General features: G+C 45.1%; 1 protein-coding gene across 3 annotated transcripts; it reads left to right on the top strand.

Moving 5' to 3' along the window:
• The first annotated feature begins 29,616 nt into the window (after positions 1-29,616).
• MARCO (macrophage receptor with collagenous structure) lies at positions 29,617-97,547 on the top strand. Of its 3 annotated transcripts, none has more exons than XM_030210610.1 (13): positions 29,617-29,792; positions 35,729-35,842; positions 51,930-52,232; positions 62,317-62,388; positions 66,644-66,742; positions 72,046-72,081; positions 76,979-77,077; positions 79,626-79,679; positions 81,947-81,991; positions 82,386-82,484; positions 85,064-85,108; positions 89,901-90,083; positions 96,693-97,547. In XM_030210610.1, exons 1-13 carry the CDS (start codon positions 29,669-29,671, stop codon positions 96,824-96,826), a joined length of 1,407 nt encoding a protein of 468 aa, XP_030066470.1. In that variant the 5' UTR covers positions 29,617-29,668; the 3' UTR covers positions 96,827-97,547. The 3 variants fall into 3 exon arrangements, with proteins under 3 accessions (XP_030066470.1, XP_030066471.1, XP_030066469.1); XM_030210609.1 differs by having other exon boundaries at positions 29,619-29,792; positions 82,377-82,484; positions 96,693-97,545; XM_030210611.1 differs by lacking the exon at positions 35,729-35,842 and having other exon boundaries at positions 29,618-29,792; positions 82,377-82,484; positions 96,693-97,546.
• Positions 97,548-144,179: the final 46,632 nt, after the last annotated feature.

The following is a 144,179-nucleotide window of genomic DNA, read 5'->3' on the forward strand; positions in this document are numbered from 1 at the left end:
AAGAGGTCGCAGCAGCGTCAGCATAGGCGGTCGGTGGCCCAACTGTTTGGGGAGGCTAAAGGGGGCGGGGTTATGGGTGGTACCAGGGGGCGGGGCTTACATCCATAATTGTCCGACAACACACAGGAAAAATAAATAAAAGTAAAATAGTCACAATTAATACCTTTAACAATTCAACATCAGATCCTCCAAAATATTATAAAACTATGTCTGATGTTATGACAAACTAAAATGAATTTAAAGTGTTGATGTCACCTTAGTACGGCCAACACACAATCTTTCCACTGCAAAACACTATACACAAACTTGTGCAAAAACACACTCAGAAACTTACCAAATCATAACAGCACTAATTCCAAGGACAGGACGAGCTACAGTCTTATGCGTGGAAAAGCAGCACTGTAATTACACCAGGCTCTAAAACACCAATACACTACCTAGTTGAAAAACCAAAACCAAAAGGGCTGCAAATAGTACACGCTAGCAGAATACTGCACCTTGATCACACATGAAAAACACATGACAACAGATATGACAAAAGGAACTAGAAATCAAAAGATATGAAGGCAAAATTATGAATTGGAAAATTACCTCAAGAAGTCAGACTTGGCATGCAGCAATACTAGAGAAATTGAAACTTACGTGCAAAATATCACAGATGCACATTTCCAAAAGCTGACATATTCCAATTAATACATTCTGAATAAAATACTTTTTTCTACCTTTGTTTTCTGAGCATTTAGTTTTTCTATTCGCTTTGGTCCCAGTGTCGTCTGTTTTATGGTGTCTTCTTTCCATTTGATATTCTTTCACTCACCATGTCCACCATCCTACTGTGTCCTTATGCGTTCTGTCTACCATCTGTGGCACCCTGTCCCTATCCTTCCTCCAGTTGCAGCATCTGCCCTCAAAGCGTTTCAATCCAGTCCATAAATTCAGCAGTTTCCCCTCCATCCATATTCAGCATTTCTCCTCACTCCCCTTCCCTCCATTCATCCATCCATCCGTGTCCAGCAACTCTCCTCCCTCCCCTGTCCTCCATCCATATCTAGCAAATCTCCTTTCTCCCCGGTTCTTCCATCCATCCATCTAGCAAATCTCCTCTCTCCCCTGACCCCTCCATCCTTCCATATCTAGCAATTCTCCTCTCTCCCCTGCCCTCCCCTACATGTCCCGTCTATCCCCCCTCTCCTCATCCTTCCATCCGTTTTCCCTCTTTATCTCCCCATCCTTCTGTCTTCCTCTTCCCTCTTTCTCTCCATGTCCTTCCATTCGTCTACCCCCTCTCCCGATCCTGCCATCCAACATCTACCCCCCTCTCTCCCAATCCTTCCATCCAGTGTCTCTCTCTCTCTCTCTATCCCCTTTTCCATCCAGTGTCTCTCTCTCTACCCTTTTCCATTCATCATGCCCCCCTCTCTCTCCACATCCTTCAATGTTTCTCCTCATGTTAGTTTCTCTCTCCCTTCCAGTGTCTTCCCTCTTTCACCCCCCCCCCTCCCATTTTCTCCTCATTTTAAGCAGCTTCTCCCTTTCTGCAGGACTCCAGCCCTTCTCCATGTCCCCTCCTTCTCTCCCCATCTTCCCACTCTCTCCATTATACCTGCCTAGTGCCTCTCGCTCCCCCTTCCACCCGGTATTAATTTGTTGGCCACTGCTGCTGCTTCTCCTCTTCAGCAGCAGCAGCGCCCCGAGTCCAGACAAAAGAAAAAAAGGTAGCACGCGTTACACGCACCCAAAGTGCAGGAATCAGCTGGGAGGACCGACACCACACACAGCTTCAACCGCTTTGGAGCCCCCAGGAGCAACAGTTGGCTGCTGGAACAAGCGCGGGGCTGTACCGTAGCAGCTTTCAGCATGGGCTATCGGCACTGCAGCCGCTCCTCTCTGTCCCCGGAGCAGAGCAGGAAGTCAATGTCAACTTCCTTCCTGCTCCTCCAGGGGCAGAGAGAGGAGCGGCTGCAGCGCAGACAGCCCATGCTTGAAGGCTGCCACGGCCCCGCTCTTGCTTCTTTTTTTTGTTTTATCGCGCGACTCGCGCTGAAGAGGAGACTTTCTTCCCACTTTGCCGGCCCAGACTCGGGAGTGCGGGAGACTCCGGACTTGGCAGGTCTGGATGAGCGGGCCTCGGGCCTGGAGGGAAAGTGGCTACGTTTGGGGGGGGGGGAGGCAATGCAGCATGGGCGGGAAAGGTCACAGCTGGGCTGGGGAGGCTTAGCCTCCCCAAGCCTCTTATATGGGGCGCCTATGCAGCATCAGTGAAAGCGGAGCGCTGCCGACGTTTACCTTCCCTTCGCGCTCTTGGTTCCCTCAGTGTCCGCCTTCTTCTGATGTCAGAAGAAGGCGGGACACTGAGAGAACCAATGAGTGCAAGGGAAGGGAGACGTCGGCAGCGCTTTCACTGACGCTGCTGCGACCAGGTAAAAAGATTTAAAGGCCTCGCGGGGCGAGAGTAAGCACCGCGGCGGTGCCCTCCAGAGGTGGGCGCCCCCCTGCGGCGCTTACCCCGCTTACCGCATCGGCACGGCCCTGCATTGTGCTGCTTAATGCTTATTAGTCGTCCAACCCCCCCAAACCCACTGTACCCACATGTAGGTGCCCCCCTTCACCCCTTAGGGCTATAGTAATGGTGTAGACTTGTGGGCAGTGGGTTTTGAGGGGGATTTGGGGGGCTCAACACACAAGGGAAGGGTGCTATGCACCTGGGAGCTCTTTTACCTTTTTTTTTTGTTTTTGTAAAAGTGCCCCCTAGGGTGCCCGGTTGGTGTCCTGGCATGTGAGGGGGACCAGTGCACTACGACTCCTGGCCCCTCCCACGAACAAATGCCTTGGATTTATTCGTTTTTGAGCTGGGCGCTTTCATTTTCCATTATCGCTGAAAAACAAAAACGCCCAGCTCACACATTGTTGAATAAAACATGGGCGTCTATTTTTTCCCAAAATACGGTTCGGTCCACCCCTTCACGGACCCGTTCTCGGAGATAAACGCCCATGGAGATAGACGTTTTCGTTCAATTATGCCCCTCTTTGACATGTATAGTAAGCCTTATTGTACTTTAGAACACTGACACCTATGGATGTATAAATTATTATTATTTAGGATTTATTTACCGCCTTTTTGAAGGAATTCACTCAAGGTGGTATTCAACAAGAAAAAGTCAAACTATAAGCAATAGATAATTACAGCAGTAAAAATATTCAAACAATGTAGCGTGGAGGGGCATAATCGAAAGGGGCGCCCAAGTTTGCCTGAGGACGTCCTCGCAGGACGTCCTGGTGAAGGGGCAGGGAAACCCGTATTATTGAAACAAGATGGGGATCCATCTTTCGTTTCGATAATACGGTCGTGGACGCCCAAATCTTGACATTTAGGTCGTCCCTAGAGATGGTCATCCTTAGACTTGGTCGTTTCTGATTTTCGGCGATAATGGAAACTGAGGACGCCCATCTCAGAAACAACCAAATGCAAGCCCTTTGGTCATGGGAGGAGCTAGCATTCGTAGTGCACTGATCCCCCTGACATGCCAGGACACCAACCAGGCACCCTAGGGGGCACTGTAGTGGACTTCAGAAATTGCTCCCAGGTACATAGCTCCCTTACCTTGTGTGCTGAGCCCCCCAAAACCCACTACCCACCACTGTACACCACTACCATAGCCCTTATGGGTGAAGGGGGGCACCTACATGTGGGTACAGTGGGTTTCTGGTGGGTTTTGAAGGGCTCACATTTACCACCACAAGTGTAACAGGTAGGGGGGGATGGGCCTGGGTCCGCCTGACTGAAGTGCACTATACCCACTAAAACTGCTCCAGGGACCTGCATACTGCTGTCAAGGAGCTGGGTATGATATTTGAAGCTGGCATAGAGGCTGGCAAAAGTATTAAAAAAAATTTTTTTTTTTGAGGGTGGGCGGGAGTTGGTGACCACTGGAGGAGTAAGGGGAGGTCATCCCCGATTCCCTCCAGTGGTCACCTTTTTGTGGCTTGGTCATAAGAAAAAAAAACCAGGTAAAGTCATCTAAATGTTCATCAGGGATGCCCTTTTTTGTCCAATATGGGTCAAGGACGCCCATGTGTGAAGCACGCCCAAGTCCCGCCTTCGCTATGCCTCCAACATGCCCCCGGGAACTTGGGTCGTCCCCGTGATGGAAAGCGGTTGGGGACGCCCAAAATCGGCTTTCCATTATACCGATTTGGGCGACCCTGTGAGAAGGACGCCCATCTTGCGATTTGTGTCAAAAGATGGGCGTTCTTCTCTTTCGAAAATAAGCCTGATAGTATGCTGCATTACAATGTTAACACAATACATAATAAAACATTCTAATAGACAACATAGAGTGTAAACAAAGGTGGAACATAGAGATAAATAAGACAGAGTAACAGGAGTACGAAAATACGGTACTAATTTGAAGAAAGTTGCAAATGAGGTCAGAATGGTGCTTGAATATTTTCTTAACTAGGGTAGGAGTAGATATTTATTTTATTTATTTATTTTATTGCATTTGTACCCCACATTTTCCCACCTATTTGCAGGCTCAATGTGGCTTACATAGTACCGTCAAGGGCGTTTGCCCAGTCGGTTGATAACAGATACAAGGTTGTATAGGGATCGTATGAGTTATAAGTGGAGAGTCGCAAGGGTTGAAGATTGCTTGTTGTCCAGTACGATTATAGTCAAGCAGTGTTGCTGGGTGAAGAGGTTTACGTGGGGTCATTGGGGTAGGCCATTTTGAAGAGGTTGGTTTTTAGTGATTTCCTGATTTTCGGCGTTAATGGAAACTAAGGACGCCCATCTCAGAAACGACCAAATGCAAGCCCTTTGGTCATGGGAGGAGCCAGCATTCATAGTGCCATGTCCCGCTATAGAATGCGCTTGCCGGTGTGCCAAACTTTCACCTATAGTTTATAGTTGATTTCGATTTGCTAGACCACTGTAGCTGCTAAAGCAATACAGGGCAGTGTACAGGCTGAAAAACTGAGGGCCCCTTTTACTATGCCGCGTAGGCGCCTACGCATGCCCAAGGCGCACCAAAATGAACTTACCGCCCGATTACCGCATGACTCTTGCGGTAATTTCATTTTTGGTGCGCATCCGCTATGCGCGCCTGAAAAAATATTTTCAGACGCACCTAGCGGGCGGGCGCCAAGTGGAATCTGACACACGTAGGTCCTTACCGCCCAAATTCTTTACCGCTAGGTCTATGGCTGGCGGAAAGGTCAGAGACCCAAAATGGAGGTGCGGCAATTTTGATTTTGCCGCATGTCCATTTTCAGGTAAAAAAAAATAAAAGAGGCCTTTTTTTACAGGCACACTGAAAAATGATTCTGCGCGCGCCCAAAACCTGCGCCTAAACTACCGCTAGCCACTTTTCAGTGCACCTTTGTAAAAGGACCCCTGAAACAGGAAAGGAGTGGAGGAGTGGCCTAGTAGTTAGGGTGGTCGACTTTGGTCCTGGGGAACTGAGGAACTGAGTTTGATTCCCACTTCAGGCACAGGCAGCTCCTTGTGACTCTGGGCAAGTCCCTTAACCCTCCATTGCCCCATGTAAGCTGCATTGAGTCTGCCATGAGTGGGAAAGCGCGGGGTACAAATGTAACAAAAAAAAAACAACTTCAATTCAAAATAGGAAAGGTCAACTTTCACACCATACAGTACAGTTCAGACAGACAAGCAAAGAGAACAGAAAAGGAAGGTCTCAACCTGGTAAAGGCTCATACCATCTAATCAGTCTGATCCTCCAAAAGCTCGTCTAACGAGCCAGGCCTTCAGGTTGGCCTTGAAAGTTTTAAAGGAAGATTCACTACAAAGGGAAAGCAGGAGATCAGACAATTGTAACTCCAGGGATATTTTTATGTCACCAACAGGAGCCATCTTTAAAGCCCCCTTTTCATTGCCTCTCTTTGTTTCTTTCATCCTCTTAAGTCATGTTTGATCAGTAATATCCTTTATATAAAGATCAGCCTCTCACCACAAGAGACCTTCCTCTAATGTCAAACCTTGTTAAGGTAATTAGTTTTGAATACCACCAGAATTTCCAGCATGCTAAATGTTAAACTCATTTAGTCTAATCACTAAAGATGTGCTAATCTCCAAGAACATACAGAGAGCTATGACTGAGTACAGACCAGTGCAAAGGAGGGCCTGTAATCCCAAACATATTTAGGGGCATTCGTTGCTAATACCACCCAGCCTTAACTGTATCAATATTCTCCAGTTGCTAACTGGTATGATTACACCAGAGTTACACTTTAATAAGTTAAATTGGGGCTTGACCCAGTGCCTGTAGAGAGGCGTTCAGGACCAGGGAAGGGCAGGATTTACAGTTTAATTAAATTTAACTGGAGAGCAAAGCAGTGTGGTGTACAAATCAATTAAAAACATATAAAATTAGAAAAAGAAAAAGTGTATAAAATAAAGAGTGGAGTGCAACGGGTAGATGTGAATCATTTGTTTACTCTTTCCAAAAATACTAGGACTAGGGGGCATGTGATGAAACTACAAAGTAGTACATTTAAAATGAATCAGAGAAAATTAAACTCTGGAATTTGTTGCCAGATAACGTGGTAAAGGCAGTTAGCTTAGCGGGGTTTAAAAAAGGGTTTGGATGGCTTCCTAAAGGAAAAGTCCTTAGACCATTATTAAAATGACTTGGGGAATATCCACTGCTTATTTCTGGGATAAGCAGCATAAAATGTATTGAACCTTTTGGGGATCTTGCCAGGTATTTGTGTCCTGGATTGGCCACTGTTGGAAGCAGGATGCTAGGCTTGATTGACCTTCGGTCTGTCCCAGTGTGGCAATACTTATGTACTTAGGAACTACAATTTTGATAGGATAGTCAAATCAATCAGACAGCAACAAACAATAGACTAAAGGGCAGGGAGACATCAACAAAACATAAAAAGAGAGTCTAACTGTCACTGAGAACCCTAATCTAAGACCCTCGCCGAAGGTATCAGAAAACAACTAGGTTTTTAATTCATCTTTGAAGTTTTCAAAGGAGAGAATGCTATGAAGAGACAGAGGTAGCCCATTCCAGATAAAAGGAGCCAGAAAAAAGAAGGTAGAGTGTCTCGATTCAAGTTGAGCAGATTTAGGACCAGGAAGAACTAGGCGATGAGCTTTGAGTGAACAGAAAAGTCTGACAGGAGACTACAGGATTGTGAGACGGGATAGATAATCAGGAGTGCTTAAATGGAAAACCTTAAAAGTAAGCGTAGCCACTTTAAGAATGATACATTGTTTCACTGGTAACCAATGGTGAGCTTTTAAGATGTGTGATATGATCATTTCGACGGGTATGACAAAGATGATGAACAGCACTGTTTTGGAGAGTATGAAGTTTTTTTTTATTGTTGATTGCGGAAGACCAGCATATACGATATTACAATAATCGAGACATGTCGTGAACAGAGAAAGGATCAAAGCATGAAAATAATTGTGATTAAAATAATGTTGAATGGCCTGAAGTGGAGGAGTGACCTAGTGGTTAGGGTGGTGGACTTTGGTCCTGGGGAACTGAGTTCGATTCCTGGCACAGGCAGCTCCTTGTGACTCTGGGCAAGTCACTTAACCCTCCATTGCCCCATATAAGCCGCATTGAGCCTGCCATGAGTGGGAAAGCGCAGGGTACAAATGTAACAAAAATAAAATAGATACTATTGGAGATTCTACATGGAATGTTGCTACTAGTGGAGATTCTACATGGAATGTTGCTATTCCACTAGCAACATTCCATGTAGAAGGCTGCGCAGGCTTCTGTTTCTGTGAGTCTGACGTCCTGCACGTACGTGCAGGACGTCAGACTCACAGAAGCAGAAGCCTGCGCGGCCACATTGGTGATCTGCAAGGGCCGACTTCTAGTGGAATAGCAACATTCCATGTAGAATCTCAAATAGTAGCAACAGTGGAGGAGTGGCCTAGTGGTTAGGGTGGTGGACTTTGGTCCTGGGGAACTGAGGAGCTGAGTTTGATTCCCACTTCAGGCACAGGCAGCTCCTTGTGACTCTGGGCAAGTCACTTAACCCTCCATTGCCCCATGTAAGCCGCATTGAGCCTGCCATGAGTGGGAAAGCACAGGGTACAAATGTAACAAAAAAATAAATAAAAAAACAACAACAAAAAAAAACTAGTCAGATGTGAAATCTGAGGTAAAAATGTGAGTGCAGGTATTTTAAAGTAGAATCATTGCAAACCACAGTCCATGGATGGGAGACTGAAAAGTGATGCCTATATAAGAGACATGAACAGGTTCCACTAAGTGGATGGGGACTGGACACCTTGGCATAAAGAAATGTGCAGCTAAAGCAGAAAGACTGCAGAGCTGGCAGTTTGACGTTTTAAAATCATTCGCATAGGAATGAAACCCATCAAAATTTATGATGAGCAGTTGTATGAATTTGCAAATGTTGCAGAACAGTCATGACACTGTTGCTGAGATACAGATTTTTACTTCACATTGACCCATATTTTAGGGGGCGGAGATTAAATACTTATGTGAAAAACTTCAGCACTCATTAACGGGAGAGCTTCAGGAGCATAAGGCTCAATCGCCTTTTATTGTGAAATGTCTCTTATCTCATCCCAAAAAAATCATAGCAGGAACAACACAGGTTGCTGTTCAGGAAAAAAAAACAAAACAATCCTTGAGCCAAGGCACTGATATTAGGTTATCTGTAATGGCAAATGTTTTCCACACCACAATTTCCTTCCTAATACATCACAAGACAAGACCCGAGGGGAGTCTGTGGAACTTTCACTTCTCTTTCCATAAAACAGAAGTAAACAACAGCTACAAAAGAGAACTTGAGTTCATTGGAATTAGGGAAATGATTTGATCAGCAAGTAACGTTAATTGCTGGATTTTCATAAAGAATACTGCCTCTTCTGAGCATTTTTTCAGCATGACTTAAACACCATCTTTACTTACCAGCACATGGAAAATACATGTCGTTGGAAGAGAGACCATTTTAGATGGGCAGATGGTTTAATTTACACAGTTTAGATTAAAAAAAAATAAATAATTCATTAAACAGAGTGAAAATATATCTGAAGTGGCTTCTTAAAGAGGGAGGGTCTGATTTTAGTCAGTGTGGACACAAACAGTCTGATTGGGCCATTGGCAGGGCAGGAGGATTCTTGATTGGCTACCGGAGGCTGGGAGCCACCCAAGGCTGCAGCTGATCAGCCTGACCCCCACTGTGCTCCTCAATAAGAAGCCCAGAGGCAGAGCAGGTACAAAATCAGATCTTGCCTGCCACCTGCATCACCTTTACAGCACTGCAAGCCATAGGCACTCAGAGCATGCACAATCTAGCTCGTCTCCTGTGCTCTCTACGCCCTTCTCTCTCTTACAGGCACATCTCCTCTTTCAGAGCTTAAACCTTGTGATAGAAGAAGGGGCTGTGGGAATGGGCAGCAGTGTGCAAGCTTTGAGTCCCTGAAGACCTGCAGATAGGCAGCAGGAGTGGTCTGCTTCATTATGGATGATTAACCCCATTTCAGAAGGGGAATAAATGTATATATTCAAAAAAGGTGGACAACAGACCTGCTTACCTGGATTTCTAGGTGTCAGAAAAGTACTTCTCTGGAGAGATTAGGGGAGGTCACCTCCTTAATCCTTCAGTGGTTAATGTCCCTCCAAAGGTGAAACTAGCACAGGATACCAGGCTGTGTGACAGCTTCTGGAAACAAGACATTTATGCCATTCCATAACATAAATGTTCACATGCTGCCTTCCACAGAGGTACTCATGTTCCTGTTTTGCCCTGTTGATAATTTACACGTTCATGTTTCTAAAATGGATGTTTTTTTTTCTAGTGAAAAAAGGTGCCAGTACTCAAATACCAGGCCATCCTTCGGGCCTGGATAAGCAGAATAAAATGTATTGTATTGTTTTGGGATCTTGCCAAGTACTTGCGACCTGGATTGACCACTGTTGGAAACAGGATGCTGGGCTTGATGGATCTTTGGTCTGTCCCAGTATGGCAACACTTATGTACTTATTTAAGGCAATGAGAAAAATGATGGATTTTACTATTAGGCGCCCGATATAAGAGGCTTGGAGAGGCTAAGCCTCCCCCCTGCTGCAGCAGAATGGATCAGCTGTGGAGTCCAGCTGCTCTGAGGGGATTAAATTGTTGATTTACCTCCATCCTCACAGCAGGAGCTGCAGTGAAAGCCCTCTAGCAGTTGTAGAAATTGGTTTATGGTTTGTTTACCTTACTGCTGGGAAAGCAGGGGGGGGGGGGGGGGTTGGCTGGAGGTGTCCTGGGTTGCCAGGGAGATATTTAAGGGGGATGACTTCCTGACCTGCACTGAGGACAGATAGCAGCAGAACGGATACTGGGCCAGCATGATCAGAAAAAGTCACCAGACAACAAAGGTAGAAAAGATCATTTTATTTTCATTATAGTGTTTGGAATATGTCCACTTTGAGAATCAGGTGCTCAACATTAAAAGTTTATATTTATTTACTTATTTATGGCATTTTATCCCACATTAAACATGAATTAGGGTGTTTTGTGGCTCTACATGAGAATTGTGATGATATGATCCCTTGTTTCATATTGTTGACGGTCTGCATTTTCCGTATGGGTGGTGTATTGGTATATTAGGTCTGCCCAGTGTAATATTTATGGTACAGTAAGGTTCTGAGTGTGTTTTTGGACAAAGTTGTGCATAGTGTTTTGCAGTTGAGCGATTGTGGTTAGTATATGCTTTGAGCAGCCACTTTATTCTTTGACATATGATACATAGCTAATATCTAAATTTAATAAAAGGTATTAATTGTGACTTTTATTTTTATTTATTTATTTTTTCTGCATGTTATCAGACAATTATGGATTTAAGCTCCACCCCTGCCCCACCCCTAACCCCGCCCCCTTTAGCCTCCCCAAACAGTCGGGCCACCGACCGCTTATGATCTTACTTAAGTGTCTGTTACTCCTACAAGGTTGAATCAAATATTTGAGTGGAATGCATTTTTTGAAAATGTTTAAAATTATATTGCCATATATACATGTGCCTCTGTTCATCCTTTTGCCAGATCTTCTCCTCTAGCTGTGTTCTGCATTACAGGGGTCCCTACAAGCAAGTCTTTTCTTTCAACAACACGTCAGTTATTAGGGTGATATGTGCCCCCTTTTGGGAAATTTTATAATCCAGTCAATCACTAAGGAGTTCCTCATGAAGTTTCCGATTAAAGTATAGTCATAGGTGACAATGCATAAGGCAATGTTACCTAGGGAGAAGGGAGGTCTGGGAGTGTTAGACCTGCGCCTACTATCGCTGGCTGGTGGGGTTCGACATCTCTCTGACTGGTTCCGAAACACGGAATATTTTTCTCTTACATTATCTGAGACACACTGGTTTCGGGAACAACACTTTGCAAGTTGGTTACAGGCTCCTGGGGGACAGGCACGAAAACTAGGGCCAGTGACCCCGATATTTCAACCTCTGAGATGTGCTTGGAGATGGCTCTGTAAATTTTTAAGACTTAGCAAAGTAAGCTCCCCGATGCTGCCCATCAGGGGGAATCCCCAATTTCCCGCGGGTAGCACTTCACGGGCCTTTCAGACGTGGGCAACAAGGGGAGTGCGGTATGTGTATCATGTGGTGAATGAGCAAGGAATAATGAAGCCATTTGCGGAACTTTGTAGAGAGTTTGGAATACCTGAGTCAGACTTGTTTGCATACTTACAGTTAAAACACTATGTGCGATCTTTGCCTAAAGAAACATTAACAATAGAAACTTGGGGGAAATATAATGAACTGTTGGGTCTGGACGCACAAGCTAGAGTCCCAATGAAATATTTTCATACGCACCTGAGAGACAATACCAAAGCAACAAATTATTCTAAGGTGTTACAGCAGTGGAAATCAGAGCTTGGAATACAACTTACACAGGAACAACTGGAAGTGTGCATTAAACGACTACATAAATTAACTGAGAATGTGAGCTGGCGGGAAACTCAGTATAAATTTATTTTTCGATTGTACATATCACCGCACAGGGCGTTCAGAGCTAAGTTGAGAGACAATGATTCCTGCCCGAAATGTGCTCGTACAAACGCGCATTTGGGCCATATGTTCTGGTCCTGCCCAAGGATACAGAGATTTTGGAAAAACTTAGCGGAACATGTATCGGGCATGTGGAGACTTCAATGGCAGTGTTCTCCCAGACAGTTGTTTCATGTTTTTACAGTGCAGGGACAAATGCCGGCAGGCATGAGGACATTTCTTCAGAGAGCAATCCTGATGGGAAAGAAAACAATACTACAGGTGTGGTTGACAGATGAACAGCCCACAATCAGTTGTTGGAGGTCGATGATGATACAAATGTGCGCTTTGGAAAGACAAAGTATCAAGGATTTGGCATCAGAAGCAGGGGACCGGTTTTGTAGAACTTGGTCCCCCTACTGGGACACACTAACTTCAGTTGCTAAAAGCAAGATCTTGAATGCTTGAGCTAAGATGGGGGGAGGTGGGGGAGGGGTGGGAGGGAGAAAACAAAACTCAGGGAAGTTGAATGTGATGAACTAGTATACATGGTTGTAACATGAGACGTTGCTTGTTAACAATGTGTTCTGATAATAATAAAAAAATGATTAAAAAAAAAAAGTATAGTCATAGGGTCAAATAAGTGGTAATCACAGCTTGGTCACAGGGAGGTTTATTCCCCCTGCAGTACTCTCCTTAAAGTTTTTACATTCAGCCCAGACAGCTCGGCACCGGAAGTCATGTCACTCCACCCATCCTGCCCTTCAAAGCCCTGGGTAGGTCAGGGCCCCTCCCCTCTAAGAGGCGTTCAGTCTCAGCTCCTTCTCTCTCTTTAAATGAAAGCTCTGGTTAACTGGTCCTTCTTAACAAAGTATGTCTATAGTTCACTTCACTTGCAAAAATAATATCACAGCAAAAAGGAAACTACAGCCCTGGCTTTAGTCTTCGTGGAGGGCCATTTTCGAACGGGGATGCCCATCTCTGAGGATGTCCCCGTGAAGGGGCGGGGCATCCCGAATTATCAAAACAAGATGGGCGTCCATCTTTCGTTTTGATAATAGGGTCCATCTTTCGTTTCGAGAATACGGTCGGAGACCTTAGAGATGTACGACTTCGGTTTTCGCCGATAATTGAAACCAAGGACGCCCATCTCAAAAACGACCAAATGCAAGCCCTTTGGTTGTGGGAGGAGCCAGCATTTCTAGTGCACTAGTCCCCCTCACATGGCAGGACACCAACTGGGCACCCTAGGGGGCACTGCAGTGGACTTCACAAATTGCCCCCAGGTGCATAGCTCCCTTACCTTGTGTGCTGAGCCCCCCAAAACCCACTGCCCACCACTGTACACCACTACATAGCCCTTTTGGGTGAAGGGGGGCACCTAGATGTGGGTACAGTGGGTTTTGGGTGGGTTTTGGAGGGCTCACATTTACCACCATAAGTGAAACAGGTAGGGGGGATGGGCCTGGGTCCACCTGCCTGAAGTGCACTGCACCCACTAAAAACTGCTCCAGGGACCTGCATACTGCTGTGATGGAGCTGGGTATGACATTTGAAGCTGGCATAGAGGCTGGAAAAAATGTTTTTTAATTTTTTTTTAGGGTGGGAGGGGGTTGGTGACCACTGGGGGAATAAGGGGACATCATCCCCGATTCCCTCCGGTGGTCATCTGGTCAGTTTGGGCACCTTTTCGAGGCTTGGTTGTGAAAAAAATTGGACCAAGTAAAGTTGGCCAAATGCTCGTCAGGGACGCCCTTCTTTTTTCCATTATTGGCCGAGGACGCCCATCTCTTAACCACGCCCCCATCCCGCCTTCGGTACACTGCCGACACGCTCCCATGAACTTTGGTCGTCCCCGCGATGGAAAGCAATTGAGGACGCCCAAAATCGGCTTTCCATTATGCCAATTTGGGCGACCCTGAGAGAAGGACGCCCGTCTCTCGGTTTGTGTCGGAAGATGGGCGTCCTTCTCTTTCGATCATGCCGCTGATAGCCACCTCCCTTGCAGTGTTTCACTTTCTCACATTAGCCTGTCCACTTCTGCCACAAACAAAACTCAAAAAGGGTTCCTCTAAATCTTCAGCACAAAGCAAAGAAAGGGAAATGTTCAAAAACTTAACTCCATATCTTCTTCTGCTGTGTTGGCACCAACTCCTTCGAGACCGCCCAGTCTGGCTCCTTCCACATCCAGTTCTGCTGGCCCCTCCTCAGCCTGAAGGTTTGTCAGCTCCAAGTCCATGGTCTCTTCCTCCACCCAACGTTTACCCTGTCCCTCTTCTTCCTCTTCCTTAGTCAACTGGAATCTCAGTCTTGGCTCTAAGGGCCCTTCCTTCCTGTGACTGATAGCTCTATGCCCAGAGAAGCAGGATCCCTCCCCCTTGGGGCTTATTCTTGGTCTGACAGGGGTCCTATCTAGGGCCTCCTTACAATATATAATATTTTTTTCTTTGTCAGTATATGAAAGTAAAGCAAGAGGGCTGCCACTTATGGCCTCAACTTACAGACTCACAGATGATACTTCTGTAGATTGATCTCCAAGTGTTGTCCTCAGTTTTTGAACTTGTTTGCAGGACTGGCACAGATGGGGAGGAATGGCGAGGGCAGCAGCATGGTCCCCCACTGCTCCTCCTCCTCCCGCGGGAGGTGGTGGAAATGAAAACGGTAACGGAATTCAAACATGCGTGGGATAAGCATAAAGGAATCCTGTGCCGAAGGAATGGATCCTCAGGAGCTTAGTCAAGATCGGGAGGCGGGGCTGGTGGTTGGGAGGCAGGGATAGTGCTGGACAGACTTGTACGGTCTGTGCCAGAGCCGGTGGTGGGCAGCGGGACTGGTGGTTGGGAGGCGGGGATAGTGCTGTGCAGACTTATACGGTCTGTGCCAGAGCCGGTGGTTGGGAGGAGGGGCAGGTGGTTGGGAGGCGGGGATAGTGCTGTGCAGACTTATACGGTCTGTGCCAGAGCCGGTGGTTGGGAGGAGGGGCAGGTGGTTGGGAGGCGGGGATAGTGCTGGGCAGACTTATACGGTTTGTGCCCTGAAGAGCATAGGTACAAATCAAAGTAGGGTATACACAAAAAGCAGCAAATATGAGTTATCTTGTTGGGCAGACTGGATGGACCGTGCAGGTCTTTTTCTGCCGTCATCTACTACTATGTTACTATGATTATGTGTGTTCATGTGCATGACTGCTGGAGAAACTCTGCAAATCAGCACCTTGGAGGGAACATTGGTGGAGGTAGATAGGAGAGTAGGGATTTGGCAGATGGGTTGAATTAGTAGGTAGGTAGGAAGCTACATCAAACATACAAACGGCGAGTGACCGTACTCACTCGCAAATGCGCAGTAGAGACTTCCCTCTCTGTCCCGCCCCCATCATCACGTATTGAAGCGGGGGCGGGACAGAGTCTCTACTGGCATGCTGCAGACGTCGGAACCGCTCCCCCTCCCCCGGAGTCGCCGCCACCCCTCCATCTGGTCCGAGCACTGTGAACTTACATCATCACGCAGCAGCAGGCACATCAGCAAAGCTGCCATCAGGCTTCCTTCTCTGCCTTTGTCCCGCCCTTGCCGACGTTACGTCACACGAGGGCGGGACACAGGCAGAGAAGGAAGCCCGCCCCGACGGCAGCTTTGCTGATGTGCCTGCTGCTGCGTGCTGATGTAAGTTTACAGTGCTGCTCGGGCCGGGTGGAGGGGCGGCGGCAGCGACTCCGGGGGGGGGGGCTCGGAAACCCCCCCCCATTCCAAAAGTAGCCCGTTTTCACGGGCTCAACGGCTAGTACATACATAAGTGGGAGAATGGAGGGTTAGTGAATGGATGGCTGAGAAGGTAGATAGATAAGCTGGGGAGTGATGGGATTAAGGAATGGGGGGAGGGGTATAAGGAGAGATCATGGGTCTGTAGTTTCAGGGCAGAGTTGCTCTGGCTTGGCAGTCACAGGCAAGAGAGCCTCCACTGAAGCTAAAAACAGCAATATAATTAGGTGTTCTACCATTTTTAATGCACCTTTCAGATGTAAAAAAATAGGTGCTAGGCATACATTATGTTTTTACTGCTATCTTAGTGCATCTTTCATTTTATATCCTGATTCTAGTGTGTTTTCCTACTGTTTACTGCATCAGGAGTTAACTTCTGTAATGCTAAATTTAGTGTATATGCTGTAATACTGCATTATTACATGGCAGTTTTCAAAGACCATTTATCCAGCTAATTAGGCTGTCTGAGCATTACCCACCCTTTGCCTGGATAAAAGTATGCGCAGGGATCATCATAAAGATCAAGTAGACTTTTTACCTGTGTGAAAAGTAGGTGGATCCAGAGGCAGAAATAGTTCAAGGGAGGAAACCACATGAAGTACCATAAAGCCCTGCAAAAAGAAATACACTCCTACTATACCATAACAGCCCTACCTCCCAGAACTCAAACTGTAAGGACCTTTTCTAGAAGGAGGCAGCTGTGCAAATATTATGGGCTCTAGGACACCAATACAGAACTAAACAGGCTGCTACAGGTTTCTAGAGCGAACCCACACACCAGATCCTCTGACTTGAATTCTGAATAAGGGAACACGTACTAGGAACAGAAATATGCAAACCAAAGCTGAAACAGAAAATTCAGTAAGCCAGAATCTGAGTAGTGCATTACTGGAAAATGAGAAATAGAAATGCTTTTCTTTCTGTTCTTTGGCAAATACAAAAATAGGATGCAAATTTCCCAAATCTGACACATTGTGATCCCTAAAAATATATTTGTTTTCTTTTCTACCGTTGTCCCCGAATTCTATAAAAGTTGCTAAAAGCTACACACGCAAATTTGGGCGTGCACCCAATTTGCACGTGGAATTTAATTGAAAAACAAGTCAATTAACACTGACAATTGTACATAAGCACTGCCACGCTGGGAAAAGACCAAAGGTCCATCAAGCCCAGCACTCTGTCTCTGACAGTGGCCAATCCAGGCCCGAAGAACCTGGCAAAACCCCAAATTTAATATTGATCAATGGACTTTTCCTTCAGGAATCTGTCCAGACCCCCTTTAAACTTAGCAAGGCCAGCTGCCGTCACTACCTTCTCCGGCAATGAGTTCCAGAGTCTAACTACGCGCTGAGTAAACCTACCACATTCTAATTTCATCTTGTGTCCCCTGGTTCTATTATTGTTAGAAAGTGTAAACAACCGCTTCACATCTGTCCGCTCTGCCCCACTCATTATCTTGTAAACCTCTATCATATCACCCCTCAGCCGCCTTTTCTCCAGGCTAAAGAGTCCCAGCCGTCTTAACCTCTCCTCATAGGGTAGTCGTCCCATCCCTTTTATCATTTTTGTCGCCCTTCTCTGCACCTTCTCCAATTCCTTTGAGATCTTAACAAGTAATTATTAGTGCTAATTGGATTTAATTAAAATTTAGCAGCATAAATTTACAAGTGGGTCCAGAACAGGCAGTGGCATACCAAGGGGGTGGGGGGGTGGGGGCGGTCCGCCCCGGGTGCACGCCGCGGGGGGGTGCCGCACACCGGTCAGCTTCGTTTGTTTCCATGCTCCCTCTGCCCCGGAACAGGAAGTAACCTTTTCCGGGGCAGAGGGAGCATGGAAACGAACGAAGCTGACCAGCGTGTGGGACCCCTCAGCGGCGTGCACCCGGGGGTTGTTCTTTCGCCAGGGTGGGGGGTGTCCTTTCGCTGGGGGGGGGGGGTCGTGCTGCACCGGGGGGGGTCGCTGCACCCGGGGGGCGGGGCGCATTGGCCATCCGCCCCGGGTGTCAGCCCCCCTAGGAACGCCACTGAGAACAGGGGTGCAGCCATGGGAAGGTCATGGGTGGATCAGGGGTGTTCATTTAAGTTACCCACATTGTTATAGAATAAAGGGGATCCATGCCTATTTTAACTGTGGGGATCTACAGCAAGGTTTCGTTGGTATAGATGGTCATGATTCCCAGTGCTAGGAACTATTCCATAAACAAGACCTAACGTTAAGTGCTATTTTTTTCAATGCCTATTTTTTAGGTGTTATTTATAGAATTTAGTCCTTAGTGTCTGGGTGTTTTATTTTTCCAAGTGGGTTGGTTCTAGTCTCTCTTTTCCCCTTTCCTTTTGCCAGTTTTCACCCTAAGTTCTTTTCTAGGATCTTTCCCTTTCATTTTTTTTCTCCATTTCTCTTTTCTCTCCACTGGTATCTAGATTTTACCCCTTATTCTTCCCTTCTCTCACCTTCAGTCCTCAGTCTCTATCTTTCTATTTGTCTTCTAACCAGTGGCGTACCAAGGGGGGGGGGGCGGTGGGGGCGGTCCACCCCGGGTGCACGCTGCTGGGGCGGTGCCGCGCGCCTGTTGGCTCTGCGTTTTCATGCTCCCTTTGCCCCGGAACAGGTTACTTCCTGTTCCGGGGCAGAGGGAGCATGAAAACAAAGAGCCGGCAGGCGCGCGGCACCCCCCCCCCCCTCCAGCGGCGTGCACCAGGGGGGGTTCTTCCGCCGGGGGATCGGGGGTTCTTTCGCCGGGGAGGGCATCGCGCTGTTCCGGGGGGGGGGGGGCGCTGCACCCCAGGGGGCGGGGCGCATCAGCGATCCGCCCCGGGTGTCAGCCCCCCTAGGAACGCCACTGTTTCTAACTACTAACTTCCCATCTCCCACTCACACCTCTTCCCAAATCAGTACCTGTGTCTTTTCTCAGCTTCCTAATCCTCTTCTCTATTTCAGCTATTCCCTAGTCTCTTATTTCCACCCTCTGGACCCATCCCCTACTTCTCTCATCTCTCTTTCTTTGACTCTCATTCTTTCCACAGTCCCAGTTCTTTCCTGTCATGCAACCATTCCTGATACCAAGTCCTTTCCTTTTTTTTTCTTTTATCCCCACCCACCTTACAATTTCCCCCTCTTTCTTCTACTCCCCAGTCCCATCTCCAAACTCTCTCAAACCCTGCAAAGACCTGACCCTTTCATCTATCTTCCACCCCTTCCACAGTCACTTGTCTCTTTACATTGCTTCTCAGCCCTTTCCTACCACCTCTAGATCCTTTACACCAGCCCTTCACCCCTCCTTTAAGGCACTCTTTCCCATTTTAGCCACTCCCTTCTCAGTCTCCCTTGAGTGGAAGAGAAGCCTAATGGTTAGTGTAGTGGCCTGAGAACCAGGGGAACCAGGTTCCATTTCCATTGCAGCTCCTTACAACCATGGGAGTCAACTTTGCAAAATTATTGGGGGTTCTAAGCCCAATGGAAATAACACCTCCCTGGACATATACAAGGAATTTTCTCAACAATAGGGGTGCTCAAGCACCCAGAGCCAGCTCCTATGCATACAATTCTGGGCAATTCACTAAACCCTCCATTGCCCCAGGTACGAAATTAGTACCTGTATATAATATGTAAACTGCTTTGATTATAATGGCAGAAAGGCTCAAGATGCTGTTTTCTCCTTTTGAGCCCCTCTGTCTCTCTAGAGCAGGAGTTCTCAACCCAGTCCTCGGGACATACCCAGCCAGTCTGGTTTTCAAGATATCCACAATCAATATGCATATTTGCATGCACTGCCTCCCTTGCATGCAAATCGATGTCATTCATATGCATTGTGGGTATCCTGAAAACCTGACTGTCTGCATGTAAGGATGTTGCAGGTAGGTTAGCAGAGAGCTAAAACTGAATTTAGCTTGGCATGTGAGACAACCTCACCTCTTAACTTCCATGACGTTACTGAAGAAGAACCGGGGAGTAGATAATATACAACCTTATGGATGAAGAAATGGAATTTAGAATAACAGTCTTAGAGTCTTTAACTTGTCAGGAGCTGTTATGAGTCCTCAGGGTATATCTTCTGAATTACTGGACCATGTCTGCTGAATTGCTGAGTGTGAGACAAAGTTTCCTGAAGACTCTGGAAGGACAGGTGGGACTGAATGTATTTCCGTCAAAATCCTGATTCCCAAAATGAATCTGCTTCACGTGATTCCCTTAACCCTTTGTCCCAATGAAAGCAAACAAGAATATAAGAATAGCCATAATGGGTCAGACCGATAGTCCATCTAGTCCAGTGTCTTGTTTCCAACGGTGGCCAATCCAAGTCACAAGTCATGGCAGAATCCCAAAAAAACAATTTCTACTGCCCCCTGAGCCTGTTTATTCTATTTGAATTGAGCCGGTGAGTCGGCCGTAATTATTGCGACATTCTACAGTCCCCGGCAGTGGCGTAGGAAGGGGGGCGGTGGGGCGGTCCGCCCCGGGTGCACGCCGCTGGAGGGTGTTGGCGCCTCACTGGTTCCTTGCTCTCTCTGCCGAGAACAGGGAACCAGCGAGGCGCCGACACCCCCCAGCGGTGTGCACTCGGCGGATTGGCTCTCCCACCCGCCCCTCACCGCCTTCCAGGTATGTTCGGGGGGGTTGCGCTCCGGAGGGGAGAGGGTGCGCCACGCTGCACCCGGGGGGGGTGCGCAGCGGCAACCCGCCCTGGGTGTCAGCTGCCTTCGCGACGCCCCTGGTCCCCGGAAGCAGGTCTTTTGACCGAAACGCTGTCTTCAATAGAGATACCAGCATTGGGCAGTAGAAATTGTTTTTGTTCAGCGCTGAAGCTGCAAGTGCAGATAAGTAGTCGCCATTTATTTGTTTCGTTTTGGTTTCTTAGCGCAAGGGCTTCATACTATTTTATACCTAGTAAAGGTTACACTCGTTTTTCATTTCTTTAGTGTTTAGTACAAAAATCATTTAAAATATCTAAGATTTAAATAAATGATATTTGCATGTGTCTAGAGGTTTTGGTTTAGCAAATGATTGATGGTCGTTCAGGAGGCTCAAGGGGTTGAAATAGTTGAGTGCTATAGGAGACCTCATAGCCTGGCCACTGCTTAATAACTGATGCCACCGATTCCTTTTCTCCTCTTTTCTTTTTCTTTTCGATTTTCTTCACATCACAGTTTCTTTTGTTCCTATTTTTTGACACCATCAGGCTTATTTTCGAAAAGAGCAGGGCACCCATCTTTCGACACAAATCGGGAGATGGGCGTCCTTCTCCCAGGGTCGCCCAAATCGGCATAATCGGGAGTAAGGGGAGGTCATCCCCGATTCCCTCCGGTGGTCATCTGGTCAGTTTGGGCACCTTTTCAAGGCTTGGTTGTGAACAAAAAGGGACCAAGTAAAGTCGGCCAAATGCTCATCAGGGTCGCCCTTCTTTTTTCCATTATCGGCCGAGGACGGCCATCTCTTAACCACACCCCCATCCCACCTTGTATTATTGAGTGGAAAACAAAAATGAGGAGTTAAAATGCCTTTGTATCGGTCCATGGTGCAACTGCACCTTCAAATATTGTGTTCAGTTCTGGTCACTGCATCTCAAAAAAGATATAGTGGAATTAGAAAAGGTACAGAGAAAGACAACGGAAATGATAAAGGGGATGGGATGACTTCCCTATGAGGAAAGGCTGAAGCGGCTAGGGCTCTTCAGCTTGAAGAAAAGACAGCTGAGGGGAGATATGATAGAGGTCTATAAAATAATGAGTGGAGTGGAACGGGTAAACGTGAATCGTTTGTTTACTCTTTCCCAAAATACTAGGAGTAGGGGACATGCAATGAAGCTACAAAGTAGTAAATTAAAAAAGAATCAGAGAAAATGTTTCTTCACTCAACGTATAATTAAACTCTGGAATTCGTTGCCAAAGAATGTGGTAAAGGCAGTTAGCTTAGCGGGGTTTTAAAAAGGTTTGGATAGCTTCCTAAAGGAAAGTACATAGACCATTATTAAAATGACTTGGGGAAAATCCACTGCTTATTTCTGGGATAAACAGCATAAAATGTATTGAACTTTTTTGGGATCTTGCCAGGTATTTGTGTCCTGGATTGGCCACTGTTTGAAACAGGATGCTGGGCTTGATGGACCTTTGGTCTGTCCCAGTATGGCAATACGTATGTACTTATGATATTATTTATGACTATGGTTACTATGTAATCATTGTGAGCCACTTAGATTTACTTAGAAATGTGTACAAAACATGTTTTAAATAATTACACATGAGATCCTGTGGCTGCCTCTGAACAGTCACAGAATATCTTCTGAATGGCTCTATTAGTTAGAGTTGTTTATTATTTATTTATTTATTTATTTATTGCATTTGTACCCCACATTTTCCCACCTATTTGCAGGCTCAATGTGGCTTACAGAGTGTTGTTATGACAAAGTCATGACAGGATAATGGATACAATCGATGGTAAGCTGAAGATGGATGAGGAATTGGAGAATATGGTGTTAGATAGGATAGTTTGGGAGGTGAATTCGTGTCTTTAAGGGTTCTTTTTGTAGGCTCTATTGAACAGATGTGTTTTCAGAGATTTGCGAAAGTTACTTAGATTATCCATGGTTTTTAGGGCTGGGGGTAACCCATTCCATATCTGTGTACTTCTGTAGGAGAAGGTAGAGGCGTATGCCTGCTTATATTTAAGTCCTTTACAACTGGGGAAATTCAGGTTGAAGAATTTGCGGGCTGATCTCTGGGCGGTAGGTCCACAAGGTTAAACATGTACAGTGGGGCATCTGCGTGGATGATCTTGTGTACGATCGTGTAAATCTTGAATTCAATACGTTCCTTGAGTGGAAGCCAGTGAAGTTTCTCTCTTAAGGGTTTTGAACTTTCGTATTTGGTCTTTCCAAATATGAGTCTGGCTGCGGTATTTTGGGCTGTTTGGAGTTTCTTAATAGTTTGTTCTTTGCAGCCAGCGTACAGAGTATTACAGTAGTCCAGGTGACTAATTAAGTAGTAGTAGTAGTAATTACCATAGATTGTACCAAGGTTTCTCGGGAAGAAAGGCTTAACTCTTTTGAGTTTCCACATCGAGTAGAACATCTTTTTTGTCATGTTCTTCACGTGGGTATCGAGAGTGAGGTTTTGGTCGAAGGTAACTCCAAGAATCTTCAGGTTTTCTGATATAGGGAGGGTGCAGTATGGTGTAGTTATAGTAGAGTAATTGTATGTGTTGTATTGTGAAGTGAGTACTAGGCATTGAGTTTTTTCTGCATTGAGTTTTAGCTGGAATGAATCTGCCCAGCTATGCATGGTTCTGAAGCTTTGGTTGATCTCGTTGGTGATTTCGTTTAGATTGTGTTTGAACGGGATGTAAATCGTGACATCGTCTGCATATATGTAAGGGTTAAGGTTTTGATCGGCTAATAGTTTGGCTAGAGGTGTCATCATTAGGTTGAAGATGGTTGGTGCGAGGGGGGATCCTTGAGGAACTCCGCATTCTGATGTCCAAGGAGGTGATCTTTCGGCGTCTGTTATTACTTGGTAGGATCTGGTGGTGAGGAATCCCTCGAACCATTTGAGGACTGGGCCTCCGACTCCGAAGTATTCTAGTATATGAAGTAGTATTCCATGATCCACCATGTCGAAGGCACTTGACATGTCAAATTGTAGTACGAGTATGTTCTTTCCAGTTGCAATTGTTTTTTTTAATGAGTTCATTGCCGCTACTAGTAAAGTTTTGGTGCTGTGATTTGATCGAAATCCTGATTGTGACTCATGTAGAATTGAGTGTTTAGTTAGATAATCAGTGAATTGTTTTGTAACTATGCCCTCCATTATTTTGGTTATGAGCGGAATAGATGCAACTGGTCGATAATTCGTTAGGTCCATTGTGCTTTTCTTAACGTCTTTTGGCAGAGGAGTGAGTAGGATGTTTCCTTTATTCGAGGGGAATAAACCGTTTTGGAGTCTGTGGTTTACTTGGTCCGTAAGGTCTTTCTTGAATTGTTTGGGGGCGGCTTTTATTAGGCTATCAGGGCAAATGTCTAGTTTGCATTGAGACTTGCCATATTTTTTAAGCCATTGTGAGAGTTCATCTACTGAGATTATGTCGAAGTTGGTCCATGAACGATCTGCTGGGTATTCCCCCAGTTTTGGATCTAGGCATTCAAGGATGCTTGTATAGTCGGTAGTATTGGAAGGTATCATGCGCCTGAGTTTTATAATTTTTTCGTTAAAATAGTTCGCTAAGCTGGTTGCGGATGGGGTGTCTGTGTTGTTAGAGGACCCAGGCACATAATCCACTCTAACTGTTACACTTGTGGTGGAAAGTGTAATCCTTCCAAAACCAACCAAAAACCTACTGTGCCCATATATAGGTGATACCTGCAGCCATAAGGGCTATTGTAGTGGTTTACAGTTGGGTACAGTATATTTTTGGTGGGTTTTGAATGGCTCACTATACAATATAAGGGAGCAATGGTGAGATGTGTACCTGGGAGCTTTTATGTGAAGTCCACTGTAGTGCCCTCTAGGGTGCTCCACTGCTCTGCTGGGATGTCTGTGTGGCCAGTCTACTAAGAATGCGGACTCCTCCTATATCCCAATTGTCTCAGGTCTAGATGGTGAGACCTTAGACAGCTGCCAGGCTCCCAATCAGGATGTCAGATGGCAGAAGAGTCACTCCTTGACAAGAGGAGCCCAGCGCATGGCTTTGAAAAGAGCCCTGGGGCACAGACCCGGCAGAACCTGGACCTGGAGAGACTTTGAAAAGAGCCCTTGGGAGCAGGACCAGGAGAACTGGGACCTGGGGTGGCTCTGACAAGAGCCTTTGAGGGCAGGCCTGACAGAACCTGGACCTGAGGCAACTCTGGAGCCTAGGTCCCCAAGGCTGGGTAGGAGACTGGAAGGCTAGGCAGGAGAGGAGAACACTGAGGCTGAACTGGAACACTGGGGTAGGCTGGAGACAGAAGCACTGGGGTAGGCTGGAGACAGGAACACAGGTAGGTTGGAGACAGGAACGATGTGGTAGGCTAGATACAGGAGCATAGTGAAAGGCTGGTGACAGAAATACAGATAGGTTGGAGACAGGAATGCTGGCCGACAAGCAAGCAGTTGTAAAGGCAGTGAAAGCAGGGCCCCATCACCCTTTAATAGGTCGGGTTGACCTGACGTCAGTGGGGAGCATCCAGCCCGCCTCCCAGAGTGAAACTTCAAAGGCACCACTGGCGCATGTGTGCATGCCTACAGCCACCAGCAGGAGGAACTGTTGCTCTAGAGTGCTGGAGGCTGCAGCAGCGGTGCCCCCCCCCCCCCCCCCCCAGCTGGGCCTTTGACCCATCCCCGCTTTCCTACCTGGCCTGATTTATTTATTTATTTTCTGCATTTATATCCCACATTTTCCCACCTCTTTGCAGGCTCAATGTGGCTTACAAATACCGTAGTGGCAATCGCCATTTCTGGAATAAGAAATACAGAAGAATGTTCCAATCAGAGTATATAGAGTACATGGAGGGGCATAATTGAATGAAAACGTCTATCTCCATGGGCGTTTATCTCCGAGAACGGGTCCGTGAAGGGGTGGACCGAACCGTATTTTCGAAAAAAATAGACGTCCATGTTTTATTCAACAATTTGTGAGCTGGGCGTTTTTGTTTTTCAGCGATAATGGAAAATGAAAGCACCCAGCTCAAAAATGAATAAATCCAAGGCTTTTGGTCGTGGGAGGGGCCAGGAGTCGTAGTGCACTGGTCCCCCTCACATGCCAGGACACCAACCGGGCACCCTAGGGGGCACTGTTACAAAAAAAAAAAAGGTAAAAGAGCTCCCAGGTGCATAGCACCCTTCCCTTGTGTGTTGAGCCCCCCAAATCCCCCTCAAAACCCACTGCCCACAAGTCTACACCATTACTATAGCCCTAAGGGGTGAAGGTGGGTACAGTGGGTTTGGGGGGCGGTGTGGAGGGCTCCCATTTACCAGCACAAGTGTAACAGGTGGGGGGATGGGCCTGGGTCTACCTGCCTGACGTCCACTGCACCCCCTAATAACTGCTCCAGTGATCTGCATACTGCTGCCAGGGAGGTGGTTATGACATTTGAGGGTGAACATAAAAAGTTGTGAAACGGCATATTTTTGTGGTGGGAGGGGATTTGTGACCACTGGGGGAGTCAGGGGAGGTCATCCCCAACTCCCTCCAGTGGTCATCTGGTCGTTTAGGGCACTTTTTGGGGTCCAGGAAAAGTGCCCTAAATTCTCGCTAAAAACGCATATTTTTTTCCATTATCGGCGAAAGGCGCCTATCTCTGATCGGCCGATAACCACGCCCCAGTTCCGCCTTCACCACGCCTTTGACACGCCCCCATCAACTTTGTCCGCATCCGCGACGGAGTGCAGTTGAAAACGTCCAAATTCGGCTTTCGATTATACCGCTTTATTCGTTTTTGTGAGATAAATGTCTATCTCCCGATTTAGGTCGCAATATAGGCGTTTTTCTTTTTCAATTATAAGCTGGATAGTAAATTAGAATAAAATCCCTTGCCTATAGAGGTATGTCAGTTCTTTTGATATACAATTTCCATGTATTGTCTAGACTTCACAATGAATGCCTTTGCTTTTAGTCAGATGTGTATTTAATATGTACGATTGTGCACTGGCAGTGAATATCAATCTTTCTGTATAGTTTTTTAATTAGTCTTTTATGTTTAGTTTTACATGTTTTGTTTTGTATTTCATTTAGTATGTATATTTTTTGTTATTAGAGTTTAATTGTGACCCCTGAGGCAGGTGGTTGCCCCACCAAAACACAGACCATGTCAGGCCCCTCCACTGGTAACTGGCACTGCGAATAAAGTGCGACCAAGCCGCATCTCCCGTGGTGGACCGTCTCCCCGGCCAGCCTCCACCCTCTCCTATCTGTGCTGCCTCCTCTTTTTTCCGTCTAGAATGTATGGAACGTTATAAAGCAATTCTTACTTCAAGAAGAAGCCTCTGACACAAATACTCCGGCTCTAAAAAGGCCATTGCTTCCCCAGCTTGCACATCTAACTTTTAGAAGGAATATAAAGACCACTAGGTATCAACTCTACAAATCTCTTCCAGGGAGACTGAGCAAGACTTAGAACAAGATGTTGCCATCCCTCTGATTGAATGAACCCTGAGACCTTCGAACGTCTCTGCTTTTGAGGATACAAGCTGGAGCAATTGATTCCTTCAGACAATAAGCAATAGCAGCTTTGGAGGCCTGCCTCTCCTTTCTTGGATCCAGCAAACAAGACAAATGATCAGATTTATGCAATTTATTAGTTGCTTCCAGATAACGTAATAAAATTCTACAAACACCTAAATATCTGAGAACTCTGAATGATCCCTCCAAATGTTCCCAACGAAAGGAGAGTAATGTGACCTCCGTATTCATACAGAAAACTGGCACCACTTCATGAAGAAAAGAAAAACAGTGTGAACTGAAACTCCTGCTTCTGTAGCGTCACTAGTCCCCCTCCCCCCCCCCCAAAAAAAGGGTATTTCCAAAAGATGTAACTTCCCAGAACAGCGATGTTTGTAGTCGCAGCAGCTATTCAGGAGTGCACCTATTTGAAACAGGGGAAACGTTCAGAAATACTAACCTCGTCTTCTGCTCTCCAAGAGCAGAAGAGGAATTTAAACTAAAATTCAGGATTTTACTGTTTTAAGGAGAACAAACTCAGTTTTCTATTTTTTTTTAACCATTTTAATAGTTTAGTATAAGCATTTAAAATAAATATAAACTCAGCTCACTCTCATAGATAATCAAACTTTGGTTAAAAACACTTGGTACCTGATGGTAAGTCAGGTTGTGGATGCAGGGCTCAGTGCCAATGGCTTGATTTTGGGCATTTTTCACTGAAGACTTTTTTTTTTTTTTTTCAAAAATGGACCAAAAAGATAAACGCATAGAGCACAAAGCATCTAGCAAGTGGCCATATTTAAAAAAAAAAAAAAAAATATATATATATATACATTTTGCAGTTTTGAAAATTGCTATATTCGCTGTTCAGATTCCAGGTGTTTTGAGCAATATGTTCAAAGTCGGACTTACTAGAACACTGTGATCGTGGAGTGGAGTTACAGAAACGTCAACCAAATACTCAAAAATCCACTTGTTCACAAATGACTTAGTTTGAAGGAAAAAGGCCTCAAAGAGCTCCAATCCCAGATGTGATCTTATGGAGCTTAAACAGACCTATAAGGTCTTCTCTTCATCATAGGCGAAAAAAACCTTCTAATGCCACAGATACAAACTTCTTACAGTATCTGTGGTCAAAAAATATACGAAGCGACTTGCATACTCTGTAACACTAAGTATATGTCTATTTCCTAATGTCTTCCATTTTTCAAGATGTATTGTAAGCCACATTGAGCCTGCAAAAAGGTGGGAAAATGTGGGATACAAATGCAATAAAATAAATAAATACTTTCATTTTTAACATGCAGGTGTAGATCACTTCTATGCGATATCCACTATACACTATTGCACTTATCTTTTTAGAAGTGGTGTATAATGGAAGTTGCTCGCTCTGGTGTTGTGCTATGTAGCCCTTCACTTCCCGCTCCGAGCCGACGATGGCCAGCGTTTCGCTGCTTCTTCAGGGTCTCGGGCCGAAAATGGGACACTCGCACAGCTCTCCAGGGCAACTTTTTTCCCTTAGACATCGTATCGAAAATGCCCCTCCACAGGTGCTAGCTCAGAGCAGCGCTATGTAGGAAAACTAGTGAAAATCAAGATCACAGCTTCCTAGAGTAGTGAGGTTACAGTGGGCAGGAGGAATATACTGATGGGGGAGGGGTCTATAACTTCCAGGATGAACTGGGTGTGTAAAATGAAGGCCACTGTGATGCTCTCTAGATTCTTAAAACACATTCATAGCTGCCTCTGCTATATCTTTTCCCTGGATAGACGGACTGCACTTTTTATCGGAAGAAGGGGGTTCTGTGCTACTTATCAATCTGGCACTTTTCAGTAGGAAAAAAAGTTTCACTGGTTCATGCTGAAATGTGCCTCCAAAAAAGGTTTGCTTTTACCATCTTCCAGAATTTGAGGTTATTATTATTTATTGCATTTGTATCCCACATTATCCCACCTCTTTGCAGGCTCAATGTGGCTTACAATTCGTCGTGGATATTGGAAATAGAAGAGAATATACATTTGGTTTATGGAGGGTTAGGGTTACATGGTGGTGAAGTACATGGTTGTATTACAGCAAAAGACGTTACAAGACATTCCTATATATATTAAAGATTGTACAGTTACATGTGTTGATCTTTGTGATAAATCTTGTCGAAGAGATACGTTTTCAGTAGTTTGCGGAAATTGGCCCGTTCATGGACCGTTTTCAAGTTGCATGGTAGTGCGTTCCATAGCTGTGCGCTCATATAGGAAAAGGTAGATGCATGCAACCATTTGTATTTCAGACCTTTACAATTGGGAGGATGAAGATTGAGGAAAGTGCGAGAAGATTTTATTGCGTTCCTGGGTGGTAGTTCTATTAGGTCTGACATGTAGGCTGGGGCGTCTCCATGGATGATCTTGTGGACTAGGGTACAAAGTTTGACCGTGATGCGTTCTTTAAGTGGGAGCCAATGTAGTTTTTCTCGTAGGGGGGGGGGGGGGTCGCGCATTTGGAATGAAATCTCTGGGTTAGGCTTTTTCTTGTTTCCAAATGCAGCAGTAGAATCCAATTTTGTTTATAAAGATTTACACCCCCACCCCCACCCCCAAAAAAGGCTACAATACATTCTGAAGAATTATAATGAAGTCAATCTCCTGCTTGCTTCATGTGCTGAAGTCACTCGCTGAGGGCACATCCTGAACGTTTGAGCAACTGAAAGTGCTTACAAGTTGGGAAATGCATTAGAGGCAGAATAAAACAGCAGGTCCAGAAACTGGGAACTTACTGCTCTTCCTTTTCTCTGAATGAACAAGCGCTCTGGGGAGAATCTGAATTTCAAGTTCACTATGGAAGCTGTGGACAGCAAGTCGGAAGAGGCTATATTCAGTAACTTTCCTCTGATGCAGATGTCTATGTTTGACATCAGTGGTAATGTATATTCTTTTCATTCTGGTGAAGTGGGAATGCTAATTAAGCAGGGACAACTTAGGCTATCAGATACAATCTTTTTTATTCTTAGGATTTATTTACTGCCCTTTTGAAAGGAATTCACTCGAGGCGATGTACAGTAAGAATAGATCTATCATGAGCAATAGGCAAGTACAGCAGTAAAAATATTCAAATAACAATACAAAGTATGGCATAGTATACTATTTACTACTCTATTTTTCCTTATATTAGGGCCCCTTGGTTTTGTATCATCTATTATCTGTCTACTCCAAGGAAACTCTGAGTGTGATTTCCCCAGGAGTGTATTTGTTTTTGATTTTTATATAAAGTTATTAACCAGACCTCAATGCTTCCACTCCTGGTTTGTCACCCTCACAGGTGCATGACAACCTTCTTGTTCAAAAGTCTTATCATCGGTCCTATGTTTTCTAATTTTAGCACCAGTGTAAATAGCAATGTAAAAAAAACTCCTAATGAGAAAACCCATTCTTGTTTCACTGTTGGCTTATTTTAAACACTCTAATACAAAAAAGGACCTGCTGCTGCTGTTAGCAGGAAAAAAGGCCTCAAAGAGCTTCCAGGTCATCAATAGATCTACCTAAGCTACACCAGGTCTCAAGACCCTACTTTCATCCTTGGCCAAAACCCTGCTTTAAATTGTTAAATTAACACAATTTAATCGTGGATACAATGTATATATATATGTGTCTTCCACCTTCATAGACAGTTCAATCGGTTATATGGCTTAACACATAGATAATAGAAAGAAGAGAGGGAAACAGTACAACACGCGGATTTGAGAGTTCTCACTATAAAGATAAGTGGGTTATTAAGTAACATATAACCGATTGAACTGTCTATGAAGGTGGAAGACACATATATATATGTCTGAGTTGATAGACCTGCCACCCAGAAACGCTAGAAGATCATCCCGAACATACCTCAACCTCCACTTCCCTACTTGCAAGGGCTTGAAATACAAGACTCTACACGCGTCAACCTTTTCCTACATGAGCACGCAGCTTTGGAATACACTGCCGCACAACCTAAGAACAATTCACGAACAAGCTTCCTTCCGCAAATTATTGAAGACCCATCTTTTTGAAAAAATGTACGGAAAGAGCCAAAACACATAGAGTCCACACTCACTAATCTTCAATGCGCCATATATCTACTTCTGATCTCTCATCCCCTGTAATCTCACATCACTCATACATTTACTCACAGAAAGATGTACACCATATGTCTTTGTGTCTTAATTCTGCCCTTTAAGCTTCCCATTGTCTCCTTCCAATGTTTCAATGTCTATGTCCCATTGTTACATTCTTAACGATACTTCGATCGTCTCGCATAACTCTGCACAATGTAATCCATAACCAAGTTGTAACATATTGTATTTCCATTATTCATATCATATTGTAAGCCACACTGAGCCCGCAAAAAGGTGGGAAAATGTGGGATACAAATGCAATAAATAAATAAATAAACATATACATTGTATCCACGATTAAATTGTGTTAATTTAACAATTTAAAGCAGGTTTTTGGCCAAGGATGAAAGTAGGGTCTTGAGACCCGGTGTAGCTTCCGTAGATCTATTGATGACCTGGAAGCTCTTTGAGGCCTTTTTCCCTGCTAACACGAAGATAACCTCCGCAGGAGGTAATTTCTGTCATTTACCAGCAGCAGATCCTTTTTTTGTATTAGAGTGTTGATTGCCTGGTCTGCATTCGAATTGTAATTTTGTATTTATTTTAAACATATACACCCTGTGGAAACACATTACTTCAACTATCAGAAACCTTCATTTTAACTATATTCTAATTTATTTCTCCATGCTCCCCCCCCCCCTCCCCACGCACTTTATATGTCTTCTGTCACGGCACTGTTACTGTCCTATCTCAAACCCGCACTTATCTTATGTTTTATGTTCTCCAGCCGGCTGGTGCTGTTGAGACTCCTCGCTCTGATTTTCTCTGTTATAACTTTCTTCCTCTGTTATAGGTGTAAACTGCTGCTGCTTTCTCCAGCAGTCTTTCCGTGCCTTAAATGGTTTCGACCATTTTTAGGTGTGGATATGAGGAGCTATTCTTCATCCTATTATTCCTCGACAAGAACGTCTTGTTTCGCGAATAATTTCGCTGCTTCAGGAAAATTTACATCCTTCTTTAGAATCTTTCTTTTCAGTTTTTTTTTAAGTTTTCTAACATCCGGTTACTATTTGCAATGTCAACACAATACGCAATAGAACATTATAATTGATAGGGAAGGGTAAAGCAAAGATGGAACATATAGATAAGTAAGAGAGTAAGAAGAATTAGAAAGTAAGGTGACTGATTTAAAGAAAGTTGCATATAAGGAATTGTGGGGGGTCTTTTACAAAGCGGCAGTAAGCCCAATGTGGGCTTACCGCTTGCTAAAATGGAAGTACTGCCGGGCAGCCCAGGAGTATTTCCCACCCCCAGCACACACCAATTTTATTTTTGTAGCGTACTCGGCAGTAATCGGGCAACGGTTACGGCTGGGTTAGTGTGGGAGCCCTTACTGCCACTTCAATGGGTGGCAGTAACTGCCAGTGGCGTACCAAGGAGGGGGGCAGTGTGAGCGGTCTGCCCCGGGTCCATGCCGCTGGGGGGTGCTGCGGCGTGTGCCTGCTCCTCTGAGTTTGTTAAACTTCGTTTGTTCGCTGCAGCTCCCTGTTCCAGGGCAGAGGGAGCTGCAGCGAATGAAAGAAGTTTAGCGAACTCGGAGGAGCAGGCGCGCGCCGTGGCACCCCCCCCCCCCAAGCGGTGTGCACCCGGGGGGGTCATTTAGCCGGAGGGGGGAGGTGTCATCTAGCAGGGGGGGGCGCTGCACCCGGGGGGGGGCGCATTGGCGCTCCGCCCTGGGTGCCATCCAGGCCAGGAACGCCACTGGTAACTGCTCTCCCCCCCCCCCCCCCCCCCCGAAATAGGCACATGGCAAGTGCTTCGCTTGCCACATGGCCATTCCTTTAAAAAAGAAAGATTTGCCTTTTACCTACTGCGGTAAAAGGGGACCTCAACATGTGTCAAAAACGTGTGCCCCCCCCCTTTTGCCGCAGCTTCGTAACCTTGTGGTTGTTGTGCCAGTCTACTTGAGTACATAGAAATAAAGGTCAATGTTCAAGCTGTAGGTGAGACCTTTTTAGTAGACTAATTTAGTACTTTGGTGACTAGTACTAAAGTTACCACTGCTGCTCCTTGTGATCTTGGGCAAATCACTTAACCCTCCATTGCCTCAGGTACAAACTTAGATTGTGAGCCCTCCTGGGACAGAGAAATATCCAGAGTACCAGAATGTAACTCACCTTGAGCTACATTGGAATAGCAACGCAGCCGCGCAGGCTTCTGTTTCTGTGAGTCTGACGTCCTGCACATACGTGCAGGACGTCAGACTCACAGAAACACAAGCCTGCGTGGCTGATCTGCAAGGGCAGGTTTCTACATGGAATGTTGCTAGTGGAGGAGTAGCCTAGTGGTTAGTGCAGTGGAACATTGAACGTTGCTACTATTTGAGATTCTACATGGAATCTTGCTATTATTGGTGATTCTACATGGAATTTTGCTAGTGGAGGAGTGGCCTAGTGGTTAGAGCACCAGTCTTGCAATCCAGAGGTGGATGGTTCAAATCCCACTGCTGCTCCTTGTGATCTTGGGGAAGTCACTTAACCCTCCATTGCCTCAGGTACAAACTTAGATTGTGAGCCCTCCTGGAACTGAGACAATATCCAGTGTACCTGAATGTAACTCACCTTGAGCTACTACTGAAAAAGGTGTGAGCAAAATCTAAATAAATAGTACTGGCCAGTTAAGCTCCCTTCATCAGGTCACTGCAATGGAAGTTATACATTACTGTTGCAGAATGTTCAAATATGAACACAAACCAAAAGGCATAGCTATCAGATAAAGAATAGTTAGGTTTTTCAGGCACTGAGAAAAGACATCTATGAATTATAAGGTCAGAATTTATTCAGGTGTTTCCACCAAGACCCAAAGGAAGAGGAGGCAATTTTTGTTATTGAGCCCTGCGGTTCAACAAATGGGAGCATGTTTGATAAAATATAGATCTTGGAAATATGTTTTTTTTTTTTAGTCTTTACAATTGTCTGCCTTTCCTTCTACTGGGGAGGCTATGGAGGGAGACGATAGGGCTTCCTCTCCTATAACAGCAGCGATGTAATCCCAATGAAGTGTTAGTTGCTTTTTTCCTTTTTATTTTAGTTTATACTTATTTCCTATGATCTCATTAGTATGGGCTTTAGTCGTTTGGGTATTTTTGTTTGTTTGTTTTTACTTTACTGTACATGTGTGATACTTGGTTGGAGTGGAGGAGTGGCCTAGTGGTTAGGGTGGTTAGGGTGGTGGACTTTGGTCCTGGGGAACTGAGGAGCTGAGTTCGATTCCCGGCACAGGCAGCTCCTTGTGACTCTGGGCAAGTCACTTAACCCTCCATTGCCTGCCATGAGTGGGAAAAAGTGCGGGGTACAAATGTAACAAAAAATAAAATAAAAATATAGATAAAATTAAAAAAAAATGTAAACCAACATTGATGTTCTATTTTTAACATCAAACATTTTTAAAGACAAATTATGATTGGAATATCACACATAAAGGCTATCAATAGAAATCAAACAAAATAAAACATGGAAAAGAAAATAAGATGATACCTTTTTTATTGGACATAACTTAATGCATTTCTTGATTAGCTTTCGAAGGTTGCCCTTCTTCGTCAGATCAGGTTCTACATGGAACGTTGCTACTCTTTGAGATTCTGCTGTGGAATCTTGTCACTCTTTAGCATTCCGGAATCTTGCTATTCTTTGGGGTTCTACATGTAGAGAGGTGTGGTAGCCGTGTTAGTCCACTCTTAAGGTTATCAATAGAAATCAAACAAAATAAAACATGGAAAAGAAAATAAGATGATACCTTTTTTATTGGACATAACTTAATACATTTCTTGATTAGCTTTCGAAGGTTGCCCTTCTTCCTCAGATCGGAAATAAGCAATCTGAGGAAGAAGGGCAACCTTCGAAAGCTAATCAAGAAATGTATTATGTCCAATAAAAAAGGTATCATTTTATTTTCTTTTCCATGTTTTATTTTGTTTGATTTCTATTGATAACCTTTAAGAGTGGACTAACACGGCTACCACACCTCTCTACACATAAAGGGGAAATCATTTAAATGCTCTGTATGTGGAGTTACAGTACTTTTGAAACAGGATCTTTTTCTTAGTGCCTTTCAAAAGCAGTTATAAATTGTATTTGTTTCTTAGTTCATTGTGTTCAATTTGCAACAATGCATTTTTCAGTTTATTACAGTGTCTTTGGGAATATTCTTCTTTAAATATCCCAAGGTATTGTTTTTCTCCTTCAAACCATTCATTAGTTCAAAGAGTTCTTAGCAAGCTGAGATACCTTTTTTTTTACATTTTTACCCCACACTTTTTCCCACTCATGGCAGGCTCAATGTGGCAGGCAATGGAGGGTTAAGTGACTTGCCCAGAGTCACAAGGAGCTGCCTGTGCTGGGAATTGAACTCAGTTCCTCAGGACCAAAGTCCACCACCCTAACCACTAGGCCACTCCTCCACACCCTGCTACAGCAGGAAAATTAGTCAAAATGACATAATATCCAGGAGTTTTGTACATCAAACTGGTCAGGTTCTCAGATCCTAAGAAAACTGTAAACAGCAACAAGGAGATTTGGGGCTAAGTTTTAAGGGTGAGCCGGTAAAGGGACATGCAAAGAATCTCATATTTTCCTGGATCAATACTGTTAACAATGCTGTTACTAGCACTCTACACTAGAATAATCAATGAAGTGTATGGGGATAAACAAACCATCATGCTAAGCAAGGCTTTGTCATTTCCATTCTGATTTTTTTTACATTGTAGGGCCAAATAAAAAAAGAAAATCACCAAGCCAAAATACTGTGGTTGCCATCCTAGCCTGCCTAATCCTTCTCACTCTAGTAACTCTGCTGTTAGCTGTGATTTTAGCTTATAGAGGTAAGTATTATCCTCAGCATACAGAAACATGCAACCAGAAATCATTTCAGCTGTGTTTCATGTGTTTATTCAGTTAGGGGTCCTTTTACCAAGCTGCAGGGGCCGTTTTTCCCACATGCCAGGGCCCTTTTTACCGCAGTAGGTAAAAAGCCCCCAGACACACATGGAGGGGCATAATCAAACACGAACGCCCATCTCCATGGGCCTCTATGTCCAAGAACGGGTACGTGAAGGGGCGGGACAGACCATATTTTCGAAAAAAATGGCCACCCATCTTTTTTTTCAATAATACGGTTTGTGCCCGGCAAATGCATCGGATTTGTGCAGATTTGAGCTGGGTGGTTTCGATTTTCAGCGATAATGGACACCGAAGGCGCCCAGCTCAAAAATGAACAAATCCAAGGCATTGGGTCATGGGAGGGGCCAGGATTCGTAGTGCACTGGTCCCACTCACATGCTTTTGCGAGATGGGCGCCTATCTCCCGATTTGGGTCGAAATCTGGGTGCCCATCACTTTCGAAAATAAGGCTGATGGCCATGCGGTAATAGAACTCTTACCGCATGGCCATGGGGCGGGGAGCCCTTACCACCATCCATCGAGGTGGCGATAAGGGCTCCCGCACTCATTATGGTAACTGGGCAGCGCGCAGCAATGCCCGATTACTGCCAGGTTATTGCTGTGCAATCGATTTCCTGGAGTTTTCTTTTTCCCCCGGAAATAGTGCACGCTCAGGGCGGGACTATCGCTGCCGGCCACGTTGGGCCAGCGGTAATCCCGGACGAGCAAGCTGTGAGCCCGCGTTAGACATACCGACTCTCTGTAAAAGGGTCCCTTAGTTAGTTTGGAGACCTTTCACTAAGCTGAGGTAAGCACTAATGCGTGCTTACAGCAGCAAAAAAAATGCACTACCGTGAGATGCACTATCATTGAGCACATGGGCACTGCCATGAACTAACCCATTAGCACATAGCTAACGTGTGAGCCCTTACAGCTACAAAATAGGTGGCAATAAGGGCTCACACACTAATGGCCATGTGCTAATAGGAAAATTAACGTGTGGCCACTAAGACAAAATAGAAAAAGCTGCCACTTTACCTATGCAGTAAGAATGACCTGCGCAAGGGAAAGGGGACTTGATATACCGTCTTTCTGAGGTTTTTGCAACTACATTCAAAGCAGTTTACATATATTCAGGTACTTATTTTGTACCAGGGGCAATGGAGGGTTAAGTGACTTGCCCAGAGTCACAAGGAGCTGCAGTGGGAATTGAACTCAGTTCCCCAGGATCAAAGTCCACTGCACTAACCACTAGACTACTCCTCCACTAGCAACATTCCATGTAGAATCTTCAAATAGTAGCAACATTCCAGAATCTCAAATAGTAGCAACAGCAACATTCCATGTAGAATCTCATATAGGGAAAGGGAAATGGGATTTGATATATCACCTTTCTGAGGTTTTTGCAACTACGTTCAAAGCGGTTTACATATATTCAGGTACTTATTTTGTACCAGGGGCAATGGAGGGTTAAGTGACTTGCCCAGAGTCACAAGGAGCTGCAGTGGGAGTCGAACTCAGTTCCCCAGGATCAAAGTCCACTGCACTGTAAGCACACGCTAAGGCCACTTTTCACTGCATTTTGGTAAAAGGGCCCCTTAGTTAATTAGATTTATAATCCATCTGTGCATAAGTCCCAGGATGGGTCCCAAAAACATACATGATACCAGTAAATACAAAATAACACAATAAAAAAAGCATAAAACAATATTACACAATAAATAACAGAGAAATAACACAGAAAAAAAATCTCAACATAGAAGTAAAACATAAAAATAATCATTCCCAAAAAAAGAGCATAGTCAGAAATACAGGGGGCAAGTAATAGGTTCCTACAGTATTGAACATTTCAGAAAACAGACCATTAAAACCAGGAAATATCTACGGGGCAATTCTATACATTGGCGCTTCAGTTTAGGCAACCCAATGCTGTGCACTCAGCATCGATCCTATAACAGCATCTTGGCACCAAGAGTCCGTTATAGAATACTAGTGTTAAATCGGCATTGGTGTGCCCATGTGCAGCTGTGCCCTCTTATGCCATATCAATGGCAGGGTTGGCATGCCTAGATACACCAAGTGCTGTGCGGTTTATAATATTCTATAAACTATGAGCTTAACTGGGAGACATGCCCATGGTCTGCCTATACTCCATTCATATGTATGCCCCCCCCCCTTACGATTAGGTGCTGGGACCCTTAGGTGCCCTTCTACTATTGTGTGGTAGCGTCCGGCAAGACAGCACCACCATGGGGTGCACTGAGGTGTCCTGCGGTATTTCTGTGATCAGCGAGCACCAATCCCTGTGCTAGAAAATAGAAATTATTTTCTAGCATGGAGGGTGGGAAGTAGGCGTGCCCTGCAGTGATCGGGCAGTGCACGGCCATTGTCGCGTGCTGCCTGATTACCGCAGGATTTGCGCGTGAGTCATTACTACCAACTAAATAGATGGCGGTAAGGGCTCAGGCAGGAATGCTTGTGCACCAATTGTGAAATTAGCACATGGCCATTACTGACACAAATTCCAATTTGAAAAACCGCTTGAAGAAAACAGGAGACTACCTTGACACAGCGTATTGCGAAACATGGATCTATGTCGGTGAATCCGGGTCTGCATTATGCAAGCTGAAGCTTAAAAGCTTAAAGCTAAGTACTAAAATCAAATAGATACTAAGCTTAATGAATAGTTATGAAAAAAAGAGAAAAAAATCTTGAAAAATATAAGCAAATAATAAGGATCGATGAGGATTACGATAACACCTCTGAATCGTGCTTAGCTCACTTAAGCCATTACTGAGGTAGTTACGCGGGTCTGATGATCCTATTAAAAAAATTGAAGTAGACCATGCTATTCTGAATATGACAATATTAAGGTGATACTGAAGCTGAGTATAATGAGATAATTGACAAATTACAATTCCGGCATTTTCCCACCACACTAGAAAGTGGCCAAAGCATGCACCCAACCCACACGCTAAATGCAGCACCAGCCACTTTCTAGCATGGCTTGATAAAAGGACCCCCCCCCCCCCCTTAGGTGCATGTCAATTTAGAAACATAGAAATATGACCCATCCAGTCTGCCCATCCTCTGTAACCCCTAATTCTTCCTGTTCCTAAGCGATCCCACATGCTTATCCCATGCATTTTTAAATTCTGGAACAGTCCTAGACTCCACCACCTCCACCGGGAGGCCATTCCACGCCTCCACCACCCTTTCTGTGAAACAATACTTCCTTAGGTTACTCCTAAGCCTATTCCCTCTTAACTTTGCCATATGCCCCCTCATTCCAGAGCTCTCCTTCATTTGAAAAAGGCTCTCTTCCTGTACATAAATGCCCTTGAGATATTTAAACGTTTCTATCATGTCTCCTCTCTCCCTCCTCTCTTCCAGCTTATACATGTTGAGGTTCATAAGCCTGTCCCTATAATTTTTCCATTCAAGACCGCTTAATAATTTCGTAGCCGCCCTCTGGACCAACTCCACCCTGTTTATATATCTTTCCGTAGGTGCAGTCTCCAGAGCTGCACGCAGTACTCCAAATGAGGCCGAAATTTGATGGCATCTTTGATGCCCATTACTTTAGGCACCCCTTTAAAGAATTACCTCCTTTGTGTCTTATTTATCTAGTCAGCATCATCAGGTCTACAATGGCTCTGATGTTTCTGACTGTATGGCTTCTCATTATCAGTCACTTCATTTAATGTTTATATGTTACCTTTATCACATAAGGTTCAGCAACAGGGAACTGAATTTAGGCGGTATACTGCCAATATCTTATTTGTTTGTTTACTTCATGAGGATTTAGCTTCAACAAAAATTTTACAATATTTTCATCAGCTTAAATCATAGTTTACTGAAAATGGTTTTATAATCTTTAAGAAGAGAAGCCATGATTTCTCACACTGATTCTCTGTATTCTTCCCCACTTCACATGTATTGACGCAATATCAGCTGCCTATGAAATCAGAAATTTCTCATTTGGTGTTGCAATTGGATTCTAAACTATCATCCCGTCCATGTATTGGGAAGTTGATTAGTAGGGGTTCTGCATTCATTTGAAATGACAGGAAAAAAACCCCATAATTTGTGTGTGTGTGTGGGGGGGGGGGGGGGGGGGGCGGGTTATGTCATGAATAGTGCACACCCTTCTAAAAGAATGCACACTTCTCACAAAGAGTCCACAGTACTACTACTACTACTTATCACTTCTATTGCGCTACAAGGCATAAGCAGCACTGTACACAATACATGAAAAGACAGTCCCTGCTCAAAGAGCTCACAATCTAAATATGGAATGTTGCTAGTGGAATAGCAACATTCCATGTAGAATCTCAAATAGTAGCAACAGAATCTCCAATAATAGCAACATTCCATGTAGAATCTCAAGTAATAGCAACATTCCAGAATCTCAAATAGTAACAACATCCCATGTTCCACTGCACTAACCACTAGGCTACTCCTCCACTAGCAACATTCCATCTAGAAGCCTGCCCTTGCAGATCAGCAACGCGGCCGCGCAGGCTTCTGTTTCTGTGAGTCTGACGTCCTGCACATATGTGCAGGATGTCAGACTCACAGAAACAGAAGCCTGCGCGGCCGCGTTGCTGATCTGCAAGGGCAGGCTTCTACATTACTACTACTACTACTTATCACTTCTATGGCGCTAGAAGGCATACGCAGCGCTGTACACCATACATGAAAAGACAGTCCCTGCTCAAAGAGCTCACAATCTACATAGGACAGACAAACAGACAGAACAACTAAGAGGTAAGGGAATTAAGGACGTGGGGATAAAAATGTACAGGGCAAGTGAGTAGTGGTTAGGAGTCAAAAGCAGCGTTAAAGGGGTGGGCTTCTAGCCTGGATTTGAAAATGGCCAAAGACGGAGCTAGACGTACACTATTTGCAATATTTGTAATATCATTAACAACTAGTGAAGTTTAATAAGCTAGGGGCTAGTATGATCAGTCCTAGCCAGACTTCCAAGTACACATGCAGCAGAGTTTTGAGCTACATGTAAAGACCGTAATGAAAGTCTTTCCCATGTACTTAGGCCTGTTTTACCACAGTAGTAAAAAATCATTTTTTTTCTATTATTTTCATTCATGGCCATGCAGTAATGTTTAAAAAAAAGGAACAGGAAAAAAAACCCTATGGACCAGTGGCGTAGCCACAGGTGGGCCTGGGCGGGCCAGGGCCCACCTACTTTGGACTCAGGCCCACCCAAAATTGTGACACTCTTGTTCTAGCTGGTGGGGATTTTCTCTCCTTGGACAACCAGCGCTCTTCCAAATGTCAGCCAGCAGTACTTGCCTTGAGCTGATGCCGAGACTGCCCCTTCTGCACATGCTCAGTTTTTGTACATGCAAAAGCAATGAGCATGCACAGCCTGCTGGCAACAGCATCATTGCTGGCTGCTGTTTGGAAGAATGCTGGCTGCTGGATGAGAAGGAGGAAATCTTCAGCTGGCAGGGTTTGAGGATCCCCGCCAGCTAAAGAATTTAATATTTGGGGTTTGTGGTCAGGGAGGGGTGGAGAGAGGAGCAAACTGGAGGGGGCCCGGGGGAGGAACAAATTCCATGCCCGCCCACCTTGGGCTCAGGCCCACCCAAAATTGGCCATCTGGCTACGCCCCTGCTATGGACATTAAGACAAAGTAGAATAGTTGGACCAAAACAACCTCCAGTAGCCAATGAAGGGTGTAAACTTCTTTATTGACAAAGTACCTCACATGAAATAGACCTGACCACAGAACTGTGTATCGGTGGGACAAACCACCTGCCTCAGGGGTCACATGCACTGTGAAACTGCAAAGTGTTGTATAAAATCAAGATGGTAGGATCTCAATTGAGAGGATTTTTGAAAATTTATTTATTCGTTACATTAGTGTCCCACATTTTCCCACCTATTTGTAGGCTCAATGTGGCTTACATAGTACCGGAGAGGCGTTTGCAGACTCCGGTGCAGGGATTAGGCATCTACGTACGTTGGATCGGTGGGGTATGCCTTTTTGAAAAGGTTGATTTTTTCACCTCTCGGGGAAGTTTCACTGTTTGATATTGGATTTCAGTTACTTCTGCATCTCGGTTTTATAAAATACTAGTAAAAAAGACCCGTTTCTGACACAAATGAAACGGGCGCTAGCAAGGTTTTCCTCGGCTCCCCTGCAGCCACCCATGTCCAGCGACCCTCCTCTCTCCCCTGCCCCCTCTCCAGCCACCCATGTCTAGCGACCCTCCTCTCCCCCTGCGCCCACTGCAGCCACCCATGTCCAGCGACCCTCCTCTGGACATGGATCAGCTGTGAGGCATGTTCCCTCCCCCACCTTGTTCTGAAGTTAACATCATACAGTGGTGGAAATAAGTATTTGATCCCTTGCTGATTTTGTAAGTTTGCCCACTGACAAAGACATGAGCAGCCCATAATTGAAGGGTAGGTTATTGGTAACAGTGAGAGATAGCACATCACAAATTAAATCCAGAAAATCACATTGTGGAAAGTATATGAATTTATTTGCATTCTGCAGAGGGAAATAAGTATTTGATCCCCCACCAACCAGTAAGAGATCTGGCCCCTACAGACCAGGTAGATGCTCCAAATCAACTCGTTACCTGCATGACAGACAGCTGTCGGCAATGGTCACCTGTATGAAAGACACCTGTCCACAGACTCAGTGAATCAGTCAGACTCTAACCTCTACAAAATGGCCAAGAGCAAGGAGCTGTCTAAGGATGTCAGGGACAAGATCATACACCTGCACAAGGCTGGAATGGGCTACAAAACCATCAGTAAGACGCTGGGCGAGAAGGAGACAACTGTTGGTGCCATAGTAAGAAAATGGAAGAAGTACAAAATGACTGTCAATCGACAAAGATCTGGGGCTCCACGCAAAATCTCACCTCGTGGGGTATCCTTGATCATGAGGAAGGTTAGAAATCAGCCTACAACTACAAGGGGGGAACTTGTCAATGATCTCAAGGCAGCTGGGACCACTGTCACCACGAAAACCATTGGTAACACATTACGACATAACGGATTGCAATCCTGCAGTGCCCGCAAGGTCCCCCTGCTCCGGAAGGCACATGTGACGGCCCGTCTGAAGTTTGCCAGTGAACACCTGGATGATGCCGAGAGTGATTGGGAGAAGGTGCTGTGGTCAGATGAGACAAAAATTGAGCTCTTTGGCATGAACTCAACTCGCCGTGTTTGGAGGAAGAGAAATGCTGCCTATGACCCAAAGAACACCGTCCCCACTGTCAAGCATGGAGGTGGAAATGTTATGTTTTGGGGGTGTTTCTCTGCTAAGGGCACAGGACTACTTCACCGCATCAATGGGAGAATGGATGGGGCCATGTACCGTACAATTCTGAGTGACAACCTCCTTCCCTCCGCCAGGGCCTTAAAAATGGGTCGTGGCTGGGTCTTCCAGCACGACAATGACCCAAAACATACAGCCAAGGCAACAAAGGAGTGGCTCAGGAAGAAGCACATTAGGGTCATGGAGTGGCCTAGCCAGTCACCAGACCTTAATCCCATTGAAAACTTATGGAGGGAGCTGAAGATGCGAGTTGCCAAGCGACAGCCCAGAACTCTTAATGATTTAGAGATGATCTGCAAAGAGGAGTGGACCAAAATTCCTCCTGACATGTGTGCAAACCTCATCATCAACTACAGAAGACGTCTGACCGCTGTGCTTGCCAACAAGGGTTTTGCCACCAAGTATTAGGTCTTGTTTGCCAGAGGGATTAAATACTATTTCCCTCTGCAGAATGCAAATAAATTCATATACTTTCCACAATGTGATTTTCCGGATTTAATTTGTGATGTGCTATCTCTCACTGTTACCAATAACCTACCCTTCAATTATGGGCTGCTCATGTCTTTGTCAGTGGGCAAACTTACAAAATCAGCAAGGGATCAAATACTTATTTCCACCACTGTAATGGCTACGGTGATGTCAGCCTGATCTACGGAGCCTAGCAGACCAACTTGGAATGAGCCACGGCCCCAGGCAAGTCAGAACGTTGGCGGTGAGAATTATTATATAGGATTTGCTGTTTCACAGTGTATGTGACCCCTGAGGTAGGCAGTTTGTCCCACCCAAAACACTGCTCTGTGTTGGTGTTTTGTCAATAAACAAATTTACACCTTTCATTGGCTGCTGCTGGTCTTTTTGGTCCACTCTATTTTGTTTTTTGCCAAGCAGTAATGTTGGCATTAGCATGCAGCCATTTTGAAAAATTAGCAGGTGAGCAGTTAAGGACCCTTTTACTAAGCCGTGTAGGCGCCTACGCACGCTCAATGTGCACCAGAATGGACTTACCACCCAGTCACTGCGTGGCCCTTGCGTTAATTTCAATTTTGGCGCACGTCCGCTAAGCGCATCTGAAAAATATTTTTTTATTTTCTGGCACGCAGCAGCTGCACACGTCAAGTGGCATTTGATGCGCGTAGGTCATTTCCACCCAGTTACTGCGTGAGACCTTACCGCTAGGTCAATGGCTTGCAGTAAGGTCTCAGACCCAAAATGGACATGTGGCAGTTTTCATTTTGCCACACGTTCGTTTTCGGCAAAAAAAAAGGCATTTTTTGCAGGTGCGCTAAAAAATAATTCTGCATGTGTCCAAAACACGCGTCTACACTACCGCAGGCCATTTTTCAGTGCACCTTAGTTAAAGGACCCCTTAGTGCCATCTATTTTGTAAGCAGTATGGGCTCAGGTAGTAACCGTCTGCTAACCAGTTAGCGCATGGTAATATAGACACAGTATCTGGTTAGCGCAGGCGCGCCCACTCTCCACTCCTGACATACCACTCAAAAAATATGAAAAACTCTTTAGCACAGAGTTAGCACACATATATGGCAAAACTAATGCAGAATTCTTTAGCGCATCCCAAGTTAGGCCAGTTTTGCTGCATTAGGTACATATATAGCCTAACATAGCTATTCAAAAAGGCATACCCCACCAACCCAACATAGATACCTACACTCGGCAACACAGCAAAGCCAAAGCTCATAATGGACACTATCCAGCTTATTTTCGAAAGAGATCGCCGGCCATCTTCCGACACAAATTGGGAGATGGCCGGCGATCTCCTGAATCCGGCCAACTCAGTATAATCGAAAGCCGATTTTGGCCGGCTTCAACTGCGTTCCGTTGCGGGGCCAGCTAAAGTTCAAGGGGGCATGTCGGCACGGTAGCAAAAGCAGGACGGGGGCGGGATGGGGGCGGGACAGGGGCGTGCATTGAGATGGCCAGCTTTGCCCGATAATGGAAAAAAGAAAGCCGGCCTTGACAAGAATTTGGTCCACTTTATTTGGTCCCTTTTTTTCAGGTCCAAGTTCCAAAAACGTGCCCGAACTGGCCAGATGACCACCGGAGGGAACCAGGGATCACCTCCCCTGACTCCCCCAGTGGTCACTAACCCCCTCCCACCCTCAAAAAAACAACTTTAGAAAACTTTTTTTGCCAGATTCAGATGTCATACTCAGGTCCATCGCAGCAGTATACAGGTCCCTGGAGCAGTTTTAGTGGGTGCAGTGGACTTCAGGCAGGCGGACCCAGGCCCACCCCCCCACCTGTTACACTTGTGGTGGAAAATGGGAGCCCTTCAAAATCCACCCGAAACCCACTGTACCCACATGTAGGTGCCCCCCATCACCCCTTAGGGCTATGGTAGTGGTGTATAGTTGTGGGGAGTGGGGTTTGGGGGGCTCAGCACCCAAGGTAAGGGAAATATGCACCTGGGAGCTATTTTAATTTTTTTTTTTTACTTTTTAGAAGTGCCCCCTAGGGTGCCCAGTTGGTGTCCTGGCATGTGAGGGGGACCAGTGCACTACGAATCCTGGCCCCTCCCACGACCAAATGCCTTGGATTTGGCCGGGTTTGAGATCGCCAGCTTCGGTTTCCATTATGGGCAAAAACCGATGCCGGCCATCTCAAACCCGGCCATCTCTGACATTTGGCCGGCCCCAACCGTATTATCGAAAAAAAGATGGCCGGCCATCTTTTTCAAAAATACGGTTGGCTCCGCCCACTTTCTGAGCCAGCCCCGGAGATGGCCAGCGCCGTTCGATTATGCCCCTCTGTGTAAGCCACATTGAGCCTGCAAATAGGTGAGAAAATGTGGGATACAAATGCAACAAATAAAAAATAAAAGGTTCCCTAAGTAATCAAATAAAAAATCGAAATTCAAGTCTTGCCCCTATTATTCCAAGGACACAACAGTTTTTTCCAGGCCCTTTAAATCCTCTCTGCCATAGCTTTAAACCGGAGTGTTACTTGTACTCTTTGCAAGAACTATTTCTGGAGATACCAGTGCTTGCAGAAAGGAGCTTGAGGAGGATGAGGGACACAGCTTTCTCTGTAATACCACCACAACTGTAGAGTTCACATCTTTGAGACGTCCACCAGGGTGACGTCAATCTGGGCTTTTAGAAGGGCTGATAAGATCTGGCTCTTTCAGGGGTCCTTTTACTAAGGTGAACTGAAAAATGGCCTGCGGTAGTGTAGGCGCGTGTTTTGAGAGTGTGTAGATCCATTTTTTTCAGCACGCCTGCAAAAAAAAAAATGCCATTTTAAAATGTTTGCCTAAAATGGACGTGCGGCAAAATCAAACTTGGCGCGTGTCCATTTTGGGTCTGAGACCTTACCGCCAGCCATTGACCTGGCGGTAAAGACTCACGCAGTAACCAGGCGGTAATGACCTACGCCCGTCAAATGCCACTTGGCGTGCATCAAATACGCACATCCGAAAATAAAAGTTATTTTTCAGATGCGCATATCAGACATGCGCCAAAATTGAAATTACCACAAGAGCCACGCGGTAGCCAGGGGTGGTAACTCCATTTTGGCACACATTGGGCGCGCATAGATGCTTACGCGGCTTAGTAAAAGGGCCCCTCAATGTGCTTTTGGAGGGATCTGAACGCTAAAAACAATGATATAATTGATCAGGTATTAGGTTCCTCAGAAATTATGCTAAGACCTGGGGATTTATTGTATGGTACTGTTAAGCTACCATAATTTTATAATAATTTTTTAATATATATATTTCTTTCCCTTCATGCCATTACCCAAAATCAATCCTTAACATGATTATTTAATGCCATGTTGTACATCTCCCAAAGCTGGAAGAGCAATTAATAAACGAAAAAGACATCCTATATAATAAAACGCACCTCCAACATTCTGAAGCTTACTGCATGGCTGAGGCATTTCTGCTCTCTGTATCCATCTCCTGAATTGACATCACGTACTTCCGGGTTCGTCACAAGCAGAAGTGACCAACCACACAAAGTTTCTCGGCCTCAGAATGTTGGAGGTGCATTCTATTAAATAGGATTGATCAGTTCCTTGAAGCACAGCCAGAGCTCAGAGTCCTGCACAGTAACGCTCAGACACCAGAGAGAGGGGGGGGGGGGGCTGACACCAGAGAGAGGGAAGGGGGAGGTATCTCTGTCACACACACACTCTCTCTCACACACACACTCTCTCTCATACTCTCTCTCTCTCTCTCTCTCTCTCTCTCTCTCACAGTCAATGTCTTTCTCTCACTCTCACACACTGTCTCTCACACACTCTATGTCTCACACTGTATCACATTCACTCTCTATGTGTCACACAGTCACTCACACACTCTCTTGGTCTCATACACTCAGTCTCACAGAGAGTCTGTGTCTCACACACACAGGGCCGTGCCTAGGGTCTCTGGCGCCCCCCTGCAGACTATCAGTTGGCGCCCCCCCCCCCCCCCCCCCCCCCGGTGAAAATGATCGCTCACCACTTGCAACACTGACAGGAATTGTTAGCAGTATTCTTAGAAACAAATTGCTATACATTGCAAAATAAGATAGCAGATGTAAATTCTCAAAGTAGACATATTCCAAACGCTAAAATGAAAATAAAATGATTTTTTTCTACCTTTGTTGTCTGGTGACTTTCTTTTTCCGATCATGCTGGCCAGTATCTGAGTCTGCTGCTATCTGTCCTCTTAACTCCATTTCCAGGGCTTCCTTTCCATTTATTTCTTTACTTTTCTCCTTTCTTCTTCATTTCTTGCTCTATATCCATTTCTCCTCTCTCCCTGGGTCCTGCCCTCCCATCCATGTCCATTCTTGTCCCTCTCTGCCCTTCCCTCCTCCATCCATAGCCAGCAATCCTCCTCTCTCCCCTCCCCTCCATTTCCAGCAAATTGTCCTCTCCCTGGGCCCCCATGTCCATCCTTGTCCCTCTCTGCCCTTCCCTCCTCCATCCATAGTCAGCAATCCTCCTCTCTCTCCCCTCCCCTCCATTTCCAGCAAATTGTCTTCTCCCTTCACGCGATTCGCGAACCGCTTAGCACTGCTTAAAAAAAAAAAATTACACGTCAACAGGAACAGGCTGCTTCAGCCAATCCCAGGGGCCTTCCTTCAGCGTGTTCCGCCCCCGAGGGCTGAAGGAAGGCTCCTGGGATTGGCTGAAGCAGCCTGTTCCTGCTGACGTGTAAATTTTTTTTTAAGCAGTGCTAAGCGGCAGCGCGGTTCGCAAATCGCGTGAAGTGGGGGGTGGGACGACGCGACGGCAACGAAGAGGTCGCAGCAGCGTCAGCATAGGCGGTCGGTGGCCCAACTGTTTGGGGAGGCTAAAGGGGGCGGGGTTATGGGTGGTACCAGGGGGCGGGGCTTACATCCATAATTGTCCGACAACACACAGGAAAAATAAATAAAAGTAAAATAATCACAATTAATACCTTTAACAATTCAACATCAGATCCTCCAAAATATTATAAAACTATGTCTGATGTTATGACAAACTAAAATGAATTTAAAGTGTTGATGTCACCTTAGTACGGCCAACACACAATCTTTCCACTGCAAAACACTATACACAAACTTGTGCAAAAACACACTCAGAAACTTACCAAATCATAACAGCACTAATTCCAAGGACAGGACGAGCTACAATCTTATGCGTGGAAAAGCAGCACTGTAATTACACCAGGCTCTAAAACACCAATACACTACCTAGTGAAAAAACCAAAACCAAAAGGGCTGCAAATAGTACACGCTAGCAGAATACTGCACCTTGATCACACATGAAAAACACATGACAACAGATATGACAAAAGGAACTAGAAATCAAAAGATATGAAGGCAAAATTATGAATTGGAAAATTACCTCAAGAAGTCAGACTTGGCATGCAGCAATACTAGAGAAATTGAAACTTACGTGCAAAATATCACAGATGCACATTTCCAAAAGCTGACATATTCCAATTAATACATTCTGAATAAAATACTTTTTTCTACCTTTGTTTTATGGTGTCTTCTTTCCATTTGATATTCTTTCACTCACCATGTCCACCATCCTCCTGTGTCCTTATGCGTTCTGTCTACCATCTGTGGCACCCTGTCCCTATCCTTCCTCCAGTTGCATCTGCCCTCAAAGCGTTTCAATCCAGTCCTTAAATTCAGCAGTTTCCCCTCCATCCATATTCAGCATTTCTCCTCACTCCCCTCCCCTCCATTCATCCATCCATCCATCCGTGTCCAGCAACTCTCCTCCCTCCCCTGTCCTCCATCCATATCTAGCAAATCTCCTCTCTCCCCTGACCCCTCCATCCTTCCATATCTAGCAATTCTCTCTCCCCTGCATGTCCAGTCCAGTGATTTCTCTTCTCTCCCGTCCCATCTATCCCCCCTCTCCTCATCCTTCCATCCGTTTTCCCTCTTTATCTCCCCATCCTTCTGTCTTCCTCTTCCCTCTTTCTCTCCATGTCCTTCCATTCGTCTACCCCCTCTCCCGATCCTGCCATCCAACATCTACCCCCCTCTCTCCCAATCCTTCCATCCAGTGTCTCTCTCTCCCTCTATCCCCTTTTCCATCCAGTGTCTCTCTCTCTACCCTTTTCCATTCATCATGCCCCCCTCTCTCTCCCCATCCTTCAATGTTTCTCCTCCTGTTAGTTTCTCTCTCCCTTCCAGTGTCTTCCCTCTTTCACCCCCCCCCTCCCATTTTCTCCTCATTTTAAGCAGCTTCTCCCTTTCTGCAGGACTCCAGCCCTTCTCCATGTCCCCTCCTTCTCTCCCCATCTTCCCACTCTCTCCATTATACCTGCCTAGTGCCTCTCGCTCCCCCTTCCACCCGGTATTAATTTGTTGGCCACTGCTGCTGCTTCTCCTCTTCAGCAGCAGCAGCGCCCCGAGTCCAGACAAAAAAAAAAAAAAGTAGCACGCGTTACACGCACCCAAAGTGCAGGAATCAGCTGGGAGGACCGACACCACACGCAGCTTCAACCGCTTTGGAGCCCCCAGGAGCAACAGTTGGCTGCTGGAACAAGCGCGGGGCTGTACCGTAGCAGCTTTCAGCATGGGCTATCGGCACTGCAGCCGCTCCTCTCTGTCCCCGGAGCAGAGCAGGAAGCAGGGTTGCCAGGTAGAAATTTTTTTTCCAGCCCAATCCGGGCCAGAAACCAGCCCAAAACCCGCCCAAACACAAACCCCGCCCCTGACACCCCCACCCCCGCGTCACCGGCCCCGCCCCCGCCGTCACCGGCCCCGCCTCCCACGTCATCGGGCCCGCCTCCCCGTCATCAGCCCCGCCTCCCACGTCATCGGGCCCGCCTCCCTGTCATCAGCCCCGCCTCCCCGTCATCGGCCCCGCCTCCCAGTCATTGGCCCCGCCCAAAACATCACTAACCCCGCCCAAAAACGTCACTAACCCCGCCCCCCGCGGCCGAAAAAAATCAAAAAGCCGCCCAAAAAGCCGCCCGGAAGCCTAAAAAACCGCCCAAAAAACCGCAACCCGCCGCGGGCAAAAATTTCCCGCGGCGGGGCGCGGAAAACCGCCCAATTGGGCGGTAAAACCGCCCACCTGGCAACACTGGCAGGAAGTCGATGTCAACTTCCTTCCTGCTCCTCCAGGGGCAGAGAGAGAGAGGAGCGGCTGCAGCGCAGACAGCCCATGCTTGACGGCTGCCACGGCCCCGCTCTTGCTTCTTTTTTTTGTTTTATCGCGCGACTCGCGCTGAAGAGGAGACTTTCTTCCCACTTTGCCGGCCCAGACTCGTGAGTGCGGGAGACTCCGGACTTGGCAGGTCTGGATGAGCGGGCCTCGGGCCTGGAGGGAAAGTGGCTACGTTTGGGGGGGGGGGAGGCAATGCAGCATGGGCGGGAAAGGTCACAGCTGGGCTGGGGAGGCTTAGCCTCCCCAAGCCTCTTATACGGGGCGCCTATGCAGCATCAGTGAAAGCGGAGCGCTGCCGACGTTTACCTTCCCTTCGCGCTCTTGGTTCCCTCAGTGTCCGCCTTCTTCTGACGTCAGAAGAAGGCGGGACACTGAGAGAACCAATGAGTGCAAGGGAAGGGAGACGTCGGCAGCGCTTTCACTGACGTTGCTGCGACCAGGTAAAAAGATTTAAAGGCCTCGCGGGGCGAGAGTAAGCACCGCGGCGGCGCCCTCCAGAGGTGGGCGCCCCCCTGCGGCGCTTACCCCGCTTACCGCATCGGCACGGCCCTGCACACACACACTCTCTCTTGCACACACTGTATCTGTGTGAAACACACTCTCTCTCTCACACTGTGTCTCACATACGCACTTGCACACACTCTCATTCTCACACACACACTCTCTCTCTCACAGACACACTCGCACACAGACTCACTCTCTCTCTCTCACACACACACACACACTCGCATATTCATTCTCTCTCTCACACACAGTCACTCTCACATACACTCTCTCAAACATACATACTCCGAGGAAAACCTTGCTAGCGCCTGTTTCATTTGTGTCAGAAATGGGCCTTTTTTACTAGTAAATAAATAAAAATGGCAAATTGTTATGACAGATCTCACAAACTTGTTTCGCAGAGGCCATTAGCCTGGAGATTATTGTGCTGTTCTTGAGTGCTTCCCAGAATCCGCTGAGCATTTTAATGATTGAGAAATTGAAATTATTTGCTATTATTAAATTATTAGGCAATCTGAGGGTTCAATTGTGTAATGTATATTTCTGATTCATTCACAACACTGCCTTCTTTATAGTGCATCACTTGCAGACTGAAGTCAAAAATATTCAACAAATGCTACAAATTTCCTGTGCCGGGTCTTTCTCCAATGAAACAGAAGATAAGTTGGTCAATGCAGCTTTTGTAAGTGCAAATTCTTCAGGATCCGACACTCCTCTTGACAAGCAGCCTAACCTTTGCCAGAAGGTGATCAGTACAGAGGCCTGCAATGGACCTGAACATGCCAAAAAGTGGGATGACTTAGAAAAGGAAATCCAGAGGATACGAATTGATAACCAGGATTTGTCCATGAGGCTTGACAATATCACACTTATTCCAGGTATTTACTTCCTTTAATGTTTGTGTTCACTGAAAACTGTGGCCATTGAGATCTACATAATCCAAATTGGAATTATTGAAAAGAAAGTGGGTTTAAAAAAAAAAACAGTATTTTAGACTGAACATGTCCAGAATTATCCCAAAGATGCATCACAAAAAGATGCTTTGCACAGAAAACAGCTTCAAATAAGCAAACAAGTCTAATTATCTTCCCTATCCCAATACAACATTTTGTACCTATCCCATACCGGATTTGGCGAATGCCTTCACGGTATTATGTAAGCCACATTGAGCCTGCAAATATGTGGGAAAATGTGGGATACAAATGTAACAAATAATAATTATTATTATTATTGCACTTTATTACTAGGATGCTAAAGCTGAGATGCAGCAAGGTCATTTATTTATTTGGAGTTGTTTGACCTGCCTGTAATTTTTTTTACTTTAAAACTGTTGGGGGTCCTTTTACTAAGGTGAACTGAAAAATGGCCTGAGGTAGTGTAGGCGCGGGTTTTGCGGCACATGCAGAATCATTTTTCAGCGCGCCTGTAAAAAAAGCCTTTTTAAAAATTTTTTGCTGAAAATGGACGTGCGGCAAAATCAAAATTGCTGCATGTCTATTTTGGGTCTGAGACCTTACCGCCAGCCATTGACCTAGCAGTAAAGTCCCAAGTGGTAACCGGGCAGTAATGACCTACGCGCACCAAATGCCACTTGGCGCGCAGAAAATAAAATTACTTTTCGGCGTGCATATTGGATGCAAGCCAAAAATAAAATTACTGCAAGAGCCAAGCGATAGCTATGTGGTAACTCCATTTTGGTGCAGGTTGGGCACACGTAAACGCTTACATGGCTTGGTGAGGTATTAACAAAATCTGTCAGATATCAGCAAAACTCATTAATGACTTTCAGAAATACTGAACTTCCAATAAGAAAAACTTTATTTGGATGTTAGAAGTGTTAGATAATGCATATTTCTAGTCTCCACCAATTACTTATAAGGTAATAAGATAAGAATAAGAATATGTAAGAAAAGGGGGAATTAAATACTATATATGCTGAAGTACATTAACCTGCACTGCAAGATTTAAAGACGTGCTCAGAACATAAAGACCATATATTTAACTTTAAAAGGTTTATTTACAATACAGGTAATGTAATAATGTTACCAGAGAGAGGCAGTTTTTAAGAATCTTTCACAAGTGAAATGTGCTTTTCAAGATATCAAGTCTGAATTATAAATTATGCTGGATAATGGTAACTCACTTTGATAGAGGCTGCTGGGTGGAGTGATGGAGATCCTTGGTGAAATAGAAGTCTTTTGTTGCAGAATTGTAGTTGGATCCTGGAGAAAGTCATCAGGGTGTGTGTGAAGTCCAGCAGAAAGGCAGGAGGCAGATCCCCAGAGAGAGAGAGAGAGCTGGGCATTTTCCAGGCTTTTTATATTTTCTTGCTGGACCCTAGGCTGAAGTCAGGTGGGGTGTCTGGGAACTGGCTTCATCTGGTTTTGAGATGGGGCATGGTAACTGGTCACATGTTTAATGACATCATAAGACTTTCTGTCCGGACATCTGCTGTGATATACACATCCATAAGGCATCTGACAGGATTCTTTGTCTCTGAGAGTAGGTGGGCTTCTTTTGTCAGATTAGATAGCTAGATGGGCTTTTCAGTCTGAGACATTGTCCGAGAATAGGTGGCGTTTCACTGTCTTTGGTTAACTGTAGTCTCTGTGATTGCTGTAAATTTTCAGTACACAGGAGCAGGAGAATGACAGACCAAGGGAAGAGCAGATGCAGGAAGGTAAGGGGGCGGGGGAGGCAGAGGGTGGCAGCAGCATGAGTGTGGGGGGGATGGTGGTGGCCCCACCCCGGGCCCGGCTCTGTCTCTCTGCGGCCCTGCTGCTGTCAAACATTTTGCCCCCTTAATTGGCTGAGACACCATGAGTGAGCGAGCAGCACTTATCTAAAGTAAGTTGAGGTCTGCAGCCGCTTTTGACACAGTTGATTCAAGGAGGCATCAGATCAAAGTGAGGCACGGAGGTTCATGAGTTTCTGGTTCCCTACTGCTACTGGGGAAGGGTTTTCTTTCTGGTTGTTACTTTTTTTTTTATTGTTTTGTTTTGTTTTTTAAAGCTAAGTAGTGCCTTTAAATCTGCAGCATTTCAAAACAAAGGGTGGCTGGCTGTAACCAAGTTCTTTGTCAACGTGAGTAATTAAACTCCATGAGAGAGACTTTAATGGGGAGTTCTATACATGGTGCTCAAACATGAGTGCTGGAAAAGAATGGCACTAAACGCTATTCTATAAGGGCCACGTACCCTTTAGAGCAGTATTTCCCCAAGTCCGGTCCTGGAGTACCCCTTGCCAGTCAGGTTTTCAGGATATCCACAATGAATATGCATGAAAGAGATTTGCATATAATGGAGGCAGTGCATGCAAAGCAAGCTCATGCATATTCGTTGTGGATATCCTGAAAACCTGATTGGCAAGGGGTACTCCAGGAGTGGACTTGGGAAACACTGGGGTCCGCTGAAAAAATGGCCTGTTCCGTTGCAGACGCATGTATTGGAATGCTCGCGCAGGTCCATTTTTCAGCGCACCTGCAAAAAAGGCCCCTTTTTGGGGTCAAAAATGGACGTGCAGCAAAATGAAAATTGGTGTGTGTCCATTTTGGTCCTGAGACCTTACCGCACCCATTCATTTAGTGATAAGGTCTCACTCGTTAACCAGGCGGTAATCATCAGCGCGTATAATGCTGATTACCGCCAGGTTAGCGCCGCACACGCACACGCATAAAAAATGAAATTACCACCCGGGCCATGCGGTAGCCAGGCAGTAGTTGCAAATTGGCGTACGTTGGGTGTGCGTAGGCGCATATGCAGCTTAGTAAAAGGCCCCCCCCCCCCCCCCCCGCTTTGTAGAATAGCTTTTAGTGCTGGTTTCCATGCCCAACTCGGGGTGCCAAATATAGAAACCGGGGGTAACTGTTTTAACAATGGAACATTCTTAACATAGTAACATAGTAGATGACGGCAGAAAAAGACCTGCATGGTCCATCCAGTCTGCCCAACAAGACAAACTCATATGTGTATACCTTACCTTGATTTGTGCCTGCCTTATTCAGGGCACAGACCGTACAAGTCTGCCCAGCAGTACTTCCCGCCCGTCCGCTATCCTCGCCTCCCAACCACCAACCCCTCTTCCCCCCACCTGCTCCGCCACCCATTTCCGGCTAAGCTTCTGAAATTATTATTATAATTTTTCAGCTATTTGCTGGTTTGCTTAATGATGGAGGAATCTGTATCAAAGTTTGTTTGAATTTTGTAATTGAGCATAATACACATGTTAAGCACAAGTATTGCAGAAACAGAGAAGTAGCTGCAGTGGGCTTTGATCCTGGTGACCTAGGTTTGATTCCCATTGCAGCTCCTTGTGACCTTGGGCAACTCACTTAACCCTCCATTGCCCCAGGTACAAAAATTTAGATTGTGAGGTCTTTAGGGACAGAAAAAGTACCTGCATATAATGTGTACAGCGTTGGTAGAGCATTGCGTATGTCTGGTAGCACCAGGGCCGTGCCGATGCGGTAAGCGAGGTAAGCACCGCAGGAGGGCGCCCACCTCTGGAGGGCGCCGCCGCAGTGCTTACCCTCGCCCCGCACCGCCGAGGCCTTTAAATCTTTTACTTGCAGTCGCAGCAGCGTCTGTGAAAACGGAGCGCTGCCGACGTCTCCCTTCCCTTGCACTCGTTGGTTCCCTCAGTGTCCTGCCTTCTTCTGACGTCAGAAGAAGGCGGACACTGAGGAAACCAAGAGCGCGAAGGGAAGGGAGACGTCGGCAGCGCTCCGCTTTCACAGATGCTGCTGCGACTGCAAGTAAAAGATTTAAAGGCCCCCAGGGCGCGCAGCGATCATCTTCACGGGGGGGGGGGGCGCGCGCGCGCCAACTGTTCTTCTGCGGGAGGGGGGGGGGGTGGCATAGACCCTTGGCACGGGCCTGGGTAGCACTATAGAAATGATTATAATTAGTAGTAGCCCACTTGCGGTCAGCTTCCATAGAAGAAATTTGCAAGGCTGCAACGTGGTCTTCAGTCCACATATTCACATCTCATTTCTGCCTTGAGCAGGATACTTGATGCGATAGACGGTTTGGGCAGACAGTGTTGCAGAATCTCTTTGGGGTCTAGAATCCAATACCACCCCCCTAGGCCTGTTTTATTCTGGACTCTCACTCAATTCGTTTATAGTTTCAGGTTAATCTGATTACTGTCCTCGCCGTTGCAAGTTCCATTTGATCAATCTTTGTTGTTTTGGTGAGCCTGGATGTTAGGGATACCCCACTTGTGAGAAATGTGGCCTGCTTGTCCTTGGAGAAAGCAAAAATATTTACCTGTAGTATTTTTACAAACCCACTTGCCTCCTTTTGAGATTGTCTCCTCTTCGTTTATTTCTTAGGACTTATTTCTTAGGACTTATTTACCACCTTTTTGAAGGAATTAATTCAAGGTGCTGTTCAGTAAGAATAACTAAACATGAGCAATAGACAATTCCTCTATGTGGTCCTACCACATGAACTACTACTACTACTACTACTTATCATTTCTATAGTGCTACAAGGCATACGCAGCACTGTACACCATACATAAAAAGACAGTCCCTGCTCAAAGAGCTTACAATCTAGTTAAGACAGGTAAACAGACAGAACAATAAGGGTAAGGGAATAAAGAGGTGAGGATAAAAGGACAGGGCCTTGTCACCCTTGTCACCTCTTGTTTAGACTACTGCAATCTGCTTCTTGCTGGCCTCCCACTTAGTCACCTCTCCCCTCTCCAGTCGGTTCAAAACTCTGCTGCCCGTCTCGTCTTCCACCAGGGTCGCTTTACTCATACTACCCCTCTCCTCAAGACCCTTCACTGGCTCCCTATCCGTTTTCGCATCCTGTTCAAACTTCTTCTACTAACCTATAAATGTATTCACTCTGCTGCTCCCCAGTATCTCTCCACACTCGTCCTTCCCTACACCCCTTCCCGTGCACTCCGCTCCATGGATAAATCCTTCTTATCTGTTCCCTTCTCCACTACTGCCAACTCCAGACTTCGCACCTTCTGTCTCGCTGCACCCTACGCCTGGAATAAACTTCCTGAGCCCCTACGTCTTGCCCCATCCTTGGCCACCTTTAAATCTAGACTGAAAGCCCACCTCTTTAACATTGCTTTTGACTCGTAACCACTTGTAACCACTCGCCTCCACCTACCCTCCTCTCTTCCTTCCCGTTCACATTAATTGATTTGATTTGCTTACTTTATTTATTTTTTGTCTATTAGATTGTAAGCTCTTTGAGCAGGGACTGTCTTTCCTCTATGTTTGTGCAGCGCTGCGTACGCCTTGTAGCGCTATAGAAATGCTAAATAGTAGTAGTAGTAGGTTAGGAGTCAAAAGTAGTGGTAAAGAGGTGGGCTTTAAGTTTGGACTTGAAAACGGCCAAAGACGGGGCTAAACGTACAGGCTCGGGTAGTTCCAGACATGAGGTGCAGCAAGATAAAAGGAACGGAGTCTGGAATTAGCAGTAGAGGAGACAGGGACAGATAAGAGAGATTTATCTACAGAACGGAGTACCCGAGGGGGGGCGTAGGGAGAGACAAGAGTGGAGAGGTACTGGGGAGCGGCAGAGTGAATGCACTTACAGGTCAATAAGAGAAGTTTGAATTGAATGCGGAAACGGATAGGGACATTGCCAAATGAACATTACCCTATCCATAGGAGCCGACTCTGTGGGTGCTGTGGGTGCTTGAGCACCCCCAATATTGAGAAAATTCCTTGTATTTGTCCAGGGAGGGGTTATTTCCACTGGGCTTAGCACCCCCAATAATTTTGAAAAGTTGGCTCCTATGACCCTATCACAACCTCACCTTGTATTTGTATACACCGGAGTGTGCAACTGCTCTCCGGCACTATGTAAGCCACATTGAACCTACAAAGAGGTGGGACAATGTGGGTTACAAATGTAACAAATAATAATAGTAATAAAACTTAGGTGTACTTTAGAGAATACACCTAGGCATAATTCTTTTCCGTGTGGACTTTTCAGGCGCCATAAATAGAATCTAACCCTAATTGGCTAGTTAGCCAATTTATTTGAGCGCACATCTTGGATCGACGCCATACAGAGAATCTGGGGGTTAATGTATAATGCACTAGTTATATGTTGAGCATCTGTTTATTTCTTATCCTTCTTTTTTTAAATTTAGTTCAATCAATTTTTATTAGTTTTAAGCATATACAGTTACAACCAACCATATTTGTACAAGATAAACAGGACACATTAGGCTGTTAACAGTAAGCGCTAATGTGCCTGAAAGTGAAAATAACAGACAATAAATAGAAATAATGGTTGTTTATGTACCAGCTGGTAAAAGAAATATAATACTACATATTATAGTGATCACCTGACATGATAAGCATTTGATAAAATAATACCATTTAATAGGGCAAGCAACTATACTCGGGGCTTAATTTGTAGACAAAAAAGAAGAGGAATTGGGGCCAGGGTCAGATGTGGGGTTCAGGGTCAGAAGACAATTGTGGGGTGGGTCGAGAGCTGGAAGTGAACTTACTCTATACACACACACAAACACACTATACCTGATAATGGATTTTGAATTTGGATTTAGATCAGTTATAGCAAGTGCTAGCAAGGGCTTAGGCTTGAAGGGCTCTCCCCTTAGAGCAAAGGTGTGTGTATGTGGTGGTGGGGTGATAGGAAACTGAAATGTATATACCCAGTACTTGGAAAACTCATATTTAATAAAAATCATTTGCAACAATAATATCACCAACAGTAGTACAAATTTGCAACACTACGAACAGAATTTTGGACTAATCAATATTTTCCTCAACAGCTAAAATGGCAGATGACGTTTAATGTGAGCAAGTGCAAGGTGATGCATATGGGAAAAAAGAACCCGAATTATAGCTACGTCATGCAAGGTTTTACGTTAGGAGTTACGGACCAAGAAAGGGATCTGGGTGTCGTCGTTGATAAAACACTGAAACCTTCTGCTCAGTGTGCTGCTGCGGCTAGGAAAGCGAATAGAATGTTGGGTATTATTAGGAAAGGTATGGAAAACAGGTGTGAGGATGTTATAATGCCGTTGTATCACTTCATGTGTTCAATTCTGGTCGCCGCATCTCAAGAAAGATATAGTAGAATTGGAAAAGGTGCAGTGAAGGGCGACTGAAATGATAGCGGGGATGGGACGACTTCCCTATGAAGAAAGACTAAGGAGGCTAGGGCTTTTCAGCTTGGAGAAGAGACGGTTGAGGGGAGACATGATAAAGGTATATAAAATAATGAGTGGAGTGGAACAGGTGGATGTGAAGCGTCTGTTCACGCTTTCCAAAAATACTAGGACTAGGGGGCATGCGATGAAACTACAGTGTAGTAAATGCTGGGCAGAGGAAGGAGCCAGCCATGGTACTTCGGGCAGGCGGAAGGGAGGGGGGCAGCAGTGGCGATGATGATTCTGCCCTGGGCCCGGTGGCAACCCTGCCCCAAGCCCGGCTCTGTCTCTCGGCGGCCCTGCAAAGTGTGATGACTTGAAGCACAGTGTTGCTGCTGTGTTCAAAAGAAGCTGAGAATATGCCAGGTAAGGAGCAGGGAGAGATATAGGAAAGCCATTGCTGAAAATCTGGCCCTCAGTCTCCCATGGTGACCTCATGGGGACTGGGGAATTCCATGGGATGGGCTGGATTTTGAAAGCCATTGCCAACACTCTGGACCTCAGTCTCCCCGCGGTGACTCCATAGACACTGGGGAATTCCATGGGCAGGCCTGGATTTTGTTCCTCTTCCCACAACCTCAGAATCACAAGAGATGAGGGCACTGACTATAATGTTATAGCAACTAATAGTACAGCTCAGATCACTAAAGGTGTCAGAATTTCTAGGAAAATCTGCATGTTAAATGATTTTATTTTTGGAAGTGTCTGCTGAAACTTGAACACTGTTAGCAGCCTGCATTGCAAAATATGTACCTGTTGAAATGTTAATATTATCTCCACTCATCGTTCTTATCAAAAACAAAAACTTGTTAAATATTTTGGGGTTCTTTCACAAAGCTGCGGTAAGAATTGACCTTAGCACAACCTTATGCAAATCTTTTCATTTTTACCATAGCCTTTAAAAAAAAAGACTTTTTTCCTATTATCTTCATTTATGACCGTGTGCTAATGTTAGCATTAGCATGTGATCACTCCCCCTTTTTTCATGCAGATATATATTGAGTACTTTTTGCTCACAACTCACAAATGCAATTTGCCTTAACACTCATGACACTGTAATATTTACAGAGTGAGTCATATCAAAATAGGTTAATATATCATATTATTTTAATTCATTCTATGATTTTGTAAATGGTATTATTAATGTGTATATGATTGTACATAATGGTTCATGGAAGTTTATTTTAGTTATTTTATTTTATTTTAAACACTTTGGGTTATCACTGACAAGATTTTGATCCTCATACATTTGTTTTTAATATTGTATTTTATATCTTATTATTTTTATGTTTTTGCATTTTAATTGTTTATTACTTTATGATATGGATGTTAATTTTTGTGAAATGTGTATTTATAATTATCTTTGTGTTTTTATGTCAGACCCCTGAGGCAGGCGCTTGTGCGCCGAAACACGGCCCATGTCGGGTCTTTTTCACAATAAAGGACTGCCATTGTCTCTTGAAGGCCCAGTTTTACTTTTTCTTGTTTACATTTTAAAATATTACCATGAGAGCACTTACTGCCACCTATTTAGGAAGCAGTAAGGTTCTTGTGTTAACCAAGTAATAAGTGGTTCCCAAACCTATCCCTGGGGCACCACAGTCAGTCAGCTTTTCAGGATATCCACAATGAATATTCATGAGATAGATTTGCATGAGGAGGAGGCAGTGCATGCAAATCTCTCTCATAAATATTCATTGTAGATATTCTGAGAAGCTGACTGGCTGGGGTGCCTCTAGGACCATGTTTGGGACCCACTGCACTAACCCGTTATCATGTTAGATGTGCTAACGGATTAGTGCAAGAACGCCAGCTCTCTGCCCCTGACATGCACCTTCAAAAAAATTATTACAGTGCAATTAGCACATATACATGCCTAAACTAATGTGGAATGGTTTAGTACAGTGGTCAGCAAACCGCGGCTCGCGAGCCACATGCAGCTCTTTAGCCCCTTGAGTGTGGCTCTTCCCGCGAGTCCGCTCCCCGCCACTGTCCGGCGCTCACAGTCAGTCCATAGGCGCCCGCCCTCAGCTCCCCGACAGCCCTCCGTCCTTTTTCCGTTCCTGCCGGTGGCCGCCCAGCGTTTAAACTTCTTTATTTTAAGTTGCAGCGACGGGCCGACGGCTCACCTCCTCCAGCCTTTCACTTCCCGCTCAATGCCCCGCCTTCCTGATGAGGTATTTCCTGTTTCCGCGAGGGCGGGCGGGAGTCACTGAGCGGGAAAGGAAAAGCTGGAGCCTGGAAGTGAGCCGCCGGTCGCTGCGACTTAAAATAAAAAGGTAAGGTTTAAACCCTGGGTGGCCACGGCCGGCAGGAATGGAGAGAGGAGGGCTGGGTAGCAGTGCACCTCAAACTCATGCTGCGTGGGGTGGGGGTGGAGTTATACAGTTTCCTTGAATGGTTGGTTTTAATGGTTAATTCTATTAAAAGTAGTGAATGGCAGATACTGTTTGCACAAGTTCCTTGCACTTTGAAATAGCCAAGACAACTGAGTGAGTTCAGTCCTACTGCACAATGCTGGCCAGGACTGAGTTTTTAGCAAAGGCCAGCTTAGGAGTACCCTAATTAAGTTAATAACAATGTACCTACCTATATAGTTTAAGTTTAAAAAATTTGGCTCTCAAAAGAAATTTCAATCGTTGTACTGTTGATATTTGGCTCTGTTGACTAATGAGTTTGCCGACCACTGGTTTAGTACATCCAACGTTAGGATATTTTTGCTGCTTTAAGTGTGCATTAGCGCTTAGTGCAGTTTAGTAAAAGGACTCCTAAGTGAGAAATATTTTGTTGCTTTTTTCATTTCAGGTGAGCCAGGTCAGAAAGGAGAACCAGGACTTAAGGGAGACCAAGGAACAAAAGGCGAGAATGGGATGAAAGGTAAGCTGGTGAGCTGTACCCAGGCAGTCTCTTGCAGGTTGCTGTTTATTTTAAAGATCTTCTGCAGATAGCTCATTTTTATACTCACGTCAGTAAAATATTATTAGTATCATAGATCAGTGATTCCCAAACTGGATTGTGCGAGTTCTATTCAACGGTTCTGCAAGCGAGAAAGTCAGCAGCATGCCTTCAGCTGCCGACACCAGCACTCCTGCACGTGCTCAGTTTAACAGCATGAACTGAGCATGTGCGGGAGTGCCAGCATCAGTGGCAGAAGCATGCTGCTGACTCCCTCGATGCTCAGGCAGCACGGGCACGGTCCTCTTCGGCTAAACTAAATCAGAGGTAGGCTCCTCCAAAGCAGCATGAGGTAGTCGGGCGGAGGGGGAAGATGCTGAATTGAGGGTGCAGCGGGGGGGGGGGGGGGGAGAGGGGAAGGGGAGCAGAAGCTGGATGGGATTCAGGGAGGTTCCTTAGGTTATGAAAAAAATCTTTTAGGGGTTCCGTCATTGTAAAATGTTTGGGAATCACTGTCATAGGTTACATAGGACATAGCAGATTTACACAGCACTTTCCAGAGACACATTTGGTAAAAACAGACAAGATGCACAACCTAAAACAATGTGATGCAATGGAGGGCACTGACTGACTGAGTATCATCAAATGTGAAGCTGAAGCTGTAAATATTTAAGAACACTGGTTGTGGATATTGTTACTGATTGGTTTATTGTTGTTTAGTACAATAAGGCACCGAACAGGGATGGCTAACGTGGCCCATGGGCCAAATTTGGTCCACCTGGCCTTTGGATATAGCCCACATAAAAGTTTTTGCAATTTTTTTTTTTTTTTACCTACAGTAGATAGTCAGCATTAGAACTATTTGGTGAATATGAAGTCACGACGCTAGAAGACATTCACACTTTTTGATGAGTATAAATCATGGTATTGGAGGCTAAAATATTCACGTGGCCCACACACACAGATTTCTGATCACGTGGATCATTGTTGAAAACACTTCAATGCCTCTGGCATGGAATGTGTACCCCAGTCGGCTTCAAAAACAAATACCCCCCTCCCCCCATTATTTAAAGACTACAGTCAGCACTGACTTCAAACACTGGCCATGGCATTTATACCTGGATATTCAGTACCAGTTATTTGGCTACTGCCAATATTCAGTGGCAAACCTAGCTTGGTTGCCCCTGGGGTGGAGCAACCTCTCCTCCAGGCGCATCCCCCCTCCCCCCGCCCTTCCTCCTCCAAGCAAGGGGATGCAGCGAGCAGTTGCTTGGCTGTCAGCCTTGCCGGTCTCCTGCCCCCTCTGATCTCAACTTCCTGTTCCGGGGCAGGAGGACCAGCAGAGGCAACAGCCACGCAACTGCTCACTGTACCCTGTTACTGCCTGCACCCAGGGCGGACCACACCCAGCACCCTGCTCTTGGTACACCACTGCCAATATTCATTGTCAACACCCAGATAACTACAGTATTTCCTGATCTACATTATCTGGATAGTTATCCATGTACCTGTGTTGAATATGTGCAATAGCCAGATAACTTCTGACTCCACCCCCAGACTGCCTCAACACTTTCTGGATAGTGCCAGGGTGGTCACTACAGATTTTCAGAAGTATTATCCAGATAATGCCACTGAAAATCAATGGCTAGCCCTGGTGAGTAGCACTTATTTTGATGGGGGCGTTGAATATTGACCCTGTAATTTCTAAAGGCTTGACTCTATTACCACTGATAAACAATACCCGGGCAAGATCAGGGTTAAAAATGGGTTAATTATTTGCTCTTCCAGTTGTAAAACACGGCGTTTTGCCAAGTTATCCGTTCCAATATCACTCGCAAAAAAGAACCAATCCCTGCAGCATACCACTAGTACAGCTCTTATCCTCAGAGGAAGCAGGTTGTGATCCAGTCAGTTACATTACGATCCATACCTAGGGGTTGTTTTGCCCCTCCCCCCAGCTGCGTGTGCATGTTCTACATTTGCTGTTCATATTTTGATTTTGCCGCACATCCATTTTTTGGGAAAAATTTTAAAAAGGCCTTTTTTACAGTCACGCTGAAAAATGGATTGGCACGTGCTCAAAACCCGCGTCTACACTACCACAAGCCATTTTTCAGCACACTTTAGTAAAAGGATCCCTCTGTATGTTTAAGGTTTGCATATCATATGTGCTTCTTGTTTTTTGGGAGGTAGTCATTTTTTCTCCAGATATGGAGTTTTTTTAAACTCCTTTTTTCTAGGAACACTTAGAAACCAACGATAAGATTTTCCTTCCACTTCTGAGTGAGTTCTTCTCACAGGAATATTCTTTTGTCTGGGGAGCTATGAGGTTTCTTTTCTTTCATATATGGGATATGCTAAATATTCATTGTGCAAAATGATTTCTAAGGGATCCAGTAAATATTCATACAAAAATGACTTTTTCTCAACCACAAATAATTCTTCAGCAAAATCTTTTTCACTTTTGCCTTTTACCCAATTTGGTGACCTCAGCAGTGCTCATTGCACAAGATGTATATATGGCAATGTATTTAGCACCAACTTCTTCATCGGCACACCCGATTATTAAAGTTTTAGATTTTTTACCAAAAGTTTTAATTTTTTACCAAAAGTTTTCATATAAATATTTTCACTACTTATCTTTTGATACCAGACCCAGGGGTTCTGTTGCCCGACATGCATGTTTCGCTCTAGTATTAGCTGTATCAAGGACATTCCCCTCAAGTCTCCCTTAGTGCCAGCTCTGCTCTTACTTATCGGGACCAAACCCTTTTTCAAAGCACGAAACATGCATGTCGGGCACCAGAACCCCTGGGTCTGATATCAAAAGATAAGTAGTGAAAATATTTATATGAAAAATTTTGCCAGCCTCCCCTCCCCTTACTTACTACTGCCCTGGTGGTCTAGTGACCTCTTCCGCCTTTGGGGCAGGAAAGAGCCCCCTCTTTCCTGCCCGGAGCGCTGCCCTACATGCATCCTTCCTGTTCGTGATCTCGGCGCCGATTCAAAATGGCCGCCGAGAGTTGAAGTGACCTTGCGAGACTTCAACTCTCGGCGGCCATTTTGAATCGGCGCCAAGATCAAGAACAGGAAGGCTGCATGACAGCGCTCCGGGCAGGAAAGAGGGGGCTCTTTCCTGCCCCAAAGGCGGAAGAGGTCACTAGACCACCAGGGCAGTAGTAGGGGAGGGGTGTGATGGGGAGGGGGAGTGATGGGGTGTGTGACAGGGGAAGGGGAAAATGTGACAGGGGGCGGAGCGAGGGTGTGAAAGGGGGCGGGGCATGTGGCCTCCTTTTGGTGGGATAAAATATGGTAACCCTAATCAGACTGAACAATTCACTTCCTGCTGGTGCAGTTGCTGAGCACCTTTTTAGCTGTGGTGGATTGATGACTCACAAGTGCAATCGCATAATCTGGACTGAGAACTGTGGGCCCCTTTTACCAAGCTGCAGCAAAAGGGGGCCTTCGCTGGCGTCAGTGTGTGTTTTTCACGAGCACCAAGGCCCCCTTTTACCATATAAAGTAAAGCACTTGCCGGGTGGCCATTTTTGGGAGAACCCTTACTGCCACCTTTTTTGTAGCGCTGGATATGACGGCGTGCTAAGGGCGGGAAATACCACTCGGCTGCTGCGGTAGCCCAGCGGTACTTCCTGTTTAGCAAGCGGTAAACCTGCGTTGGGCTTACCGCTGCTTAGTAATAGGGGCCCTGTGTTCTTGATGTCAACACTTGCGTGTATTCTCTTCTTGTTTGATTGTATTTTCCTTATTGTGTATTGGAGTTCTTTTATTTGATTTTATAGTTTTAATTGTAAACCGCTTTGACTTGTATTACAATTAAGACAACATATTAAGTGTAAATAAATGATAAACAACAGCCATTTTCAAAATATACTTTTACTAAAAGCAAAGTGGATTGAATTATAGAGCAATAAAGTTGTTGGGATAAAACATTAACAATAGTTACAATCATCGTTTTTGTGGTACTTTTACTTTTTACTCAAAAAGTAGTATATTAGGCAATAACTTTTTTTACTTTCACTTAGTACATTTTTTAATGTGTTCTTCACTGTACTTTTACTTAAGTATTAAAATGTAAATGTAGTTTTAATTTTAGTTAAGTACTTTGACCTTGAACAACACTGGCTATGGCACCCCAGTTATAGACTGAAAAAAATCAGAAGTGTATATTAGTACAGTGTGATTTCAGTTTATCCACGGTTTTTACTTTTGTTAATAGGAGAACAAGGAGAAAAAGGTGACGTGGGACTGAAAGGAGATACTGGCCCAGCAGGAGCTGTTGGGGCTCCTGGAGTTCCTGGCGAAAAAGGAGATCCAGGTTTGTGATTAATGAATTAATAGGGTCTGATATTTAAAGAGGCCACATACTACATAAAGAGGACCTTTTACTAAGCTGTGGTAAGCACTAATGCTTGCTTACCATGGGACATGCTCATGCATCCTGTAGTAATTTTTACATGTTCCCGTGCTGCCCACATGCTGAAATACAGATTTTATTTTTTAGTGCTGGGTGCGGGCCAGAGGGTAGAAAGTAGGCGTGTTCTATGCTAATCAGTTAGCGCCAGGGGTGGGAGGGGACCAGAGCCTGAGATTGGGGGCACATTTTGAGTGCCACCCCGCCGCCCCCCCACCACGCCTCGCCTCGCCTCCCCCACTCCGCCTCGCCTCCCCTCACAAACAAATACCTTTGCTAGCGGGGGTCCCCAACCCCCGCCAGCTGAAGCCTTCTTCAGCGCCGATCTCCTGCGCAGCCACATTCGCTGCCCTGCTCTTCTTTCTTCTTGCTCCTCCTGTGCACGCTGACGCTCCTTCTCAGTTTCACGTAAAGGAGTGTCAGCATGCACAGGAGGAGCAAGAAGAAAAAAGAGCAGGGCAGCGAACGTAGCTGCGCCAAGACCGGTGCTGAAGAAGGCTTCGGCTGGTAGGGGTAGGGGACCCCCGCTAGCCAAACCAGGGGCCCGGATGAAATTTGCGGGGGCCCATGCCCCCGTGCCCCCCCCCCGTACCTACGCCTCTGGTTAGCTCATCTACATTATCACATACTGTTTAGCGCAGGATTAGTACATGAGCCCTTCCACCTATAAAACAGGTGTTGGTAAGTGCTCATAATCTAATCTTTGTTAATGGCTGTGTTCTAATGGCCAAAATACCTAACAGATTCTCTGCTAACTGTACTAGATAATCTAAATGGCTGTAAAGCAGATATTCAGTTGCACATGAGGGAAAAGTCTCAACTGCTATGGCTATATTTGCACATGAAAGTTCATTGTATAGCACATAGAAAAAGTCATCATAGACTTGAAAAACCCTCTAGTATATACTCAAAAATATTTTTTAATTTTTTTAAATCAATCTGTGTGTAGGTCTAATTAGACTTGAAACTCTGTGATCATATCAAAATAATATCAGAAAATTGACGATAACAAAAATAACATCACTTAGCTTATCACGAATCATGGAATGATGTCGTTCTAATAAGGCGGTGGATCCAAAAAAATATATATTATGAATGCATTGGTTCCTACGGTCCCGTTTCGTAAATCTTCATCAGGGAACCCGCTAATTCATGGAACCCCGCACCTAAATCGCTGTCAATCAATCAGAACGAAAGAAGGTATAACTAAACAAGGACAAATCCATTGAAACAAATAGTGAGATCAAAGTTATCAAAATCCCTTAAAAGCAACATCATGTCGTTTTACCTATATTTGCAATGCAATTCCCACGAAACTCGTGTCTTCTGGAAAGAATTGTTGGCGTCCTCACCTGACTTCAGTATGAAATTAAAGAAAACTTTACCCAATCAATGACTGGAGCGTCATATGACGCAAAGATCACTTAGACCAATCATAGACTGCCACGTCAGTAATCACTTTAAATTTAAAGGGCCATAGACTGACCTCTGCTGTCACAATCCAACACTGAAACAACATTCTCTTTCAAAGAAAAAACATTCTCATTCAAAGAAAAAGTATAAAGAATAAAGAAAAAGTGTAAAGAAAAAGTATAAAGAAAAAGTATAATCTCAATCTGATGTATTTATAGGAATGCTCCCCATTGTATGGTTAAATTCAAACCGCTGGGTTCCAAAGTCTGTAATCTGTGGATCCATCTTTGTTCTGCCTGAAGTAACAGTTTGCTTCGATCTCCACCTCTGATGTGTGCCACCACATGATCTATCACTGTGCATTGAAAATGTTCGAAATTGTGCTTGAACTCTTTGCAGTGAGAGACTAAAGGGGCTCCACATTTTAAAGAATTAATACAGGACTTATGTTCACTCAATCTCGTTTTTAAACTTCTGTCTGTCTTGCCGATATATAATTTTTCACACGGACATTTGAGAAAATAAATCACGTGATCGGTCTTGCATGTAGTCAAATGTCTGAATTTATATATTTTACCGTCTATTGGATTGCAGAAACTGTCATTTTCAATCATAATATTACAGAAAGAACAGGATCCACATTTGGTGTGAGAACCAGTAACGGTGTTTTTTCTGACCACAATATCTGCTGGACATAAAAGTTCCCTTAAATTGCGTTCTCTTGAAAAAGCTATCTGTAATTCAGAATTGTTGAATAAAGGATGTTGTTGTACAATATCCCAATTTTTTCTAATTAAATTAGCCACCTCTTCCCCACCCTTCTGATATTTACAACAAAAGTGTGTTTGCGATTTTTATCTTCAATGCCTGATCTGTTGTTATTAGAAAGTAATAAAGATCTGTTGTTGAATTTCGCTCTTGTGTATGATTTCTTAAGTACATGCACTGGATAGCCTCTTTGATGTAATGAATGGGCTAATGCTTTTGCCTGTTGTTTGAAAAGACTATCATCTGAACAAATTCTTTTGTATCTCAAAAACTTTTTCTTTATTCTTTATACTTTTTCTTTGAATGAGAATGTTTTTTCTTTGAAAGAGAATGTTGTTTCAGTGTTGGATTGTGACAGCAGAGGTCAGTCTATGGCCCTTTAAATTTAAAGTGATTACTGACGTGGCAGTCTATGATTGGTCTAAGTGATCTTTGCGTCATATGACGCTCCAGTCATTGATGGGGTAAAGTTTTCTTTAATTTCATACTGAAGTCAGGTGAGGACGCCAACAATTCTTTCCAGAAGACACGAGTTTCGTGGGAATTGCATTGCAAATATAGGTAAAACGACATGATGTTGCTTTTAAGGGATTTTGATAACTTTGATCTCACTATTTGTTTCAATGGATTTGTCCTTGTTTAGTTATACCTTCTTTCGTTCTGATTGATTGACAGCGATTTAGGTGCGGGGTTCCATGAATTAGCGGGTTCCCTGATGAAGATTTACGAAACGGGACCGTAGGAACCAATGCATTCATAATATATATTTTTTTGGATCCACCGCCTTATTAGAACGACATCATTCCATGATTCGTGATAAGCTAAGTGATGTTATTTTTGTTATCGTCAATTTTCTGATATTATTTTGATATGATCACAGAGTTTCAAGTCTAATTAGACCTACACACAGATTGATTTAAAAAAATTAAAAAATATTTTTGAGTATATACTAGAGGGTTTTTCAAGTCTATGATGACTTTTTCTATGTGCTATACAATGAACTTTCATGTGCAAATATAGCCATAGCAGTTGAGACTTTTCCCTCATGTGTTCTAATGGCAACAGTAGCATATGGCCAGTAATTGAGAAAATAGGCCTTAGTATGTGGAAAAGACCTGCATAAGGGCTCGCTAAACCACTTTTGACCACAGCTTTGTAAAAGGACCCCAAGAGGGGCATAATCGAAAGGGGCGCCCAAGTTTTCCTGAGGACGTCCTCGCAGAACACCCCGGCAAAGGGCCGGGGAAACCCGTATTATCGAAACAAGATGGGCGTCCATCTTTCGTTTCGATAATACGGTCGGGGACACCCAAATCTTGAAATTTAGGTCGCCCTTAGACTTGGTCGTTTCTGATTTTCAGCGATAATGGAAACTAAGGACGCCCATCTCAGAAACAATCAAATGCAAGCCCTTTGGTTGTGGGAGGAGCCAGCATTCGTAGTGCATTGGTCCCCCTGACATGCCAGGACACCAACCGGGCACCCTAGGGGGCACTGCAGTGGACTTCAGAAAAAGCTCCCAGGTGCATAGCTCCCTTACCTTGTGTGCTGAGTCCCTCAAAACCCACTCCCCACAACTATACACCACTACCATAACCCTTTTGGGTGAAGGGGGCACCTAGGTGTGGGTACAGTGGGTTTCTGGTGGGTTTTGAAGGGCTTACATTTACCACCACAAGTGTAACAGGTAGGGGGGGATGGACCTGGGTCCGCCTGCCTGAAGTGCACTGCACCCACTAAAACTGCTCCAGGGACCTGCATACTGCTGTCATGGAGCTGGGTATGATATTTAAGGCTGGCATAGAGGCTGGCAAAAAATATTTTTAAAAATTTTTTTGAGGGTGGGAGGGGGTTAGTGACCACTGGGGGAGTAAGGGGAGGTCATCCCCGATTCCCTCCGGTGGTCATCTGGTCAGTTCATGCACCTTTTTGTGGCTTGGTCGTAAGAAAGAAAGGACCAAGTGAACTCGACCAAGTGTTCATCAGGGATACCCTTTTTTTTCCATTATGGGTCGAGGACGCCCATGTGTTAGGCACGCACAAGTCCCGCCTTTGCTACGCCTCCGACGTGCCCCCGTGAACTTTGGTCAACCCCACGATGGAAAGCAGTTGGGGACGCCCAAAATCTGCTTTCCATTATACCGATTTGGGCGACCCTGTGAGAAGGATGCCCATCTTGCAATTTGTGTCAAAAGATGGGCGTCCTTCTCCTGTCGAAAATAAGCCTGCAAGTATTCTATAAGTTATGCAAGTGTGAGTGCCATCCACACTCCAGCCAAAATTTGTCTACATGTATGCCCCACCTGTCAAATGCATGCCATGTAAGATACCACATATATGCCGGTATTCTAATCATTGGAGCCCAAAGAATGGGAATGGCCACAAAACAGGTGAACCAGGATGAAGTACCAAAAACCTTTATTAAAAATAGAAAACACACACAACTTCGATGGAGCCTGGACCCAACACAGACCATGTTTCGGAGGCAAAGTCTTCTTCAGGGGGCCTGTTATGAATGATGGAGGGTGGAGTGGCCTAGTGGTTAGGGTGGTGGACTTTGGTCCTGGGGAACTGAGTTCGATTCCCAGCACAGGCAGCTCCTTGTGACTCTGGGCAAGTCACTTAACCCTCCATTGCCCACCACATTGAGCCTGCCATGAGTGGGAAAGTGCGGGGTACAAATGTAACAAAAAATAAATAAATGATCCAAAACAGAAAAGGAATCAAATCCAATTAATATCAGTACATGGAGTTCCAAATAATGGAGGACCCCTGAGGAAGACTTTGTCACTGAAACACAGCCTGTGTTGTGTCCAGGCTCCATCAAAGTTCTGTGTTCTCCATTTTGAATAAAGAGTTTGGTACTTGTTTTGTGCTTATTCCCACCCTTTGGCTCATGGACGTAAACTGGTTCTTTTTGTTTGCACGGCATTCTAATCATTTAAAGAATTACCCCATATGGTTTTAAAAATTGAACACAAATATTTATCTGTGATATAACATTCAAAAAAAGTAATCTCTTGTAGGTGTTAAAGGCAATCCAGGAGAGACAGGAGAAAAGGGTAAGCTCTAAATTTCAGCTCTGATATTGTTCACATACACCTTTACCACCAAAGTTGGCTAAGATACTATTGATATCCAACTCCCATCACATTAACTGAAACAAAGAGTAAAATTAAGAAGAAGATCAACAACTACCATGTGGAGGACCTGAGCTTAATTCGTGACTGAGAGCTCTGTTTCCTGGGACAGCTGGGGCCGAGGTAGGAATGTTTTTAAAGTATGATGAATAGATCTAGGACAGGAGTGGCCTAGTGGTTAGGGTGGTGGACTTTGGTCCTGGGGAACTGGGTTCGATTCCCAGCTTCTTGTGACTCTGGGCAAGTCACTTAACCCTCCATTGCCCCATGTAAGCCGCATTGAGCCTGCCATGAGTGGGAAAGCACCAGGTACAAATGTAACAAAAATAAAATAGATACTATTGGAGATTCTACATGGAATGTTGCTACTATTGGAGATTCTACATGGAATGTTGCTATTCCACTAGCAACATTCCATGTAGAAGCCTGCACGGCCACATTGGTGATCTGCAAGGGCTGACTTCTACATGGAATGTTGGAATAGCAACATTCCATGTAGAATCTCAAATAGTAGCAACAGTGGAGGAGTGGCCTAGTGGTTAGGGTGGTGGACTTTGGTCCTGAGGAACTGAGTGTGATTCCCACTTCAGGCACAGGCAGCTCCTTGTGACTCTGGGCAAGTCACTTAACCCTCCATTGCCCCATGTAAGCTGCATTGAGCCTGCCATGAGTGGGAAAGTGCGGGGTACAAATGTAACAAGAACAAAAAAAAAAAAAAAACACTGGAGCTCACAGAGGACTGGATTCACTTAGGCAGAATGCTGGAGCTGACAGAGGAGTTTTTCAGAGTTCTGAAACACCAGCATAAGGCAGAGCAGAATGGATCCTAACTGCCAACTGAATTTCCTTTTTATAAAAAAAAAAAGCCTTTGTTAGAAAAAAAATCCTTCCAAATTCTTCCTGCTTCCTCTCATCCTAGGTGCCTGCTACTGCAGAAAACAATTATTGAGTTAATTTTATATTTAAATCTCTTTATTAATTTCAAATTTAAACAAAGATACATCTCTTTGAATTGATACATCCATTTCAAACATCCAAATGAAACACATAAAAATCATTATTACAATAATATTAGCCTTGAGAAATGGAATTATAGTCCACTAATAAGGATGGGAGATTCAAGATGGTTTATAAGCCAAAGGAAGTTAGCATAACAATAAGTAGGTTAAAGGAGTACTAGCAGCGGTTCCTAAATATTCTCGGGATTCAACGTTTGGATTGAAGTCTGGTTCTTCTTCTTATCAAGGAAGGACCGCAATTGTTCAGGTTCAAAGAATATATATTTTTCCTCCTTGAATATTAACATGCATTTACACGGAAATCGTAGCTGGAAAACCGCCCCAGTAGCAAGAGATTCCTGTTTCATGTCCAGGAATTTCTTTCGCCTCTGTTGCATCCATCTTGCAATATCTGGGAATATAGAGACCTTGCTTCCTTTAAAATCCGGATGAATGTTTTTAAAGTAAAGTCTCATTAAAGATTCTTTATCTTGTAAGAAAACAAATGTTACTATCAAGGTTGCTCTAGTCTCTGTATTATCCATTGATTGCTCCAATAGATTAGTTAAGTCTAGCTTCTCAGGTGAATTAACTTTAGAAATATCCTGTTGTGGGGAAGTTTTTATTTCCAGGTAATGAATTTTTTGTAATGGGGGTAAAGATTGCTCTGGGTATTTAAATACCTCTTTCAAGAATTTTGCAAACATATCCTTGGGAGTGACAAATTTAGACTTCGGAAAATTTAGCAATCTTACATTCAGGTTTCTTGATTGATTTTCAAGGTTCTCTAGTTTCCTATGAATTAATATTCGGTCCCCTGAAGTTAAGGCTTGATGTTGAGAAATTTTTCCTATTTGCCCTTCCAAGTCAGTTTGTTTTCTCAACAGCCCTTCAGTTTGACTTTTTAAAGAGTTTATCTGCGTTGCATTATTCAGGGAGACTGTAATAAATGAGGTACAAACCTTGTGAAGAGATTCCAGAGCCGTCCATATCGTCTCCAGTGAAACCTCTTGGGGTTTAACCAGGGGCTGCATCGCCAGAGCACAAGAAGTAATTTCTTCTTGTGTAGTTGTTGAGGGCGGCTCCTCCACGGTTTCCCCCACTGTTGTTCCAGGCATTCGCTGGATTCCCTGAGCCAGCCCTAAGAGTGTATCAGGCGTCACAATTACCCCGGGAGCGCACCACTCCTTCGACTCCGCTCTACCTTCGGCGGTCGGAACAGCGCTTCCGGGTGCATGCGGTGGCGTCGGGGTCATCGGTCCCAGCGGGCTGAGCGAAAGATCACTCTCCTGAGCAGGGCTCTTCTTTTCCCCGCTAATAGAAACGCCCGCGGTTGGAGTGGAGACCAAAAATGCTGACAGAGACTGCTACCCAGGCAAGGAAGGGATCTGCTTCGGGAGGGGTGGTCCCCTCGGCTTCCCTTTCCTTTTCGGCATGATTCCTGTGGAAAAAGGTACTTTTCAAAGTAAACCTCGGGAGCGTCTTAGTCGCACGTCCTGCTAGGTCGCCATCTTGAACCCGCCCAGCTGAAATGCAAGTTTAATTTTACTTCCCGTTAATTTTATATATTAAAGAATTTTGATTTTAAAAAATCCTATTTCATGTTATTCTATGTAGATATATAAAGTAAATACAAAGCATGAATAAATGATATATCATAAATATTTTATCCCAGTAAGTAAATACATAAATTCAAGGCCCAGTAAGCAGTATTGTTTTTGACATTACTGTATTTATTGACTGTTAGGTTTTATTCATTTAGTTGTTGGCCCACGTTGGGCAGTCTGCTGTGAAAATGCAGATAAAAGATCAATAATTTAAAAAGAAATGTAAAAACAAAGTTCTTACCCTCTTATTAAGGTCTGTCAGCTACTTGTTAATTCTCTGATACCTCATTTGTCAAAAGTTTCACATTCAATGAGTAACAAGATGATGACAGGAGGGCAGCCATTTTGATTGACAGAACTCTGATCTCCCATAATACATTCCAGATAGTGATGTGTGTGTAGGGGTTGTTCCATTTCCCAATAACTTTCTACCTGGAAGTATAAAACCACTGATACATGCATTCTGAAGATACGTGGCACAATTCTGCATTTATAAAATTCAGGGAGAGAGAGAGCATTAGTAATGACATTTTTTTGTGTAGTTGTCTTGTTTTCTCTGCATTTTTATTTGACTATCCAAGTTTCCAAGTTTAATAAGGGCTTACTATTCGCCCATCAAGTACAATTATCTAGGTGGCTTATAAGTCTACAACGGAGAGAAAAAAACGAGGTGACAAAACTGAAAGGTATAGGTCAGGCGTGCAAGAACAACAATATAAATAGGACAGAGGGGAAGAGACAAACCATAAAGAAACTGACTACGACTTCCAGGATTGCACCAGCAACCCAAACAAAAAGAAAAAGGCTATTACACAAAAGCACCGGCAAAAAGATATGTCTTAAGATCTATTTTATTTATTTATTTGTTACATTTGTATCCCACATTTTCCCACCTATTTGCAGGCTCAATGTGGCTTGCATAGTATCGTAAGGGCATTTGCCAAGTCCGGTAGAGGAACAAATACAATTAGATGTTAGGGTGGAATAGGGTAGGTAAGATTCAGGCACATTAGGGGTTGAAGATAGGAAGGGTTAGATAATGTCCAATACGATCTTTGGTGTTAATGTGTTGCACAGTTGAGGCATTTATGTTGGGTCGGTAGGGTATGCCTTACCGAACAGGTAGGTCTTTAGTGATTTTCTGAATTTTAGATGGTCGTAGATTGTTTTCACAGCTTTTAGCAGTGCGTTCCATAGTCGTGTGCTTATGTAGGAGAAGTTGGACACATCGGTTGTTTTGTATTTGAGTCCTTTGCAATTTGGGTAGTGGAGATTTAGGTAAGTCCGTGATGAACTGGTTCTGTTTCTGGTTGGGAGATCAATCAAGTCAGAAATGTTGTTGAGAATTTTGGAGTCTAAGGTGCTATGGAATCACATTCAAATGTTCTGGGCCTAGAACACTACTACTACTACTACTACTTATCATTTCTATAGCGCTACTAAATATACACAGCGCTGTACACTTGAACATGAAGAGACAGTCCCTGCTCGACAGAGCTTACAATCTAATTAAGACAGACAAACAGGACAAATAAGAGATAAGGGAATTACTAAGGTGAGGATGATAAAATAAGGGTACTGAACAAGTGAGTAAGGGTTAGGAGTTAAAAGCAGCATCAAAAAGGTGGGCTTTTAGCCTAGATCTGAAGATGGCCAGAGATGGAGCTTGACTTACCGGCTCAGGAAGTTTATTCCAGGCATATGGTGCAGCAAGATAAAAGGAACGGAGTCCGGAGTTAGCAGTGGAGGAGAAGGGTGCTGATAAGGGAGATTTACCCAGTGAACGGAGTTCCTGGGGAGGAATGTAGGGAGAGATGAGAGTGGAGAGGTACCGAGGAGCTGCAGAGTGAATGCACTTATAGGTCAATAAAAGGAGTTTGAACTGTATGCGGAACAGGATAGGGAGCCAGTGAAGTGACTTGAGGAGAGGGCTAATATGAGCATAGTGATGCTTTAGTCTCTGTTAACCTACTGCTACTTTCTTTCTTTTTTTTTTTTGTTTTTTGTTTTTGGTTTGTTGCTTTTATTTTAGTCTTTGAAAATCTTTGATGATTAATTGGATAAACCATATGGAGCTTGTTCATTTCTTACACATATGTGTATTATTATTATTATTATTGTATTATTCTAAAAACTTATAAATAAAGATTAAAAAAAAGATCTGGTCTATAAGTCATGGTGTCCACTAACTACGTTCTTTGTCCATTTTTCCAGGTGATCCAGGAGAAAAAGGGATGGTGGGTCCTCCAGGGCAATCTACAAATATTACACAGAAAGGAGAAAAAGGTGACCCTGGTGGCAATGGATATCCAGGTGTGCACTAACAATATAAGTACATAAGTAATGCCATACTGGGAAAAGACCAAAGGTCCATCGAGCCCAGCATCCTGTCCACGACAGCGGCCAATCCAGGCCAAGGGCACCTGACAAGCTTCCCAAATGTATAAACATTCTATACATGTTATTCCTGGAATTTTGGATTTTTCCAAGTCCGTTTAGTAGCGGTTTATGGACTTGTCCTTTAGGAATCCGTCCAACCCCTTTTTAAACTCTGCTAAGCTAACCGCCTTCACCACTTTCACCAGGCAACGAATTCCAGAGTTTAATTACACGTTGGGTGAAGAAAAATTTTCTCCGATTTGTTTTAAATTTACTCATTATAGAAAGCGTTGAATCCCTGAAATATTTTTCTTGTTTGCAGTAGTTTAAATTTAGTTGTTGCAGCCCTATAACATTAACAGTTAGCTATTAGTTTTATTAGAGGGTCTTAAATTCTTTTGCCTCTGTTTAGTCTTCTTTCCCACTAACCCTCCCCAGGCAAATGTCTTAATTTATAGCATGAGGAGCTTGGGAGACTAGAAGACCGGGCATCCAAATGAAATTGAAATTGGACAAGTGCAAAATGATGTAGACAGAGACGAGAAACCCAAATTATAGCTACATGATGCTAGGTTCCACATTAGGAATCATCACCTAGGAAAAGGATCTAAGTGTCATCATGGACAACTTGATGAAATCTTCTCCTCAGTGTGTGATGGTGGCCAAAAAAACAAACAGAATTAGGAATTAGGAAAAGAATAGCGATTAAAACAAAAAATTTCATAAGGCAACTGTATCGCTCCATGGTGTGACTGCTGCTTGAGTACAGTGTGTATTTCTGGTCACCACATTTCAAAAATGATATAGTGTAATTAGAAAACGTACAGAGAAGGGTGACCAACATGATTAAGGAGATAGAGTGACTCATATTAAGAAAGGCTAAAGAGGTTAGGGCTCTACATTTTGGAGACGAACTGGCTGAGAGGAGATATGATAGAGGTCTATAAAATCTTGAGTGGAATGGGTAAACATGACTTGAATGTTTACATTTTCAGAAAGTACAACCCCTGCCAGTTGAAGACTTGGTCCAGCGCTCGTCTCCATTGCTGCCGCATTGCCTGTCCTGCTCTCTCTTCCCCTCACATCTGGCACGCTTCTTTTAGTGAAAATGAGCATGCTCAATTTCAATAAAGGGAGCGTGCTGGATGTGAGGGGAAGAAAAGGTAGGACAAGGTATTAGCCAGCCAAGATATTTGCTGCGGTGGTGTTTCAGCTGGCAAGGGTTGGGGACCCCCACCAGCCAAGATATACAGCAGCTGCAGTGGGTGGGGAGCAGCAGGGCGGTGAGGCGGTGGAGGGGGGGTGGCGGAGGTAGGGGGCGGTGGCAGGGCGGTGAATCAAAATCTGCCTCCCCCCCACCTTGGGCTCTGGCTACACCTCTGCTAGGGACAAAACATTAAGTCCATAAAACATTATGAACGGACAGTGAAGAGTGCTCGATTTAAAAGCTAAGTGTAAACTTTTCTGACATGCTGTCGTTGTCACCTTAGCAAGTGACCTTACCAAGAAGAGAAAAGGAAAAGTAAAATTCACTTGAAAGAGAAAAATTCACTTAAAAAATATTTTTTTGAATGTTTTAAGAAAAATTCACTTTGTTCAACAGCAGTGGCGTTCCTAGGGGGGCGGACACCCGGGGCGGCGCCCCGCCCCCCCCCCCCCGGGTGCAGCGCCCCCCCCCCGATGGAGCGCGGACCCCCCCGCGAAAGAGCCCCCCCCAGGTGCATGGCGCTGGGGGGGGTGCCGCAGCGTGCGCCTGCTGCGAGTTTACTAACTTTGCTCGTTCGCTGCAGCTCCCTCTGCCCCGGAACAGGAAGTAACCTGTTCCGGGGCAGAGGGAGCTGCAGCGAACGAGAGAAGTTAGCAAACTCTCGCAGCAGGCGTGCGCCGCGGCACCCCCCAGCGGCGTGCACCCGGGGCGGACCGCCCCCACCGCCCCCCCCCCTTGGTACGCCACTGTTCAACAGCAACATTAAGACCAAAGAATTATAGGTCTGTCTAAAATGGAGTTTTTTTGCCCAGTGATAGAACTGTGGCGTGTGTTATAGGTCAATGTGAATAACATAGAACCACGCGCTAAACCCTGGGTAATTTACCCACGGTTTCTGAGGGCTTTTTCTCCATTTTTTTGAATAAGCACCAGTTATTTTGTTTCTGGAGCCTTGTTTTGGTATTAGGTTACTATTTTTGCTCTAGCGATACTGCATTTGTCTTGTTTAATTGTCCTACAAAACATTAAGTCCATAAAACATTATTAACCCGTTAGTGCCCGATGTTCCCATATGGGAACAAATCAATTTGTTCCCGTTTGGCTTAGTTTGGAAACATTGGGCACTAATGGGTTAAGGTATCCTTGGGGTAAGTAGCATGGGACCTTGGTACTTTTTGGGTACTTATTGGTAACAGGATGCTGGGACAGATCAACCTTTGGTCTGACCCAGTATAACAATTCTTTTGTTCTTATGAGTGTCTTTCTCTCCTTCAGGAATAGCAGGAGGACCAGGACTTAATGGTGAAAAAGGAGCACAGGGAGAGGCAGGTAATAAAACGAATGAATATTTCTTCTAGCAAACCAAAGAAACAAGAAAAAAACGTACAACAATTAGTAACACTGAAGTATTCTTTGCATGTAAAGACTTTCCATGTGTGTATAAGGGCTCATAATATTCCCAGGAGTTACACACAGTGCTACGAAGGTATTTCTTTTTAGACACACAACCAAATGGGGTTCACACTTTCCACAAAAGCGAAACACAACAGCAATAGGGTGGAAAGAACCCAAAGTCAAATGATCAATCTCCACAGCAAGGTAAGATGCTCCAAAGGAAACCTTTATTACGACCCAACACGGTCCATGTTTCGGCTAAAAACGCCTTCCTCAGGGGTCTACAAAATTGTAAACATCAATCGATGAGTGCTCAATTATGTATCGACTGATGGAGCGTTTAAATATCTGTCACAAAAAAATAACTTGACAAGCGTTATATGTAGCCTGCTGTCGATACAAATACAAACAGCTGTGGAGATTGATCATTTGACTTTGGGTTCTTTCCACCCTATTGCTGTTGTGTTTCTTTTTAGACGACAAGTATATAGACATGTTCTGAGGCAGAGTTTGAGGGCAGCAGAGATGGAACAGATTTACATACTGAATGTACATTATAAAAATACACCTGTATGTGTGTTCTTTACATGGTAATATTTATGCTTGCTCAGGTGCACAGTTTCAATCTAGGAATGATTTCTGCTGGTTTGCCTTTAGTATAATATAAGTACACATGGGAAGGGGGGGGGGGTCCCCAAACCCCACCAGCTGAAAACCTCCTTCAAAGGTGCCCAGAACTCTCTGCTGCCAAGCTTAGCAGTTAGTGGCAACATTCTTTCGCCACTGACGCTGGCATTCCGCACATGCTCAGTTTTCACATGTGTGAACAGGGCCGGTCTTAGGGTGAGGCGACCGCATAGGGCCTCGCGCTCAAGGGGGCCCCGCGCGGCGAGCCTGAAGTCGCCCCGCCCCGACCACCCGAGCTCCAGTTCCCCCTCCCTTTGGATTTTAAAAGTTACCTCGCGTTGTCGTCGGGACGGGTTACAGCGCCGGCAGGTAGCAGCAGCAGTCAGTGAAAAGCGTGCGAGCTGCTCGGCGCTTCCTTTCCCTCGCTCAGTTCTGGTCCCGCCCTCATTTCCTGTTTCCACGAGGGTGGGACCAGAGCTGAGCGAGGGAAAGGAAGCGCCGAGCAGCTCGCACGCTTTTCACTGACTGCTGCTGCTACCTGCCGGCGCTGTAACCCGTCCCGACGTCGACGAGGTAACTTTTAAAATTTAGAGGGAGGAGGGAGGGAGCTGGGTGGGAGGGAGGGGGCCTTTGGAGGTGGGAGGGGGGCCTTTGGAGCTGGGCCTTTGGAGCTGGGAGGGAGGGATGGAGGCCTTTGGAGCTGGGAGGGAGGGATGGAGGCCTTGGAGCTGGGAGCTGGGCCTTTGGAGCTGGGAGGGAGGGATGGGGGCCTTGGAGCAGGGAGGGGGCCTTGGAGCTGGGGGCCCTGGGGGGGAAGCCCTGGAGCTGGGGGCCCTAGGGGGGAGGGGGCCTTAGAGCTAGGAGGGAGCAGCTCGGAGGGAGCGGTGGCCGGCCCTGGAGCTAGGGTGGGGGCGGGGGGTGGGGCCCCATCAAATTGGTCTGCATAGGGCCCCGCACTTGCTAAGAGCGGCCCTGTGTGTGAAAACTAAGCATACATAGGAATGCTGCTGCCAATTGTTGAAGCTTGGTAGCAAGGAATTGGAAACCTTTGAAGGAGGTCTTCAGCTGGCAGGGCTTGGGGATTCCTGCCAGTAACTGCAAGAGTGTGCTGCTGCTGGATGGACCTGAGCCCAAAATGGGTGGACCCCTGCCCACCTGGGTCCACTCATGGCTACACCACAAGTGGCACCATTCCAAATATGACTACGCCTGAAAGTCTGAAGCATTTCAGGGGGACAACTTGGTGGAATTCCTAAATAAGGACTTTATAATGAGACTTTTAATTGGAGTGAATACTAACAAGTATACCTAAAAAAAAATCAATTTGAGATCAGAATCAGTATAATTAAGTTCTTTAAAGATACTGGGGACTCGATTTTGTTTTTTTCTTCACTTCCGATCAAAATGCACTCAAGGGATTATAGGCCGTAAACCAAATCCTAATCTTAGACGGTCATGTTTCGGTCCATGGAATCACAGCACGAATCTCAGATGTTCTGGTTTTCTCTGAATACTTCCAAAGCTCTGAAGTGTGGTCCTGCATTAAAGCATCTTTCTTGGGGTTGCAATTGCAGGGACTCCGGGACAAAAGGGAGTGAAAGGAGACCAGGGAAACACAGGTAAATTGCTTTCAAAAGCATTTGCTGTACTTCGTTTTGTGTCACAGAAAAATGAGCATTTTTAGAGATGGAATAATGAGAATTCTTTGTGTTCGAATGCTTCTATAGTTGGGGGGAAGGGAAGTTAAGTGGACCAGAGAAGGAATGTGAAGCAGAAAATAATTCTTTCAGGAAATGACAACATCAGAAGCAGGAAGAACATTATCTAATTACTCTGAAAAGAATCATCTAAAGTCCTAACGCATAATATTGCACCAGACTTGTAAAAAGCAGTTATATTAATGAGTAAATGAAGCAATATCAGTCACCCAAATGTTCCATTTTTGTATACTGGCATATTTTAAAGCAAAATAAGTTGGTAATTCTTGATGATAAATATTATCAGGTGTTATAGGACCCATAGGCGTAAAGGGAAGCAAAGGTGACCAGGGCATCACTGGACCAAAAGGTGATCGCGGAGTAAAAGGAGAACAAGGAATCAGAGGGCTTCCAGGTAAGATCTTATCTTTCTTATGACTTGTAGTCCACTAGAATTTCATAAGCTGTGAAGCATGGAGTAGTTAGTAGCAGGGGCGTAGCCAGACTTCGGCGGGAGGGGGGTCAAGAGCCCGCGGTGAGGGGGCACATTTTAGCCCCCCCCGGTACTACCGACCCCCCCGCCACTGCCTACCGCCGCCACTGCCACCACCAACTTTGACCCCCCCCCCTGCCGACGACCCTCTCGACCCCCCTCCCGCCACCAACTCTCCCCCACCGCCGCTGTCGCCTACCTTTGCTGGTGGGGGACCCCAACCCCCGCCAGCCGAGGTCCTCTTCTTCTGGCGCAAGGCTTCGTTCTGTTTCTGAGTCTGATGTCCTGCACCGGAAGAAGAGGACCTCGGCTGGCAGGGGTTGGGGACCCCGCCAGCAAAGGTAGGCAACGACTTGGGGGGAGGGCTGGCGGCAGGAGGGGAGGTCGAGAGGGTTGTCGGCAGGGGGATCCAGGGCCAAATCTATGGGGGCCTGGCCCCACGTAGCTACACCACTGGTTAGTAGGGGATGAATTCTCAGAAGGTCTCTAAAGTCTCTAAACCCCAGGATTCTATTTATCATGCTGAGATTTCCAAGCAGAAATCAAAGTATATTCTAAAACAATGCGCATACCTTAATTAGTTAACAAGCTAATCAGTGCTGATAATTTGATGTTAACAACCAATTATCAGCACTAATTGGCATTAATTAGAATTTACGCACACTACTTGCTAAGTGTATTCTGTAATGTGATGCGTGTAAATCTAAGTCGCACAGTTGAAAAGTGGGCGTGGTTATGTGCGTGGAATGGGCAGTTTGTGGATGTTTCTAAAATCTATGCACGCTGTTATAGAATACACATGCTCTGCGCCTAATTTAGGCGTCAGGATTTACACAAGGTTTTACTTGGCATTAATTGAGTGTGACTAAATTTAGTCGCATGGACCTGCGCTCAGCATATTCTATAAACCGTGCAAAAATTTAGGCTTATTCCATAAAGTACGCAACTCTGGGAGAGGCATGAGTGGGTCTGGGTGTGCCGAGCAATTGGGCAATGTTCTAGAATGCTGTCACTTATGTGCCTAATTTCCAGCACCAAGCAAAAGCTTTAAAGATAATTATTTATTCAAAAGTTTGAAGATTCATAAGTGTTTGGAGAATTTCTGGACGTGTGCATTTAAAACTGGAAAAACAACAAAAATGATAGAAAATCATTTTAAAAAATCAGTGTGGTTGTTAGCAGCCAATTACTGGCACTGATTGGCTCATTAATCAATTAGGTTGCATGCGCAAATTGGCTCTATGCGCTGATTTGCACATACAGCTTTAGTTGCCATATATAGAATCTGGGGAATAATGCCTCCAGTCATCCCCACCTTAGTCAATATATTTTTTAATGGCTGCGTGAGTCCATTTTCAGCATATACCACACTGTACAAGCCTCACTCTTGAGAACAAATCCTATATAATAATTCTCACCTCCAGCGTTCTGACTTGCTGCCTGGGACCGTGACTCATTCCGAGTTGGTCTGCTAGGCTCTGTAGATCAGGCTGATATCACCATAGCCATTATGATGTCAACTTCAGAACCCGGGGGGGGGGGGGGAAACATGCCTCACAGCTGATCCATGTCCAGAGGAGGGTCGCTGGACATGGGTGGCTGGAGGGGGGGCAGGGGAGAGAGGAGGGTCACTGGACATGGGTGGCTGCAGGGGGGGCAGGGGAGAGAGGAGGGTCGCTGGACATGGGTGGCTGCAGGGGGGGCAGGGGGTCGCTGGACATGGGTGGCTGGAGGGGGGCAGGGGAGAGAGGAGGGTCGCTGGACATGGGTGGCTGCAGGGGGAGAGGAGGGTCGCTGGACATGGGTGGCTACAGGGGAGCCGAGGAAAACCTTGCTAGCACCCGTTTCATTTGGGTCAGAAACGGGCCTTTTTTACAGTTGTAACTATTTTATAATCGCAGTTAATTTGACAAGGCAACGCCATAGTAGCTCTCACAGTTACCAAGTACTATATTTGTATTATCTTAGTTACCAAGGGGGTCCTTTTACTAAATTGCGCTGCAAAATTGGCTGCGCTAGTGTAGGAACGTGTTTTGGGCGCACGCAGATCCATTTTTTTTCAGCACACCTGTAAAAAAAGGCCCTTTTTAAAATTTTTGCCGAAAATGGACGTGCGGCAAAATAAAAATTTACACGCGTCCGTTTTGGGTCTGAGACCTTACCGCCATCCGTGGACTTAGCGGTAAGGTCTCACGCGGTAACCGCGCAGTAATCATCTGCAAGCGTAGAATGACGATTACCGCTCAGTTTCCGCCACGTGCAGGAAAAGAAAAATTATTTTCCGGCCTGCGTAGCGGATGCATATAAAAAAATGAAATTACCGCCCGGGCCACGTAGTAGCTGGGTGGTAACTCCAAATTGATGCATATTAGACACTTGTAAGCGCCACGCGGCTTAGTAAAACAGCCCCCAAGTATTATTTGTATCATCATTCATAAGCAAACACAAAAATAGGTTTTATGCTGCAAAATGTGGACTGTGTTTATTTCTCTCTGACACAGGACCTCAAGGAGTACAGGGACTTAAAGGTCAAAAGGGGGAATCAGGTAAGGAAAATGGGTTTCTGCATCATATTTGTGCTTATTCTGACTTGTATTGTATTGTAACATTTATACCCCGCGCTTTCCCACTTATTAGCAGGTTCAATGCGGCTTACAAATATAACAGGTTTACAAGATAACGCAAAATGGATAAAACAGCAGAATATCCTGTATAATAATTCTCACCTCCAATGTTCTGACTTGCTGCCTGGGACCGTGGCTCATTCCAAGTTGGTCTGCTAGGCTTCGTAGATCAGGCTGACATCACCATAGCCATTATGATGTCAACTTCAGAACCCGGGGGTGGGGGGGGGGGGGAAACATGCCGCACAGCTGAACCATGTCCAGAGGAGGGTCGCTGGACATGGGTGGCTGAAGGGGGGGCAGGGGGTCGCTGGACATGGGTGACTGGAGGGGGGCAGGGGAGAGAGGAGGTTCGCTGGACATGGGTGGCTGCAGGGGGGGCAGGGGGTCGCTGGACATGGGTGACTGGAGGGGGGCAGGGGAGAGAGGAGGTTCGCTGGACATGGGTGGCTGCAGGGGGGGCAGGGGGTCGCTGGACATGGGTGGCTGCAGTGGGCGCAGGGGGAGAGAGGGGTCGCTTGACATGGGTGGCTGGACATGGGGGAGAGGAGGGTTGCTGGACATGGGTGGCTGCAGGGGAGCCGAGGAAGACCTTGCTAGCGCCCGTTTCATTTGTGTCAGAAACGGGCCTTTTTTACTAGTAGTATATAAAGAGGTGGACAATAAAAAGTGGGTAAGTAAGATGGGAAAGGGAGGAAGGTGGTAGAGGTAGGGAGTGGGAAGAGGGTGTAAATTGGGATAGTGTGTTGTGATTAAGGAAGAATGTATAATGATGGCTGGAAGAGGAATGAAATTTAAAAAGGGGGGTAAAAGAGGAAGCATATTTCAGGTTCATAACATAAGGTCAGATCCGGGAGGCGCAGAAGGGTCTTAATTTAAGTCAAGTCCTTGAGATGGCAGTGTCTCACCTTCTCTATACCATTGTTCTAGTGAAAGAGAATAAAAAGAAACTTGAGGGGAAGTGGGAGAGAAAGGGAATGAGCGCAAGGGGCAGGGCTTTTTTTTGAGGGGGTACTTGGGGGGTACTGAGTACCGGCACCTTTTCCATTGTCTGCTAAAATTGACCTACGGATCCCACGTTTTAATGCAAGAGCTCAGGCTCTACACACCAATTCTGCCTTGTCATAGATTCTGTGACTGGTTGCAGGGGGCCTGGCCATTGTGGGGTGGGTCCCTCAGTGATCACCCCACCCCTGAAGGGTGGCCTAGCATTTGAGTACCGGCACCTTTTTTGCTAGAAAAAAACACATTGGCAAGGGACAAGCAGAAAGGAAGGAATGGGGGAGTGAATGCAGTGGAGATGGGAGAGGGAGGGAGAGTGGAGGAAAGTGCAGAGAGAACAAAGGAAAAAGAAAATGGTAGAGAGGACTGAGAACGTCCTGAATCAGACCTCATTACTTTCACACTCCTCAACCCTCAAACAATCTGACACCCTACACACATTACACGCCCATAGTGGTTAGAGTGGTGGACTTTGGTCCTGAGGAACTGGGTTCGATTCCCACTGAAGGCACAGGCAGCTCCTTGTGACTCTGGGCAAGTCACTTAACCCTCCATTGCCCCAGGTACAAATAAGTACCTGTATATAATATGTAAGCCGCATTGAGCCTGCCATGAGTGGGAAAGCACAGGGTACAAATGTAACAAAAATAAAATAGATACTATTGGAGATTCTACATGGAATGTTGCTAATCCACTAGCACACTACACAAATCCAAAGATAAGAACTCAGTGTCTGCTCACAGCATATGAATACTTTTAGTAATACAAATTCTCATATTATTTGGATATTGGGAGCCCTCGGACGATGCCACTTAAAAGCAATTTCATTAGTTTTTGCCTAGTGGCCAGGCCTCTCTTCATCGGGTACTCCCTTTTCTTAAACCTTAAATAAATGCTGTGGCAAACACACTCCACTGGTGCCCAAAATTATACGTGCTCAAAATTCAAAAGGAAAATAGAAAAAACTTATCTTGAACATTAGTACATGTCTCTCGCTGTTGACGTCCGCTTTGGCTTCCCCTAAATTACGCCCGACGCCGCGGGTTTCAATATTTTCATCAGGGACTCGGGTTAAACTTGCCCGCCTTAAATCCTCAACAGTCTGTGCACGCAGACTCTCACAGTGTCAGAGTCTGCGTGCACAGACTGTTGAGGATTTAAGGCGGGCAAGTTTAACCCGAGTCCCTGATGAAAATATTGAAACCCGCGGCGTCGGGCGTAATTTAGGGGAAGCCAAAGCGGACTTCAACAGCGAGAGACATGTACTAATGTTCAAGATAAGTTTTTTCTATTTTCCTTTTGAATTTTGAGCACGTATAATTTTGGGCACCAGTGGAGTGTGTTTGCCACAGCATTTATTTAAGGTTTAAGAAAAGGGAGTACCCGATGAAGAGAGGCCTGGCCACTAGGCAAAAACTAATGAAATTGCTTTTAAGTGGCATCGTCCGAGGGCTCCCAATATCCAAATAATATGAGAATTTGTATTACTAAAAGTATTCATATGCTGTGAGCAGACACTGAGTTCTTATCTTTGGATTTGTGTAGTGTGTGATTGCAGTTTCCAAAGATTTTTGGTATTGGAGATCTTAGTGGTTTCAGCTATTCCACTAGCAACATTCCATGTAGAAGGCCGCGCAGGCTTCTGTTTCTGTGAGTCTGACGTCCTGCAGGACGTCAGACTCACAGAAGCAGAAGCCTGCGCGGCCACATTGGTGATCTGCAAGGGCCGACTTCTACATGGAATGTTGGAATAGCAACATTCCATGTAGAATCTGAAATAGTAGCAACAGTGGAGGAGTGGCCTAGTGGTTAGGGTGGTGGACTTTGATCCTGGGGAACTGAGGAACTGAGTTCGATTCCCACTTCAGGCACAGGTAGCTCCTTGTGATTCTGGGCAAGTCACTTAACCCTCCATTGCCCCAGGTACCTGTATATAATATGTAAGCCGCATTGAACCTGCTATGAGTGGGAAAGTGCGGGGTACAAATGTAAGAAAAAAAAATATCCCCCACACTTTCCCACCCCACCATCAGGCACAACCCTCCAGCATCTGTCATACCCTGCACATACGTACAAGATTTCCCCACAGACACATACCTATACATAACATAAAAATATTTATGTACCATTTCAACCAGTAGCTCAGAGAAGTTAACAAAATTCAATAAATAAACCAAAGCAAAATAAAATGCAAAAACATAAATCATTAAGGAATCCTTTTACTAATTTACGTTAATGGATTTAGCATGTGCTAACAAATTAGTGTGCGTTAAGTGCTATGCAGCCCATAGGTATGCAACGGTCTGCATGGCATTTAGCACGCACTAATCATTAGCGCGTGCTAAATCCATTAGCACACCTTAGTATAAGGACCCCTAAGTTTCTTAAAATGTTTTGACAAGCCAAGACTTCACTACCTTTGAAAAAATAAGTAATGTTGTTTAAACCCCCCCCCCCCCCCCCCCCCCCTGTTTACTAAGCCACTCGGCAACACCGACATAGCCCATTCAAAGTGAATGGGCTGTGTCAGCATTAGCACACCACCAGTCTCTAGCATGGCTTATTAAACAGGGAGTAAGTCTAATATCGGATGAAAGAGAATTCCACAAAACTGAACAATTTCTTGCATGAGGACTGTAGACTACTACTACTACTACTTATCATTTCTATAGTGCTACAAGGCATACGCAGCGATGTACATCATACACAAAAGACAGTCCCTGCTCAAAGAGCTTACAATCTAGATAAGACAGGTAAACAGATAGAACAACTAAGGGTAAGGGAATGAAGAGATGAGTATAAAGGACAGGGTAAGTGAGTTAGGAGTCAAATGCAGTGGTAAAGACTCAGGGATCTAGATGCTGGGGAACTGTAGTTTATTTACTTGGGTTGCATGGCTGGAGCTGCAGCCTGTTCTGAATTGTAATAAAGCAGCTATGTACGGAGTCCTTTGGCCATATAAAAATGTAAATACCACACATAAAGCTTTGAATTCATATAATTGTCTTAGGGCCCTGTTTACTAAGCAGCGTTATAGGCGCGTTAACGTTTTTAATGCGTGTTAACCATGTACGTGCCTGCAATATCCCTATAGGCACCTACATGGTTAGCATGCGTGCTAAGTGTAAGCGTGCTAAAAACACTAACGCACCTTAGTAAACAGGGCCCTTAGATTTTAAGTGGTATGTTTGGGTGTTGTTTAACTGGTGTTAACGTGCTTTCCTATCTTTTTTATGGTGTTTGTAGTAGTAGTAGGTTTGTTTTTATGCTTTGCTTATGTTTTGTAAACCGTGTCATTCTGCATGCAAGAGAAGTGGTATAGCAAACTGAATAAATGGATAAATGATAAACTGAATTCAATTTTTGCAGCCATAGGAAACCAATGCAAGGATCTGAAAAGGTGTGTAACACTGTCAAATCTAGATTTATGAAGAAGTACCTTTGCAACCATGTTTTGTAAAAGTTCCATTCTAATCAGACAGTTCTTCAAAAGACCAATGTACAGCGAGCTACAATACTCTATATGCGAAAATATTAAAACAGGAGCTAGTTTTTGTATATCATCCAGAGAAAAATACAAATGAACTTGACACAGGAATCATAATTGTAAAAATACTGAAGATATTCAATTTTTAGTCCAGGCTATGAATCGATACTCAACTTGTCTATCTATATGAATCACATATTAAAATATGCCTCTTTTTTACCATAGCATCCACAACCACCAGCGGTATCGTGAGACTTATAGAACAGAATATTACGGGCCGGGTAGAAATTCTGTACAATGGACAGTGGGGAACCATCTGTGATGATAACTGGGACCTCAATGATGCAGCTGTTGTATGCCGAATGATGGGCTATCCCCGTGCAGTTCAGGTCTTCACTGCACAGCCAGGTAAGTCCAAAAATATTGGCTGGCTATGGTGTAACGCAGTGATATTCTCAGTGGCGTTCCTAGGGGCGCTGACACCCGAGGCGGATCGCCGATGCGCCCCGCCCCCCGGGTGCAGGGCCCCCCTCCCGGAACAGCACAACCCCCCCTCCTGGTGAAATAACCCCCCGGGTGCAGCGCGACCCCCCGGCGAAAGAACCCCCCCGGGTGCACGCCGCTGGGGGGGTGCCGCGCGCCTGTCGGCTCTTCGTTTCCATGCTCCCTCTGCCCCGGAACAGGAAGTAACCTGTTCCGGGGCAGAGGGAGCATGAAAACGAAGAGCCGACAGGCGCGTGGCACCCCCCCAGCGGCGCGCACCTGGGGCGGACCGCCCCCACCGCCCCCCCCCCCCTTGGTACGCCACTGGATATTCTATCTTTATTTATTTTGGGCCTAGCGGCTTCCGTTTTCTCTTTTCCCTTTCCACCTTCTTCGGAATCTTCTCAGACAGGGCTATAGACCCACCAGCTGTCATTCAGTTACTTGGGGGGGGGGGGGGTTCCATTTTTATTTCCTTTCTCATTCAGCAATCATCTAAAAATTATTTTTTATTTAACAAACTTTTCTAATGAATTTAGGGGGTCTTTTATTAAAAGCTAGCTTGAATTATCTGCAACAGGTCCCACTTTATTCCTATGGGCCCCGCCACAGATAACTCAAGCTAATTTTTAGTAAAAGACCCCTTTAATGTCCAATTTATGTGTTTAGCCTTGCTGTGGAGAGATGACCTCTAAGGATGAGTAATTCATTCTCCATACCTGTGCAGTATTTATTTATTTATTACATTTGTACCCCACATTATCCCACCTATTTGCAGGCTCAATGTGGCTTACAGAGTGTTATTATGACATAATCATGAGAGGATAATAGATATAGTCGGTGGTAGGACGAAGATATTTAAAGAAAGAGAAGAGGGTGTTAAGTTGGGTGATGTGGGAGGTGTAGTTGGTTGTGCGGGTGGGTTGTGTAGTGATTTGTGTCTTTAGAGGTTCTTTTTATAGGCTCTGTTGAAGAGGTGTGTCTTCAAGGATTTGACTTCTCCTCTAAGACAGAGGCCTGGGCCAGTGCAAATGATTTTATTTAGATTTTGCTCACACCTTTTCCAATAGTAGGCTCGATGTGAGTTACATTCATGTACAATGGGTATTTCCCTGTCCCTGAGGCAATGGAGAGTTAAGCGACTTACCCAAGATCACAAGAAGCAGCAGCAGTGGGATTTGAAGCAGGCACCTCTGGATGTCAAGACCAGGGCTCTAACTACTAGGCCACGCCTACACTCTAATTTGGAGGCCCTGAAATTTTGGAACTATTTTAGGGTTCATATCTTTTTATTAAATCAATTAAATTGCAAGCCATAGGCGCCCTGTATAAGAGGCTTGCCCAGCTGTGACCTTCCCCGCCTGCTTTCTCCTCCAATGTGGCCCCACCTGTACAGCCAAGAATAAATGGTATCTTCCGCCTTCGCCCCCCACCCCCCAGCTGAGCCCACCCTCAACTCCCAAACATGCCTTCCATTCCGTTCCCAACGCAGTCACCCTGCGTTTAAACATGTCATTTTAAGTCGCAGCGGCAGCTCGAGCCCAGTCTTTCCCTTCCCGCTCAATGTCCCGCCGTCCTCTGATGACGTATTTCCTGTTTCCGCGAGGGCGGGACATTGAGCGGAAAGGGAAAGGCTGGAGGCGAGCTGCTACTGCAACTTAACACGTTTTAAACGCAGGGCGGCTGCGGCAGGAATAGAATGGCGGGCTATTGGGGAGCTGAGGACAGGCAGGTGGGGCTGGGTTACACCTCAAACTGGGGGGCTGAAAAGGGAGGCTGGGGCAAGTCACCAGACATGGATGGGAGGGGAGGACAGGGCAGGGGCAAAGGAGAATCGTTGGACATGGATGGGAGGGGAGGTCAGGGGAGAGAACAGAAATCACTGGACATGGAGGGAAGGGTAGGGGAGAGCAGAGAATTGCTAGATATGGATGGATGGAGGGGCCAGGGGAGAGAGGAGATTTGCTAGATATGGATGGAGGGAAGGAGAGAGAGGAGAGTTGCTGGACATAGATGGATGAATGGAGGGGAGGGCAGGGGAGAGAGGAGAGTTGCTGGACATAGATGGATGAATGGAGGGGAGGAGAGTTGCTGGGCATGGATGGATGGAGGGGAGGGAAGACAGGAAGGAGATGCATATGGAACATGGATGGAGGGGAGGGAAGAGAGGAGAAATCTGGTCATGGATGGAGTGGAGGGGCAGGGAAGGGAGGAGAAATGCTAGATGGAGGGGAGGGAAGACAGAGGAAGTAAATGCACATGAATGGAGGGGAGGAGAGTGAGGAGAAATGCTGAATATTTGGCGGGGAAACTGCTGAATTTTAGGGCTGGATCGGAACACTTTAAGTGCAGATGCTGCAACTGGAGGAAGGATAGGGACAGGGCTACAGATGGTAGACAGAACACATAAGGACACAGGAGGATGGTGGACATGGTAAGTGAAAAAATATCAAATGCAAAGAAGACACCATAAAACAGAAGACACTGGGACCAAAGCGAATAGAAAAACCAAATGCTCAGACAACAAAGGTAGAAAAAAGTATTTTATTCAGAATTTATTAATTGGAATATGTCAGCTTTTGGAAATGTGCATCTGTGATATTTTGCACGTAAGTTTCAATTTCTCTAGTATTGCTGCATGCCGAGTCTGACTTCTTGAGGTAACTTTCCAGTTCAGTATTTTGCCTTCATATGATTTCTAGTTCCTTATGTCATATCTGTTGTCATGTATTTTTCATGTGTGATCAAGGTGCAGTATTCTGCTAGCGTGGACTATTTGCAGCCCTTTTGGTTTTGTTTTTTTCACTAGGTAATGTATTGGTGTTTTAGAGCCTGGTGTAATTACAGTGCTGCCTTTCCATGCATAAGGTTGTAGCTCGTCCTGTCCTTGGAATTAGTGCTGTTATGGTTTGCTAAGGTTCTGAGGGTGTTTTTGCACAACTTTGTGTATAGTGTATTGCAGTGGAGAGATTGTGTGTCGGCCGTACTAAGGTGACATCAACACTTTAAATTAATTTTAGTTTGTCATAACATCAGACATAGTTTTATAATATATTGGAGGATCTGATGTTGAATTTTTAAAGGTATTAATTGTGACTATATTACTTTTATTTATTTATTTATGTTTCTGTGTGTTGTCAGACAATTATGGATGTAAGCCCTACCCTGGCACTACCCCTAACCCCGCCCCCTTTAGCCTCCCCAAACAGTTGGGCCATTGACCGCCTATGATGCAAGCCAAGACAGAAATACAAAACTTTTATGACATATTACATTTTGAGAAAGAAACTGAAACGAATAGGAGCAGTTGAGTCAGATTTTTAGCTTTAGAACTGTGAAAACATTTTAAAATCCCATAACCAAATTAATTTGTGGGGTAATATTCACTCCGCAGCAGTATGCAGCTTGTAAACTGCTCCCAGTCACAGCCAAATGGATATTCAGTTCCAGGACATGCATGGTTCCCATGGGTCGGTGCATTGGCTGATATTCAGAATGGTGCCCAGTTAACTCAGCGTTTGAAGTTAGGACAGCATATTTTCTATAACCTAATTCTGGAACCCTTTTACGAAAGCGTTTCTGCATGGCAACCCGGAACTACTGCTGGCCCAAAGTGGCCACCAGTGGTAGTTCCGGCTTGAGCATGTGCCATTTCTGGTGCACCGGAAAATATTTTTAGAATTTTTACCACCACGTTAACCTGGCAGTAATTGGGCAGCACCATGCTCTGCCCAGTTAACGCAGGAGCCCATACTGCCACCTCAATAGGTGGCGGTAAGTGCTCCCTGCCGCATGGCCACGCAGTAAGAGTAATATTATCGCATGGCCATTTTATGGGGGAGGGGCTTTTTACCCACTGTGGTAAAAAAAAACTTTAAAAACGTATTACGTTTAAGGTCTGTACTCTGGTTCATAAAATCATTCACGGAGATGCTCCGGCCTACATGTCAGACCTTATTGATTTACCACCAAGAAATGCTAAAAGATCAGCCCCGCACATTCCTAAATCTTCACTTCCCCAGTTGTAAAGGACTAAAATACTACTACTACTACTATAAATTATTTCTATAGCGCTACCAGTCGTACTCAGCGCTTCACAATTGCACATGAAGAAAAGACAGTCCCTGCTCAAAAGAACTTACAATCTAAATCAGGAGCACGCAGGTGTGGAATGCATTGCCATTTGACCTGAAAAAAATTTACAATCTAATCAACTTTCGTAAATCACTGAAGACCTATCTCTTCAACAAGGCATACCACAATGATCCATAATAGGAACTGTAACGCATCTTACTTACCTGATATTCTGAATGCTTTCTCCCTATACCTTATTGCTTAATTCTTTTATATCATTCATACTCTTTATATAATACCAATTGTATCTTTTACTTTGGAATGGCGATCTACTATGTTATCTATATAATCTATTATGTCAATAATATTCTTTATGTAATACCAATTGTATCTTTTATTCTGGAATGGCGATCTATTATGTTATCCACATAATCTATTATCCGCCTCATAATCGAAAGTGAAAGACGCCCATATTTCAACCCAAATCGGGAGATAGGCGTCTTTCTCCCGTGGGCGACCAAATTGGTATAATCGAAAGCCCCTTTCTCTTACCCCCTACCCAACTTATCATTCCACATATTTTATCTACCCTCCAGCCCCATTTTCACAATGTTCTTATCCCTTTCACAGGCCTGTCTCTTTCTCTTATCCCTTTTTCAGTCCCCTGTCTCTTTGTATTGCCTCCTAACCCTTTCTTCCCTTCTCAACCCCTGCCTACCCTCAAGAAACTTCTCACCCTTTCCCTCCAGGCTCTTTTCCCTTTTCCTTACTCTCTCCCTCTAGGTACTAAACCAGTCATCTCATTTTCTCCTTCACAGCTCTGTTCCACCAACGTCACCTCCCCCTTCTCTCCTTCTCACTCACTTTCTCCTTCCAGATACTCTTGCTTCCTCCAGAGGTTCTTCCATCCTTCTCTCCCTCTCCCACAAGACATTCTTCTCCCATTCTCAGTCCCTGCTTTCAAAAGACATTCCCTCTTTCTCAACTCTTGGTCCTTCTTTCCAGATGCTCTTTCCTCCGCTGGTGTCATCCCTCCCAAGCTCTTTTATCTTCTCATCCCTCTTCTCCCTCCCTCCCACTCTCAGCACTGAGTCTGAACTCATCCCACAGATACCTGCCCTCCTGCTCCTCCTCTTCATCTCCAGGCCCAGCAGCAGGAAGCACATTTAATTGCAAGTTATCTTCTGCTGCTGTCAGGCACAGGCTCATCTGAGGATATGATTTGCTAGACATAAGTACATAAGTACATAAGTAATGCCACACTGGGAAAAGACCAAGGGTCCATCGAGCCCAGCATCCTGTCCACGACAGCGGCCAATCCAGGCCAAGGGCACCTGGCAAGCTTCCCAAATGTACAAACATTCCACACATGTTATTCCTGGAATCTTGGATCTTTACAAGTCCGTTTAGTAGCGGTTTATGGACTTGTCCTTTAGGAAACCGTCCAACCCCTTTTTAAACTCTGCTAAGCTAACCGCCTTCACCACTTTCTCCGGCAACGAATTCCAGAGTTTAATTACACGTTGGGTAATTCTTAACATAAGACTGGCCTCACTGTAAGAGATTATGTGCGGTTGATGATTCTCTTACAACCTACAGCCTACATTGACAATAGAGCAGTGACGTACCAAGGGAGGGCGGTGGGGGCGATCCGCCCCGGGTGCACGCCACTGGGGGGGGGGTGCCGCGCGCCAGTCGGCTCTTCGTTTTCATGCTCCCTTTGCCCCGGAACAGGTTACTTCCTGTCCCGGGGCAGAGGGAGCATGAAAACGAAGAGCCGGTAGGCACACAGCACCCCGCCCCCCCCCCCAGCGGCGTGCACCCGGGGAGGGGGTTCTTTCGCCGGGGGATCAGGGGTTCTTTCGCCGGGGGGGCGTCGCGCTGTTCCGTGGGGGCGCTGCACCCGGGGGGTGGGGTGCATCGGCGATCCACCCCGGGTGTCAGCCCCCCTAGGAACGCCACTGCAATAGAGCCTCAAGGGCTGTAATTGGCGGTGCAGGTTCCACTACACAGTCACTGCCCTGCTGAAAGTTGGGTAGTCTCTATGGCATAGAACCTGGTTCTATGCCATAGGGAAAGAGAAAAGGGATGGAATATGATATACCACCTTTCTGTGGTTACAATCAAAGCAGTTTACATATTATATACAGGTGCTTACTTTGTACCTAGAGTAATTGAGGGCTAAGTAACTTCCCCCGAGTCACAAGGAGCTGCAGCAGGAATCAAAGCCAGCTCCCCTGGTTCTCTGCCCATCTAACTATCAGGCTACTCCTCCACAGGGAATCTACCACAACTGAATGCTGAATTATGAAGTTTCAGTGATATTCTGCCCTATAAAAACTGAGCATCCATTGATTGAACTGCAGTTTCTTGTTGGAGATAATTGCCAGATATGCTTAGCAGAAAGTACAGACCTATTTCTCCTGCTTGACTTATGCCTGTATTCTTTATCATGTGTAGGAAGTGGACAAATTTGGCTGGATGAACTGAAATGTAATGGAAATGAAGCATCTCTGCTTTCGTGTAGCAAACCTTCATGGGGAACACATAACTGCAATCATAATGAAGATGCCGGAGTACAATGTAGCTGGTAGATGGCTGCACACACAGGAGACTTTCAACTTCTTCTGGAGCAGAAATCTAAGCTCAAGATGAATGATCCAGCCACCCATGACTGCCGCAGTGGTGTTAACACTGGCAAGACCGAGCAGAAAAAAAATGCAAAATGGCAAATTGTGCTGGGTGTAAAGAAACAGTGTCGTATTCTGTATAATCCAGAATATGACACTGTTTCTTTTTTTGTTTGATTTGGTGATATTACACGATGGACTACACTCTGGACTGAGTTAATAGAGACAATCAACACTTTGGCGGGACAAGAAAATTTACAGATAAGTTATCTATCTTTGTTGAATATGGATATATCTTTATGAGACCAGCTGTGTCATCAAGTTAAATTAACTAGTAGAAGACTCCTTACAATATCGGAGAAGTAATTTACTGCTTGCTAATTACCTTATTGAGATCTTATTCAGTTATCTGGGGATTTACCAACTTTGAACAGATTATTTCATTAATAGGTTTCACATTTTCAAGCAGTATGCTGTAATCTTAATGATTGATCGCAGGGGTACCCACCATTAGATGTGGGTTAATGTCTAGATACTATTGAGAACGCTGAAGTGCGATGATGGTTCTCTGCTCAGCCAGTCACTTTTAATATGACTGATGGGCGAACTGAGCACTTTTTCAAAAATTTCAAAAATGTATATAAAAATATTGCACTTGCAAAAAATAACAATTAATAAACGAAAAAGAAAAATTGATGACATATAAACCAAACCAATAAGTATATAAGAATAAGGTTCATAGATATCTTGAATTTGTGCTGAATTAGTAAGAGATATATTTACAACTGGAATTTTACCTACTTCTTTATATATATTGTGACAAGTAATGTTTTTTGTCAGATTTTTTGGGGGGGTGGGAGGGGGTTAGTGACCACTGGGGGAATAAGGGGAGGTCACCCCTGATTCCCTCCAGTGGTCATCTGGTTATTTAGGGCACCTTTTTGTGCCTTATTCGTTATAAAAACAGGTCTAGCTTAAAATGTCTTCGTTTTAGTCCTGGACGGTTTTGTTTTGTTCCATTATGGCTGAAAAATGTCCAAGTCTTAGAAACACCCAAGTTGCGCCCTGAATACACCCCTGGCACACACCGTTGAGATTTGGATGCACTTCTGGCAGACTTCAGAGAAAAACGTCTAAAAATAGGTTTCAAAAATACTGAGTTGGACGTTTTTGTGAGAAAAACGTCCAAATGCTGCTTTATGCCACTTTTTAGATATTTTTATGTTTTGAAAATGAGCCCGATAGTAACATAGAGGGGCATAATCGAACGTCGCCGGCCAAATAGTTTGCCAGCGATCTATTGTGGCGGCAGCGCTACAGCTGGCCGGAACCGTATTATTGAAAAAGATGGCCGGCCATCTTTTCTTTCAATAATACGGTTTAGCCCGGCCAAATGCCAGAGATCGCCGGTTTTGTTTTTCAGTGATAATGGAAAACAAATGCCGGCCATCTCAAACCCCGCGAAATCCAAGGCATTTGGTCGTGGGAGGAGCCAGCATTTGTAGTGCACTGGTCCCCCTCACATGCCAGGACACCAACTGGGCATCCTAGGGGGCACTGCAGTGGACTTCAGAAAAAGCTCCCACTGCATAGCTCCCTTACTTTGGGTGCTGTGCCCCCCAACCCCCCCCCCCCCCCAAACCCACTGCCCACAAATGTACAACACTATCATAGCTCTTAGGGGTGAAGGGGGCAACTACATGTGGGTACAGTGGGTTTTGGAGGGCTCCCATTACCAGCACAAGTGTTACAGGTGGGGCGGGGGGTGGGCCTGGGTCCGCCTGCCTTAAGTGCACTGCGGTACCCACTAAAAGTGCTCCAGGGACCTGCATACACACAGGCCTCTAGGACTTGTTGCTGCTGTATAACCTTGGCACACCAGTTGACACCTGAAGACTAATCTCTTTGAAAAAGTCCTTTATTTGAATAAGCACATTTACTCACAGTTAACTGCAGATCAGAGGTTGTGCCCCACTGGCAAAGAGTCTCCCTGGTACTGAGATTAGCAGTAGGTCAGAGCTGGCAGAATGGTATACAATGCCCTCTTTCAGCAACATTCAAGGTAATAACTAAGTTCTCTAACGTGGGTAACACATGAAAGGGATCTAAAACTGGCTTACAAAAATGGCCACTACCTCATGCACTACCGGAAACAAAACAGGGCACACTCTGACCCAGTTAGCAGGGGGAAAAGCACCATGGGAGTAGAGCCCACTACCCTACACCCACCACAATGCATTGTTGATGTGACTCTGCAGTGCACCTAACAGAAAAGGTGTCACACTCACCCGAGAGCCACATCACAACCAGGGAAAGCCTGTCAGAGGATAGAACACATTCTGCTGTCATGAAGGTGGGTACGGCATTTGAGGCTGGCATAGAGGCTGGCAAAATATGTTTATAATTGTGTTTTTTAGGGTGCAAGGGGGTTGGTGACCACTGGGGGAGTACGGGGAGGTCATCCCCGATTCCTTCCAGTGGTCATCTGGTCAGTTGGGGCACCTTTTTGAGGCTTGGTCGTGAAAATAAAAGGACCAAGTAAACCCGGCAAAATACTGCTTAACGCCACTTTTTTTTCCATTATCCGCGAAAGCCGGCCATCTGGTAGCCACACCCATGCCTGCCCATGTCCTGCCTTCACTAAGCCGCTGACACGCCCACTCAAACTTTCGCCGGTGAGGCGACGGGAAAGCAGCAATGCTGTCAAAAACGCCGCTTTTAAGAAATCGCCGGCCATCTCCCGATTTATGTTGGGAAATGGCCGGCGATCACTTTTGAAAATAAGTTTGATAGTAGATGACAGCATATAAAGACCTTATGATCCATCCAGTTTGCCCAACAAGATAAACTCATTATATATATGGTGTAATGTGATACTTCATATGTTTACCTGATCTTGATTTGTCCTTGCCATTTTCTGGGCACAGATCATAGAAGTCTGCCCGGCACAGTCCTTGTTCTAAATTTCTGAAGTTGTCGAAGCCCCTGAAAAGCTCCACTCTAGCCCATCCAAATCTATTTAGCCACGATCAGGGCACAGACCTTAGAAGTCTTGCCTAGCACTGACTTTGCTTCCCAGTTAGCGGTGTTGCTACCTAATTTCCGCTAAGCTTCTTTGGATCCATTCCTTCCAAACAGGATTCCTTTGTGTTTATCCCAAGCATTTTTGAATTCTGTTACTATTTGCATCTCTACCACCTCCCGCAGAAGGGCATTCCAGGAGTTTGACTGAGTCTGAGCCCAAGTGTAGTAATCAAAAGAGCGGATATCCTTCATCAGCTTTGGCTGGCTTTTGAGATATGTGTGAAAGTCTTTGCAAGTCATATGCAGCAAGGAGGGAGGTGCTGGACCTGGAACTGGAGGCAGTATAAAAAAGGGTGAATGATGGGCCATGTCGGGGGAAAAGATAATGGACCACATCGGGAGCAGGAGGAGAGAGAGGAAATGTTGGATCATATGGGAAGTGGAGGGAAAAAATAGGAGGGATGCTGGAGAGGGAGAGGGGTAGGAAACAGAAAGAGATGCTGGACATGGGGGGGGGGATATATAGGGGGAGAAATGCTGGACTAGGGGGAGAAGAGAGAAACAATGAGAGCTGAGGTTGGCAGATGGTAAGATAGGAGAAGGGGGCATCATGGTAGAAAAATGGTCTGGTTCCATGGCTTTGAGGGGATAGGGACACAGATGATGATGGACCACAAAGAAGGAGTGAATAAAGACACAGATAGGAGATCCTGAACGACCTGGGCAGGGGGTTAGTAATGAGACAAATGGGTCTGGGATGTTGATCATAGGGTGGGCCTAGAAACAATGAGAGGGAATGCTGGATAAGGTGAGAGGACAAGAAAGACAGAGAGAAGGTGCTGGACATGGAGGCAAGGGACTAGAAAGACAGCATATTTCCCCATGCATAGCCCTTTCTCCATTCCCGTTCCCTCCTCCCCCCGCCACTGCCCACCCCCCTCAGCCCAAGCCTCAAAAAGTCTCTCAATTCCTCTTACCTTGAGTGTACTGCAGGATCACTGTCTACTGGTTTATTCTGAGCTTTACCAATCAAATTGAACAGGCCTTGGTTAATACCTGTCTGTGTACCCAGCACCACTCACTCAGAGGGACATGCTCTTGTTAAAACCTCAGAACCTGAGCACAGTTAAATGTAATTAGTACATGGACAGGAGACCATCACAAATAACCAGATGCTGTGGATTAAAGGTGATAATTGCAAACCTCTACAATAGTCTGCCAAGAAAGGTCACTGGGCTTGCGGTAAAGCCATGACCTCCCAACCTTCAACCCCCCCCCCCCCCCCCCCCCCCCACCACCCGAAATGGAATAAGAAAAATAACTGTATCCTGTTACTAGGATTTAATTCCCCGTCACCAAGTATACCAGATTGATTGAATTCATGCTTTTATGTGTTCATTTTTGACTATTCTTTACGCTGGTAACAAAATTGTAAGATTTATGTCAAGCTCTACCTGAATCTCTTCATAAAGGCAATTGATAAATCCAAATAAACAAAGCTGCTTCTGTTGTACATACAAACTGCCAACACTAAGTGGAGCTCAAGGATTACCATTCCATCAGCTGGAAGAGTTAAGCACAGGATCGGCAAGTTTTGACAAGTAAGTGACCCGGAGTTTAAAATAATCTGCAGCAAAATGCAACTTTCATTTACAAATCTGAAAGGCAGAGTGCCCCCTACAAACTATAAATTGGCACTCCCCCTCCCCCTCAGCATCTCCTTATCCCTCCTTCTCCTGCTAAGGCTGCTAGTAGCACTCTACTTGTGCTGTTGTGCAGTACAGGAAGGAACTTTACTAAAGCATGCCTAGAAGTGGCCTGCGCTGGTGTAGGTGCACGTTTTGGATGCGCACGGGTCCGTTTTTCAGTGTGCCTGGGAAAAAAAGGCATTTTCTTGTGGCCGAAAATGGACGTGGGGCAAAATTAAAACGAGCATGCGTCCGTTTTTGCCCTGAGACCTTACCGTCACCCATTGACCAACGGTAAGGTCTTGCCCACCTACCAGGCAGTAAGCGTCAGCATGCATAAACTGCTAATTACCGCCAGGGTAAGCACCGCATGTTTTGGACGCACATCAAAATTGGATTTAGTGCCCAGGGCACGCAGTAGCCGGGCAGTAGTTCCAATTTGATGCATGTTGGATGCATGTAGGCGCCTACGGGCCCTTGTAAAAAAGCCTCTTAGGTGCAAGTCTCACAGTCTCCTCAGGCTTGCACCAGAGTCCCTTCCTGCACTGCACAGCTTAAAGTGAAAGGACTGAGCAGCTAGTGGAGCCAGTGTTGGTGCAACATAGGTTTTAGATTTGTGCTCAGGGCAGCTTTTGCTACCCGCCCCCCCCCCCCAAAAACATCTGCACATCTCTGCCACACTTATTGCAATTACCATGTTGCACCTGCCCTGAGGCAAAGACCAGTGACCCTCATAAACATCCCTCCTGATCATCGGGCTTGGAATTTCAGTCTTTTTTTGTCATCTTATTTCCTGACTATAGTGTTTATGAGCTCCCTTCTATGTGAATACAGTTTAATCATGTTGAATTCATCAAAAGTTCCCTTCATAAAGATATTTAGATAAAATGCCTGTTAAAAATGACAGGATTTCAGTTTAAATATTATGAGGACAAAATCAAAGCCATTCCAGCGATGGAAATTATGATTTCCTTCGGACAAAATTACTAGCCTGTTTGTGGAGTTTGCATGAAAGCGCAATCCAAGAGTGGATTTAGGGATAGGGCTATAGTCTAGGTCATACTCCATTCGCAAGTACATTCTTCATTTGAGTGTGTGTATGGGTGGGTGGGTAGATGAGGGAACATGTGTGTGTGTACTGAGGCTGTGTGGGTTAGTAGGTGAGATGGAGAAGGAGGGGGTGTGTGTGTGTGTAGGGAGGTTTTGTGTGAACCCTTATCCACACTCTTGTCACCTCTCACTTAGATTATTGCAACCTGCTTCTCACCGGCCTCCCACTTAGCCATCTCTCTCCTCTTCAATCAGTCCAAAACTCTGCTGCGTGACTCGCCAAAGACGCTATGCTCACATTAGCCCTCTCCTCAAGTCACTTCACTGGCTCCCTATATGTTTCCGCATTCAAACTTCTCTTGCTGACCTACAAGTGCATTCATTCTGCCGCTCCCCAGTACCTCTCCACTCTTCTCTCTCCCTATGCCCCCCCCCCCTCGTGTGCTCCGCTCTGTAGATAAATCTCTCCTGTCTGTCCCCTTCTCCTCTACTGCTAATTCCAGACTCCGTTCCTTTTATCTCGCTGCACCTCACACATGGAATTGACTTCCAGAGCCTGTATGTCTAGCCCCATCTTTGGTCGTTTTCAAGTCCAAACTAAAAGCCCACCTCTTTGACACTGCTTTTGACTCCTAACCACTACTTGCTTGCCCTGCACCCCACCTCTTTATTTCCCTTACCTCTTAATTGTTCTGTTTACCTGTCTTTGAGCAGGGACTGTCTTTTGTATATTGTGTACAGAGCTGCATATGCCTTGTAGCGCTATAGAAGTGATAAGTAGTAGTAGTAGTAGTGGGTGGGTAGGTAGGTAGGTAGGTGAGATGGAGAAGGAGGGACGTTGTGTGAGTACGTGAGGAGGCACATAAATGTGGCACTCCATTATAGAATTACCCTCCGGATGTGGAGTAGAAACAGGTAAATGTAAATCAATTGTTTACTCTTTCAAAAAATACAAAGACTAGGGGACATTCCACGAAGTTACATGGTAATAACTTTAAAACAAATAGAAGAAAATATTTTATTTTTTACTCAATGAATAGTTAAGATCTGGAACTCATTGCTGGAGGATGTGGTAACAACAGTTAGAATATCTGGGTTTAAAAGTGATTTGGATAAGTTTCTGGAGGGAACTTTGGTACCGAGGCGAAGACTGTTGCCTACATTGCCTGGGCCTAAATACAGGCCTAGTTTCCCTGTGATTGGTGGAGCCGAGCTGAGAATCTCACCAAGCTGATCACTTTTTTTTTTTTCAGCAAATTGGCACTGTGGAATAGCTAAAACAGCTTATGATTGAAATGAGACAAAACTCAGTGTAATGTGAAGATGTGGTTGGTAGCTTATTATTTATTTAGTTGTTTACATTTGTGGGAGCAAAAGAGGCCCAACAAAAAAAGGCACTATTTTATTCTGTAAACCTGACTCAAGCCAAGTCAGCTCATGCTAATGCTTGTTAGCTCAGTAGGCCCCAGTCCTATTGAGCAGTGAATGGAACATTCCTGACATAGCCAAGGCTGCAGGAGAGCAAAAATAACTTCATCAACAACCTTGTTTGCAGAAGCTGGGTCTTCATGTTCAGGACCAATCTGCTCATGACGCCCGATGGCCCTGTTGTTTGCTCCTTCAAGCCATAACAATGGAAAGTCCCAGATTTGTTATTCTGGACATCATGGCTCTCTATACCCAAGAAAAGGGTATTAAAAAATCCCTCCTGAGGCGTAACATGACCTTTGGGTGTTACCTTGAGCAGTTCATGCGGGAGCTGCCAGCAGCCCAGGTCCGAGCCAGCCACATCATGAAAACATCTGAGTCCCGTTAATAGTGGCTGACTGGCTAAGTTTAGTGGTCAAACTGGACCACATAAATAGCAGTCCTATCTTTGCCCGCTTTTAACCAGCCAGTGCTGAATATTCGCTTAGCCAGTTAAGTTAGTGCCGGACAAAAAAAAAAAGGATATTCAATGCCTGTCACTGGAAATGACCTGGTATTGAATATCTGGGGTCAGCGCCTCCTTCTGGCTGAATATCGGCTACATAGTTTTTAGGCGCAACCACTTAATACCGCCATAGTACAGGCACCTAATTGCCGAGAATATGCTTGTATTTTATAGTATTATATAATGTACAGGCATAAGTGTGAGTCCCGCCCTTGCTCCATGCATATGTTCCCCCCTTGCAAATTCACCAGATTCTATATATGGTGCCCACTTTGATCACAGTCCCAAGATGCACACACAACTTAATTGACTAACAAGCTGTTAATCATCAATAATTGGATTCTAACAACTAATTATTGATATTAATTGGCACCGATTAGGACTTGCGCGTGCATCTGACTGCGCACTATTCTATAATGCTGGGTACCTAGATCCCTAGTGCGCAACACAAAAGGGGCTGTGGCCATGGGAGGGACATGGGCGGGTCAGGGGCATTCCACAATGTTCAGCACAGTGTTACAGAATAATGGGTCTCCGCCCCCAACTTGGGCACCAGCATTTACACCAGGTTTCAGCAGGCATAAGTCTGGCGCCCAAAGCTGTGAACTGGAATTGGCACTGAGCAACTATTCCACAAAGGGCGCAGGACCTTTATAGAATAACGCTTGGCACTGATTTTCTCCCAGCACTGATTTTTGAGAACCATTTATAGAATTTCCCCCCCCCCCCCCATGACCAATACCTGCCTGTTTACAGTTTCAAAACACACCTCTATTGTCTGTGTGTCAGCATATCCACTGAGTAGTGCTAGCACCTTCCATGCCTTGGGGGCCTGCTGACTCATGCAGGATGATACAGGAAGTACTTGCTCTCCAATCTCAATAGCCCCATGGTGTGCAAGGTTGTCAGATGGGAAAACGTTTCCCCGCCCAAAATCAGCCCTAAACCAGCCCTAAACCATCCCAATGTCAAACCCCGCCTCCCACGTCACCAGCCCCGCCTCCCATGTCACCAGCCCTGCCCCCTGATGTCACCCCTGACGTCGTTAACCCCGCCCCTGACGTCGACCACGCCCCTCAAAAGCTTCTATTGGACCACATCGGACCAATAGAAGCCCCGGGAAAGCTTTTATTGGACCAATAGAAGCCCCGGAAAAAAGCACACAGCAGCCACATGAGAAGAGCCCAAACCCGCACCCCGCAGCCGCCGAAATTTTGCCGCAGCTGCTCAAAAAAAAACCGCCCAGTGTTGCGGGAAGACCGCAACCCTGGCAACAATGATGGTGTGGGCAACCAAATCCTGCAAAGGTCAGGCACAGCAGGGAAAAAAAAAAACTCTGCAGCTAATTTACAGAGAGGAAACTTTCCTTGGTCCAGCAGCAGGTGGCCCTACCCTTGGCAGCCTCGAGCTTTTGCCAGGTTCACTCAATGGTAGCCACACCCCTGCTTCCCTTTGTGAGTAACTCTAGGTTCTTGGGTTGTGTGATAGAGCACAGTTTGTAGCCTGATTTTTGCAGGTTTTAATGCTTTTCTCCTCTTGTTGGATTTCTGGTGTGACTTTATTTCTCACTAGCTTCAGCTTTAGATTTGGTGGTCAAACTAACAAACCTAGAATTGGAAGGGCAGGGAATATTTGTCTCAACCATTCATCCTTTAGTAGCAATGGCTGTAGATCTTTTATGATTTTATGATTTTTCTCAGGAAGAGAAATTCCTGAGTGGACACCACATCAAATGTTTTGGTACTGCCTGTACACTGAAGACATTTTTATGACATGGACTGAGGGTAAAGAGAATCTTAAACAATTTTACAACTCTTTTAAAACATTCCAACCATCAATCAAATTCAAGAAATGTAAGTCATTGGACACTAAACTTTCCCTGAAAAAACAGATATATATACAAACATTTGTAAGCAGGAGACCAACTGACAAATGCAGCTATAGTTTCCACGCAGAAAATTTTATTATACACAACTGAACCACACAGTAATGCCCCATACATTCTGATCCACAAAGAGAGACAAACACATCAAAAGGTTATCTTAAGATGGGGCCTAACAGCAAGATTTAATTTCAAGTTATTTAGGAGCTTGTATTACATTTAGGCAGAATATTCAAGGCAGGTAACAAGTTAAGAAGCCCTTTTACTAAAGGGCATAGGAGCCAACTTTTCAAAATGATTGGGGGTGCTGAAATTTTTTTTTATAGGTGGTGCATTCCCCCCTCCCCCTCGTCCCCCCTCCCCGTCCCCCCTTCCTCCGAGTTCCAGGCCCCCCTCCCAGTTTCAGGGTCTCCCCCCTCCCTCCCTCCCAGTTCCAGGGTCTCCCCTCCCTCCTCCTTCCCTCCCAGTTCCAGGGTCCCCTCCCTCCCAGTTCCAGGGTCTTCCCAGTTCCAGGGTCCCCCTCCCCTCCCTCCCTCCCTCTCAGTTCCAGGGTCGTTGTCCCTCCCTTCCTCCCTCCCTCCCCTCGAGTTCCAGGCCCCCTCTTTCTGAATTTTAAAAGTTATCTTGACTTACCTCGTCGGGGTTACGGCGGCTTGCAGCAGCGGTAAAAAGCGTGCAGGCTCGGCGCTTACTTCAGTTTTCCCTTCTCTCTCTCTCAGCTCTGGTCCCGCCCTCATTTCCTGTTTCCACAAGGGCGGGACCAGAGCTGAGAGAGAGAAAAGGGAAAACTGAAGTAAGTGCTGAACCTGCACGCTTTTTACCGCTCCTGCCGGCCGCCATAACCCCAACGAGGTAAGTCAAGATGACTTTTAAAATTCGGAGGGAGGGGGCCTGGAACGTGAGGGGAGAGAGGGAGGAAGGGAAGGATGACGACCCTGGAACTCGGAGGGAGGGAGGGAATGAACTTCCGGTGGGTGAAATATTGGGGGTACTCCATCACCCACGGAGTCGGCGCCTATGCTAAAGGGTGTTATGAGTTACTAATGGGTGCTTAGTGCATGAAAAAGGTTTACCACAAAACACGTTAAAGCATTTCGCGATATTTTGCCTGTTAGCTTTTGCTAAACTATGCATTAGCTATGTTTTTTAAACAGTTTTTGCAAGGGACGTGTCACGGGCAGAGAATGATTGATACAATAGTGTGGTTCAATATATGTAGTTGAAGCTAAGAGAACTATCAAATCAATCCAATATACCATCCATATAGCTCTGAAAGGGCTACGCTATTTTGCAAACCATCAGATCGTAATAGTTTATTATTTCCATAGCTTCCATCCATGAAAATTAAAAGAGAGTTTGCCCATCAGCCAAGTCTTACGATTGAGAAGAATTTGTTCCCCATTAATGGATTTTAAACATCAGGTATGATTTTGAAGCAGAGATTGATGGATAGAGGATATCCCTCTACCATTATCAAAAAAGCTTACTCATGTGCCAGATGTGCCCAGTGAGAACATCTGTATTATTAAAGGAAGCCTCAGGTAGATAAACTCACATGTTATTCCCCTATTCTTTCCTATCATCATCAATTTCTACTACAATTTGTCTTCATTGGCATGTATTGATGCCTTTTGAAATGTCTACTGTAGCTTTGCGCAGAAGTGCTACTATAGGGGATCTACTATCTTGTAAAAAAACTTCAGTATAATCGAGTAAATCAAGTGAGGAAATACACTAGCTGTAGGAACTGTTAAGGGTGTGCTTCGGCGATTGAGGGACAGGACTGGGTGAGTCCGTCTTCTGGATGACGCCTTTATGCTAGGTTTGACACTAACTATAATTCCTCCTATGTAGTGTATGCCATACCTTGTTCATGTTATAATGCTTAAATTGGGAGAATTACTACACCAATGAAACTTCAGTTGAATGAACATAAATCTTGCATTACAACAGAACAACTCTCGGCTCCTTTAGTGGCCCATTGGTTACAACAAAAACACTCCATTAATGATATCAAGTGGTGTGAGATAGACTCTTTGGAGCATGCGTGGGAGGGAGGTGATTTCAAACGTTTACTGAATTATAAGGAGCAACACTGGATTATGAAATTGAAAACAGTGGCCCCTAGTGGTCTAAATAAGGAGTTGGAGTGGATGTCCCTGATTTTAATTTGATTGATTGTTCAACCTAATAAGACTGATGTCAGATGCTATCGCCACTTTGAACATACAGTACTAGATGGGATTATGTATGTGCCAAAAGTATTAGTATTTATTGTGAGTAGTTGATCATTTTTTGTGCTTTCGGAAAGTTAGAGGGCACAATCAAATACATTTTTTTGTTTCAGAGAATTTTTTCCTGACGCAGTGAATGCTACGTCGGAGATGCACCTGTGTTGGAAAGGAAGCAGTCTGTGGAGGCTTTCTTGTGCTAGAACTGAAGCTATTTAGAAATGATGGAAGTCTCTTTGAGATGCAGTCCAATGGATTTTATGATGATAAGTACCAACCAAGAGTTGGTGTACATAACTTTTATAACATTCAAACTCCACACCAACTATATAAGTACATAAGTATTGCCATACTGGGAAAGACCAAAGGTCCATCGAGCCCAGCATCCTGTTTCCAACAGTGGCCAATCCAGGTCGCAAATACCCGGCAAGATCCCAAAAATGTACAAAACATTTTATACTGCTTATCCCAGAAATAGTGGATTTTCCCCAAGTCCATTTAATAACGGTCTATGGACTTTTCCTTTAGGAAGCCGTCCAAACCTTTTTTAAACTCCGCTAATCTAACCGCCTTTACCACATTCTATAGCAACAAATTCCAGAGTTTAATTACACGTTGAGTGAAGAAAAATTTTCTCTGATTCGTTTTAAATTTACTACATTGTAGCTTCATCGCATGCCCCCTAGTCCTAGTATTTTTGGAAAGCGTGAACAGACACTTCACATCTTCCCTTGTCATTTTTTCTCAAAATATATCCCTATGGGCTGGGCTCTTCACCCTCCAACTCCTGCTGTTCCTCCGCCCAGTGAATCTGAAGAGTTCTACAAACCAGTTCTAGTAATCCCTGGGGAAATTCACAAATCCAATTTACCAGAGGATTACTCTTTTATACTGGGATTTCACATATTCTCATGAAAAGATTACAACTTTTGCAGAATAAGGCTGTTAGATTGATTTTTGGAAAGGAAAGGTTTGATCGTGTTTCTCCATTGTTGGTTTGTGTTCACTGGCTTCCTATTCAAGCACAACTCTTTTTTAAATTAGCTTGCTTTGTATTTAAAATTTTATATGGTTTGGCTTCAGAAAGTTTGACTAAGTTAGTGCTATCTCCTTCAGTCAGAAAAGTTTCCAGGTCAAAAGATTCCTACCCGTTAATATTTCCATCTTTTGAGAGTGCTCAGCATAAAAAGATATTGGCATCGCCTTTTTTATATATAGCTGTTGCGATCTGGAATGAGCTTGTTTTACCGGTGAAGAAACAGACCGAGCCGGTGGTGGGAGGCGGGGCTGGTGGTTGGGAGGCGGGGATAGTGCTGGGCAGACTTATACGGTCTGTGCCAGAGCCGGTGGTTGGGAGGCGGGGCTGGTGGTTGGGAGGTGGGGATAGTGCTGGGCAGACTTATACGGTCTGTGCCCTGAAGAGGACAGGTACAAATCAAAGTAGGGTATACACAAAAAGTAGCACATATGAGTTGTCTTGTTGAGCAGACTGGATGGACCGTGCAGGTCTTTTTCTGCCGTCATCTACTATGTTACTATGTTTACTATTATGCTTTTCGCAGAAGTCTTAAAACTTATCTTTTCCAACAGTTTTTCATTTGGGGTCAATTTTTATTGTAAACCTCTCTGGACCCTTTGGGGGAGAAAGTGGTCTTTAAGTACGGGATTAGATTAGATTAGAACTGGTTGAGTGGAAGGTGGCAGAGTATAGTGGTAAATGGCGCTTACTCTGAGGAAAAGGATGTTACCAGTGGTGTGCCGCAAGGTTCAGTTCTTGGGCCAGTTCATTTTAACATTTGAGTAAGCGAAATTGCTGAAGGGCTGTTTGGCAAGGTTTACCTCTTTGCACATGAACCAAAATCTGCAATAGGGCAGACACTCCTGATGGTGTGGATAACATAAGGAAGGACTTGGTGAAGCTTGAAGAATGGTCTGGAATTTGGCAGCTAAGATTTAATGCTAAAGAATGCAGGGTCAGGTATTGGGGCTGCAAAAACCCAAAGGAAAGTTCAGTTTAAGGGATGAAGAACTTTTGTGCATGAAAGAGGAGTGGGCAGGGCCGGTCCTAGGGTCTCTGGTGCTCCCCTGCAGACTATCAGTTGGCGCCCCCCACCCCAGCACTCTTTCTCTCCTGCAGGTCTTCATCCCTGGCTACTCCCTTCTAAGCTTGTGACACTGTAGCCAGTCGCTCTGGAGCTCCTATGCTGATAGTCTGCTCATTCCACTTAATGGAGGAGCCCAATACACCCAAATCCTGCCATGCCCATGCAGCACCCTCTGCCTTTTAAGTTCTGAGAATCCCAGGTCTACCAAAGCACCTTTCTCCTTCCCTTCAGTGCCTCCTATTTCAGTAGAGACCCCGCCCCCCAATCCAGGTTACAAATACCCCTCTCACATACACACACACACACACATGTGCAAGCTCTGCAAAAGACTGCAATACAACTTACTTATGTCTGACTCCTAAGTCCTGATTCAAATGCAACTGCCAGAACTGACTGAGACCCCCCACACCGGGCCACACCCAGCTCAGCGGCAGAGCGTGCCGGCCTGAGGACTCAGAGAGATGCAAGAGACGCTTCAGCTTCAAGCAGGGCCGCAACCGGAAGGCACGCACTGGCATGCGCGCACGAAGGTGCCGCAGGGGGAGGAGGCATCGTCGTGATGTCGAGAGTGGAAGGCTGGAAGGAGACAAAAGAGAAGCAAGAGCAGCGCCGCATTGCAGGAAGCAAGCCAGGAACCGGGAAGACGCATGGGCAGGCAGGTTTGCACCTGATCCATCATCGAACAGCTGGGCGGGCCGCGGGAGGGAGGCGCCCTTGAAGGCAGGCGCCCCCCCTGTGGTGCTTACCCTGCTTACCGGGTTGGACCGGCCCTGGGAGTGGGACTTTGGTGTGATCGTATATGATGATCTTAAGGTGGCCAAACAAGTAGAAAAGGCAACGGCAAAACCTAGAAGGATGCTTGAGTGCATAGAGAGAGGAATGGCCAGTAGGAAACAGGAGGTAATGATGCCCCTGTATAAGACTCTGGTGAGACCTCATTTAGAATATTGTGTACAATTCTGGAGACCACACCTTCAAAAAGAAATAAACAGGATGGAGTCAGTCCAGAGAATGTATGGGGACAGACTTAAAGATCTCAATATTTATACTTTGGAAGAAAGGGGAGAAAGGGGAAATATGATAGAGCTGTTTAAATACCTCTGTGTCATAAATTGAAAGGAATATCTGGAATGGAGGGGCATAGGATGAAGGTGCAAGGGGACAGACTCAGGAGTAACCTAAAGAAATACTTCTTCATGGAAAGGTTGGTGAATTTGTGGAATAGCCTCCTGGTAGAGGTGGTGAAGATGAAGATTGCATCTGAATTCAAGCAAGTTTGGAACAGTACATAAGATCCCTAAGGGAGAGGAAGGGATAGTGATGATATGGATGGGCAGATTGAGTAGGCCATATAATCTTTATCTGCCTTCATATTTCTATGTTTCTACGAGGTACCATTTGTGAGGCTCAAATAGTCGGTTGATCTTGTTAGCCAACTGATTCTGCTGATCAGGTATGTAAGTGGCCTGTATTTAGATGGAGTTGGCTATTGCAAAATCCCAAATCCTGGCTGGAAAATGGGCCAGACCAGACTTGGGTTTCTAAAAAAAATAAGTTCACCCCAAATTTAGCTTGTGCAGCATAAAAACTTTGATGCACTGAAGAATAACACACACATACACATGGTTATATATACACATATACATATTAATACACTCATACAAATGAAACACATACACACAATTCCTTTCCTAATAATACCTAACATTCTATTTGCTTTCTTAGCCACCGCAGCAGCACACTGAGCATAAGGTTTCAACATATCATCAACGACGACACCTAGATCCCTTTCTTGGTCTGTGACTCCTAACGTGGAACCTTGCATGACGTAGCTATAATTCGGGTTCCTCTTTCCCACATGCATCACTTTGCACTTGCTCACATTAAACATCATCTATCATTTAGACACCCAGAGGGGCATAATCGAACGTGAACGCCCATCTCCATGGGCGTCTGTCTGAAAACGGGTATGTGAAGAGGCAGGACAGACTGTATTTTCGAAAAAGATGGGCGTCCATCTTTCGTTTTGAAAATACGGTTTGGACGGACAAAATGCCATGGATTTGGTCCCTTCTGAGATGGGCGTTTTTTTTCTTTTTTTTTTGCGATAATGGAAACTAAAAACGCCCAGCTCAGAAATGTCCCAATCCAAGCCATTTGGTTGTGGGAGGGACAAATGTGCAACACTACCATAGCTCTTAGGGGTGAAGGGGGCAACTACATGTGAGTACAGTGGGTTTTAGAGGCCTCCCATTTACCACCACAAGTGTTACGGGTGGGGAGGGGGGGGGGGGAATGGCCCTGGGTCTGCCTGCCTGAAGTGCACTGCAGTACCTACTAAAAGGGCTCCAGGGACAGGACTTGTTGCTGGTGTATAACCTTGGCACAGCAGTTGACACCTGAAGACTAATCTCGCTGAAAACGTCCTTTATTTGAATAAGCACCTTTACTCACAGTTAACTGCAGATCAGAGGTTGTGCCCCACTGGCAATGAGTCTCGCTGGTACTGAGATTAGCAGTATGTCCGAGCTGGCAAAATGGTGTACAATGCCCTCTTTCAGCAACATTCAAGGTAAGAACTAAGTGCTGTAACATGGCCAACACATGAAAGGGATCTAAAAGTGTCTTACACAAATGGCCACTACCTCATGGACTACTGGAAACAAAACAGGGCACACTCTGACCCAGTAAGCAGAGGGAAAAGCACCATGGGAGTAGAGCCTACCAAGTACCAACATCGTGAGCATTTAACACAAGCTAGTGGAATCACGGAGCCCAATACCCTACACCCACCACAATGCATTGCTGATGTGACTCTGCAGTGCCCTTAACAGAAAAGGTGTCACACTCACCCGAGAGCCACATCAGAACCAGGGAAAGGCTGTCAGAGGATACAACACATTCTGCTGTCATGGAGGTGGGTACGGCATTTGAGGCTGGCATACAGGCTGGGGAAAAAAGTTTGTAAAGTGGGGTTTTATTGGTGGGAGGGGGTTAGTGACCACTGGAGGAGTCAGGGGAGGTCATCCCCGATTCCCTCAGGTGGTCATCTGGTCAGTTGGGGCACTTTTTTGGGACTTGGACCTGAAAAAAAAGGGTCCAAATAAAGCGGACCAAATTCTCGTCAAAAATGCCCTTCTTGTTTCGATTATCAGCTAAAGACGCCCATCTCTCCTTGGCCGATAACCACGCCCCAGTCCCACCTTCGCCACGCCTCCGACACGCCCCAGTGATCTTTGTTCGTCTCCGTGACGGACTGCAGTTGAGGAAGCCAAAAATCGGGTTTTGATTATACCGATTTGGGCGCCCACGGGAAACGGACGCCCATCTCCCGATTTGGGTCGAAATATGGGCGTCTTTCTCTTTCGAAAATAAGCTGGCCAATCTCCCAGTCTTGTAAGGTCCTCTTGTAATTTTTCACAATCCTTTCACAACTCCTTTCTATATACTCAATTTTTGCTTATACCCTATATTGCCTATTAAGATGTTTTATTGAGTATTGTGTCGCACATACTATGCCATGATATGTACTGTTATTTGAACATTTCTTTTCAGTTGATATTGTCTATTAACTATGTCATACACCACCTTGGGTGAATTCCTTCAAAAAGGCAGTAAATAAATCCTAATAAAAATAATAAAATAAAAAGAAGCACCTCAATACCTGGTGCTGTGAGATAGTGGTAACCTGTAGTTAAACTTTAAAGTTCACCCTTTGAAATTTGTTGACAGTGATGTCTAATGGTTTGACGTATTATTATACTTGGTTTGTTTTATTATTCTTTCCAAAACAGGGACGTAGCTACGTATGTGGGGCCACAGGGGCATGGGCCCCCCCAGATTTGGCCCTGCCCCCCTCCGCTGCTGCCGCCCCTTTTGACCCCCCTCTTTCTGCCAGAGGGGGAGGTTTGGTGGCAGCGGGAAGGGGGGTCGAAAAGGGAGGGGCACCGGGGGGAGGGTCAAAAAAGTGGTGGCGGCAGCGGCGACGCCAGGGGGGGGGTCAAAAGTGGCAGGGGGTCGGCGGCGCCAGGGGGGCTAAAATGTGCCCCCTCACCTCAGGCTCTGGACCCTCCTCCCGCCGAAGTCTGGCTATGCCCCTGTAAACCAACAGAGTTTTTGGGTGCGGCTCCATCCAAACCTTCCCTCACTTCTCCCCTTCAGGTCAGAGACACACACAACACAGAGAAACACAAATACACACAAACACATATATGCAGACACATAGGAAGGGTCAGAAGGAATTCCAAGAGCCGTGCTCCACATGCTTTCCCTACTTGTTCGTGTTCATTTTGTGCACTTCGTAAATGTGGCCCTGCCACTCTCTTGCTGTTCTTGAAAACAAAGAAAGAAGCTGATTCTCCTACACCAGCCTCACCCAGAGAAAAGACTTTTTGTTCTTTTTCATTAACAGGCAGAGATTGTCTTTCTGTCTGGTATGTGAGAGTTTATAATTAGTATTACATTTGAAGATACAGTAGAGATATTATTTGACTAGAAGATAAACAATATTCTGGCATAACTTGCAACGTTTCTGTGTGAAATGTATTGCTTTCACAATCTTTCTTCCTTCCCACTAGAGATTATTTTCTTTTAGCTTTTGTTCTCTTTATACCTTTCTTACTCTGGGCCATGTCTGTTTTCATCTCTCTAGTGATTAATTTGTCACATCCTCTGAAGCCTATCACATGTATTGGGTTACTAAGAAATCTCCAACAATTAGCAAATTAATACATTAATAGCATTGAACATCGTGCTTCACGTCCATACATAATTTCTTTACAAAGCTGAGTTCCAATGACGACAACAAGGTGAAAAGTGTGCATTTACAGTATGAAACAGTGGCAATATCAGTGTGTGGGGCTTGGTGGGGAGAGAAAGGTTGAACATAGCTTGACAGGTGAAAACTAAAATTGGTATCCACCCTCCTTCCCCTTTCAGTGGTGGCATTGCCAGTGTCAGTGGCTCCAGCACAGAATCCCCTTTTCTCTGTTTCCTTCTATTCTATCCTAGCACTAAGGTTACCATATTTTGTCCCCCAAAAAGGAAGACACACGCTCCGCCCCCACCACACACCCCACCCCGCCCCCTTTCACACCCCCACACCCGCCTCTTTCACGCCTTCGCTCCACCCCCTGTCACATTTTCTCCTCCCCCTGTCACACACCCCGTCACTCCCCCTCCCCGTTACCCCCCTCCCCTTACCTTACTACTGTCCTATGGTCTAGTGACCTCTTCGGGGCAGGAAAGAGCCCCCTCTTTCCTGCCCGGAGCGCTGCCCTGCATGCATCCTTCCTGTTGCTGATCTCGGCACCGATTCAAAATGGCCGCTGAGAGTTGAAGTATCACGAGGTCACTTCAACTCTCTGCGGCCATTTTGAATTGGCGCCAAGATCAGCAACAGGAAAGATGCATGCAGGGCAGCGCCCCGAAGGCGGAAGAGGTCACTAGACCACCAGGGCAGTAGTAAGTAAGGGGAGGGGAGGCTAGCAATCTGCCCGTTTGTCCGGATTTCTGGCCAAACGGGCAGGCTGGCGGGCGGGCTGTCGTATAGGACGGACTGCCCACCAGCCTGCCCGTTTGTCCAGAAATCCGGACAAACGGGCAGATTGGCAAAACCCGCCTGGTTGCCCGAACATGTCCTCAAAAAGAGGATATGTCCGGGTAAATCCAAACATATGGTAACCCTACCTAGCACCATTATCCATCATCCCCTCTGTCCTTCCGTCTGCCTACATGATGTGTGCATCACCAAAAGATGGACCATATTGACTCAACAGTAATCAATAATATCTCCGCTGGATGGAGAAAAGGCTTCAGAGGTCTGTGACACAACGTTATTTCCCTTATACATTATTTATTTATTTATTTATTGCACTTGTTTGTATCCCACATTTTCCCACCTATTTGCAGGCTCAATGTGGCTTACAAAGATCTGTTATGGCATCGCCATTACAGGGTAAAAAGATACAATTGGTGTTACAAAGCGATCAGGGATGACAGAAAAGAACTAAGCAAACAGTTATAGAAAGACGTCATTCAAAGTCAGGGTGGAATGGTGAAGTGACTGCTGCCAAACCAGACTCGGACTCAATCATACTGATTTAGACTTTCAATTTATAAATTACGTATTTTCATTTATTTCAATCTTCAATTCATAAATCATTTAAATTTTAAGTTCATAAATACTTTGAAGTTGTCACGGTTGTGGCCATGCCCTTATGTTCAGACCTACTGTTTCTCTGTATCCTCTAGCTCTGAGACCTCTCCAGTCTGCTTCATTTCCTATTGTTCTTCCTGTAAGCCAAGCCTCGCTTTGGTCTCCCTGCTTCTGCTTCATTTCCTGTTGTTGTTCTTCCTGTTAGTCAAGGTTCGCTTTGGTGTCCCTGCTTCTGCTTCTTTTCCTACTTGTGACATCCAGTGTTGCCAGGGCTGCGGGTTTCTCGCCCAACTGGACTCCTTTCTGCGAGCTGCTATGGCTTTTTCACACCGCATGCGGGTTGCGGGATTTTGGGTGGCTTTTTTAAGCCCCGCTGGCAGTTTTTTCGCCCACTGCGGGTTTTTTCCCCGCGACCACCGGCCGTGGGTTGGCTGGTTTTCCCACGGCCGCAGCCAGTAGAAGCCCCACGGAGGCAGGCTTAATGATGTCATTTGTATGCAAATGGATTCATTAATATTTATTAATGATGTCATTCATATGCAAATTGACTCATTAATATTTATTAATGATGCCATTCACATGCAAATTGACTTTGTGCGGTTTTGGGCTGGCTTTGGGTGTGACAAATGTTTTCCATCTGGCAACACTGGTGACATCATCAGCCTACTCCTTTATAAGGACCCAGGGAGCTTTCCTATGTTGCCTTTGCAAGAGGTCTCTTAATCTTGTGTCACCTGTTTAGATCATATCCATAGGAGCTGACTTTTTAAAATGATTGGGGGTGCTCAATTTTTTTTTTTAGAGGTGGTGCATTCCCCCCTCCCCCCCCCCCCCCCCTCAGTTCCAGTGCTCAATTTTTTTTTTTTTAGAGGTGGTGCATTCCCCCCCCCCCCTCAGTTCCAGGGCCCCCCCCCCTCCCGTCTGTCCATCCCTCCCTCCCTCCGAATTTCAGAGCCCCCTCCCCCACGTTCGCCCCTCCATCCCTCCCTCCCTCCGTCCGTCCAAATTTTAAAATCCATCTTCTTACCTCGTCGGGGTGTTAAGGCGCCAGCTGCATGTAGTGAAAAGCGTGCATGCTCGCGCTTCAGCCTTCCTCCGTCTGTCTCTGAGCTCTGGTCCCGCCCAAGCGGAAACAGGAAATGAGGGCGGGACCAGAGCTCAGAGACAGATGAAGGAAGGCTGAAGCGTGAGCATGCACGCTTTTCACTACGTGCAGCTGGCGCCTTAATGCCCCGACGAGGTAAGGAGATGGATTTTAAAATTTGGACGGACAGAGGGATGGAGGGGCGAACAAGGGGGGGCTCTGGAACTCGGAGGGAGGGATGGACAGACGGGCAGGGGGCCCTGGAACTCAGAGGGAGGGACTTTGAGAACTTCCGGTTGGCGAAATATTGGGGGTGCTCGAGCACCCACAGCACCCACGGAGTCGGCGCCTATGATCATATCCATGCTTGGCTTTGTTCCTGAGTGTTTTGCTCCTGAAGGTCTGTGCTGTGTTTCTCTGAGTCTTGTGTTTAAATTCTTTCCTTTGTTTCTGTGAGTTTGCTTTTGAACCTTGTTTCCTGAAAGCCTGGCTGTAGAGCCACACCCTGCCCTTGGTGTCTGTATCTGTTTGATTCTACCCTTGGCTCCTGCTTTTGACACTTGCTATTGTTAAGCCAACCTCTGTGTTTAGCCAAGCTCTGTTTCTGTATTCCCTGTTCTGTTTCCTGTGTGTGTGGTTCTTGTCTGTTTATTCTGAGTCTGTAGAAGCCAGCATCATACCTGATTACTTCACTGCTATCCAGCTGTGGGTGCTGGTAAGCACATTGCTTCTTTGTTTGTTTGTCTTCCCTTAGTCTGCTTAATCCTTTTCCTGCCATGTTTGATTCCTGGCTCTTGAGCTCTGTTTCTGCCAAGTTCTGTTCCTGTGTGTGTTTGAGCCAGGTTCTGCTCCTGCTCTATGTTTGAGCTAGTTCTGTCCCAGTTCCCTGCTAAGCCAAGTCCCTTTCAGTATCCTGTTCCAGTCAAGCCAAGCCAAGCCCATTCCAGAATCCGGTTCCAGAATCCTGACTCCTGTTTGAGAATCCTGAATCCTGTTCCTGCCTTGTATATTGTCTTGCTTCTGTTATTCTGTTGCCTAGCTCCTGCACTGTCTTGCCTGTCTAGTTGTGCTTTGTTTTGTCTCTTTCAGTCTAGTCCTGTCCGGATCCAGTTCTTGCCTTGTCATTGTCTTGCCCTTTTCTGGACCCAGTTTTAATCTACTTCCGTGTGTTGCCTTGTCTTGCATTTCTGGGTCCCAGTCCCAATTTTAATCCAGTTCCGAGGCTTGCCTTGTCCTGTCTGGGTTCCAGTTCTGGCCCCTTTGCCTTCTTTTCCTTGCCTCATCTGGATCCGGTCCTTATTTTGTCTATTGTGTTTAGTTACCTCCGTCCTGCCTTGTTGAGCCTGTTAGTTTATCTTAGTCCAGTCTGTTCTGATTCCCCAATTCCATTTTAATAATGTTCTATGGCCTTTTCCTTTAGGAAGCCGTCCAAACCTTTTTAAAAACCCTGCTAAGCTAACTGCCTTTACCACATTCTCTGGCAACGAAATCCAGAGTTTAATTACACGTTGAGTGAAGAAAAATTTTCTCCAATTAGTTTTAAATGTACCACTTTGTAGCTTCATTGCATACCCCTTAGTCCTAGTATTTTTGGAAAGAGTAAACAGACGCTTCACGACTACCCGTTCCACTCCACTCATTATTTTATAGACCTCTATAATATCTTGTCTCAGCCATCTTGTCTCCAAGCTGAAGAGCCCTAGCTGCTTTAACCTTTCGTCATAGGGAAGTAGGCCCATCCCCTTTATCATTTTTGTCGCCTTTCCCTGCACCTTTTCTAATTCCACTATATCTTTTTTGAGATGCGGTGACCAGAATTGAACACAATATTCGAGGTACAGTCACACCATGGAGCAATACAAAGGAATTACAATGTCCTCATTTTTGTTTTCCATTCCTTTCCTAATAATACCTAGCATTCTATTTGCTTTCTTAGCCACCACAGCACATTGAGCAGAAGGTTTCAACTTATCATCAACGACAACACCTAGATCCCTTTCTTGGTCGATGACTCCTAACGTGGAACCTTGCATTACATAGCTATACTTCGGGTTCCTTTATCCCACATGTATCACTTTGCACTTGCTCACATTAAACGTCATCTGCCATTTAGACGCCCACTCTCCCAGTCTCATAAGGTCCTCTTGTAATTTTTCCCAATCCTCTTGCGATTTAACAACTTTGAATAACTTTGTGTCATCAGCAAATTTAATTACCTCACTAGTTACTCCCATCTCTAGGTCATTTATAAATATTAAAAAGCAGCGGTCCCAGCAGAGACCCCTGGTGAACCCCACTATCTACCCTTCTCCATTGAGAATTCTGACCATTTAACCCTACTCTCTGTTTTCTATCTTTTAACCAGTTTTTAATCCACAATAGGACACTACCTCCTATTCCATGACTCTCCAATTTCCTCTGGAGTCTTTCATGAGGTACTTTGTCAAACGCCTTTTGAAAATTCCAGATACACAATATCAACCGGCTCACTTTTATCCACGTTTGTTCACCCCTTCAAAGAAATGTAATAGATTGGTGAGACAAGATTTCCCTTCACTAAATCCATGTTGGTTTTGTCTCACTAATCCATGCTTTTGAATATACTCTGTAATTTTGTTCTTTATAATAGTCTCTACCATTTTTCCCAGCACCAACATCAGGCTCACGGTCTATAATTTCCCGGATCTCTTCTGGAACCTTTTTTAAAAAAATCAACATTACATTGGCCACTCTCCAATCTTCTGGTACCACTCTCAATTTTAAAGATAAATTACATATTACTAACAATAGTTCTGCAAGTTCATTTTTCAGTTCTATCAGTACTCTGGAATGAATACCATCTGGTCCAGGAGATTTGCTACTCTTCAATTTGTCAAATTACCCCATTACTTCCACCAGGTTTATAGAGATTTCATTCATTTTCTTCGACTCGTCAGCTTTGAATACCATTTCTGACACCAGTATCTCTCCCAAATCTTCCTCGATGAAGGCTGAAGCAAAGAATTAATTTCATCTCTCCACTATGGCTTTGTCTTCCCCAGTCCTGCATTTCAGCGCAAAAGGCACCTGCCTCAGGAGTCTTAGAGATGAATGTACAGACTACCTTGTCACACTCCTGTTATCCACTTCGACCAACAGTGGGACACCATTATAGAGGTATCTGTGGGTTCCTTTTCTGTGAAGGCAGATGATTTTGGTCTCCTGACGAAGCGCATATGAAACATGGTCTATTTTGAGACCAAGTTCACATAGAAAATTGTACATGCCTGGTGAGGCACTGCTTGAGCAATTGGTATGATGATTTAAGTTCTTCAGGAAGGAAGAGCATGTTTTGGCTTCTACCCCAAGGACTCTGAGTGTTGGACATTAAGGAGAACAACTTCATATATAAAAAGGAAAGTACAACTATTGTCTGGATCTCTTTTGGAAATTTATTGAAGATGCAGGGATTTTTCAAGAGGAATTCAATTGTTGACCTGAAAGATCAGTGACATTACTGAAATTAATGCAGTTTGACTGCACTCTGACTTCAGGATTCATTGGGGTAGTTTTATTGTTGCCCTGGGTAACGTTTGAAAATTGATAAGTAATTCAAGACTGATAAGCAGCACACATGGGATATTCAATGGAATGCAATGATTGTACAGTATTTTAGTCTTCAATTTAGTTACCCAGAGGAAGATTTTGTGTATGGTCTTGATTGAGTCACACTGTGATCAATATTTTAACAAGTTTAAAGTGTTTAATAAAAGATGGATTTATAACTTTCATGGATGATTTGTTAAAAGTTATCAACAATTTATATATTGTGTAATGAATATGTATGAGGTAGATTTGCATGCCTTTCACCTCCATTATATGAAAATCTGTCTCATGCATATTCATTATAAAAATACTGATGACTAATTCATTTATCTAACAACATATTATCTTACATTCACCAATTAACTACCACTGTTAAAAAATACAACATCTTTATTTCACAATATAGTCCCAAACATTTTAAAACAGCACCCACTCCCCGCAGCAATTACTTCCATATAAAGTGTTCATATGTTGATGTGGGTCTTCTGCACAGTATGCTCCTCCGCTACCGGAAAGATTCTTAAAGATCGTTCTAAAGTCCTAAGTCTCCAAATTCTCAAAGTTCGTCAATACAAAACAGCTGTCACATTCTAAAGTTGATACTTGAAGCTTGAAAATTACAGTCCAGTACCCAGAAGAACCTCACACTGTGTGGAGATCATTGAGTGCCACACAAAATCTTCATTCACACCATGATACCACAAAAAACTTTACATTTTTTCAGGCTCTTAAATCTCTTTAGGTCTCAACTCATTCATACTTCTTCAGGAGACTGTACTTGCTTAGCTTCTTATTTCGGTAAGACTTACCCCATGGTACTCTTCAGCAGCGTGCACACCTGCAACACTGAGGTTCTGCAATGTTCAGGCTTCAAGTATCAACTTTTGAATGTGACAGCTGTTTTGTATTGATGGTTTGTTGAACTTGGGGAATTTGGAGACTTTGGACTTCTCAAGCCTTCTCAAGAGTAGCCCTCACGCTCTGGAATTTACTCCCAGAAGAGCTATATCTAACTCAAGACTATCTCTACTTCAGGAAGCAGGTAAAAGCCTGGCTTTTCTCCCAAGCCTTTAGTATATAGGGTGACTGACTATACACCCATTCTATACCTGGACTAGCTTGCTACACCCACTGTAACTTAGACCACTTCCTTATATCTACACCCACTGTAACTTAGACCACTTCCTTATATCTTGTTTAAGTGTTCAAAGAACTTGTCTTGAGTTTAGCCACCCATCTCTTTATCCCAACTGACTCTGTACCACACATCTGGCCCCATCTATACATCTGCATTTGACCTCTCAGCTATATGTTAAGCTGTATTGTAGAAAAGCATTAGTATTGTAGCTATGATACTTGAATGTTCTATGTGTGCTTATTAGATGTTTTAGATGTTTCATTAATATTATGCTAACATTGTATTATATCTTTGTTATCTGAATTTCAGTGCTGTCAAATGTGTATATTTTTGATACTGTTTCACGGTAATTCTATTATTAGGTTTAAATTTGCTGTTTTTAAACTTACCTTATTTGATTGTATTTAGTTTATTCTTGATTATTTTACTATTGTTATGCTGTTAACAAAACTGTACCTACTGTACACTGGCTTGGGTGAATCTCTTCATAAAGGTGGTTAATAAATCCCAATAAATAAATAAAGGTTTCTAGAAATGAATGAGTTTTTAAACGCTGCTTAACACCACCGCATTTAAATCACACCTTTGTGACAGCGATACCTAAACCCTGCCTGAGCCCTTGCCCGTGTTGCCTGACTGGTGTAGAAGTAGGCGGCATCATAGGCGCCGACTCTGTGGGTGCTGTGGGTGCTCAAGCACCCCCAATATTTCACCCACCGGAAGTTCCCTTCACCAGCCCAGAATTTTAAAAGTCCCTCCCTCCCTCCCTCCGAGTTCCAGGGTCCCTCTTCCCCCTCCCTCCGAGTTCCAGGGTCCTCCCACCCTCCCTCCAAATTTTAAAAAAGTCATCTTACCTTGTCGGGGTTACGCCGGCAGCAGAAGTGAAGAGCGTGCAGGCTCGGTGCTTCAGCCCTTCCCTTCTCTCAGCTCTGGTCCCGCCCTTGCGCCGAGCCTGCACGCTTTTCACTGCTGCTGCCGGCGTAACCCCGACGAGGTAAGATGTCTTTTAAAATTTGGAGGGAGGGGGAAGGACCCTGGAACCCAGAGGGAGGGAAGGAGGGGGACCCTGGAAGTAGGAGGGAGGGGGCCTGGAACTTGGAGGAAGGGAGGGGGACCTGGAACTTGGAGGGGAGGGAGAAAGGGAGGGGGAAATGCATCACCTGTAAAAAAAAAAAAAATTCGCAGCCCTCAATCATTTTGAAAAGTTGGCTCTTACGGGCGGCGTGATTATGCCACAGATGCTGGCACTCCCATTCATGCTGAATTCAGTTGCTGAACTGAGCATGCGTGAGAAAGCCTGCGTCAGCAGCTGAAGCAGCACAGGTGAAGGCTCCAGCAGCTGCAATTTTGGAGAGTTAGAGCCCAAAGTGGGAGGGCCCCCAAGGCCCCCCTCTCTCTTGGCTACGTCCCTGTAACGAGATTTCTTTCTGCTGTTTAAATATAATTGTACTTTCATTTCCATCACTAGTTTACTTTCCTAGTCAAACAGAGCCATCTGTTTAAGAAACAAGGATTTTCTGTTCATGCAAATTCAGTCTGGGATATTATTAATTCGCCTACTACTAAAATTTGCTCATTTTGCCCTTAATAAATTAATGGTTTGGGAGCCTTTTTAAACTGTTTTGCTTAAGCTTCTCCTTCCTGTTACCTGTGATGGCCTCTTATGCACTTCCATTTTTGCTATAATGTATGAATTTTTTGAATGCAGCCTGTAAATTATATTTGTGAGGGTTTTTTTTTTTTAACAGACTCTGTGCAGATTGCGAACAAGTTTATTGGAACCATGTAGGAATTATCTAGAGGTCTTTTTACCAAGCTGCAGGAAAAAGGTCCCTGCGCTAATAGCGGGGGGCCGTTTTTCCCACCCGCCATGGTCCTTTTTACCACAGCAGGTGGCGATAAGGGCTCCCACACTAACCCAGCGGTAACCAGGCAGCGCGTGACAATGCCCAGTTACCACCGGGCTATCGCCACACAACAGTGGTGTAGCGAGGGTGGCTGCCACACAGGGCGGTTCGCCGCTTTGCACCCCCCCCCCAGGGTGCAGCATGACACCCCACCTCGGCGCATCAAACCCGCCCCCCCTCAGCGCATCACCCAAACCCCCCCCCCCCCCGAGTGCATTCTTGCATGCCGAGTGCACACCACTGGGAGGGGGGGTGTCGGTTCCACTGGTTCCCTGCTCCCTCTGCCCCAGAACAGGAAGTAACCTGTTCCAGGGCAGAAGGAGCAGGGAACCAGCAAAGCCGACACCCCCCCCCCCCCCCCCAGCGGCGTGCACCCGGGGTGGACCGCCCCGCCCTTGCTACGCCACTGCCACACAAGCCATTCAAGCCATTTCAGGGGGTTTTCTTTTTCCTTTGTAAATGGCACACGCTCGGGGTGGGACTACCACTGGCGGCCGCGTTGGGCTGGCAGTAGTCCTGGAAGAGTGTTCAGTAAGCCCACGTTGGGCTTACCGCTGATCTGTAAAAATGCCCCCTAGAGACATTGATGCCATTCATTGGCCTTTTCTTCACAGCTGCAGCAAGGCCCCTGCATGGTCTTGAAAGCTTGTGTTCATGTTCAGATAATTTTTTTTTATTACATTTGTACCCCGCGCTTTCCAACTCATGGCAGGCTCAATGCTGCTTACATGGGGCAATGGAGGGTTACGTGACTTGCCCAGAGTCACAAGGAGCTGCCTGTGCCTGAAGTGGGAATTGAACTCAGTTCCCCAGGACCAGAGTCCACCACCCTAACCACTAGGCCACTCCTCCACTGTTGCTACTATTTGAGATTCTACATGGAATGTTACTATTCCAACATTCCATGTAGAAGTCGGCCCTTGCAGATCACCAATGTGGCCGCGCAGGCTTCTGCTTCTGTGAGTCTGACGTCCTGCACGTCAGACTCACAGAAACAGAAGCCTGTGCAGCCTTCTACATGGAATGTTGCTAGTGGAATAGCAACATTCCATGTAGAATCTCCAACAGTAGCAACATTCCATGTAGAATCTCCAATAGTATCTATTTTATTTTTGTTACATTTGTACCCTGCGCTTTCCCACTCATGGCAGGCTCAATGCGGCTTACATGGGGCAATGGAGGGTTAAGTGACTTGCCCAGAGTCACAAGGAGCTGCCTGTGCCTGCAGTGGGAATCGAACCCAGTTCCCCAGGACCAAAGTCCACCACCCTAACCACTAGGCCACTTCTCATAATTGTTATGTTTGTCTAATAAACAAAATTCATTTTGCACCAGTGCCATCAGCTGCAAGAACTCTTTATCTAGGGGTCACTGCGCTAATAGCGGGGGCAGTTTTTCCCACCCACCATGGTCCTTTTTACCACAGCAGGTGGCGATAAGGGCTCTCACACTAACCCAGCGGTAACCGGGGAGCGCGTGACGATGCCCAGTTACCACAGGGCTATTGCCACACAAACCATTTCAGAGGGTTTTCTTTTTTCCTTCGTAAATGGCACACGCTTGGGGTGGGACTACCGCTGGCGGCCGCATTGGGCTGGCAGTAGTCCTGGAAGCCATGTTGGGCTTACTGCTGATCTGTAAAAGGGCTTTTTCTTCACATCTGCAGCAGGTCCCCCACATGGTCTTGAAAGCTTGTGTTCATGTTCGGATAATTGTTATGTTTGTCTAATAAACAAAATTCATTTTGCACCAGGGGCCATCAGCTGCAAGAACTCTTTTATTCTGAAAGAAATCTGTCTCTTCCATTGATATGAAGCTTGTCTGATTGAGAGATGCCTTGAGTCTTGATGGGGTAAATAAACAAACATACATTTCAAGTAACCTAAACTATACCTAGCCTGAAAAAGCAAAAAACATTTATCATACATTGGAAAGTGGCACATTCAGTAACAAGCTTTATCATAACTGTAACTCACGCCAGAGTTTTTTTTACAAAATGTAGTCTCAGATGGCCTTTTAAGAGTCCAGTAAATTGATTCATAAGTTTTATGGCTTTCTAGTCTGGAAACCACAAAAATTAGAACGTTCAAGGGTTTAAGCAATAAAACTCATGCAAAAGAAAAGTTTCATGTATACTTGCAAAAAAAAATTATTGGCGGACAAGCAGGATAGTAAGTTCTGACAAAAATTGATAATGTCATCCAATGGAGCCCCTGTGGAGACGCTTCCCCTTCTATGATTAACCTGGGAGCTTTTGAGAAGTCCTACCACATAAGCGCAGGAATTCCTGTTTAGAAGGAATGAATCCACAGAATCTTACCGGAGACGCCGGTAACTGGGAAGCGAAACCGGTGCTGGGCAGACAGTCTACACCCTGATCATGACTGAATAGATATGGATGGGCTTGAGTGTACATTTTAAGGGGCTTCAACATTAACTTCAGAACGTTTAGTACAAGAAGAGTGCTGGGCAGACTCCTACAGTCTGTGCCCTGAGAATGGAAAGGACACATCAAACTCAGGTATACATACAAAGTATCACATACCGTAAAATGAGTTTATCTTGTTGGACAGACTGGATGGACCATACAGGTCTTTATCTGCCATCATTTACTATGTTACTGTCGTACGGCACCTCCCATTTCCATGGGTCTGTGAAGATATGTACACCTCGCACAATCTAAAACAAACTTCCATTAAACATTTTTATGCTTTTCATTGTCATGCTGGGCCTCTCCAGATATTGTCCTGCTAGCTAATCTCAATAGGGGTTTTTTTCAGCTGTTTCTAAGTTTTCTCAGGGTTTGTTTGTTTTTTATTTTCATCTGATCAGGCCTCTTTGCAAGCCAAGGAGCAACATGGTTAAATCAAGTTTCAAAAATGAAGTTGTTTGATTTTGTGCACTTTTTTCTATGACATGTCTCAAAAGAAAGACCCGGTGTCTTTTAAAAATGTGGCCAATGCAACAAGACCTATCCAATGCAGATTTTCATAACTAATGCTTGCAGTGCCTTGGGTCCAATCACAATCCCTTGTGATGTCACCTATACTACCAGATGACAAACAGAGTGCTTTATGGCTGAGAAGAACAGCATAAAAGGATTCTTGGTGCTTCTGTGTCCCATCAGTATGAGAAGTATCAGTGACATCAGTATAAGAAGCATCAGATACTGTATCAGATGCTGAGGATGTATAGACAGCAGGATTGCATCGATCATCCCTCAAGTCAAGCATCAAATCGGTCTCCAAGGATTAAGCATTGACCAGTTTCCACCAGAAGAAGATGAAGGATTCATCCTCTCCTTCATCAATGCCTGTGACCCATGATGCTGAACATCATTGGAAGCCAAGAAACATTAGCATCATACCTTGTCAGCATTTGCATAAAGGAACGTTCATCCTCTTTGACAACAGAGTCATGACTCATGACAGTCTCCAATGACACAAAACCAAGTCACTGACACTCCACAAGTGAATCAGGAGGATGTGTGCAGATCTCTCTACACCTTTGGCATTGGAAGTTTTGAGAAGGATTTCAACAAGATTGATGAGTATCTAGAACATCTCCTTGCTTGATATGATGACGACTTTAAGATGGTTGATGATGACGACTTCAAGATGGTTGATGTTGATTCAAAGAGTGTTCATTGTGATACTCAAGACTCTTGCTTGCCTGAAGGAGATTCGTCGATGCTAAAACTTCACAGGGCTTCTGCTGCCCCACCAGCACATTGGGGGAAGAAGCTTCACTGAGACACAGGAGATCATCTGTGTTTAGAATCCTTCACTCAAGGTTGACCTCTGCTGACCATCAGGCACAGTCACAGACTTGGACAGATTCTGAGCACTCCTGGGACCTCAATTATGAACCTATGTGATACTCTGAAGAGTCAGGATCAACTGGCTTACTATTGGATCCTATTCTTCCCTATGAAATGAAAAAGTCACCTGAAAAACTCTCATTTATTGATAGTGTTTGGGAAATGTTGGATACTATTCCATTTAAGTTAGACATGGAGGAGGAATCCAGGTCAGAAACATTGGATATCCTCCAATTTCTCAACTACCCCAAGGAACTGCCTGTTCACAGAATGTACAGAGAGAATTTCCCATATTTTTATCACTATGAAAGTTAACTCTATCAGGCTTATTTTCGAAAGAGAAGGACACCCATCTTTCAATACAAATCGGAAGATGGGCGTCCTTCTCACAGGGTCGCCCAAATTGGCATAATCGAAAGCTGATTTTGGGAGTCCCCAACTGCTTTCTGTCACAGGAACGACCAAAGTTCCCCTGGGGCATGTGGGAGGTGTAGCGAAGGCGGGAATTGGGCATGCCTAACACATGGGCGTCCTCGACCCATAATGGAAAAAAAGGGCGTCCCTGATGAGCATTTGGACGGCTTTACCTGGTCCAGTTTTTCTTATGACCAAGGCACAAAAAGGTGCCTGAACTGACCAGATGACCACTGGAGGAAATCGGGGATCACCTCCCCTTACTCCCCCAGTCATCGCTAACCCCTTCCCACCCTCAAAAAAGAACTTTAAAAATATTTTGTGCCAGCCTCTATGCCAGCCTCAAATGTCATACTCAGGTACATCGCAGCAGTATGCAGGTCCCTTGAGCAGTTTTAGTGGGTGCAGTGCACTTCAGGCAGGCAGACCCAGGTCCATCCTCCCCCCCCCCCCCCACCTGTTACACTTGTGGTGGTAATTGTGAGCCCTCCAAAACCCACTAGAAACCCACTGTACCCATATCTAGGTGCCCCCCTTCACCCATTAGGGCTATGGTAGTGGTGTACAGTTGTGGGTAGTGGGGTTTGGGGGGGCTCAGCACACAAGGTAAAGGAACTATATACCTGGGAGCTTTTTCTGAAGTCCACTGCAGTGCCCCCTAGGGTGCCCGGTTGGTGTCCTGGCATGTCAAGGGGACCAGTGCACTACAAATGCTGGCTCCTCCCATGACCAATGAGCTTGCATTTGGTCGTTTCTGAGATGGGCATCCTTAGTTTCCATTATCGCCGAAAATCAGAAACAACCATGTCTAAGGATGACCATCTCTAAGGATGACCTAAATGTCAAGATTTGGGCGTCCCCGACTGTATTATTGAAATGGGAGATGGACACCCATCTTGTTTCGATAATACGGGTTTCCCCGCCCCTTTGCCGGGACATCCTGCAAGGACATCCTCAGGAAAACTTGGGCGCCCCTTTCGATTATGCCCCTCCACGTATAGAGTTCAGAAGGTTCCCTGATTCAAGAAGCAGCAGCTTTATTGTTTAGTGGTTGAATCCACTCTCAAAAGGGCCAAAAGCTCCAAGTCTCACTCCTTGGTTCCCCCTGGGGAGGGAGGCCCAGGCATTAGAGACTTTTGAGAGAAAATGTTTTCAGATCACTATGAACATGCCCCACATGAGCCAAAGCATGTGAAACATTGTGTGCAAGGTAGAGGAGTTTGAAAACTCTCTACCTCATGACAAAGCCATGCAATTCCATTCACTAGGAAAAGGATGGGGAAAACACATGGCTTGAGACTATGATGTTCTCAACACAGCACAGGGAGCTTCTGCACTAGGTATTGGAGCATAGAGGCTCTCATGATTGCAGGATTTGGTCCTGAGATATGATGGGCAGGAAAAGCTTGCTGACATGCTTTGCTGAGGAGAAAGTCTCTTCAGAGATAAGGTTTAGGAAAAAGCTTCCCTCATTAAGGAACACTGTGAATTCTTTAAATCCCACTCCTAGACCATATTTGAACCAGCCTTCTCTTCCTCCAGGAGATATATGAGTGTGTAGCAAATGAGAGTCTACTATTCTCATAGGTATAGATATTTTCATTCCTCTCGTTCAAGTCCAACTCAGCAGGGATCTCTATTATGCTAGAGACAAGAAAGCCCAAAAGCTAGAGCTTGCTCATTGACCACAACTGTCTTTGGGAGAACATAAAAAACATATGAATGATTTCTATATGATATATGGTTAAGGTGGAGATTAAAACCATATATGAGCCCTGTTAGGGGAGTAGTTTGGGAGAATATAACCAGAATTCCAGTACCATTTCCAAACAGCCCACCAGTAGGAAGAAAGCTGAGGAGTTTTATAAACCACTTTCCTTCATAATCTCTGACTGCCAGGTTCTAAATAGCATCTGTATGGAAGACAGACTTCAACTATTCAAACTTTCTCATTAAGAGTATCCTGGTCAAACTCTCCACATCAGGAAATTCTTACCAAGGAGCTCTCTTTCCTCTTAGTGGCCAAAATGGTAAAACCCATTCCACTAGGCAAAAGAGGACGGGGATTTGACTTTAAGTATTTCCTGATAACAAAGAAGATAGAAGGTTCTGTCCTATCCTAGACCTAAGTGCCTTGAGTAATTTTGTGCTTTGAGAAAAGTTCAAGATTGTTTCCAGGGCACCCTCCTCCCTTACCTCCAAAAAGGAGATTGGTTATGTTTTCTGAAAATGAGAGATTCATACACTCACATAGATACATCCAAGTCAAGTTGTAACGCATATTTGTAATAGGGAAACATCACTCCCAGTATTGCATTTTACTCTTTGGCTTCTCTTCAGCTCCATAAGTATTCACAAAACATCCAGCTATGGAAGCTCCCACTGCAAGTTAGGAGTGCGTGTGTTTCCCTATCTAAAGAATTGGCTGATCTATAGCATGTCTCATGAAGGAGCATAAAGATTTATAGGCATAATTGTCCAGGTGTTGGAGTCATTAGGATACATCATAAATTATCCAAAATCCCAATTAAGCCCATTCTCCCCAATTGGAATTCATAAGAGTTCTGCTAGACTGAACTCAGATGAAAGCCTTTTTTTCCATAGGAAAGGATTACCACTCTGGTGTCCACTGTGAGAGAGATCCAAAGACGTCAGCAGACATCAGCATTGGGCATGTTGAGGATGCTGAGCCACGTGGCTTCAACAGTGCATGAAACTCCCTTGGCAGATCTCAAAATGAGCCAGACCCAATGGACCCTGAGTGATCAGTGGACTCAGGATGACCAAAATCTCCAAGATGTAGCCTGTGCCATCAAATTTCTGCAGGACTCTAGTAAAAGGAATACCCTTCCAAGTTCCTCCAAAATGGATTGATTTATGATTTATTTACCACCATTTTGAAGAAATTCACTCAAGGCGATGTACAGCAAGAATAGGTTGAACATATGCAATGAACAATTACAGCAGTAAAAATAGTCAAATAACAATACAAAGCATGGCATAGTAATATAAATTGTCCTCACCACAGATGCATCCAAACTGGGCTAGGGAACCATTCTAACACACTCATCAAGTAGCATTTAATGAAAGCAGAATACACCTATTCTGGCCCTATGACGTTAGATGTAAGTTATCATGGAAAACCAAGCATTATTACGTGTATTGCAGACTTTTATGAAACCTGCTTGATCTAGGGTATTACTGATTGGCCTCAACCCAATAAGAAAGAGAACTTGGGAAAGGAGACAGCAAGTGTGAAGCTACTATTCTATATGTCAAAGGTTTGAAATTTGGATTACTGATCTTTAAGTCTCGGGTCTTGGAAGGGACCCTAATCCAATGCACAGACGTCTAGTGGATTTGCTTATTTCTTTGTCTCTTTAGATGATTCTCTCCAACTGGAAAAAAAATTCGCACTGATTAATTGTTTATTATTGGTGGAACACTGCATGCATGCTATAGAAATTTGAAATGAAAGCAGCAAACAAATGAATAGGCTGTAGAAATCCTTCGCATTATGGCAGACAGTGAAGCAATTTTCGAATGCTTGCATGAAAGCTGATCATTCTTTAGTTAGCATTTACTGTTCTCAGTCTCATCAAGTAGGACATGAATTATTACTCTGTTTTTGTTAGCTTTATTTTAAATTAATAAAAATGTTTGAACTAAAAAAAAAAAACCAACAGAGATCCTTGTCTTCTGGTAACCTATTGCTTGTGCAAGTAAAGATGGATTTATTTTTTAAGTTCTTCTGTGTGTCAGTGTATTTCCTCTGTCCCCTTCTTCTCTCTCATTGTCATGTTGTCCTCCAGGTTTCCTTTGTCCTACTGGTGGGAGACATTTGAAGGACTACTAGCTAGTCCCTTACCCTTTCGGAAAAAGGACTCTTGAGTTTGTGACTAACCAAAGCAGAGGCTGGGGCGGGGCCATAACAAAAAGTGCAGTTCATGGTCATGAATTTGTATCACATTGAATGTTTAGCCAGAATTGAATAAAGTGGTTCTTTGGAATTTTATCTCCCGTTCTCCTGGAGTCATTGGTCCATTTCCCACTCTTTTTTTGTGCTGTTATTTTTACGTGGGAGTTAGTGTTCATCCACTTAGGTGGATTACTCTCTCTAGCCAGAATAACCACAGCAAAGAGCGGCATGATCCTGACAATTGTTCACTAAGACTACCTTTAAGACCGAAAAAGTATTTCCAAGACCATTCAGTCTGTCTTCTCTAACGAAGGCAGAGTCTGAGCAGATTCAATGGGGGGGAGGGGGGGAAGAAAATTGGATTTTCCGAAGGCTGCGGTACTTTTTATAGGACTTTAAGGTATCTAAATGTGTTATTTGTGAGCTTACGAGAACCCGGATGCTGCTTCTTCAAGTGAAAGGGCCTAGGTATTCTTTTATGAAATGGACATTTCTTTCGTTAAAATAGTTACGAAGTCTGCTGGAAGCAGGCTAAGACCACACATTCACATCATAGGCTGCATGACTGCTATGACTGATGATTTCGTCACTCTTTACTCATACCAAATAGATTTAGGCCATTGTTCTGAAGGTGTCTCTGTAGTGTGACTGACATTCAGGTCTACTTATTGAATATTACATATGCACACAGTTCTGGAATTCTCTACCAAAATGCCTGAAATCTACGAATAATCATCTAGAATTCTGAAAAAAAACCTAAAAACTCACCTGTTCAAGAAGGCGTACCTCACACTATCTGACATAAACACCGAATAATGAAATATGGCATTTTAATCAGGAAACGGACAGTTTTCAATCCCGATGCATGATCACACCCTAACATTTTGTCTGAATCACCCCAACCTATTTACCGATACTTCTTTACTGTACTTGTCACTGTAATAGTACCCCTATACTGTATTTGTTCACAGCGGAGTCTGTAACCACCTCTCCGGAACTACGTAAGCCACTTTGAGCCTACTAATAAGTGGGGAAAGGTGGGATACAAATGTAACAAACAAATAAATAAAATATTGACTATGAACCCCTTTTTTAATTCAAAAATACTTATAAATCTGTATTGTTACTCATGGTACTTATCACAGTATTCAATCTAAGTTGCAACTATAAAATAATTCTAGTCACACAATGCATCAAAGGTCTAAATGGGAAATAAAAGTTAAAATCCTTAATATCATTGAGATTGAGAACAATATTTGAGGATTTGCTGAGGGATTCCATGAGGCACAAGGAAAAAAAGGGCTGTAAGCAAAATACTTTGCATTTTCAATTCAAACAAAAATATGCAACAAAAAGTACAAAGATTATTTAGATGTGAAAGTACTAAGCAATGATTACTATTCAGGGGCATAGTTTTATCTTTCAAGTGCTAGGTTAATACCACCTCAAAGGAAATGCACTGAGTCCTACTGTCTTTTACTGATACAGATGATACACGTAATGAATTTCAAAATGGGTTTTGTCTCATTCCAAAAACCCCAAACAACAGTGGTACTATTGCCTCAGGGCTCCAAAAAAAGTACGGGGAGGCTAACACTGATGGATTTTGGTCACACATGGGACAGATATGAGAAAAGGTTAAGAGTTTGGGTAAAATATATTGGCAGTAGGGAAACTGGTGCTAGGTTGCATTCGGACATATTGGGCCCAATAGTCAAAGCAGTACCACAAGGCTGCCTCAAAGGGTCACGGCAGCCATTTTAAAGAAGCTGCCGCTGACAGGAGTGAGGAGAGTTTGCTCCTGCCCCCATCACCCCCACTGGACTACCAGAGATCTAAGATAGGCCTAAGGGGCCTACTGAGACCAAGGAGGTTAGGCGGCCATTCCAGGGGGGTTCCTTTAGTCATGGGCTGAGGGAGGAGGAATTGGAGGATGGGGGCTCTTTAGGGGAGCCAGAGGGGACTCCAAGTACGTTGAAAAGGTTGGGAAAATTTATGCGGGTTCCGGCCGATATTCAACCAAGGCCCACATAACTGTCTTTTGTGGGCCACGGCGGAATATCGACCAGGACCTGCATAAGTTCCAGCAGGCACTGTGGTACAATTTAGCCCCAGATATTCAGTGCCAGTGCCCATAAATCATCCGGCACTGAATATCCGAAGCTAAATTAGCCTTGCTTTATTGGCACAGGACAATCTGAGCTCATAGACCTAGGCCTACAATAAATACATTTTTTCATGATAATTATTAGATGTTATAGCTAGCTTGAGTCTCTCACACGTAGTCACTTATAGAAACAGAGAAAATTCAGATAAAGACCACATGGCCTATCCAGTATGCCCATCTATACCAAGTTCTAAGCTCAGCAATCCCTATCCTTTAGAGAGCCTCAATTTTGTCGTATGCTTTCTTCATTTCTGATACCATCCTTTTCTCCACCAATTCCATATATCCACCACCCTTTCTGTAAAGAAATATTTCCTTAGATTTCCTTCATCCTGCACCCCCTTCTTCCAGCACTTCCTTGCAATGAAGGCATAGGTATCGGAATGGAAGGAGCTATAGGTGCCATGGCACCCATATTTTCTACACCTCTTTCAAATGTTCTGCAATGTAGCAGGGGCATTGGGACATTCCCATATCCCTGCCGCCATCACCCCCACCACTGCTGTTTCTTTAAACCGGCAGCAGCAACAAAAGTGCATCTATCGCACAGGGCTGCACTGTACACAGACATAGCTGCTGGCTGTGCCCAGGAACAGGAAGTGACATTGAAGGGGGCAGGGCTAGCAGTCATACCTGTGCACAGTGCAGTCTCACACAATAGATTTGCTTTTATTTGCTGCTACCACAGTTGGTTTTAATGAAACAGTGGTGGCAGGGCGGCAGTGGAAGAGAGGGAGAGAGGAAAGCAGATGCTAGATGGAAGGTGGGGGAGAGAGCAGGCAGGTGCTAGATGGAAGGGGGAGGGGCAGGTACTGGATGGAAGGAGGAGAAAGGGGGCAGATGCTGGATGGGGAAAGGGAATACATGATGGAAGATGGGAGAGAGAGGGCTGATGCTGAATGGAAGGGGAAGAAAGAGGGAAGATGCTTGAGGGAGAGAGAAGATACAGGATGGAAGGGGAGAGAAAGAAGGCACACACTGGATAGCAGGAAAAGAAATAGGGCACACACTAAATGGAAAGGGGAAAAGAAAGAAGGAATATACTGGATGGAAGTGGGGAGAGAGAGGGCAAATGCTAGATGGAAGGGAGAAGAGAAAGGGCAGACATCTGTTGCAGTGGCTTAGCTACGTGGGGCCATGGGAACCTGGGCCCCTCCAAATTTCTTCTGGGCCCCTGGTTTTGCTGGTGGGGGTCCCCAACCCCCGCCAGCTGAAGCCTTGTCCAGCACCAGTCTCCAGCACCACCAAGTTGCCTGCCCTGCTCTCTCTTCATAAGCCCCTAAGGAGGCTTATGAAGAAAGACTAAGGAGGCTAGAGCTTTTCAGCTTGGAGAAGAGACGGCTGAGGGGAGACATGATAGAGGTGTATAAAATAACGAGTGGAGTGGAACAGGTGGATGTGAAGCGTCTGTTCACGCTTTCCAAAAATACTAGGACTAGGGGGCATGCGATGAAACTACAGTGTAGTAAATTTAAAACAAATCGAAGAAAATTCTTCTTCACCCAATGCGTAATTATACTCTGGAATTTGTTGCTGGAGAACGTGGTGAAGGCGGTTAGCTTGGCAGAGTTTAAAAAGGGGCTAGACGGTTTCCTAAAGGACAAGTCCATAAACCGCTACTAAATGGACTTGGGGAAAATGCACAATTCCAGGAATAACATGTATAGAGTGTTTGTACGTTTGGGAGGCTTGCCAGGTGCCCTTGGCCTGGATTGGCCGCTGTCGTGGAAAGGATGCTGGGCTCGATGGACCTTTGGTCTTTTCCCAGTGTGGCATTACTTATGTACGTCCTGTATGCTCCTTTTACTGAAAAAAGGAGTGTGCAGGATGTGAGGAAGAAGAGAGAGCAGGGCAGGCAACACAGCGGTGCCAGAGACCGGCGCTGGAGAAGGCTTCAGCCGGCGGGGGTTGAGGACCCCGCCAGCCAAGGTACTTTGCTGCAGCAGTGGGGAGGAAGCGGCGGGGGGGGGGACAGCAGACTAAAATGCTGTCCCCCCACCTCAGTCTCTGGCCCCTCCCACTGTGAGGTCTGGCTATGCCCCTGGCCTAATGGAAGGAGGAGAGAAAGAGGGCAGAAGCTGGAGAGAAGGGGGAATAGAAACTGGGCATATGCTGGCTGGAGGAGTGAGAAGATGCTAGGTGGAAGGGGGACGGATAGAGGGCATATGCTAGATGGAAGAGGGTTAAGTGACCTGCCCAGAGTCACAAGGAGTGGCAGTGGGAATTGAACTCAGTTCACCAGGATCAAAATCCACTGCACTAACTACTAGGCTACTCCTCCACTTAAAATGACTGTGCATAAAGGCTCCTTTGTAATCACAAGTCCTCAAAAACTCCCCTTACATACACTTGCACAATATATTTTTTTCTATACATTTTACAGGGGCACTTTCAGAAATTAGGCACAATGATACACCTGCATTCACATGCCTAACTGCCATCAGTTAGGTGTGAAATGCATGCTAAGATAGTATTCTATAAAGGTCATTTGGGAGGAGATTCTATATATGGCACCTAACAAATCGGCGCTGAAATCAGGGCCGACTAAGTGTATTCTATAATCAGCACCTACATTTAGGCACCAATTACAGAATATGCTTAGTTGATATTTCAGCGCCGATATCTGCGTGCCTCCATTTACACCAAGGAAAATCTGGCGTAAATCTCCGTGTGTAGAGTTAGGTGCACTGAACCATATTCTAGAACTAGGCACCTAAATTTTGGAACGCCCACGAAATGCCCATTTCTCTGCCCGCAACCACGCCCCTTTTGCCTCAGCGCGTTAGAAGCAAGCTGTGTACCTAAATTCTAATCAGTGCCAATTAGTGCTAATTATTGCTTGTTACATGCTGTTATCAGCACTCATTAGCTTGTTAAGCCAATTAGGTTACGCATGGTGGTTTAGAATCTGCGCTGATTTCGGCACCTAATTCAAAGCACACTATATATAATCCGGGGGTTGGGGCATATCTTTGGGCACCATTTATAGAATCTAGCCCTAAGCAACTCATGTTTAAATGTAGATGTGATTATTAATATTAAAATATTTTATATCACGTGATTTAAAAAACATGATGATTACCTGAACAAGTGATCAACACATGATTAACCAAGGAGTGGCCTAGTGGTTAGAGCACCAGCCTTGCAATCCAGAGGTGGCCAGTTCAAATCCTCCTGCTACTCCTTGTGATCTTGGGCAAGTCACTTAACCCTCCATTGCCTCAGGTACAAACTTAGATTGTGAGCCTTTAAACTTCCTAGTGTACCTGAACTTAACTCATTTTCAGCTACTACTGGAAAAGGTGTGAGCAAAATCTAAATAAATTATTTGAGATTCTGTTGCTACTATTTGAGATTCTACATGGAATGTTGCTATTCCACTAGCACCATTCCATGTAGAAGCCTGCTCTTGCAGATCAGCAATGCGGCCGCGCAGGCTTCTGTTGCTGTGAGTCTGACATCCTGCACGTACGTGCAGGACGTCAGACTCACAGCAACAGAAGCCTGCGTGGCTGATCTGCAAGGGCAGGCTTCTACATGGAATGTTGCTAGTGGAGGAGTAGCCTAGTGGTTAGTGCAGTGGAACATTCAACGTTGCTACTATTTGAGATTCTACATGGAATGTTGCTGAGTGGAGGAGTGGCCTAGTGGTTAGAGCACTGGTCTTGCAATCCAGAGGTGGTCAGTTCAAATCCTGCTGTTGCTCCTTGTGAGCTTGGGCAAGTCACTTAACCCTCCATTGCCTCAGGTACAAACTTAGATTATGAGCCTTCAAACTTCCTAGTGTACCTGAACTTAACTCATTTTCAGCTACTACTGGAAAAGGTGTGAGCAAAATCTCAATAAATTATTTGAGATTCTGTTGCTACTATTTGAGATTCTCCATGGAATGTTGCTACTATTGAGATTCTGTTGCTACTATTTGAGATTCTAAATGGAATGTTGCTATTCCACTAGCAACATTCCATGTAGAAGCCTGCTCTTGCAGATCAGCAATGGGGCCGCGCAGGCTTCTGTTTCTGTGAGTCTGACATCCTGCACGTACGTGCAGGACGTCAGACTCACAGCAACAGAAGCCTGCGTGGCTGATCTGCAAGGGCAGGCGTCTACATGGAATGTTGCTAGTGGAGGAGTAGCCTAGCGGTTAGTGCAGTGGAACATTCAACGTTGCTACTACTTGAGATTCTACATGGAATGTTGCAGAGTGGCCTAGTGGTTAGAGCACCGGTCTTGCAATCCAGAGGTGGTCAGTTCAAATCCTGCTGTTGCTCCTTGTGAGCTTGGGCAAGTCACTTAACCCTTTATTGCCTCGGGCACAAACTTAGATTGTGAGCCCTCCTGGGACAGAGAAATATCCAGTGTACCTGAATGTAACTCACCTTGAACTACTACTGAAAAAGGTGTGAGCAAAATCTAAATAAAATAAGTGATATATGGTGTCACTAAACTGTCCAGTTATTAAATTTCCCCCCCTATATAGGGGAAATGCTTCTAGCAAGCTCCTTTGGTGATTAGTCTCCTAGAGTGACCTTTCAGCTCTTCTACTTTTATAACACAATACCTTAATTAACAACCTATTCAGTTCAATATCCAAAAGAAAAGTGCCCTTTCTGTTTAGGGCAGCTAAGCACTAAACAAAATGCTAGGACAATTTTTTTTCAGACTTTTCATTAACTTAATACCTATCTTATTTGTTCTAAAGTTGTAACTAACAAAATTAAACTAGGGCAAAAGGATTTTAGATTCTTTCACCAATTTAATACCTACCTTATTCTAGGGCTGTAACAAATGAAGCTTAGGCGAATGGCTTTTAGACTGTTTAAACAAGCTAATTAAATTTTGCTTTTTAATGAAATTTTAAAAATAGTAGAATTTATCAATAAACCCACAATCTGTTTTCTGTCTCACGCTTTAGGTCACCAAATTTTCAGGAAAGTAAAGTTCATGTACCTTCAGAGGCTTCTTCTGCTCTCAGTTTTCCCTCAGAAAAGGGACAGGAAAATGCCTACTACGGAAAAAGATGCGAGCTGAAACTTCCTTCCTCTCCCTAATATTTAAAACAATCCTTCCTTTGCTGGGTTGTGTAAAATTTCTTTTCACACGTTCACAATATGATTTACAGCCTCATTTCTCTTTGTACCTGAAGTTAAATGTCCACCTAGCAATAAAATATGCATGTTTTTTGCCAAAAGGCTCATTTATGCTTACAGGATTTTCACATTCATCTCAAATGCTCTGAGAAGCTGCTAACCTTTCAGTGGAATCCATAGGGAGCTTCCCTCTCATTTATATACAAAGCAGAGCAATTAAAAGGCTGACTAAACAGAATTTACCTGGAGGAGAGGTTAATCCTGCTCTGCTGTTTCAGGTTCTTTAGCTCACAGTAGCTCCCAATCAGAAAACAATTCATTAATAATTATTGCAGTTCTCTGGGTCTTCTGAGTAAGTGTTTACTCAGATGTGGCAAGACCCAGACAACTGCAACAATTATGACGCCAGCTGCGGAAGCCTAAGAGAATAATTCTTTTATAATATTCATACTTTGCTGCTGCACCCCTTCAGTTGTTTTAAAAGAACCCCAATTTGTTACTGAAACTGCCCACTGAAGAAGAAAAGTTAACGACATTCCCAAGTGTAAACAAAATTATACAATATTAGAGTTCTTTTTTCCCTTCTGCTTTCTCTCAGGAGCATATACCTCTGTTTATTAATCCCAGACCAATCAGAATTACTCATTCTAGCACCACACAGACTTTCATCTACAGTGCAAAATCAGGGGGACCCAGAAAGTACATAAGTATTGCTATACTGGGACAGACCAAAGATCCATCCAGCCCACCAATCCAGGTCACAAATGCCTGGCAAGATCCCAAAAACGTACAAAACATTTCATGCTGCTTATCCCAGAAATAAGCAGTGGAGTTTCCCCAAGTCCATTTTAATAATGGTCTATGGACTTTATCTTTAGGAAGCCGGCCAAATCTTTTTTTAAACCCCGCTAAGCTAACCACCTTTACCACATTCTCTGGCTGGTGACTGTTTCAGGAAAACCCGAGTCTTCAGCACTGTAGGGCAAACTCAGGGGCCCTTTTACTAAGGCACGCCTAAAAGTGGCCTGTGCTGGTGTAGGTGCCTGGTTTGGAATCACGCAGGTCAATTTTCTCAGCGCGCTGGAAAAGATACATTTTTTTGTGGCCGAAAATGGATGAGCGGCAAAATTAAAACCAGCGCTCATCCATTTTTGGCCTGAGACATTACCGCCACCCATTGGCTTAGCAGTAAGGTCTCATGCGCTAACAGGGCGGTATGTGGCCAGCGTGCGTAAACTGCGATTACGGCCAGGTAAGCACCATGTGGTAGAAAATATTTTCTACCGCGTGTTTTGGTCTCCCGTCATAAATGGAATTATTGCCCGGGGCACGCAGTAGCCGGGCGGTAGTACCAATTTGAAGCACACTGGACACACATAGGCGCCTACCCGCCTTTGTAAAAGGGCTCCTCAAAGCATAAGGGGGATCCTGGAAAATGCATATGGTATTGGGGAGGTGGTTGACCATTGGGTTATGAAGGAATTGTGTCCACAGTCTTCCCTTTTCTCTTTTGCTAAGCCACAGGATGAGAAGCTTTGTGTAAATAATTTAACACATTAAAATATAAAACTTTTTATTGAAGTCATACAGCATTCCTTTGAGAACCCTTTCCAATATGTGGAGCGATTTATTCACTTTTCCTTCCTGTTCTTTCTAGTAATGTACAGGGGCTGTAAGAACTGCGGGAGGTTGACCGATAAAGGCACTTATCAAAATTTAAAGTGTCTAGTTCCCACGCAACTGACTATATGGTATCAGAATCTATTCTCTGTCACTAGAACAGAAATCTATTAAAAAAAAATTCATCCACAACTGGAGGAGAAAGGAAGACCTCGGAATATTTAGCCATTAATTTATAAAAAACTTCTCAGGAACTTTATCTGAGCAGTTCTATAAAGTGGGTGCCTGGAGAAAGATGCCACTTATGCCATCAGAGGGACTTGGCACGGGCCATGTTTCAGCTATAGAGCCTGCATTAGGAGTCTACAACACAGAGGTCGAAACGTGCACGTGTCATAGTAACATAGTAGATGATGGCAGAAAAAAGACCTGCACGGTCCATCCAGTCTGCCCAACAAGACAACTCATGTGTGCTACTTTTTGTGTATACCCTACTTTGATTTGTACCTGTGCTCTTCAGGGCCGTATAAGTCTGCCCAGCACTATCCCCACCTCCCAACCACCAGCCTCACCTCCCACCACCGGCTCTGGCACAGACCGTATAAGTCTGCCCAGCACTATCCCCACCTCCCAACCACCAGCCCCGGCACAGACCGTATAAGTCTGCCCAGCACTATCCCCGCCTCCCAACCACCAGCCCCACCTCCCAACCACCTGCTCTGGCACAGACCGTATAAGTCTGCCCAGCACTATCCCTGCCTCCCAACCTCCAGCCCCGCTTCCCACTACCGGCTCTGCTATCCAATCTTGGTTAAGCTCCTGAGGATCCATTCCTTCTGAACAGGATTCCTTTATGTTTATCCCACACATGTTTGAATTCCGTTACCGTTTTCATCTCCACCACCTCCCGGGGGAGGGCATTCCAAGCATCCACCACTCTCTCCGTGAAGAAATACTTCCTGACATTTTTCTTGAGTCTGCCCCCCTTCAATCTCATCTGCATGAAGCTGTATTTGGGTCACGAAGCATAGCAGTAAACCTTCTCTGTAGAGATTGGACTGATTATACTGAATGCTGAATTTGTTTACTTTATTGGACTTTTCTGCCTGGGGGAGAGTTTTTTGTTTCCCCGACAGGGTTAATGCTGTTCTTTGTGACCCAAATATAACTTCATGCAGTGGAGAGTGATGGCTGAGTTCTTCAAAGGCTGGTTGATGGCGCTTCAGAGACAGGCGCAACAGAGGAGAGGGAGAGGCTGCAGGCAGGTGCAAAGGATGTACAGGTCCTGGACCTGATTGATGAATAATGTGTATCTAGGTGCCGGTTTAATAAAAAAAGACCATGGTGCACCGTGTGAACAGCTGCATGAGGACCTGGAGCCCAGTCAGGGCCGTGCCAACACGGTAAGCGAGGTAAGCATGGCAGGAGCCACGCCATGCTTACCTCACCCTCTCCCATGTCCCAACTGCCCGCCCTCTTCCCCCCCCCCCCCCCAACAAGATCCCTTTTAAATTTACCTCCGGCAGCGAACAAAGGCGCAGCGTCAGTGAAGGAGGCGGCGCTCCCGACGTCTCTACTAGTCTTCCCTTCGCTCAGTGTTCCGCCTTCTTCTGATGTCAAGGAAATGACATCAGAAGAAGGCGGGACATTGATCGAAGGGAAGACTAGAAACGTCGGGAGCGCCGCCTCCTTCACTGACGCTGCGCCTTTGTTCGCTGCCGGAGGTGAATTTAAAAGGGATCTTGGGGGGGGGGAGAAGAGGGCGGGCAGTTGGGACATGGCCCAAGGAGCGGGAGGGCAGCGATCACCTTCACGGGGCAGGGGGGCGCCAACTGATCATCTGCAGGGGGGGCGCCACAGACCCTTGGCACGGCCCTGAGCCCAGTGCTTAGAGGAGGCATGCCATGTCAGTCCATGTGAGAGTGACCACAGCCCTGGCATTTCTGGCAACCAGCCAAGTGAAGGCTGAACACAAGGATCCCATGAGGAAGCCAACAGAAGACCAGAGAGTGGGAAGCAGAAAGAGACTCTGCAGACAATGGGATTTATAATGAGAAGGTTGTTAGGCTGTATAGAGAGAGGTGTGACCAGTAGAAGAAAGGGGGTGTTGATGCCCCTGTATAAGTCGTTGGTGAGGCCCCACCTGGAGTATTGTGTTCAATTCTGGAGGCCGTATCTTGTTAAGGATGTAAAAAGAATTGAAGCGGTGCAAAGAAAAGCTACGAGAATGGTATGGGATTTACGTTACAAGACGTATGAGGAGAGACTTGCGGACCTGAACATGTATACCCTGGAGGAAAGGAGAAACAGGGGTGATATGATACAGACGTTCAAATATTTGAAAGGTATTAATCTGCAAACGAACCTTTTCTGGAGATGCGAAGGCGGTAGAACGAGAGGACATGAAATGAGATTGAAGGGGGGCAGACTCAAGAAAAATGTCAGGAAGTATTTTTTCACGGAGAGAGTAGTGGATGCTTGGAATGCCCTCCCGCGGGAGGTG

Source organism: Microcaecilia unicolor, chromosome 7 (genome assembly GCF_901765095.1).
Source record: "Microcaecilia unicolor chromosome 7, aMicUni1.1, whole genome shotgun sequence".
Taxonomy (NCBI): Eukaryota; Metazoa; Chordata; class Amphibia; order Gymnophiona; family Siphonopidae; genus Microcaecilia; species Microcaecilia unicolor.

Bases quoted from the DNA above. Each gene is read 5' to 3' on its own strand.
- MARCO (XM_030210609.1), top strand. From the start codon at position 29,669: ATGAACAAGCGCTCTGGGGAGAATCTGAATTTCAAGTTCACTATGGAA. The intron at 81,992-82,376 runs GTAAATTGCTTT...AAATATTATCAG, and splicing joins AGGAGACCAGGGAAACACAG to GTGTTATAGGACCCATAGGC. The intron at 85,109-89,900 runs GTAAGGAAAATG...TTTTTACCATAG, and splicing joins AGGTCAAAAGGGGGAATCAG to CATCCACAACCACCAGCGGT.